The following is a 144,179-nucleotide window of genomic DNA, read 5'->3' as shown; positions in this document are numbered from 1 at the left end:
ACATATTTCTCACAAACATAGAGTTACTGCAGCCCATAATTCTTTCCACAGTTGTAATTGATCTTCCTTGTTACTATCTAAATTGAAGCCTGTAGGTTATTCTATTATGGAACCATCAGTCTGTGTTCGGGTCCATTCTGACTGCTTTACTTGCTATAGACGGTGAGTTTTAGCATCTGGGAACCATTGCAAAAGTATACTTGGAGAAACTTGGTAGAAGACTATGTGTGTTAGCTATAATTCAATGATGATTATGTGACTGATATTTATTTATTGGATACACTGAAAGTAGAAATGTAGTAAAAGTACAATGTTCTCCTGAGTAAATCTATATGTGGGACAAAGCAATTCTGTGTATTTAAGTCTGTATAAGTAACACCATTTACTCTTGGTACCATGAAGAACAGTGAAGAAGATTATTTTTTAATTCATGTCAACCTCATAGAAGGTCTTCCAAGGAGAGAATACTTAAAAATATAAACAGATGTGATTCCACGTGGTTAAAAATGACACAGAGTAGTTCTTCTATTCCTGACAGTTTTCCAAAGTGCTCTTTTAAATTCTGTGATGTGCTAAGGGTGTGTTGCCAAGATTGCTAACACCCCGTGTAAGTTGCTATCTTGAGTTTCTGAAACAGTAACTTTCATGAGATTCAAAGGTGAAGAAACGTGCACGAAAGGATTATGCATAATGGATGTGTGTGTCTGTGGGTTTCTTATTGGAAAACCAAGCAATGTGATCATGTACCGTGCTAAATTATTAGCCTAAGTAATGTCTAATATTTACAGTGCATTTTCTCTGTCATAGGGTAGAAGAGGGGTAGCTGAGGAAACTGGAACTGATTTTCACAATACGTCTCATTAAATAATTTTAGCAATAAAATAACAACAATTGTTGGTATGTTGTTTTCATGACGAGTCTTAAGAGATCTCTCTGCTTGCAAAGGTGAGGTGAAAAGGCAGAGAATGACAAACGAAGCGCTAGCCTGTGAGAGCAATTAGAGTATGTTAAAATATGTTCTAAAGCAGAAAAAAGAATCAGTCACAAAAGTGTGTGAGTTGCATCGGCTACTTAGATTTTGAAGTTCGGAAATAAGGTTAATTTATTTTTTATCCAGAACTAGTCATAACAAGGAAAATATGAATATTACTCATTCAATGATGGTCTGAGAAGATAATCATTTGGGAAATTAGAGTTATATGAAATATTTCTGGGTTCAAAATCAAGAATTGGCCACCGATTTTCTCTCTTCGTGAACTCCACTGAATTGGCGATATGAGATTTTTTTTTTTCTAACCATAAAATTAGAAAGTCATGGAGAAGTTGAGAAATGAAAAAGTTAGAGAGAGTTTGGAAAGATGGAAATAGAGGAAGAGGATAAACACACAAGCTACACGAGGAAGCAAGAGTTCTAAATCAGCTACCCCAAAAATTATGTAACCACCTAATCTGCACCACAGATCTTCCCAAGAGGCTCAGAAACCATCAGCACCAGCTACCTCTTGTCTAGAGAAGGAATGAATGAATTATTGTTGAAAACAGGAGCTTAAATCAAATTATAACTTAGGATCTTATTAAGTCATCAAAATTTTCTTTTCTTCTAAAAGCTGAAGTGGCTCACATCCCTCCTGAAGACACTGGAACTTTAATCGCTAAAGAGGTAGATTCTAGTCTATGAATTTAGAATATCAGGCATATTTTAGAGGGAGGAAACTCTAACTGGCAACTGGGAAACTTAATCAGTTTGTATATTCGATACATGCTGAACTATTCTACCATACTCTCCTCAGAAGTCTAGGACCCTGGATTATATTTTTCTTAATAAACTTTAAGATTACTTTTTGCAAAATTTAAGTAAAAAAATGAAAGAAGAAAAAAATTGCTGTCTTAGTTTTCTTCAATGAGATGCCCCACTCAGATTTCATCATTTAAAAAAATATATATAGCATCGAGTTTTTCAGGGAATGGGGAGGGGAACTGAGATGGTATTAGGGCAGAGAGAGAGAAAGAGGGGAGGGAGAAATAGAAGAGTAGAGAAGGAGAGGAGTAGAGTAGAGGCCAGCCATGAGCACATGGAGAGAAGGGGCATGGGAAATGGGGAGAGAAGGGATGAAGGGCAAGAGAGAGCAAGGGGAAGACAGCTAGAGACTCAGATTACATCTTTAGGTGAAGATCAAAGTTACCAAGCATGATCATCAGTTCCAGTCAGCTTTGAGAAAACTTCTCTCAAAAAGACAGTCAAAACATCCCACAGGTTTCATTTAGTTTTGAGACAGGGTCACCATTAGCCAAAGGAGGCCTCCAAAAGCTAAAATGATCAGTATGGCTTTGAACTGTTCATCATCCTTCGTCAACCTTCCCAGACCTGATATTATAGGGTTGTACCACCAAAAGCTGAGATATGTAGGACAAAATAATACACACACACACACACACACACACACACACACACACACACACACACACACGTACATACATGCACATATGTGTACACACAGATATCTCAAAAAGAATAGATAGAATGGTATTAAAGAGATGCTACAACTTGAAGAAAGGGTCATAAATTAAAATGCATAAAATAGGATACAATCATAGAAGAAATCTAGATATTAAAACAGAGGAAGCATAAGAGAGAATTAAGAATGTCAGTTTATCATCTGACGAGTACCTGAAATTGTAGCTATAAAAACACAAAATAAAGTCAAAAATTGTAAAGAGATAATTAAAATGTTACCAAACAATGGAAAAAAGAGAATTGTATGACTGAAAGTTACCACATGTGTTTTATAAAAATAAATAAATGTGGATCTGTATTATATCATTGCACATGACAAATGTCCAAAAGACAGTCCTGAGGTTTCTAGAGAAGGAATTTCAGGTGGACCAGACATTATGATAGAACTGACTCAGGCTGCAGAAACTGCAGCAGCATCAAAACATTTTCTCTTAATTGTTCAAAACTTACAGATAAATTATGTTCTGACCTAGAGTTGCATACTCAAGATATCAACAATCTGTACAAGTGGGAAAGAGACATCTTTGTGGCTTCATCGTCATCAATATTCACTCCTCAATCATCCTTTCTCAAAAAGCTACTTTAGGATGCACACCAGGGAAAAAAGAAAACAAGCAAGATGAAGACCCAGAAGTTGGAAATGGGATTCCACTGTAGCACATAACATCCCTTTCTGGGTGTCTTTTCAGGATGTCAGAACGTCTAAAACTATGCTCCTTTTCCTGGCTTCATGCTGTCAAATTGTATACCTCAGTATCCTATTGCATTTATGTAATGGTACATGTTGCATGTAGAAGTGAAGGGGCTGTCCTTAGACTACTAGTTTCAAGTAGTGAGCATGCTCTGTCTGAGGAGGTTTGATACAGATAAACATAAGGTATCAACATATGGTGAATTTTAGGATGGGAGAACCTAGAACAGTAAGTCACCACAAGGAAACAGGGCTTCTATCATCTGGTACTCACCATGTTGGACAGTTACAGGAGGAGCAAGAATTCTTGCCCTTGAAGCTATCATTGTAGCCTATAACAATTACCAGGGATTGAGAAAGTAAGTTTTGAGATGAAAAGAAAGAAAAAAAAGAAAGAAGGAAAGAAGGAAGGAAGGAAGGAAGGAAGGAAGAAAAGAAAAGAAAAAAGAAAAAAAGAAAAGAAAGAAAATGGGCAGTAGGCTTAGGAACAATGGGACCAGACTGAAGCAAGGAGAAAGAAGGCGGCTCTGGAAGAATAGATTTCCAAGACAATGCAGTTGATAGAAAACTGGATGTATCTGAACACTGGGGAAATATTTTGGGTTGAATTAGTCATTATAACACAGGCAACGAAGAAAACACAAGTAAACAAAACATCCATTGACTCTAAGAAGAACAAATTTATGCAAGCTTGGGAAAAGTTGTAGCTTGCTACGTGGCTCATTTGTAAATAATATTAGCAGAACAGAAGTAGATTGGTCTAAAATGTTTAAAAATGGAGCCTTACTGTGGAATGGGAGTTGTAAGGCATCCATGAGTAAAGACGTAAGTAATTACCCATGTTGTGAAGCTAGTAGATAATTTTCAAAATTAAAAAACAAAGAATGTATGCTATGTTTGTGTATATGTTTGTTCACACATACAAATCTGTAAAGAAATACCAAGACAAAACCATAAATGTTTACAAATAGAGAGGGTTACTGACATGAAATTATGACTACTGCAAAAGCTTCATCTGTAAAATATGCCTGAGTTTGATTTTGGTATTTTAGAGGGCTGTACAAATAAAATGTATTGATAAAAACTCAGAATTTAAAATGTCGGAAACATATTTTCAACAATATATTTCTGATGAGTGAAAAGTAGAGTTACCACATTATAGCAAAGTTCCACCAGAGGGAAACAGAAAGCAGAAACTCATGCTTTTAAACTACAGAAAAAAATCTACACAGGAAAACATCTTTTTGAAATGAATCCAATACTAAAGAAAGCAAATCTGGACAAAACTTTTATCAATAAGATCAATTTGATATTTATTATGAGTAAGATCTGTGTTGTCTAACTATTGGAAAGAGAACATTTTCTAACTGTTGAGTCCTCTTAATACTTGATTGAAAGATGTCCTGGGAAAGGGCTTGTGCAGAAGCAGCTCTCCTTAAGTTTTATATTCTATTTGAAAAGAATGATATTCTCAACAACACTGATTAATTTTCAGAGTCTGCTACCTGAAGATACTTTAGTGTTTATCAACCAGTGTGTGTGAGAGATACACCAAAGCTGAAGAGACATAGTTGATAGATGGCAAAATGAATTGTAGTTTTCCACTTCAAGAATAGCTAACAAATTACAAAAGATATGGAATGATTTGATCAAATTATTGTTGTAGAGTAAAAAATACTTAAATATTTAGTGCAAAGCTATAATGAAGATTTTTTAAATTAAGTACAAATAAATATAGACACAATAAAAAACATGTACATTTGAAGAATAAATATCCTGGCATATAAAATGTCCTGCATATGGGTGATGGTGAATTTCATTATTAACATTTTCTTTAATATTAAAGATGAAGTTTAAAGTTACATTGTTACCTACAACACCTGCTGGTGAACTACTGTAGACAAATCATCTATCTTAGAGCCTTATTTTTCCATCTGAGAATGTTAGAGAAAATCACAGAGATTTGCTCTGAGAATCCCGTGTCATAATGTATGTGAACACATTTGGAAGCATAAAGAATTTGATTGTTATATGGAGTTGTTGCTCCTCTCATCAGAAGAATTGGGACACTCCTTGGCAGAGTCATTCCTTCTCGGCAGCTCAGGCACAACCTTATCTCTCTGTCTCCACATGTGACACATTAGATGTTACTTGAGCTCAAGGTCCGTTTTTAACTTTGGCTCCTTTGAGAAGCAATGCAATAAACCAAAGATCAATGTGAATATTTTCCAAGAAAATCATCCAAAAAGAATACCCAGGGAGGGATGGAAAGTCTTCCAAGGACCCCACAGGATGAATAAGCTTTTGTCTGAGAGCTCAGAGCCTGCTCGAAAAACTTTGTATACAGCCATTGTTCATCCCACTACTGGAAAAACCTGTACCCCTGGTCACCTCTTATTTTTATGTCAACTTCATTCAAGGGCTGTGTAAGATGACCTAATGCATACATGTTCTTCAAAATAAAAAGAATAATATGCAAATTTTTTCCATTCACTACAGATAGACCAAGAGAAAGTCATAATTTTTTCCATGTTATTTAAAATTAGGGTCCTAGTTTCATCTAATGAATTTTAGGGACAGTTTTTGAGAGTATTGTTAGGGAAGTTTAAGTAGTCTACTATTGTCCATTAGACTATTCATAACTGTCATTTAGGGGGTGGGGATTTAGCTCAGTGGTAGAGTGCTTGCCTAGCAAGCAGAAGGCCCTGGGTTCGGTCCTCAGCTCAGAAAAAAAAAAAGCTGAACACCATAACTGTCATTTAGATTCTGTAACAGATAAGCATATTCATTTATTCTAATTTTTGCCAATTTTCTGTCTACATTACCAAGAGTATATAATGAATTTGTACTGTTCTTTCAGCTCTATCGTTTTTTTTTTTGTCTCCTGAGTAGATTAGTTCCTTCTGTTATATTAACAAATGCAACAAATAGAGTATCGTCATATGACACATTTTTTATAGTGTCTGCATCTGAAGTATAGCATGGTTCTCAGCGGACTAAATTCAAGGTGTCCATAAGACGGTGTATCTTTTAGGGAGCTCTACGAGGAAATCCATCTCCTACTCATTCATGTTCTTCACAGGCCAGACTTTGAAGTCCCTGTTTATTTGATGGCTGCCACGTGAATCCATCACAAGCTTCTGCAGGATGGCTGCATTCCTTGGCTCAAAGCTTTGTCAATTTTACTACAGTGAGCTTCTGCTGAAAATAATATGTATAACTATATATGTTTGTATGTATTTGAACATACATACACAAATGCACATGTATATTTTATATGTATATTACTCTCTTTAGGTCTTCAATGACACACATACCACATTTATTTTAAAAAGATATTTATATGTTTACTTAGTGCATCTGTAATGTATGCACATGTGTGTGTGTGTGTGTGTGTGTGTGTGTGTGTGTGTGTGTGTGTGTGTGTGAAAATACGTGCATCTGCATGTCATGGTCAAGGATCAAGGTCTCATCACTGAGCCTAAAACTCACTGATTAGCCAGACTTGATAGCTATTGACCTTTGGGTTCTGCCTGTGTTAGAATTACTGACTCACATGGCCAAACTATTCAATTAGACGAGTTCTTCAGATCCTCACTTAGATCTTCACACTTACATAGCAATCACTTTCCCCACAGAGTTATTGTCCTAGCCTTCTTTCTAAAAGTTTTAGAAATATTGCTTTGAAGGAGAACACAGCTTGAGAGATGGCTCAGCATTTAAGACAGCTTACTGATCTCACAAAGGACCTTGATTTAGTTACCAAATCAGGTTAAACAACTCAGAATCACCTATAAGTTCAGTTCCGGGAAATTGTATAACCACTTCTGGCTTCCAAGGACACCTGTACCCATGTGTCATGCAGAAATGTATGTGTCCAGCCTACACATATACACATGAATAATGATATTTTTTCATTTGATTCAATGAAATTTATGATTACTGACTTTAAATACTATTAGATCATTTTTTACATCTACTTAGCCAATTGTTCTTTTTCTCATTCAAATTGTGACTTTCCTTATTGATTTATTTTTTTATCAAACATAAAATGTATCCTGGACATTTTGAGTACTATAGTAAAATATTTCTCAATCTGTTTATTTTGTATATTTTAAGATTATGCTTACACAATTTTCCCTTCTCCTTTTCTCCCTTCAAACCCTCTCATAGACCCCCTCTTTGCTATCCTTTAATATATAATTAATTAATTATATTAATAGTTGTAATACTCATATATGTATATAAATATATATTCCTAAGCACATAAATATAACCAGCATGATCTCTAAAATGTTCAATTCTAATCTTTTTCCCTCAGCTATTGCTACTCTGCTTTGTTCTTCTGTTCCCTTTTAATTATTGCATTTGTTTATTTGTGTGTGTGTGTGTGTGTGTGTGTGTGTGAGACAGAGAGAGAGAGAGAGAGAGAGAGAGAGAGAGAGAGAGAGAGAGAGAGAGAGAGAGAACACGTTTCACATATGTGGTGGTCATAAAGTAACCTGCTGAAGTTGGATATCTTTATCTTCTGGGTCTCAAGGATAAAAATCAGGATGTTGGTTTAAAGATAAAAATCAGGGGGTTGGTTCTGGCAGCATATTCCATTATCCACTGAGCCACTTTAACTCCCCCATCTTGACCGTGATTAAAGTCTTTCTGACCCTACAGCTGTGCTATCCAAAGGACTGGAAGTTGCTCAGCTACTCATTGCAGTTAAACCATAGGCAAGAGGGCACTGAACACCGAATGGAGAATATCTCTTTGACCAAGTCTGTGAACCAGATAAAAGTGGGCTTTCCAGTTTATTTCTGCTGTTAAGGCACTAGGAGAAGGCAGCTAGTAATTTTACTTCCTACCACGGAACGGAGAAATAGTAGTCGCAGATGCTTTAGTGGCTTTGCCAGTTCCTCTCTGCATTTGAATTCACAGCCAGAAACCACTGGGAACTTGGTGACTCTGAAGATGTTTGGAGAACCAGGGGATAAATCTGCTGCTATGATTAACATTAGGCGAGCTGGTCTACCTGATGCTTATTACAGGACAGAGTATGGGTTAGTCTACTCAGGGTCTTCCACTGACTTTGTTGTGGTCTGATCATGTTTGATAATTCTGGCAGATACATGCTATGTTGTTCTCTTCAGATTATGCTGCTGCTGGGAGGTATGGAAATAGATGAGTTGCTTCTCTAGATCTAGTGACACTGCTGTGAGATAGATAAGATCCCATTTCTCTGGGTGTATATTTCTTTTAAATCCTGCTTGACTTTTTTTTTTTCCTTTGGTCTTTCAGTGAGAAAGAAAATTTTTTTTTCCGTCCTTTCCCTCATTTCCCTCCATTCTTCCTTACCTGTTGTGGGCTGTGGGCTTCTGGGATACCACTTCTTGAATGATGAGATACATAGGAGAAAAGTTACCCTGTTATATGCTAGAATAAGAAGGCTTGACCTTGGAATGTTCATATATTTATTTTAAAAATAATTCATTTCAACTACTAAAATTAATTTTGAAAGAGTATGTGATCAATAGGAGGAGAGGCCCTTGGTCCTGTGAAGTGGAGGGAATGGCAGGGCAGTGAGGTGGGAGTGAGTAGGTGGGTGGGTGGGGAAGCACCGTCATAGAAACGGGGAGGGGACATGGAATAAGGGGTTTACAGAGGGGAAACCAGGAAAGGGGATAACATCTGAAATATACGTAAATAAAATATTCAATTAAAAAAAGAGAAAAAAAGAGAACATATTATATTGAGAGTATTTCACAGAGAGGAAAATCATCCTGATTTAAAACTTCAATGAAGGAAGAAAGGAAGGAAGGAAGAAAGGAAGAAAGAAAGAAAGAAAGAAAGAAAGAAAGAAGGAAAAGTGGAGCGAAAAATCACAGATAAAGTATCATCAAGAACCAGAGAAAGCAGATATTTGGTTCAAACCCTACTTTCCTGAGGAATTAATTATGTCCCTGGTTTTCTACTTAACTATTACCATACTATAATTAGAGGTCTCAGTGGTTATTCTAATAAAGATATTTCCTTGTTGCTATTATACCTTCTTCAGATGTTTCCCTCTTCATAGTTGTTCACTGTAGACTGTGCCTTCACTCTCTCATTGTTAGATCTAGAAACTGCTTCCTCCATCTTTTTTGTTTTGATCTAAATGTGGTGCACATCAGAGTGCATACAATTATTTGTATGTTTTTCTTCAGTAAAGTGCAAAACAGCATTAGAAGAAAATAAACATTAGGAGACGAAGCTACAGAGGATACAGGGCTCTGATGTCAGAAAGAGCCACCTTAGTCAGGCCTTGATGGTCCCCAGGCCATTGCTTATTCCAGATGAGCCTCTTCCTTCGTCTGGGAACCCAACAAGATGGGAGATGGCGCCTGTAAACTATAGAACCTGAAGTCAATGCACATGGATCTTCAATGGTGGGGTTTGTTCTCCTTCATCCTCTCTACCCAGTTTCCTTTGCTTCCTGAAGATAATTACTTTGACTTAAGCTGTATGGCCACTTGAAAAATCTTCTGACTTAAAAGCAAAAATTGCTATTCATCTTTCCAAAACTTGGATCTCACCTCTCCAAAATTATCTTTTTTTCCGCTGAAAATTAAATATTGTGGAAGTTACAAATTTCTTGTGAATAAATATATGTCGTAGTGAGGATGAGAAAGGAGAGAGAGAGAGAGAGAGAGAGAGAGAGAGACAGAGACAGAGACAGAGAGAGAGACAGAGAGAGAGAATGTAAAAATAAAATAGTAAGGAGCACATGGCATTACAATCAAGTGCTCCTCCATTTCCAGAACTTTCTTTATCCAACAGAAACCATATTTTGGTTTCATGACTGATAAATACCTTGTAATGATGCAGAGAATTTTTATTTGTTCTTTGTTGATGACCACGGTGGTAGAAGAAAAACAGGAGAGGGAAAGGAACATTCATGATGAGGAAATATGAAAATTCATGATCAGGTAATATGGGGCAGTTGTTGAATGGTACGTTAAAATTATTTTTCTAATGATGAATCTGAGATCATTCCTTCCTTTCCTTTCTCTTTTCTTTTTATGTATTGGTACAGCATTACATCATGTACCAGTTATGTTAGAGATAACCCATTTCTCCACACTTAATCACTTTGGCCACTCTTTTAACATTTTTGGGTAGCATGAGTAAGGATAAGATGTTACATCCTTAATGTATTAGCTTTTCATTGCCAGTGAGTTCTACATCTATCTTTTGTAAACTTTAGATTAAAATACATTCCAAGCAGAGACAGAATTCTTTTTTTCCCAAAAGATCTCTTATTAACACATATGTAGAACACTTACAATGACCTAGGGGAAAGACTGGAGAGATGGCATAATGGTTAAAAGCACTGGTTGCAGCCAGCACTAGGGAGGCAGAGGCAGATGGATCTCTCTGAGTTCTAGGCCAGCCTGGTCTACAAAATGAGTTCCAGGACAGCCAGTGTTGTTACACAGAGAATGCTATAGTACTTGAATTACTCTTTTCAGAGACAGAATTCTTATGGTTAGAAGATGTTCAGATTTTCAGTATTTGTTTATTTCAATTGGTGCATGTGAGGTTGCCTTGGCTTCTTCACCTTTGAACCAGGGTTCCTCAATGACTGCATTTATAATTCCTTTCACCTCTTGATCCCCAGTGGGAGAGCGAGGTATTGTTCAGCCAAGTAGACTCAGTTTGGAGAAGGCTGCTTTTCCCCAACAAAAATCCAATCATGAGTTTCCTGGAAGAGAGAGCTACTTAGACTGTTTGGTCAGGAAAGGCCATGATGAGGTGAATATATCTGTCTACATATGGCCCTTAAGGCCTAATTTTTTTATATGGGCAATAACAGAAAGAAGATTCTGTGGCATGAATCCTAATGAACTCTAATTGGGCACTTGGGGAGAGAGAGATTGGTTGGAGGAAATGCTTTGAAAATATGTAGCAGAAGAGGTGGACATTTAGCATAACACTGTATTTCTGTCATTGCAGTAATAAGTACTCCATGTCTGGATATGCTCTTCATTAAAGGCATCAGCGCAGGAACTTTACCATGATCATCGCCAAATATTAGGTCACCTCATGTATAACCACAAAAATCTTAAGATTAAATAGCCACTGGATGCTACTTTTAATGATGTTTTTTCTAGTATCTTTATGCTTAGAAATGTGAACATTTGGCAGTCATTGTTATAGTTAACATCATAAAGTCTTAAAACTAAAAATGTAGCCAGAATCTCACTTGACAGTTATTTAATCTAATTTTTTTTCAACCATCAAGCAAGGAACTTTGCTGTACACTTTGCTGGTAGAGTTAGACAAATAGTAAGATGGAATTTTTGTTGTTGTTTTGTTTTGGAAGCCATTTGCTAAGAAATCATTCTATCTCAAAAACACTCTTATTTCTGTGAAGTGATAACAGGTTATACTGAATTGTACTCATCGACTCCTTGTATCATCTATCAATTTAAACATGAAATGTTTTTGAACATCTGTGATTTTAAAGTTCAAAAAAATGACTCCTATCCTTGACAGAGTTTTGGCATAACCAAAACCTCCACTAACAAATAGACTGAATTTTGGCATTATTTTGAAGAAAATAAGAGAGATCACAAACGGTAGAAAAATAACTTATGAATAACACGACTTTTACAAAGGTGATGTCTGGTCAACATCAATTTAGCTAGGGTTCATCTTGTCCTGACCATAAACTAGAGACATATTAATTTTGTATAATTGATTCAAATTTCACCAACCCTCCCCCAGAGTTCAAAGTCCTATACATGATAATGAGGCTAAAAAGAGAAAACAAGTATGGTTCTTGTGTTTGAAAATGTAGTAAGCATGAAGGTTAGGGTATTCTATAATTATATAGCGGTGTAAGTGACCTGATGCCACCAGGCAAAGAGAAGAGAGGTTTCCTGGATGTAATGACCCAAAGACTAAATTATAAAAAGAGAAGAAGTTGTAACATTGTGACATGGTCACTTGTGAAGACTATCAGAGATCTGTGTAACCTGTGTTTGAAAGTCACCCTTCCAAGTGTTATTCCTACAGTGCAAAGCCACAGAGAAAGGGCTGAGAGAATCCTTGGAAACCTGAAGGAAACATTTGTATCTTTTCACTGACCATTGGTCAGTTAACTGCTTTTCATTGATCTGCTCATATTTTCCAATTCCTCTTTACCACATACTCTATCAACACACTTTATTTTAAAAATAAAGGTCATATTTGTGTCCCTAGAAGTCAGGAAACGAAGACCAGTCATTGGGATAACATAGTTAGAAGAACTAGGTTTGCCATGTCTAGAAACTGTTCATCTAGATAAACAGTAGTGGTTTATCTCTAGACTCCAGGCATCCTGGTCCCAATGAAGAGTCTTTGGCAGGAGTCATGACTATCTATCTTACTATGATTACAATGGATACTTCTGAACCCTCGGGGCATTCATTTTAGAGTAGGAAGGGGATGAATTAATTTGCTATTTGATGTACTGCTATCTTTATTCGACATTCAGTTATTTATTAATCACTGTGTACATTTTTTTTTATCCAAGGTTGTGTAGGAGGTCAGACCTAAAAGTGGAAGGGCATCCCAATGCTAAACACCTCCTAATTGAGTGAGTTTCTCAAGTCCTTCTCTTTATTTGCTCATCTGTAAAAAAATGGCACTATCATAGTACTTAAAACATGAGATAATGTATTCTTAGCAGAGGGCCTGGCATATGCTAATCTTTCAGAACCATTATTCAATAGCCAGGGTGATTAATAAGACCCTGGCTATGTTTCCTTCATGCTTTATCCCAATGAAAATACCAAAAGTCAGAAAATACACTGCATAAATTTTAATAGGCCAAGAGGGTAGAAATCCCAGGGATTTCTATCAATTCACCACCTTTTGCAGCTTCTAGAAAGAAAATAAAAACTTAACTCACCGCCCTTTGAGAGGGATGTGGACTAATTTCTAATTTCGTCTTGGGAATCACCACTCTCCTTTTCCTCCTACCTCCATCCCCTCCTGTGTTCCGATACATCCTGCACCCTAACGGCTTTTGCTGTTGTGGTTTTGTTTTAGTGGCCTGTTCAGAAGTATGTTTTGATAACCGGGAATCCCGTTTTATTCAAAGTTCCCCCATTAGAAATGAAAGGATACATAGGCATCTCATAAATGCACACGGGACCACAGATAAACACAGCCTCAGCCTCTACTGTGTATGGGCAGGCTCACACACATGCATGCTTCACTAGAAGAGAGAACATGCCTGTTTCCATTTAGTTTTACTTCTTGGATGGAATAGTTTGTATAAGTAGGACCATAGGTTAAGTATGCTCATGTTGAATGATTTGGCAAATGTGTCTGGCTTGACAGGCATTTTTATATCAGAGAGCCTAAACAGCATTATTTTCAGGGGTCAGGCCCTACTGGGCCTGGCTCAAAGATCCTTGCCAATTTTGAGGGTGTGGTATGGAGAGCCTGGTGTTTGCTTTACTGACTGTGTGAAGACTCTTAAACAAATTGCTTGCCTAGAAAAACATTTTGGATGTCCAGTTGTGAATAGTTCAGTTCTGAACTTTGGCTCCTGCAGCCATGACCAAAGGAATATTAGACCAGTTTCAAAATGTCTCCAATCATTCCATAAAAATTGTGGTTTCTCTCCTCTATCAAATCAGCTAATCTCATCTAACCATGACTGCCGTTTAAATGAAATTAAACTATAGTCAGAAAACTTTGCTTTTTTCTTTCTTTATTAAAATGTAAAACAAGTCTCATGAGGCAATGAGTATAGCCTATATAGGGCTGAGAGTCTGCTATGCAAGTTCCACAGAGCCAGGTGTAGTTTACCTATCTTGTTCTTTGTCATGTCCCCAGCTCTGGGAACAGTGTCTTCCTCACTATTCATAGAAAACGAGCTCACAAAGGAATCTGGACTGGAGGCAGAGAAAGAAGAAATGATGTTGAGGACTGTCTTATAACTGGAGCAGGCATACATCATGCTTATATGGCTCTGTAGTCTTCATTCCCTCACTGCTCCACTAGGAATGAAGAAATGAGAGACACATGAGCACAGAAAAAAAAATGGCATCAAGTTATCCAGGGTTTTTGAGGGAGGTGTTGGAACATCATGGAAGCTGACTTTGTTTATTATATAGAGTTAAATATAGATGTAAGGTTGTTCCGTAGAGCAGATCAAGAAGTGGGCTTATTATATACAGATAAATAAGGAGGCAGGGTTATTGTAAATACTCGTTTTGTGTGTCAACTGGACACAAGCTAAAGTCATCTCAGAGAAAGGAGCCTCGATTGAGGAAATGCCTCCATGAGATCCAGCTGTAGGGCATTTTCTGAATTAGTGATCAATGGGGGTGGGGTGGGTAGACTCTTGTGGGTGATGCCATCCCTGGGCTTGTAGTTCTGGGTTCTAAAAGGCAAGCTGAGCAAAGCTAAGGGAAGCAAGCCAATAAACAGCACCCGCCCCCATAGCCGCTGCATCAGCTCCTGACCCTAGGTTCCAGCCTTGCTTAAATTCCTGTTTTCCTTCAATGATAAATTGTGATCTGGAAGTGTAAGCTAAATAAGCCCTTTCCAACCCAACTTTTGGGTCATGGTGTTTCATCACAGCAATAAAACTTTACTAAAACAGTTATAATATACAACCAAATAAGGAGTCAGGTTTAGTAGATCTTAGTTCGAGCAGTCTCTGTAGAGTTGCATTCTTCAAGTTGTCAAATTCAGTGGGGCAGGGAAGCTATAGTGAGCATTTTTTTATATATACTAACAACATCTTCACAGCGACCAGAGGAAGGGTTTGTGTAGGATGTCATACAGGTAAAGGCAGGTACAAGACAGAACGAGGCCTGTCAGTGAATGAGAAGGAAGGATGAATGGGAGAAAATTTTGAGGAAAGAGGAGGATACTGGAAAAAGAAGCTGCAGAGAGAATGGATGCGTATAGGGCTGTGTATGTTTAGGTGGGAAATTATATCTTATCAATTGGATCAGAGGTTATTGTGTTGTGTGTCTTTCTTGTGGCTTATTAAGTTAAAGAGCGTAAGTGGAGTCTGGGACACTAAGCCGCCAAGGAATTGAGATGTATATTTCTGGCGTGATGGCAGCCTGCTTTGGGAACTGGATGGGTCGAGAGATTGTTGCCAGGCTCAGAGAGAGGCCATCAGCAGTGTGATATGGGATGGAGCAAAGAGGGGGAGATACTTTGCTGACTGTTTGTCATCCCTCTAAGATTTTCCAAAGGACTGTTTTCTCACTCCTATTGGAACAAGACTTGGTTACTTGATGTGGATGCTCCCATGTCAACATTAGACATTTGTGCAAGAATTTACCTTGCTCCCACAGAGCGAATGGGATGGAAGCCATGTTGAACATCCTGGAAACAGATACAACTCTTTATCTCTCTGTACTTCAGGCTGCCATCTCTCTGCCCCACACAGTCCTCCTTTTGGCTTTCTCCTGCCCTGTAAACAAGGTTGTGCTGGCTCCACGGTGGCAGCGGAGAGAGGTCTCCTTGGGAATCTCAGGCTACCTTTTCTGGATCATGGATGCTAAGTGTATGGTGATTATTCTTATATTGACTCTGTCTTTCGTCCTAGCTCCCATGCAGCTTGCGTATAATCTTTTTTCTCAAATACTATGCAAGAAAACTCATGAAGAATTTTAGGGATGCAAATAAGGGATGAGAAGCATGAAGAAATCATCCAGAAATGTGTAGCCCTGGCTCATTTCAATTGTTTTCATGGTTAGGGGTATTTTTTTCTACTCTGTTGAGATTATCTTTCATTAGAAAAAACAAACAAAATGAACCATTGCTATTTCTCAGAGGATGGGCAAGGTGGGTAGAGGGAGTTGTTTAATCAGTAAATGCTTTTACAATTTATAAGAGGTAGGTAGTTCTAGAGAAGAGCCTAAATGAGATTACCCAAATATAAACATTTTTAATACTCCTAAAATTCACACTAAACAATAGCTCACATGATGGATTTTGTTTATATTTTATCTGATAAAATAAGAAATACTTGAACCTATTGAACTCCCAGGGGCTGTGAATATGTATGTGGAATGGTATAGGGATAGACTGCCTAGTTCATAAACCCAGGGCAAGAATAGGATGCGAAGGACACTGTTGGAGGCTGTGGAAGATGTTTGTGGAGGGTACTGAAAGTCGGCAAGTGGACAGCTCTTCCAAGTGACATAAAGGCTAGATAAAGAACAGCAAAGGGAGATAAGGGGAGAAAAACATAGAGAATTAGCTGAGGGCAAGTTGGGAGTGTAAAGGAAACAGAACAAGTATCAGCAGGCAGGGGGCTTCTCTTCAGCCTTCAACACGGAGCTAGCGGTTTTGTGTGGGATGCAAGGAATCTTACCTTTACATGCATCTGTTTAAGGACACAGAACTAAAGATTGGGAAGAATTCAATTCAAAGACAGGTCTGTTTTTATTGGAGACTCAATAGATTCAAAATGAAACTGCAAATTGTTTGTCAAATTGTATTTGTAGAAATGACCCAATGAGATATTATTCAAATAAATACTATATCAGAGATACACCAGCGTACATGAGGTTCCTTACGTATCCTATTTTTAAACTTAAATAAATTTGATATCTTCTTGGTAAGACTCTCCTAGAACAAAGGGAAGAGAGCAGGAGCACAAAATTGAATGATAATTAGCCAGTGCTCCTGATTTGATGGAAGTTACAGTTCATGGGGGAGACAAATACAGAGAGCTTGACACAAACTAAGGTAAAGAGGGGAAGGGCCATCTTAACAGGCACTGAAGTTGGGTGGGGCAGAAAGTTACCAACTTCAGATGGCTCTCAGCAGCTGCTAAAATTACAAAGTAAGTAGTTCAGGAAGAAAAAGGTTTAACTAGGAAAGACTAGAATGAAAGCCAGCTAGTAAAGAGAAATAAAATTCAATGAAAGTTTAGTGTCATTTTTGAAGGCAGTGACATGAAAATATTTCTGAAGAGTGGTGGTATGTACCTGGAATCCTATAACTTCAGAGGTTAAAAAGAATCATGTGAAAAAAAAAGAATCATGTGTTTCAGACCAATGCAGGCTTCATATATAAAGTTCTTTGAAAAAAATCACACACACACACACACACACACACACACACACACACACACAATCTACAACTAAGAGAAGAAAATGTAAAATCAGGAAATGTCATACAGGAAACAGAAGAGGCAAATGAGAAAGAAAATTGAAATAATTTCTATTGAATGGGCATTGAATAATATCATAATATGTTCTTTATTTTATATAAAAGTTCTAATTAGGCCTCTTTCAATGTTAGGCAGCAGTTTAATATATGTATAAGGGTTATTTTCTAAATATATGCTGAAAAAAAGAAAAGTTCAAACAAAGAAATACAAAATCTACTGTGTTTAAATCTTTGACATGGAGAAAGTGTGCTACTGGTTGTGTTGTATGTATGCATGCATACATTTGTGTCTATCACTTGAAACCCAGAACAGGACTGTCCTTCATGAATAGCCACATTACACAGAATATAGTTGGTAAAGAAAATCATATAGATTTGTGATTTAATCTCATGGCCATATAGGTTACACTTGGTATTTTTAAGTAGAACCTAGGACTAATAGTATATAATTTCTTCAGACTACTCTCTCCCTGCCTTTTCAGTTCTGCACTAAAAGTACTAACTTTTCATTGAAGAAGAGTTTTGGAGAGTTGAAAATGAAGACATTTTCAAAGACACAAGCTCAGATTTGTTCCTTGCAACAACTTTAGAGCTTTTCCTATAAGACCAAACATAGCAAGTTGAGACGAGATGGTTTTTCAATGAGAAGATGAAGACAAAAAAGAGCTCTTGTACTCTTCTGATAGGGACGTTGGCAGAGTAATTATGGAAATCAAGTCTGTGAGAGGTTCTCAAAAATCGAAAATAGACCTACTATGTGATTTAGTAATCTCTTCTTTGCATACACTAGCAAAAAGAGATAAGTAGCTCCAAGTCCAGTATCATAGGATTGTCGAGATATGAACGTAACTTTAGAGTCCTATGAGAGATAAATGGATACAGAATTTTGAAGTGGTGGTGGATTGTGCATGTGACTATCCAAGCCTTTAATAAAAACATTATCATCCATTAAGGATATTTATCCTTGTCCCACGAATGAACCTGTAGACCATTTTGCCATGAGCAAGTTCCTACTCATAGGCAAATCCTACAAGTCTCACAAATGGAATTTGTTGCCTCTCCCAACTTCATGTGCACATGTATGTGCATGCATATGTATTGCCAATGTCCAGAGTCATCTTCAATTGCCCCAATACCTTACTCATTGATGAAGAACATCTCAATTAAAGTTGAACTCACCATTGCCTAGCTTTCTCTGGAGAGCCTCTATTTTTGCCTTCTTAGACTGGAATTACAAACAGCTTGCTATGCTAACCCAGCATGCTATGCTAACCCAGCATGCTATGCTAACCCAGCTTGCTATGCTAACCCAGCTTGCTATGCTAACCCAGCTTGCTATGCTAACCCAGCATTTCCAAGGGATTAGAAGCCTAATCTTCACACTTCCATGACAAGTGCTCTGAACCACAAAGCAATATCTCCAATCCTTGTTTGTTTTTCAAAATGGAATTCATAGAAACATAGTCTAAGACAATAGCAACTAGGAACTGCAGGTGTGGAGAAAGGAATTCTATAGGTCAAAATACACTAGTAAGGTTTTGAGGTCTAATACACAGTTTTGTGGTTGTAGTTAATTATAATAACCATCTGTTATAAACTTGAAATTTACCAGTGATTAGATTTAAGTGATTTTACACACACACACACACACACACACACACAGACAGACACACTGAAGTAAAATATGTTAATTAGCTTGACTATGATTTTAATGATATCTCTATGTACCCAAAAAGAAAACTGGGCATTGTAAATATACATTTACTTGTGAACATATTCCCATAAGGCCGGGAGCAGGCTATTTTATGATAATGTCCGGGAAAGCATTTTAACAATTAACAAAATGAAGCTAATTATTTTTGTAGTCTTGTGGACTGAACGGGTTTCAGGAGCATGTTTTCATGGCTACCATTCCCAACGCTGATTTTAAACAAGAAAACGTTCCATGTGCTTAAGCACATGAATTGCCAGCTGGGTGGAATTCCTTTTACAAAGCTCTGACTGAATGGATTGGAGAGGACGCTTTATTTATCTATGATTTCAACCCCACCTGTTTACCATTTTCTTGTTACAAAGAGTTAGTGAGCATTGGGTATGTGGCTATGAAGCAATTGTACAGATCTCCACTGCAACTATAATACAAATCTATCTTCAATCCCAGAGCAAATTGTCCTCCTTTTGGAAGGACAAAAGGTATTTTCTCAACTAAAAACAAAAAAAATTAACAAATATTTTGCAAAAGGTGAACTTTAGGGTCCCCATCAAATCCTGAACAAATTAGAGGGAAGCAGAAACAGCTGCTGAGTGCTTCACACATCCTAGATGAGGGTTCTCTGTTGTCAGTCGGGATTGTTTGGAGTCTGCTCCCCCCAGCTTTACCATTCTTAGCACTTTGGCATTCAAGCAAGAGTGGAGAGAAGACTAGCATGTCCTGAAGTAAAACAGCAGGACCTCCAAATTCTGCTTGCTTTGAGACAGAAGGAATTCCAAAGCAATTCCAGTTTTGAGTTCTCTTGGGAAATAGCCAAAGAATGGAAAATCTTGCATCCAGGACAGCAGGGAACATGAAGCCTTGACCTAGCCTAGGAAATCCTGCAAGTTTCTTAAAACCTGCAACCCTTTGCAAATGCTCTCAACAGGTAAGACTTGGTTAAGGGTTCACCTGGGCAGGTTGAATTTTGTATCACAAGGGATGTAGTCCCATTGAAGTAAAAAAGAAAAGAAGGTTGCCTCAGAAGGATTGAAATACAAGCTGAGGCAATTTTGAAATCCCTCATTTTTTCCTAATTAATCTAAAATACTAAATAAATTGAGAACCAAGAAAGCTTTCAAATGCTTTTGAGCATCCTCAGTGATTTTGATATTTGGAAACGATTTAGTGTGTCCATTCTTCCTTTTACACTTTATGCTTAATCTGTTGTGGTTGTTGTTGTTGTTTTGCAGTGTGCCTGAGGTTCCTATAGAAAGCACATGTCCTATTTATCAAAGCTCCAGTTCAGTCAGAATTAGGGAGGAAAAGAGGAACAATAATTTCCAAGACCAAAATATAATGGCTAAAGCAGGTACCATGTTTCTCAATGCATCTAAGCTTGTAAGCACTGCCTAAAATTAGGAAGCCTATAGGGCTCCCAGGTTGTGTGGTACCAGCTGACACTGCAGGCTTTCCTCAGGGTGGACTATTGTTTGCTATGCTGCAAGGAAGAATCAGCAACATGTGGCCTGAGTAGAATAGAACCCAACCCCCCTGCAAACACACACATTATGTAGTATAATTTATCTTTTTATATGCAGCTAAGTTTCTTTTTATTATGCGCACAAATCATAGAACAAATGAAAAAGATATAAACTTAAAAAATAAAGCCTCCCCCCTCCACTCTTCTCCCTTCATCCCAAGCTCTCTAGGCAACCACTTTAAAATAGTTTCTGGTTTTTCTCCCTCTGGTTATTATCATTATAATGTTAAGTGACATTCTTCTGCTTGAAACAATACCTATTGATCCTTTTCTACAAAAGATGAGGACTTTGGCATACTCAGTCTGCTCGCACCTCTTAACAACCCCCCACCCCACCTCATACCCCTTCCCACCCCAACTCACTGCAACCTTTGTATTTGTATGAACATTTTACTTTTTTAACTTCCTTTGAGTGGGAGCCTCAGATTCAATAATGACTTATGCACATAACATAAGCTATTCAATCTTTGAAAAAGATTCTCTCTATAAACTATGAGTGGCTTTTGTTACATTTGCATTTTAACACCACCCCCCATATGTTGCCCCAGGACTAAATTGGCAAGTCTACCCTTTAGCTTGTATTGTGCTAACAGTCAGAAAATAGCAAATATTACATGCAGTTCCACGATGTGTGTGTGTGTGTGTGTGTGTGTTTGTGTGTGTGTTTGTGTGTGTGCATGAGAGAAAGAGAGAGAGAGAGACAGAGAGAGATAGAGAACTAATAGGTGAATGGCAAGACTTATGTATAAAGGTCAAAGGACAAATTATGGGCATTCTTTATCTCTTACTATGTAGGTATGAAGACTGAACTAAGGCTGCCAGGCTTGGCCATATGCATGTGCCTTCACTGTTGAACCCTCTCACTAAACCCCTAATATCTACTTTTGAAGAATGCTTGGACCCTAGAAGAAACAGGTTAAATTCCCAGCACCTACACAGCAGCTCACACCCATCTGTAGCTTCTGACCTTTGCAGGTACCAGGTATGTAAAATAATAAAATAATTGTTGATACTATACTATAAATATACACATTAAAATAAGAATATAATTGGAGAATTAAAATGTATAATAATAAACATCCTAGATTATATATTGCATTAAATTGCATGTAAAATAACCTAATGAATATTGAAAACAATTTAAAATGCTGGTTCTGGAGCTGGAGAGATGGCTCAATAGTTAAGAACACTTGCTGTTATTGTACAGGACCCGGGTTTGATTCCCAGCAATGACTTATAATAGCTTATTACTCCAGTTCCAAGGGTTCTAATATTCTTTTGTCCTCCATGGTTCCAGACGTGCTTGTAAAATATATGTGCTGGCAAAACACTTATACACGAAAGATAAAAATAAATACATTAAAAGCATCACTGGGTTAAATGAACTTGCAATGCTTTTCGTTCAGCTTGCACACAATCACTGAGACCAGCATTTGTGTCCCTTCGCACATATGTAAAAGCCAATCAGAGTGTCAATCTTTAATACCTGTCCTGTGAGAAGGGAAGGAGAATCCAGGAGCTTATGACCAATTAATCTAACTAAGTCAGTGAGCCCCATATTCTGGGGAAGAATTCTTTAAAAAGTATGTGGGGGAAAGACATTGAAGACACTTGACCTCGATCTCTAGCTTTCATGTTAATGTAAATTTAATAGCAACACACACACACACACACACACACACACACACACACACACTGTGTGTAAACATATGTGTGTTAAGCACCAGAGGTTAACATTGCATCTCCTCCTTGATTGACTCCCTTATTTTTACGAGACAAGGTCTTTCATGAAACTTGTAATTTGCTGACTGACTAGCTTAATTGACCCATGGAACTTCACGATTCTTTTATATACCTCCCTCCCCAGACCTGAGATATTATGTATGCCATCATGTTATGTTGCTTTTGAGGATCAAATTCAGGTCTTCATGCATACACAGCAAGGATTTGCCAGCTAAGCCATCCTCCCAGGCTGCTACAATTTTATGTATTAAACTCTCAAACTCTATTGATCATTTAGGTCATTTGGAGACCTGTAAGTGAGATTCTGACCCACTGGTTTGGAGTAACAAAGGGTGCTGAGAATATGCATTTCTTAAAACCGGGAGTTCTGCAGCTACTCCAGTTGTAAGGTAGGAGAAGCGATGCCTTAAAATGTTTCATTTGTCTTACCGTGTCTTTACACTCAACTCTTACCAGTGTCAAAATCTTGGTTTTATTTCTCCATATATGAAATATGATTGCTTCAGAATAGTCATTTCTATTTAGATTAACTCACTCTAATTTTCTTGACTTATTCTTTTTACAAACGTTATGGCTACTATTAGTGTGTACATGCATGAACATGTATGCCACATGGCTCATACGAGGAAAAGTGTGCAGTCAGTTCTCTCCTCCCACCTCTACCTGGGTTCTGGAGGTTGAACTCAGGTCATCAGGACTGTCATAGAGAGCAGCTTACCCACTGAGCCACGTAGCCAACCCCACCTTTCTGTTTTGTATCTCATTTTACTGTTTTCTTAACTTTTTTGTGTGTGAATCTGTTGGAGGCAAATTCAGTTTCTCATTATGTAAAAGCAAATTTTTATAACCTACTCTTAAATGATGGCTTTATTTAGGGTTATTTTCCAGGGCTTCACCAATTTGGGCCTTCACCTGCACAACTTAGGATGAGGCATGTGGCAGTTGGTACTCGTCTGACATGTCCTTTCCCCTTACCTGTGTGAAGAACCAATTATCCTTTATAGTCACCGTGTCTATATATGTTCTTAAACAGTTGTTAAAAGGATTAGAATTCTTGGTTCTAAGAATTGGTGTCCTTCGGTGGTCCTAGAAATTACTCAGACATAGTATTATTAAATACTGGCTCATTCGCACTCTACTAGCAACTTCCGGAGCAGTGATTAGACAACCTTCAGCTATTCTGGTGTAGCTTTCTGCTCTTGACTTCGGTTTCTTTTTCACATTTATTTTTTTGGTAATGGTATTTCCTGAGTGCTGCATTTTGACACCTTTAAAATTTGTATTTCTAGGTCACTTTATCTTATCTATTTCAAACTTATATTGAACTTATCCTTAACACTTTTTTAGCTAACTAGCCTTTTGTTTCTAATATTTTATATCCTCCTCTTCCTGTTATCCTCTCCCTTCTCTTCATTCTCCTTCTCCACCTTCTTTGGATTTTTTTTCATTGCTTCGAAGTTGCCACATAGCCAAAAGTGACCAGTTTACCTGAGTAACTTTTTTCCTTTTAAAAATATTCTTGTGAGAGACAGGGAGGGGACAAGAATGGGAGGAATAAATAGGGGAAGGAATGGAGGAAAGAGGCAAAGAAAAGAATATGGGGACAGACAACTAACACTAAAGGCTATTTGGGGAGCCATATGGAAAGCTACTATTATAGAAGTTTCTTTAAAATGTATACGTAGGTAAAAGGAACCTCAATGGCCAACAAATAATGGGGGAGACAGTATCACAACAAGACATCCTATGCATCCAGTGAAACCTCCAGGGCCAGGAATGCATTACAGTCTATCAAGTCATTGGCCAAAGAGGTCCTTGGGAAACCTTGAAACATAACAAGCTATCACAAAGGATATTGACTGCTCTGCACAGACTGCTGGTAAGGCCACATTGCTGAAGACAAGACATACATATCCCATTAAAACCAAAGATGTTGAACTTGCCCTTAAATAGAGGCTTCATCCCTATTGACTTGTTTTCCCGGTGCTGGAAGTTACTCTGCATCCTACCAGAGGAGAAAAGCAATCATCAACTCACCTCCAGATCCTGAGATCTGTTGTGATCTCAGGATCACAACAGGGAGTTGTAACCTGCCTGTGAGATATGCTTGTGCAGTAGTGGCAAGATTTTGTGGTAGTAATGAGCTACTCTCTGTACTTAATTCCTACTCCATCAGATAGAACTCATGCCCAACACTTCTAGAATGATGAAGAACCTGAGACTAGATAAGAAATGGGTCAAGGGGGAAACCAAATACTAATGTTTTCCTAAGGGAGCATAGCTAATGACATCTGATATACCCATAGATCAGTGCCACATTCAGCCATCATCAAAAAAGATTCTTCTTTCAGTATATGGGAACTAAAACAGAGACCCATAGCTGAACAATGTTCAGAGTGAGAGACTTTGAAACCTTTAGTCCTAAATGGGATGTCATCAGCAAATCCTTCCCCCCAGGACACAAGGAACTATATAAAAGAAAATGAAGAAAGATTCTAAGAACCAGAGGTGATGGATGGCAACAAGGAAACCTTGTCTTCTAGATACAGCAAGACTGACACACGTATACATTCACAGAGATTAGCAGCATGCATAGGACCTACATGGTTCAGACCAGGCAGGGTCCCAAGGCTGAGAGGGGAAGTGGACACAAACTCCCACCTCTAGCCAAGAAGTTATCTGTAGTTGGTATCAGCTGGAAAAATCGTTTTCTCCACTTGAGTCTTACTAGGTATATTAACCATTCTTCAGGGTAAGCCTGATGCCCAGGAGTAGTTGGTCAACACAAAACAAAATTGTATTATTGTGAACACTTTGTCTCATTTTGCTTTATTTGGACATTCCTCCATTGGTCTTTTGCAGATACACTTTCATTTCAGTTTCTGTAGTTTGTGTTTATTCTGGGAGTGTTCCTTATCTCTTAGTTTGTTTCATTCCCTTTTAAATAGAGTGAAAGATAAAGTGGAGAGGAGAAAGGGGAGAATGTGGAGGGCAGTTAGGAGAAGATCTAAGAGGAGTTGGGGGCAGGGAAACATGATCAGAATATGTGTAATGAAATTTTTTCAATAAAAATGAATAAATAAATAAAATGTGACAAATAAATAATTCTTACATATTAAAAGGGTGTTTATATTTTGCTCACATTTTCATGCTTTTCCTTTGTTTCTTCAAACAGAGTATGTATATATCAGATGTCATTGTTACTACAGGTTTAGTAACGATGACATCTGATATATTTAGGAAACTGTTTCTCCTGGATTCCATTCCAGGTACTTTGTTTTTGTATATATATATATATATATATATTTTTCCCCCTCCTTTTCCTTGGAACATTATCTGGGAGAACTCTTGGAGGCCTGTGTTGAATTAGTATTCCCCAAGAAGTGATTTGTGTTTGCTTCTATCAGTTTCCTGGGGCACCACTGACCTGGGACCGCTTTAAATTAAATTGTCCACTTGAGATTTCTCAGACCTCACAGGTGGCATAAATTTAGATGGCCAACCTGTGAAGGGCCTGTGCTAGCTCTACGATAGCTGATGCTTTCCCCCTCTACTAGTATTCAGATGGAGACTGGAAAAATTTTTTTTCTGTTTTTGACAATCAATTTATTTCTCATTCAACCTTCTATTATGTCCATATCCCACATGGATTCTAGTGTAAAGCAGGGGTCCTCTGGGGAAGCCTTGACTATTTAACTTACCTATGTGACTTTTATAATGGGATCTGGTTATCTAAGATGGATGAGATAGTTACAGTCTTCTTTCTTCATCAGTTCCTTTAGGTCATCTCTTCCTGCCATAGTCACAATGGTTGTGTCCCTCCATAGATCATAGTCTGAAATACTAACCTCCAATATAGTGGTATAGGGAGGTAGAGCCTTTGGGAATTGTTTAGCATATGGGGATTAATACCCTTAAGAATGGCTCTAGAGGTCTGTTTCACACTTTTTGTATTTAAGACTGTAATAGAAAGATGGCCAGAGCAGAGACACATTCACCTTGGAATCTGAATCTTCTTTGCCTGGATCTCAGACTTCCAGCTTCCAAAGTGAGAAGTAAAGCACATCCATTTACTTATATACTATTTAATAAATGGTGTTTCCTAGAAGCTTGATGTGGGTCCCTAATGGATAGGTTGAACCCCATGTTAATGCACCGTACTTCTTGAATGTTCCACTCTTCCTCTATCCTGACCAGAGAAGGGGACTACGATCATTGTGCAAGCCAGGGACCAGATGAAGGATTTCATTTGTAGTCAGAGAAAGCTCAAGTGCATTCTTCCCCCTTGCATGCTGCCCACATTGCTTTGCGTTTTTGGTCCAAATGCATCATGTAAACAACATGTGATGGTAAGTTTCATTTTGCTGTTTTCAATCAGATTGCGATTTCTCTTAGAACAGGAAGAAAGAGTATTTTAATTTGCTCCATCCTCCTTTCATAGTTCACACATTCTTTATGTATAGAGAAGTTTCTTATTACCTGTCCAATAAGACACCCAGTTAACATGGATACTAGTATGATGACTGATCTCTGTGTTAAAAATGAAAATAAATACGTTGACGTCTTGGATTTAGCTGATAATTAGTTTGTACTAGCTTGGTCATTTCTACACTTGAACACTTCCAGATTCATTCCAAAGAAGGCAAGTTCATGACTGTGTAATTCATAATGTTATATTCCCCAGAATCAAGCCTCTTCCTGATTTTCTACTCTCAGCCATTTACCCAAATAGCAAGTAGATTGAAGAAAAACTAGATAATCAAGTGGAAGGGATTGAAGATGTGTGTTTTGAGAATGTTCCCAGAGCTGTCTTGTGGACAGGACCCATAGATATTCTTCTAGCCTAATCCCACTAAAATGGAAGGGGCCTTCCCATGACAGACAATGGAGGCCAGGAGCTGTGGTCAGCTTCAGTGTGATTCTGAGGTCAGACCTGTCAGCCTATCTCTTAGTCATGGTTTAGTAATGCACTGTGGACCTCGGCAGCACTCCAACTCTCTCTTCTCAAGAAACCCTCTGGCCTGGACCCTCTGTCAATTTTCTCCAACAGACAATCAACAGGGCTCCCCGCTGCTCCTGCTAATTCTTCCCTAGCTGGATGTGGGTCCCCAATGGATAGGTTGAACCCTGTGTTAATGCACAGTATTTCTTGAATGTTCCACTCTTCCTCTATCCTGACATCTTTTACAACCTCGAAATTTCTCCTGGTGAGAACCCAAAATAAAATTCTAGGTTTAAAGAAATAGCAACTTGGAGTCACTATAGATGTGTCTATGGAGTTAGTACAAAGTCATGTTGTTTAAGAAAAAAGGAAGGAAATGGATATCCCAGGGGTTGCTTCTGCAATGTTTCTTTTTATTGGCTACTATCTCCAAAGGTCTGATTTATTGAGAGTCGCTCCAATCATCTACTTGGGACCCTTAGGGATAGCTCTCTTCTCTCATTTCCAGACTTCTTGGGAGATGAATCTCCCACTTGCTCCACCATTCTCTATTTCTTATTAAAGCTTGTGAACTTTTTTTTTTTTTACACATTTCAAACTCAGGAACCTGATTTTATTTCAATACAAACTAGTAAAATGAGAAAATAGTTCCCCAGCCTGGCAAACTCTTCCAAGGTCTCCTCAAAAGCCAGGCTGCAATGCAGAAATCAATTTCTGAGCCTTTTGCCAGTTAGCACTGTCCTCTTCATTGTTTCCAATCTCTGAATGAGTAAATGGAGTTAGCTAGCCTGAACTCAGGAACTCACCATCTTGGTTTAGCCTTCTGCCCTGTCCTTAAACTAACTGTGAATATAGCATTTGCCAAATTACAGTTTTAAGTATTTTTCTAACTATAAAGTGTATAATCACCTGCCATTGTATATGGTGTCTTTTGAAAAGAAATATATTATTTAAGCTACATAATGTCACCTAGATGAGAAGGAGACAACAAGTGTTATCCATTACTACTGTTGTTGTTTTATGAAGTTCCTAAGCATTGTGTGATTGCAGCTGTGGCAATGATGAGAAGTCATGATTATGGTAACTCAGAGCTGCCCAGCATCTTTGTAGGAGACTGGTTTTCTGTGCACATAGTCAAATGCCTTAAAGTTCATAGGCAAGTGGCCATGAAGCTTCTCTTGTTTAAAACATTATGACCTTCCAACCTTCAGACCCAGAAGGAATTTCTGTGTAGCAAGCCCCTATAATGTGTTGCTTCTGAGGCCCTTAGGCCAGCGTGTCTGGGAAAGCTTCAGGCTGGAGGTATTGAGGAGTATTAATGTGCAGACGTAGGATCTGTCAGGAATACGAGCTGTGGTGCAACAGAAACCACCTGCAAAGCTTGTGATGTTTTTTGAAACAGAGTGCCGGAAAGAAGGGGCCCAAGGCCAAGAAAGGAAAATGGAGCTGCAGATTTGTGTTCAGCTCAAAGCACAGGCAGGGTAAGGAAGCCGCTGTTGCTGTTGCACTTCCATGCCATCCCCACCCCCCAGCTGCTGCTTTGGGTGTCACATTTTTGTGACTGATGGACCATGTCAGGTTGAGGCGTACTGGATTTCTGTGCATGCAAGAAAGGGAACAGAAAAGGTCAAGGTCTCCAGTGAAACTTAGAGGATGATTTTACACCAGCAGTGACTCTCCCATAATTTTTAAATCGGAGTGTAATAAGTGGTTTCCAGATAGTAACAAAGCCATGCAATGAGTTGCCAGGACTTAAGCTGGGTGCCCCTTAGACCTTGGGAACTGTAAATCCAGAAAGAAGGCAGATAGTCTCTCCAATTAGGGTGCTAAGATTAGCAATCTCCTTTCTGAGATTGCCAAAAAACACAAAAGATGCTGATACAGAATTGGTAGCGGATCCATTAAAAACAGGCAGTCATGTGCCCATTAGTGTATGTCTGGCTTCTGTGGTTAGGAGACTTGCAACTGAGTGATGCATGGTGCTATTTGTATCTCTGACATCACCAGTGTTTCTGAGGAAGTCTAAAGCACGTCTCATGGTCGAGTTCTTGCTCTTTAGAGCCTCGGTTTAGAACTACTCTTTTTTTTTTCTAATCCTAATTTTTGCTATGTAAGCCTTGCCTGAAACCAAATACGTAGCTTCAAAAGAGTATAAAAGTAGCTGTCTGTATAGACTTCACTGGCAAAGTCCTGGAGCCAGGAAATGCACTTTGCAAAACTTCAGGGGAAAAAAAAAAGATTTGCTGAGTGACTAGTGATCTTAACAAAAGGTTCATTCCTGTGGCCCAGGAGTAAGTCTAGCAGTGTCAGGAATGTTGGGACACCTCAGACATTAACCAGACCGGCTTTCCCACCTACTGTGCCATCAACATACTTTCTCCCAACACTCTGACATTTCCTCCCATCTCTCCTCACCTCCATCAGACCTCCATGGTCCTACCAAAGTCTGTCCCACCTGGTTTCTTCTCCTGGCTGATGACGTTCTACAGAGGCAGGAGAGAAGGAGCTGGATGCGGGCTGCAGGTGACATCTGGATGGAAAGCACAGACTCAGAGTCCATGACAGGTGAGAAAAGGCCAGAAGAGCAGTGACTGCAGTAACTAGCAGACGACTGTGTTGTCCTGGTGCATGGATGGGGTAAAACGTTCCTACCTACTTTGCCGGTTTTACTTTATTCATTTTAGGCAGGGTTCCATGTAGCCTGAATTGGTCTCAAGCTCATTATATAGTCAAAGATAACCTGTCTTAATTGTTTATCCTCTTGCCTCCAATTCTCTAGCCTTGGGGTTACACACATTAACTATGATACCTGGTTTATGGGATATATGAATGAGAATACTCAATGACCACAAATACACGATTTGGATTTTAAACCCCCAGTTTGTGACTTCAAATATTGTGGTTTTTTTTCTATTTTACCCCTCTTTTGTTTACATGGATGACTGAGATCCAAAACTTATAACATAAAATATAATGTTTATTTTAGATTTTGAAATAATATGCTGCGTATTGTTTTCAGAATTCATTCAAAACGACTTGGGTTTCAGTCAATCCATGTGCGTTACAGATGGTCTTTTGATCAAATAGGCAAAAACTAAGTTTGAAAATATCTCATCTTCTTGGAAAGCCATGAGAGTGAAGAAGACATATGATTTTTGAACAATGGTCTTTTTAGATAGTTTTCTACTGTTTAACACAATGGAAGAACAAAAGCAAAGAGACTTGTGATTTAAAATCACTGCACTCTGTTATTTTTAGGGTTCTGTGCTATAGAATAATTAGCAGATGACGACTAGAGTTATTGCCTAGCACTAACTACCCATGTGATGGCCATACTGTCAAGTATTTGACTACTGTGGAACTGCGGTTTCCATAATTTAAAAATGAAGGTATGACTAAGTTAGTTCAAAGTAACAATTATGAGCCTCATTGAGTGTTCTTTTTTATTATTGGCCATATATTCTTTTCTTGTACAATACATCCCAACCACAGTTTCCCCTCCTCCCACCCCTCCCAGCTCACCCCCACCTCCTCTTCCTCAGATCTACTCCTCACCTGCTTCCTCTCAGAAAACAGTGGATCTCTAAGAGACAACAATCAAATCTGACAAAGGATGATACAATAAGACAAGGCAAAAGCCCTTATTTAGAGTCTGAGCAGGCAATCTAATAGGAGGATAGGAGTCTTAAGAGCAGGCAAAAGAGTCAGAGACACATTCTCAATCCTACTACTAGGAGTTTTACCAAAACACACTAAGCTAACAGACATAACATATATGCATAGAACCTGGTACAGATCCATGTACACCTGTGCTTGCCAATTCAGTCTTTGTGAACTCTTATGAGCCGTGTGTAGTTGATTCAGTGGACAGTGTTCTCCTCGTATCCTGCAACTCCTCTACCTTCTACAATTTCCTCCCTGTCTTCCATGGTTTTCCCTGAGCTCTGAGGGGAGGGACCCTATTGAGACCTCCAGTTTATTCTCTCTTTGCATAGTGACTGGGTGTGGATTTCTGCACCTATTCTCATTAGCTGCCAGAGGAAGCTCTCTGATGATGACTGGTCAATCTACGCTAGAGGCAGATACAACTGGTATATATATATATATATACACACACATATATATATATACATATATATGTATATATATATATACATGCATTTGTATGTGCATATGTATATATAAAATGATTATTTAGTCCTCCTCCTCTTCCTCCTCCTCTTCCTCCTCCTCTTCTTTTTCCCATTAAGTATTTCTAAGAAGATATTTTTAAATTATTGGTTTGTAATCTCAATTTATTAGACAGATTTTGAGAACCTTTCTAGCATGTGTAACATAGTGTATTGAACTCTGGAATTATGGAAGTAATTTACTAATTCCCTTGTCCAGTTAGTTTCATGGGGTTGGACTGTAAACTGCATTACATTTTTCTATAATATTGTTATATAGTTTAAAAAGACCCAGGTTATACCATTATAGGAAGTCTTAGCAACTTACAAAATGGAGTCTGTTTTGTGTCCACACAAATGCTGAAGTTGCCTCTGTAGGACCCTCTGCCATGTGACTCCTCTTAGATGCAGGAAAGGTTCCAATATGTCCACCTCCACATAAAATATCTACCCTCATAGATAAGAGGAAAGTATGTCTGTTGATATCTCAAATGTTATTTTTTTTAACTTTTTTTTAGAAGCATCCCAGTTTTCCAAGCCCCTTCTCCTCTATCGTGCATCTCTTTATGACTAGGTATCTAGGAAATAATGTTTACTTTCCAACCAGGAATAAGAAGAATCACTGCTATGGGTAACCCCTACTAAGTTTTACCATAGCTTATCTTCCTTATCAGCCAGAAATATGAGCTATGGTAAGTCACATTCCAGGAATAGACAAAGGACCAAGAGGAAAAGAGTTTTTGATGCGTTCATATCAGTTTAAAATATGAAGAACTGGAGAGAGAAAGGGACCTTCCAATATGATAAGAGACAGAAGTGGGCCTTGGAAGTAAAAAAAAAAAAAAATCAAGTAGCTATCTCAACTCACTCCAGGTGAGCGACATAACAGAGAGGGCATACCAAGGTGTATTTAATCTAAGAAAACCAAATGAGAATTGCAAGAAGGTGATAGGGCAAAAATCCCATGGAGAGCAGTAACCATTCAAGTTGCAAGGATCTGTGTTTTTAAGAGAAACTTTGAAGCTCCTATCTCTCAGTTATTATTGACTTCTCAACAGCAATTTTGAGTGGGCCTTAGGTATGGAAGCATGCCCATCATCTTGGGCAGAGAATTAGAAAACCTCTTCTGTTTGAAAAATAAGGTTTATTGGAGTTTGATATTAAATCCAAACACCATTTTCTGAGTAATTTCTATAATTTTAATCAGTGCCTTCAGACCTGTAACCACCAGAGTTTTGGGGATAGCAACGTTTATATCACATGGAAAAACTCCCTAGGCTTCTCTGCAGTCACTATACTTCCTCTGCTTCCAGACCCATTTCTGTTTTATGAGCCAATACTCTATCCTTATTAAAATATCACATAAATAGAACCATTCCTTGTATGTCTATCGGAATATGCCTCCTTTCATGTAGACGATGCATTTTTCGATGCGTCCATGCTGTCATGCACATCATTAACTCCTTTTGTTTTACTTGTGACTACTATTCCACTGTAAGTGGATCTTCCTGTTTGTTTATCCCTTCACCAGACAAGAACATTTGGGGTGTTTCTAGTTTGGGGGCAATAATAAATAAAGCTGCAATAAATGTTTCCACCCATTTTTATGTGAACATGTATTTTTATTTCTCTTAGGTAAATACCTAGAAGGGGTATGGCAAGGCAAATGCTAAGTGGGTGTTTAGCATCTTAAGAAGTTGACGAATTTAGTGCCAAGGTGGTACAGCTGCTCTCCAGTTCTAAACTGCTCATTGCTTTCATGATGTGCTAAGGGATTTTTTAAAGGTCATAATGGCTGATCCTTATATAGCTTCAAGTTTCACGATTTACCATACTTAATATCTATTATTTCATGTCATTCTGAAAGTACCCAGGTACGTAAGATGCCAACGTTAGAGGTAAGGACTCTGGATGAAGCTATATAAAGTTATATAAAAACCTTTATCTCTTCCAGGCCTCAGTTGTGGTATTGAATAATGATTCTCCTGTGGTCACAAAGGAGGATACAGTCAGTGACTGAAAGTTTGAATTTTAATGTTAATCTTGTGTTAGAGCCCAAAATAGGCACTTAATCTCTGTGACATCAGGCGGGTTAGTTCCCCTACCTGAACGTAGTATTAATGAGGATAGTAGGAAATACTTCATGAAGCAAATGATTAAGTGGGATATCGCAGAACACTTAACAGGGTGGTCGCTGCAGGGTGTGTACATCATAAAAACCTGTATTTGTTGACATTGACAGTATTATTGCTACGGAGGAAGTGTGCCTGAAAGCACTCTGCAAATTGCCAAGTACTGTGAGAAGTGAAGCATCTACCAGCCATTAAAATTAGGACTCTTACTACATGGAGGGACATTCTCAGCTGTGCCATTTTCCATGTCTTTCAATTCTCAGTCGAGGGCATTCATCTGGCTCATGGTCTGGCCTCTGGAAAGTCTTCCAGGGCTCTACAATATTATTGAGGGAAGCTGTAGAGGCGAATCTTGATTAAAAGCACTTGCTGCTCTTCAGAGGATCGAAGTTCAGTTCTCAGAGCCCATGTCCCTCAGCCATCTTTAATTCCAGCTCCAGAGAATCCATGCCTCTGGCTTCCTTGGGCACTTGCACTCATGTGCCCATACTCACGTACACACCCACACATAAAAACACATAATGCAAAACAATGAGAGTAAATCTTTAACGTATTTTGTATGTAAATAGGACTTGCAGAAACCAGTACCACCCTCTTCTTTTCCTCTGTTTTCTGTAGGGCCTGGTGCCTTTCATAGGTGGATTCTCACTGTCTGGGTCTGATGTAACCTGGAGTGTATACAGTGATATAGTCCTTTTCTTCAGGCTTTGGCTTGATATTACCAATGTCCTCTTAGAAACTCAGGGGATTTTTATAAAACAGAATTTACATACATACATACATACATACATACATACATACATACATACACACACACACACATTTTATGCTTTAACTAAAGTGGCTTTAATGTGAACTCAGGTGCACCTTGCTCTTTTCTGGCTTCTTGTCACATCATTAACTAAACTAACCATGAATCATGATTCTGAATCATCTGTGGCTTTTTCTGTATTTCCATCTTTTTGCTTCCACAGAGAGAATCTTGGCTTCCAGTTATGCCAGTGTGCCAATCTAGTAAACCATTCACTCACTTCTATAATACATAAATGTGTTTCAGTATTGGTAGGCTCTAATCTCATATTTTCTCTATTTATATATTCTTTATTTATTTTTGAGGAGTAAAAGGATTATTTTCTGTTCTATTTTTTCCAGACCAAAGTTAAATGTCCATAGTACTGTGCTCTGTATGTGTTTGTGTTAATTACAAGTCCTGGCACTTGGAACACTGGGAAGAGGAGGTGGAAAGACAGTAAGATCCTGAGAACCAGAGGTCTCCCATTAGAGACAGTCTATCCTAGAATGACTGCCTAAATAAAAACAATTGTTAGACATGCTCATGCAGAAGAAGGACAATCACATGGAGTCCCTGCTGGAGAAAAGGAACTAAAGACAGCTAATGATTGAAGAGAGAGAGAATTAGCCTTTTCCCGGGAGAAGTCTGTATATGTAGCACAAAATAGCTAGCTTTGAAATAATATAAACACAACCAAGAAACAGACTCAGCAGGTTGGAGTTACACACACACATACATACACAGATACATATACATACACATACATAGACCAAACACACACACATACACACATACCTACATACCTACCTACCTACATACATACATGCACACATACATACACACACATACATGCAAACACACACACACACACACACACATATGGACATTCAGGTAGAAGAAGAATAATCAAAGAAATAGAGGCCATCAGCTTGAGAGGGAGTTAGAGCAGGACATGAAAGGAGTTTGAGAGAGGAAAAAGAGGTCAAAATGATATAATTCTATTTTAATTTAAAAATATAATAAATACAATGGTAAAGTTGCATGTTTATATCAGTATTATTTTATTCATTTTAAATAAAGTTGGATTTTCTTCTTTTCCATTTATTCTGAGATTCTCCTCATCATCTTTGTAAATTTTATCTTCCCATTTGTAGAGGCTTGGGAATCCGGAAATCCAAACTAAAAATTATATAATATTAAAGAAATTCTTCATTTTTGTTTATTTTAATTCTTCTCATCTTCCTTTTGCCCAACAAAACATGTTCAAGTGTATATTATTTCCTTATTATCTTATGCTATCTAGTAGCATGGCGCACTGTTTTGCACTATTGTTTCACAAGACTCAGGATATTAATGCCCTCTGCTTTGTTTTTGCAATAGGTTTTAATTGTCAAACACTATAACTATACGGAGAAAGAAGTTTCCTTCAAAGCCTTTTACTTTTCTGGGGCTCCATGTAGAACGGTGTTCTGTAAGTATCGTTAGAAGTTTGAATGAAGAAAACAGATAATAATGATATTTAACTGAGTATATACTAGTCAGTACTCTACTGCACAAAAGTGCCTGCTGTCAGCCTTCAGACTGAAGTTGGTACCCTTCTGTCTTGCATACAATCTCAGTTGATGTTTTGTCCACAGAAATCTTTTACAGTGCCACTCTGAATAAAGGGATCCTTAATCTAACATACCTCTGTAACCCCGTGAGAATATTACATTCCATTTTAGTTGTCCAGCAATTGATTTTATGCCTTGCCAATGTTTGAACACATAATTAAAAGCCTGCAATTTATCGAGATTCCAATCCTTAGCTTGTGTCACAGTACTGTGAAAAGATTATGTCTATGATAACATTTGATGTACTGTTAGACTACATTACACCATGGGCATACTTTCAGTCAGTCTTTTGAGATTTTGAGTTCCCAAATCCTGGGATTCCTGCTTCCCTCTAGTTACAGGATAAAGATGGTTTTGAATTATGTTCTTTGACATCCTGAATCTTGACTGATTTTACTTGTCTGGCAAAGGTTCTATGTGGGCTAACAATTCTTAGTTTTAAATTGTAAAAGAGCAGTTTTTATTCTGTGTCAAATTCATCACTGACAGGAAGGGGGCACCATTGAACAGCTTGTGGAGTTCCTCTAACTAGGTGTAGAAAGGGGTTAGATTAGTCCAGCTGAAACTGGAATCAACAAACTATATTCTCCACCACACTCGGGTCTCCATTTACTCAACATCTGAAATTTGAACTGAAGATGACGCTAAGAATCATCCTTTGCATCTCGTTGTAAATCTGTGCATAGTGCTAACTATTATTCTTATAAATGCCAGGTGAGTTTATGAAAGCTAAGAGTGGTGGTAATGAAGAGCAGAAATGGTTGTTAACTACTTGTCTTCTTGACGTTTATCAGTGTGCAAGCAAAATGAGTATTTATATGTATGTGCATAATGGAGGGTGTGCATATTAGCATGTGTGTGTGTGTGTGTGTGTGTGTGTGTGTGTGTGTATGCACATTGCAATGTCTGCAAGAAGTAAGACTTTATTTTTAAAAAGCATTAACACCAGGAATACACTATTGTTTCCCCTGCGTTGCCATCATTAGATGTTTTATATTAAACTTGTGTCTGAATATCAGAAGACACTAGTGCCTGAAACCACTCATAACCCAGGGGATGTTCAGAACCTGCATAACTTTAAGAGCTGAGTAATGTTAATGTTCAAGTTGATTTAGTGTAAACCTTCCCAAGGTCTCTGACCCAACTTTTTCAGGTATCGAAACTGATCTGATTTTCTTGAACTGTCTGAGCTTAGTGCCACAATCCAGAAATGGAGCTTGTTATTGTCAGAGGTAACCTCAAGATACTTAGTAGTCCAGTTGTAGAAATAAGACTTGGGCTGCCTTGGAAGGTGTATAAATCTCTAGCCAAAATGAGAGAAGGGGGAGCCATTTGCTTTTAACCACAGTCCGCATGAGAATGGAATTTCCAAACAAACTTTTATCTCTTAAAACTCATTGCTGGTGGTAGTTATAAAAATGAGTGGTTAAGGCAGCTGGGGAATCTATCCCTTTGATTCTTCAAAGTGTTTTCTCATCACTGCTGAAGGGACATTTCCCAAGGAGCCAGGAGGAGGCAGCTGTGTGTTGTTTGTCCAGAGTGTCACACAGCTTTCTCTAGGGTTTCCCCATCAGTCTGCCTTTCTAAAATCACCAATTTTCTCCCTGTGATGGTTCACCAAGGTTGGGGGGGGGGTCATGAAGGAGGCCTGAGAGGACATATTTGCTTTATCTGTGGAGGAAAATCATCCTGCCCTGTTCTTATTGTACTGCATAGAAAAACTTTCAGAAGTCAAAAAGAAATGCTTCTTCTCTCACTGCATTTGCCTTGTGGCTTATGCCATGAAGATTGGTGCCATGTTCTTTCCTCTGCATAGGTTATAATGAGTTGCCGGGGAGGATATCTTCAGGATTACGGCTCACATAGGCCAGCTTACAAGGTGGCATGACTTTGAAAGTCTTTCATCATCTATCTCTTTGTCCATTCTTCTTACTCTAGAAATTTATTTTTCTTAAATAATATTGTTCATGTTCTCAGTGCTCACAATAAGAAATAGCATAAAAAGTGTTTTGTGTTTTGGATATAATTTTTTCCCTCCTCATATACAAGTCCTTTCTGTGTGAAGTCAGAGATTTGTAAGAAAATACATAGTTTACAAAGGACCTCTTAGCTCCCACGTGATTGAATCTGCTTATCTTGAAATAGTTTTCAGCACTTTCAAGGAATTTGACTCAGTTTATTTTAGGATAACTTGTAGATTTTTTTCACACCCTGAAATGAATTATTTATCTTCATTTATCTCTTCCTGCTTAAGACATCACACTAACAGTCAAAGAAAGCATTTACAAAAAAAGAACCAAGTTCCTTTTGCTTTGATTTAAATATTGGCAGGCAAATATAATAGTTTTGAAATACTTATACGTATAAGAAACACATTTCCTCCAGATACCCGCAAATCCTGGCCATTTTTACATACTAAGAAGACTTATGACTCAATAAACCGCATGCTGACACGTAACTAAATAAGTAAATAACTGAAGTGAAGGCCAACCGCTGTTTAACAGCTTCCCCTGTTAGGTATACACTTTCAAACAAGCATGAAATGTAGGTCTCTGGACATCACTTAAAAGAACCACAAATAAACAGTGTGTGATCCCATGCTCCTATTCCTCCTGGACAGCCAGTGAGCATGGCCTGGAGTGGGAGTAGTTGCTGCCCTTCTGTCCAGGGTGCTCTAAACACAAACATGTCTGTCCACGGGCTCAGGGTCATGCTGCTGTTGACAGATACAGGGAGCTCAGGAAAGTGAGGAGGCCATAAGTCTGTGACCCATGGACCAATGCCTCACCTAACCTTTTATTTAGCAAGGAATCATTCTCCAGATTCCTACACTTCGACTTCAACAAGGGGGCCAAGTTCCCCTAGGAGATTGGCCAATTCTTAGAAATAGCTCTCTCTTTCTACCTATAAGTTAGGTTCTGCTCCCACTGTTTTGGATCAAATTAACGCTGAAATAATAGGACACATGTGCAGAACATGTTCCCTTTCTATTAAACAAGCAACCAAGCAAACAAACAACACATGAATGAACAAAAGCCCTGAAAATAGTACATGGTTTGGGGAAGAAGGGGATCTGTGTGAGGGGCCAAGGGTAAGAAGGGATAATATGGATTATGTTAAAAAAAAATCAGGAATCTAACTTGCACCTGAAAGAATTTTACTACAATGACTAAATTTCAGTCATGTAAGTATGGAACTAAATAAAATACAGTAACATATGGAAAAAAAATCAACAAAACAGAAATTGTTTCTAAGCACTATTCATATCCTCTTCTTCTAGACACAAGAGGCAGATGTGTACATTCAGAATAGAGCTTGATGGGTAACCATGGACTACTGGTTTACCTTGACATATTTACCTATGTTTGCTAAGCAAATTACCCTAAATTACAGGACCAGGTAACTGCCTTATTTGTCATAATTTTGGATTGGCAGAGTCTCACTGCTGCCACTGTGCACACCAGGCCTGTTAGGCAAAGTAAGGCACTGCTCGACATCCGAGATTCTTTCTGCTTCATCTTTAACCCCAGACTCCTTCATAGATGAAGATCCCAGGACAGAAACTCAAGAGTTTCACTCTTGTGATATAAAATGTTGCCAAACCACCACTTACTATCTTTATTGATCATCAATGGCTAATGTAAAACATACCCAAACTGAAAATCTGGGTAGAAGAGACTGCACATGGGAAGCTGGAAAAGTATTGCCAGCTGAGTTTGAACAGTAGCCTATGGCTACTCCACCACAATTTTGCTCAATGTTATTGTCCTAAAACACATTAAAAGGCTTTCTGTGAAGAAAATATTTCCCTAGTACAGAATATTGAGTATGTAAGAGTCTCAGAGAAGAGAAAATGACACTTTTCAAGTAGATGACTCCTCCTCCTCTTCCTCTTCTTCCTCTTCCTCCTCCTCCTCCTCTCCTTTTGTTTTTGACACAGCATTTCTCTATGTAACCCTAGCCATCCTAGAACCCACTTTGTAAACCATTTTATCCATTTCAAGTATACTTTGGAAGAACTTAACTTTAGTTGATAGTGTTTTTGGATCAAATGCTACCTTGTTGGCATCAGCCATCTAGTCTCATAGTGACTGGGTAGCATAGTTACTATCAGTATTTAACCAAGAATGAAAAGACTGAAGATCCTTAGAACAGTGCTTGGTCACAGTGCAAGAGAGATGAGACTAGAAACAGATACTCCAAATCAGACCAGACATGATTCACCTATGAATTACAGAATACCCATATGTATTGCTATGTAACACAAAGTTAGTTTACAGCCATGGCATATACTGCAGAAAAAAAAATGACATGACATACAGCTTGACTTTTCTGGGTTTACTTTTCTGAAAGTATCTTCTGGGTTAGTATGAGTGTGTCCGCACTACTCAATTCAATGAGCATCCTCCAAAGAGCCTTTTGATTGAATGATCAGATGCAAATAAGGGACATTAAGGGATGAGATCCCTAAGAAGCACTTTGTGGGAATTCAAAAGGAGGTGACAAAGTTTGTACAAATTTTTATGAACTGAAACAAAGATACGTAAATAATGAAATATTTTGTTCATTTAAAAAATCACTAGTTATGTATGAAATCCACACCAAAAAATAATTGCTTTTATAGTCAAGGAAGGGCACTTTTTTTCTCCATCTTTAATAAATTGGGCATTTCTTACTTACATTCCAATTGTTATTCCCTTTCCCGGTTTCCAGGGCAACATCCCTCTAACCCCTCTCCCTCCCCTTCTACATGGGTGTTCCCCCTCCCCATCCTCTCCCCATTACCGCCCTCCCCCCAACAATCCAGTTCACTGGGGGTTCAGTCTTGGCAGGACCAAGGGCTTCCCCTTCCACTGGTGCTCTTACTAGGCTATTCATTGCTACCTATGTAGTTGGAGCCCAGGGTCAGTCCATGTATAGTCTTTGGGTAGTCCCTATCCCCTCCCAAGGGTATTCTTGTTCCCCTTTCAAAGAAAGAGTGAAGCATTCGCATTTTGGTCATCGGAAGGGCACTTCTTTTAGTCTATGACTCCCTGCCCAGAGGAGAGTTAGCATCTTGCTGTGGAGGAAAATTATTTGTGTTGAGCCAAGGTAATGTCACTAGGAAAAAGAAGGCAAGTGGGGAAATATGTGTATGTGACCTACTCCAGATATAACCTCTGTGTTCTGCAGGCACTGCCTCCTATTTCTCGCCTAGGAATTGAATGTTTCTGAATAGAATCCAGTCTTAGACAATGATGAATCCTCCATTATCAGGTTAGTGTTTAAGAAATGGTAGCGCATATGTGCACATAAAAGTACATATGTGTGTCAAGTATTAAAGGTTTACTCTATAAATACCTTCATAACTGGTTCTACAAAAAGGGAGATAGAGAAATTGTAGCAAGATCAGTCAATTCACCATCATTGATCTGTTAATATAGATTATCCAAGTGGCCTCTATCGTTTAATTTTGTGTTATTAGAAATTGCTGTTGCTGTATTCTTTGAATTGTCTATTTAAAACTAATCTTTTCTCTCCTTACAAGTGTACTGAGTAATGATTTAGAGATTTCTGAAGCTAATTAGTATAGAAAGATTTCAAATCTAAAAATGCTGGAAAAACTTAATGGCAGTGGTCGCTAAATTAACTTTATTTATGAAATTTATGTATATATTGGTCTTCCAAAACTTTCCACCTTTTTTTAAATTCTGAGTTTTTGATCATAAAATGTGCATTGAACACATCTGAAAGATTTTTTTATGCATCAGAGTCCATATTGGAAATCATGGCAACCAGTTGTGACTCAGTATATTTTGACAACCCAAACAAAATTCCTTAGATTTAATAACTTATAAGTAGAAATTATTTTCTCATGGGTCTGAAGCCTAGGAACTCCAGGATCAAAGGACTAGCAAGTGCAGTGTCTTGTGAAGCCTGCATTTATGTTTCATTGATGATGCCTCCTGCTGCACCTTGATGTAGGGAATGAGGGATCCTGTACCCTCACATGAAGGAAGGAGAAAAGGGAGCCTACGGATTCTCCCAAGCCGTTTATAAGGAGACTAAGCTTGCTCATAAAGTCCTCCTTTCCTAGTAATATCTTACCAGAGGTAAGTTCTAGCTTGAAATTGGAGAACTATAAGGATTCAAACCATAGAAGTGACCTCATTAAAATGATTAAGTAGTGATGTGAGAAAGGATGATAAGCATCCTCTGAGATGGGCTTCCATGATTTCAGCCTTCATGTTTCATCATCAGAGTGTAGCAACCCCACAGAACAGGGGTGATAGATTCTAAAATAATAGGGTACTTGATTGAATCAAGATTGTAAGAGGAAGCTAGGACGTGCTTTGGAAGTTTATTAATGGGGAAGGCTAAAAAGGTGATGGAAAAAAATTTTTTATACTCCTCACTTTTCTGACTTGTGTAGGCTACTATAGTAACAACAACAACAACAACAACAACAACAACAACAACAACCCAATCCAACAAACAAAAAGGCACTCCTAGCATTTTTCCTAGCTGAGGAATTTCCTTTATCCTGCTATACAAAGTCCTTTATCGGGACCCTCCAGCTCTGGTCTCTCAGAGACAATGTAATAAGGCTGGAGTTTGGCTCTAGTATGTGGACAACGGTCTTCCTGGACTTCGGTGTTGTGGTTATTGGCTGTGTTAATGTGAGCAGTGTATTTACTTTCTCCTTTTCCATGTTTCTTCAGTTCAGAGACATGTATATAGCAATAACTGCTGCTCAGTTCCTTATTACTATAAAAACCAAACAGGGAGATGTATGTATACTTAGCCCTTAAAAATACACAATGTTACCAGCCGTTCTCAGTTCAGCCTCCGCTTTCATAACGTAATTTGTATTGATTGATTGATTTCCTTCTTATAGTTAAAGTGATATATGCATAGGATTTGAAGACTCAGTGGATCTGCAAGATTGACTATGAAGCATAGCAGAATTCCATCCCTTCTGTGTGTCCCCACTCTTCCCTCTACTCAGAGGACATAATTTCTTCTCAGTTGTTCTTTTGGTACTTACCCCCATGTCTAAATCAGAGCTTCTCAATCAGTAAGCAGAAAATCGATTTCAGGTGTGGGGGAGATATTGATTCTTCCTGCCCTCGGGGTGGTCAGGTGGAACCTGGGGTGGCATAAGCCCCTGTCTAGTTGCCTTCAATCTCAATCAGGCTTTTCCATTTATTCTGTGTGCCTTATAAATATTTATGTATGTGTGCCATGTCTTGAACAATGTTGGGAAGAATTGCTAAATATAGTGCTACTTACAGATGTTTCAGTTTAGGCATTATGTTCTGACTTCATACACATGCCTGCACACACACACACACACACACACACACACAAACAGTTCTTGTTTCTCTCTCTCTGTCTATATACCTATCATAATTCTACATTCGATATTTTCTATATTCAGAATAGGTCATTCATAAACAGTATATTAAATTGTAGTTCTTTTTCTGAGCATTTCTTTCATTTTTCTGTTTAGTTTTTTGTGTACTTATCACTCAATCAGCCCAAATTCTTCATCAATCATCTAACTCTTCCATCATTCTTCAAATGTTTTAGTCTCGAAGGAATGATGTTCAAATTCTCAACAGTTTCTAATAATGGATTGGGTTGTGTCTTGGGCTAATACACAGCAGTGCCTTGGGATGCCCCCTTTTATGTCAAGAGTTTTCCTCAATTCCCATTTATTCTTTTTTGCCATAGCTATGACTTTCTCTTTTGGTCACCTTTTGTTTTGGTGGAATCCATCACACTGGAGCTTTGTTAGAAAAGCATCATGGGAAATGACATTTCCTTTAGACAATGGCAAAGCTAAATATATCTTTATTTTAGTGCCATCCTTTTTGGAAAGCATGATAGAATGTAGAAGTTTAGTGATGTATTCAATTTCTGCAAAAGTGTGGAGGCTATATTATTTACTAGTATATTTCCATCACTGCGAAATCTAAAATTTGTTTGCATCCTCATTCTGTAAGTCTCCCTCTCTAAGTACATATGATACTGTGAGAATCGTCAACAATTTTCTATCTTTCTATAAATCTGTTTCATTCAGCATATCAGCTATGTGGCAACTCACACTATTTAATTCTGAACATCCTTTTCTAATTAACAAATTAATTAATTTCGTGGGAATGGGCATTTTTTTCCATCTGTGTAACAAATGCATAGCTGCTGCTTGTGGAGGCCAGAAGAGGGTATTGGATCCCCTGGAAGTGGAGTTTTAGGTGGTTATGGTGCTCCTATCTGTGTGCTGGGAATTAAATCTGGGTCCTATGGAAGAACAACCAGTGCTCTTACCACTAAAACATAGCTAGAGCTTCTGAACATTATTATGTTTGGTTTTACCCAGGTGACTTTTGTCAGCTTCATCAATGCTTTCCTTCTGAAAATTCTCTTTGGATATTAATGAATCTAGCCAGTTTTCTTACTGTTCTGTCCTACTTTCTGTGGAGGAGACATTGTGTCTTTTGGGAAATTGCCCGTTTTATCTCTTCTAGTACTGTTTTCACTTTCTGCTTGCATGCTTATTTCTGAGACCCTTTCCAAACCACCAGTGTTGTTTTGGGCAGACAGTGTCCAGCGCATAGTTCACTCTTTTAGGAACATTTCAGTTGACTTTTTTGATTGCATCTTTTCTGTTTTCAGGTACTTTTCTTTCTTCGGGTCTATTCAAGTTCTTCTCTTTTTGGTAACCAGATTTATAATGGTTGACCATCAGATGATTTTTGGCAGTGATGTGCTAATGGCTGCAGGGAAATGCTGTCCTGGGAATGATCACAATCATCCTTGACATAGATGACTTTAACTGCCTGGTCCGGAAGGAAACTTAAGAGCTAAAACCTTATGTCTACCCATTAGGGTTAAGCATCATTTGTTCTTATTTTTTCATAATATGCTTCACTTTGAGAAACATCTTTTTTAAAATTATTTTCTTATAGTTTGCCATATATTATTTAGAAAAATATAATAGTAATAGAGTCCCTTTCTCCCTTTATTGAAATTAGATGTTTTTCTCATATAATGTATCTTGATTATGGTATTCCAACCTTCTACTTCTCCCTACCTCCCATCCCATTTGGTTCTCTACCTCTTTGTATCTCTCATTAGAAAGCAAACAGGGTTCTAAGAGAATAATATAGTATTATGATATGATAAATCCAAGAAAAAAAGCACATCAGATTTGCACAGAACAAACAGAAGGAGAACAACTCAAGAGAAGGTACAAGAAATACAAGAAATTCACACAAGAAATTCAGGAATTTCATAAAAACACTAAACTGGAAGCCATATTAAATAAACAAAGGACCTCCAAGATAAAAAAAAGAGAGAAAAGTATATAACTGAAGCAAAACAAAAAATAAGATAGAATAAGAAGACTAAATTATGGAAAAAACTTACATGACATTATGTCATTATAAGGAGCCTACAAAGACACTGTTGAGTTTGTCTGTTGCCACTCTACTGCTGGGCATGTGACCTGCCCTTAAGAGCAGTTTGTTTCCCTTTGAGGAAACTAAATTTCATTTGTAAGTAGTTATCAATTGGAGATTGCTTCTGGTACAGGAGGCATGTATCCACTTCTCAACTGAGTTCTAGGACCCCATCTGTACAGACCTATACAGGCCCTGTATGTGCTGTCTCAGTTTCTGCGAGTTCGCTGGACATTAGTCATGCTGATTTAGAGGGGCCTGGTTTTTTGTGTCCTCTATCTCCATTGGCTCTTACACTCATTCTGCTAACTCTTTTGTTGGGTTCCTGGAGCCCTGGGGGGATGGATTTGAGGGAGATACCCCATTTAGGGCTGAGAGTTCCAAGGTGTTTCAGTCTCCCTAATTTCTGGCTGTGAGTCTCTGTATTTATTCCCATCCACTGCAGCAGAAAGCTTTTCTGATGATAGCTGAACCAGGCACTGATCTATAAATACAACATAGCAGAATATCATTGGAGTAATTTTATTCCCCCTTCTTTTAAACAGTAGATTTGGGTGTTTTGTTTTACCTTAGATTCTTTGGTCATTTACTTTTAGGTACTTGGTGTGCAAGTTAGTATTGGGGCATGGGTTCCAACTCACAGAGTTGACCTTAAGTCACATCAGATATTGGTTGGTTATTTTAACAGGCTTTGTGCAGCCATTGTCCTAGCATATCTTACAGGCATGACACCACTGTAAATCAAAGGGCATTTGGCTTGATTGGGGTTTCCATTTCTCCTTTGGTATGTGCTGAATATGTTTCTGTACCAAAGACAGTAGTGTGCAGAGTAGAAGCTTAATACAGGCACAGGCTTGACCTCTTCATTTCAATTAGTCATGTAGGCATTGTCTTCAGCAGTGTTGCTTTCCCATCAGTTTGTGGAGAGCTACCTAGAGCTTTGCAACAGTCTGATTGTTTAGGGATTCCCATGGGACTTCTTTGACTAACAACTCCAGTAAGTGGAACCCACCCAGTATTGGTACTGGAAGCTTCATTTAGTGATAATGGATTGCCAATTGGAGTTTTCAGGACTCTATCCAAAGGAAATAGATAGTAACACAATTTATCCCTGGGTAGAAAATCTGGGGACAAATGTATTTCTGAAGTAAATCCTTCTCAAATTCTTCAATTAATGGCACCTTCACTTCCAGTCTTCAAGGTACTAAACAGTTCCCAAATATCTTCTTTGGGTTTTGCCATAAATTTAGTCACAAATTATCTCCTACAGAGAGCTTGCAATTCATATTGTCTAATCTATGTTGTTCAACACATGTCAAACTACCAACCCCAGAGTTTTATTGTTTCCCTCCTTTATTTTTTTTGCATGGATTTGGCATTTAAATGTCCTGTGTGACACTATTTTGCCATCTTCAAGGAGAAATCTGTTTCTTTTGTCTTATGATTTTATTTTCTGTCTTCTAATTTGTTGTGCCTTTCTCTTACCCTTTTGTTTTTTTGCAGTCTCACCATATCAGACCTTCATCCTTCACCCTTCCTTAACAATCCACAGGACACTATTTTCTTAGCCTTCAAGGTGTGTTGGTTTTTGTCTGCCTCAGGTCTGCATTTTCATATGATATGGTCAGAGTTGCCACTAATTCCAATCGAACATAATAAATGAAAGTTACTATTTACTGATGTAAGTCTCCTTCTAAATGCTGTGCATACATTTTTTTACTTTATCCTGATAAGAACTTGTTCAACTAACTCAACTTTTTACCTTCATTTATGTATGTAAATACGGAGGCTTTATGTCGCTAAATAAGTTGCCTCCTAGTCCTAGACTTTGTACTGGGCAGAATTGGATATTGAATGGTAAGTAATTCCATGATTTGAGTTCTACACTATTTACAAGAGCTATGAAAAGAGAATCTTATTACCTATGTCACAAATGAGAACATGATGGCCCAGAGAGGTAGTATATTCTTTCCCTGATGGTTAACTTGGACTCACAGCCAGCATTTTGTAACAACTCGAAGGCCCTGTATTACTGAGATAAATCATGGCTTTTCCTAGTTAGCAAAATGTTGCTTCACTGATTCAGTTTTTTTAAATTGTCGATGAATTGTTTAAACACTTAGCATGGCAGCATGCAAATGGAATATGTAGCATTAAAATATTCTCTCAGCATGTCAGTATTGAATTACAATTTGAAAACATTTAATCCAACTGCTGCATTTGGCAGTTGCAGGTGACATTCAAGGAAGCTGAGGCTCTGCTCCAAGTTTACTCTGCTTATTTGTAAAGCAGAAGTCTCACAACCAAGTCATCAAGCACAGTTCTTGGTTGTAGTTAATAAAGTGCTCTTCAAATGACTCACATTGTTGCCAATGTTAGTGTTTATTTAGCTTAGCTGACACTCATGTTATAAGATGCAATTTTTCTCATAGTTAGGATTTCTGTGTGTCAGATATTATTTTCCATTAAAAATTAGAATTGTTTCTCATGTGATGTGTTTTGGTCTCTCAAACACAAAGCAATCGTATCACATTGAAAATTGACAAGTCTTTGTATTATTCAAAAGTGAGAACAATTTTCTTTTTCCATTGCTTAAACTGGATCCCTGAAGCTCAACATACCACAGATCATAGGCAGTAGTCTTGCCTTCTTCATTTACAGAAGACAGGGTACATTCTGTGTGCCATTTGTCTCTTAAACTCAGTCTTGGGTTTTATCTTAGCTCCAAGGTAAATATTCTTTAAAAGGCCAATCTCTTAGCCATTCCATTAAAAGGTTTATCTTGTGCGTGTACTGCTTGTTTATTTAGCAAGCTTATGAGTCTATGGAAGTGTTCATTTAGTAGGCTTTCTAAATTATTTATGATGAGAGACAACTAATCTTTGGTCACAGTGGCTATTTGGTGGAAGGAATCGCTACATTGATTGATTGTATTGAGGACTAGGAATCTCTATAATGTGATCAGACTTCCACCAAAGTTAGATGTTCAAGCACCTTTCTACAAAGAAAATAAGAGTGTATCTTGTTTTCTACCAAACATTAGGAAATTAAACCTAGTTTTCTGAGGAATTGAGTGGTGGTCAGTAACTTCTATTTCAATTTTTTTCTATTTTTTTAAAAAAAAAACACAGTGATAGAGTAGAAAGAAGAAAGGTTTTATCCAGGAACTAGAATAAACTGGAAAAGTATTAAAGACTGGAACAAAATAAGAGAAACCACAGCAAATATGTCTTGGAAGAAATGTCAACAACACAGGAAAACGTAGTCTTTGGCTCCTTGGCCTGTCTTCAGTCTTGGCAGTTTTACAATGTAGGGCAAATGACCAACATGCCCTGAGTTATACTTTTCTAGTTCACGGGGCTTCAGGACTTTTAAGGAAAGGGAGTGTTCAACTTCATCCTTGAGGGCAAAGATTAGAATCATAGCATGTTAGCACTCAAAAGGACTCATACATCATCTACTTTCTACCGTAATCTTTTTGTTTCATAGTTGAGGTCGCTCTGAGGCCAAGAGAAAGGATATAAGTTTTCCTGAGTCATACAGTAAGTTTATGTTAGACATCGATTAAAATCCACCAAAATCTCGATCCTCAGACTACAGTGTCAGCAATAATGTATTAAAATGCAGTGAAAATCCAAGCCGCTTAACTTGGCTGACCTCATCTCCCTCACTTTCCTCGTTATTCCCTCCCTCTGCCTCCGTTACACTGGCCTTCTTCTTGGTCCTGGGATAGAAGCTGCAAGGTTCTAAGGCATTTCCTGTCTGCACTTACTTGCAGTACTATTTCTCATCCTGGAAGGATGCCTTTGGGTGTTTTCTCCTCACTCAGATCTTCAACTAACTGCCTCCTCCTCAGAGAGTCTTTCTTGTGTAAACAGTAACCTGTGGACATCTACAAAATCATGTCATCAGGCTTTATTTCTCAAGATAGCAAATTCTACAACCTTCTTTTTTTATACGTATTATTCTTTCAGTGTAATGCGAGCTTTATGAGTGTGTGTATTTTGCTTATTTGTCATGCCTACAGATGCCTAATGTACGCCAAGTACACAGTGGCTGAATAATAAATACATAAATTGATATAAAATAAATACATAAATGTATTTATGTATTTATACATATGTGTTTATACATAACTGAAATACATGGAATCCAAAAAAGTCTCTCCTGAGGAATTTTCACTTTCATGTCACCGTAATCTGCATTCGTTTTAATATTAATACGTTCTACATGGGTGTTTAGAAATAGCATATATGCTTAAGTTTATTTGTGAAAATGCACACATACTTCTGTAATAGAACCTTTGATTATTGAATTCTATTAGACAATGGAATAATAATATACAAAAGAAAAGCACTGAATATCATGACTATTATTAATGTAAACTATGACTTCTATGGGCTTTTAAATTTTTGTAGGAATGCTTTTTCCATTTAAATATGAATCCCCTATTATATTAATAAGAATATCCTGTTGCCTTTTGAACATTGAGGGAGTGCATATATTCATTTTATTTAACAGCATCACACTAGAGACAGCATGTAGTCTCAGGAGAATACAGTGGAGATGAATAGAGTTTATCAGCTTCAGAAACAGCAGGCTAGAATGCTTATTTTGAGATGATGCTCAAGTGATGTTTACATTTCTGGCCCCACTCCTATTAACTTGGTAGGCTGAAGGCAGCATGCTATAGAATAGAGCAATGCTAAGATGAATTCAGATGCCAGTGTCGCTGCTTTTCTTCTCATTGCTCCAGCTCACTTGATATTTACTTCTCAGTGTGAGAATAAACAAAACAAAATAAAATACTGTTGATTGCTTAGTAGTTTCTCGTTGAGTACTGAGTTTCATGTTTTATATATCTAATATCACTTAATCTGGATGCTTTGTGCTTTATCTTAATAATGGAGAACCTCAGTACAGAACAGACTGACAGGCGACTGAATGCAAAAGAGCTCTTAAGATCTCTGTTTGTCCCCCAACCTGTCTTTGTCTCTGTCTCTGTGTGCATCTGTTTGAGTGTGTGTGTGTGTGTGTGTGTGTGTGTGTGTGTGTGTGTGTGTGTGTGTAATGGGCGAAAGACGGAAAGAGTCAGGCAGACAGACACAAAGAGACAGGAAGTATTAGAACCAAAAATTTTCAAGGGAATGTTATACCTCTTAGCAGTATTGGAATAAAATTGTCATGGTCCATATTATTGCTCTTAGATATGAGCCTGTATAGTAATGCTTTTGGTAGTCTATTTTGAGCTATCTTATACGGTTTGGGGCAAGAGTCTAAATTGCTGTTATGGATGATTTTTAAATAAGTCAATTGATTTTCTTTCTATATCTTCAATGTTGATCTTACACTCTATCATTTTTTTTAATAAGAGGATGTTGAGTTTTATTTTTACAAAATCCTACCAGACTGATTTTAAAAGCAGTTCCGTTGTACATTCCCATCCAAAATGAAATAGTTAGTTCTTGTTGCTCCATATCATGGGCAGCATTTGGGATTTCCTGTCACTTTTGGTCAACCCTTTTAGACAGACACTCAGGGATACCTCAACTGTTGTTTTAATTTATAATTCCATAACAAATTATATATACAATTCCCTTCTCCTCCCATTCTTACTGTATTACATTTTATGTGAATATTCCTTTTTAAATGATTCCTATGTTTGATTTTGTTTGCAGTATGCATTTGTGTGAATCAAAGTCCATTTTAAGTTGCAATGAGGTATAACTCCTATTACTGTATTACTATTGTAACTAGTATTGTAATTGCTCCTTCCCATTCGTCCCATCATTATTTCCATTTAGTACAAAAAATACATATGAATGAACAACAAGGTAAAAAGATTAACATTACATTACCACCACCCTTCCTTCTGATGAATACAAGTTTCCCCTCTGTAGATATCTCTTGTCAAGCACGTCTACTGATGAACACGGTGTCAGGTCGGCTTTCACTCTGGAAGGATGCTTTTGTAAGCACTGCTTTCTAGATTAGTGAAAATTTACCTTTAACACTAAATATTTCACTCCATCTCTTACTGCTAGCAGATTTTATAAAAAACAATCTGTTATAACTCTTACCTTTGCTCCTGAGTAAGCATGAATCATCCCTATCATTAAAATATATATATATATATATATATATATAAATTTCTAATGTCAGAAAATAATAAGGCCTAGGATAAGATTATTGCTTTGCCCTGGTATAAGATTGTTTTAATCTTAAGAGGAAGAAACTTTTCTTTTTTTTTTTTTTCTTATTAACTTGAGTATTTCTTATATACATTTTGAGTGTTATTCCCTTTCCCGGTTTCCGGGCGAACATCCCCCTCCCCCCTCCCCTTCCTTATGGGTGTTCCCCTCCCAACCCTCCCCCCATTGCCGCCCTCCCCCCATAGACTAGTTCACTGGAGGTTCAGTCTTAGCAGGACCCAGGGCTTCCCCTTCCACTGGTGCTCTTACTAGGATATTCATTGCTACCTATGGGGTCAGAGTCCAGGGTCAGTCCATGTATAATCTTTAGGTAGTGGCTTAGTCCCTGGAAGCTCTGGTTGCTTGGCATTGTTGTACATATGGGGTCTCGAGCCCCTTCAAGCTCTTCCAGTTCTTTCTCTGATTCCTTCAACGGGGGACCTATTCTCAGTTCAGTGGTTTGCTGCTGGCATTCGCCTCTGTATTTGCTGTATTCTGGCTGTGTCTCTCAGGAGCGATCTACATCCGGCTCCTGTCGGTCTGCACTTCTTTGCTTCATCCATCTTGTCTAATTGGGTGGCTGTATATGTATGGGCCACATGTGGGGCAGGCTCTGAATGGGTGTTCCTTCAGTCTCTGTTTTAATCTTTGCCTCTCCCTTCCCTGCCAAGGGTATTCTTTTTCCTCATTTAAAGAAGGAGTGAAGCATTCACATTTTGATCATCCGTCTTGAGTTTCGTTTGTTCTAGGGATCTAGGGTAATTCAAGCATTTGGGCTAATAGCCACTTATCAATGAGTGCATACCATGTATGTCTTTCTGTGATTGGGTTAGCTCACTCAGGATGATATTTTCCAGTTCCAACCATTTGCCTACGAATATCATAAACTCGTTGTTTTTGATAGCTGAGTAATATTCCATTGTGTAGATGTACCACATTTTCTGTATCCATTCCTCTGTTGAAGGGCATCTGGGTTCTTTCCAGCTTCTGGCTATTATAAATAAGGCTGCGATGAACATAGTGGAGCACGTGTCTCTTTTATATGTTGAGGCATCTTTTGGGTATATGCCCAAGAGAGGTATAGCTGGATCCTCAGGCAGTTCAATGTCCAATTTTCTGAGGAACCTCCAGACTGATTTCCAGAATGGTTTTACCAGTCTGCAATCCCACCAACAATGGAGGAGTGTTCCTCTTTCTCCACATCCTCGCCAGCATCTGCTGTCACCTGAGTTTTTGATCTTAGCCATTCTCACAGGTGTGAGGTGAAATCTCAGGGTTGTTTTGATTTGCATTTCCCTTATGACTAAAGATGTTGAACATTTCTTTAGGTGTTTCTCAGCCATTTGGCATTCCTCAGCTGTGAATTCTTTGTTTAGCTCTGAACCCCATTTTTTAATAGGGTTATTTGTTTCCCTGCGGTCTAACTTCTTGAGTTCTTTGTATATTTTGGATATAAGGCCTCTATCTGTTGTAGGATTGGTAAAGATCTTTTCCCAATCTGTTGGTTGCCGTTTTGTCCTAACCACAGTGTCCTTTGCCTTACAGAAGCTTTGCAGTTTTATGAGGTCCCATTTGTCGATTCTTGATCTTAGAGCATAAGCCATTGGTGTTTTGTTCAGGAAATTTTTTCCAGTGCCTATATGTTCCAGATGCTTCCCTAGTTTTTCTTCTATTAGTTTGAGTGTGTCTGGTTTGATGTGGAGGTCCTTGATCCACTTGGACTTAAGCTTTGTACAGGGTGATAAGCATGGATCGATCTGCATTCTTCTACATGTTGCCCTCCAGTTGAACCAGCACCATTTGCTGAAAATGCTATCTTTTTTCCATTGGATGGTTTTGGCTCCTTTGTCAAAAATCAAGTGACCATAGGTGTGTGGGTTCATTTCTGGGTCTTCAATTCTATTCCATTGGTCTATCTGTCTGTCTCTGTACCAATACCATGCAGTTTTTATCACTATTGCTCTGTAATACTGCTTGAGTTCAGGGATAGTGATTCCCCCTGAAGTCCTTTTATTGTTGAGGATAGCTTTAGCTATCCTGGGTTTTTTGTTATTCCAGATGAATTTGCAAATTGTTCTGTCTAACTCTTTGAAGAATTGGATTGGTATTTTGATGGGGATTGCATTGAATCTGTAGATCGCTTTTGGTAAAATGGCCATTTTTACTATATTAATCCTGCCAATCCATGAGCATGGGAGATCTTTCCATCTCCTGAGGTCTTCTTCAATTTCTTTCCTCAGTGTCTTGAAGTTCTTATTGTACAGATCTTTTACTTGCTTGGTTAAAGTCACACCGAGGTACTTTATATTATTTGGGTCTATTATGAAGGGTGTCGTTTCCCTAATTTCTTTCTCGGCTTGTTTCTCTTTTGTATAGAGGAAGGCAACTGATTTATTTGAGTTAATTTTATACCCAGCCACTTTGCTGAAGTTGTTTATCAGCTTTAGTAGTTCTCTGGTGGAACTTTTGGGATCACTTAAATATACTATGCTGTCATCTGCAAATAGTGATATTTTGACCTCTTCTTTTCCGATCTGTATCCCCTTGATCTCCTTTTGTTGTCTGATTGCTCTGGCTAGAACTTCAAGAACTATATTGAATAAGTAGGGAGAGAGTGGGCAGCCTTGTCTAGTCCCTGATTTTAGTGGGATTGCTTCAAGTTTCTCTCCATTTAGTTTAATGTTAGCAACTGGTTTGCTGTATATGGCTTTTACTATGTTTAGGTATGGGCCTTGAATTCCTATTCTTTCCAGGACTTTTATCATGAAGGGGTGTTGAATTTTGTCAAATGCTTTCTCAGCATCTAATGAAGTGATCATGTGGTTCTGTTCTTTCAGTTTGTTTATATAATGGATCACGTTGATGGTTTTCCTTATATTAAACCATCCCTGCATGCCTGGGATGAAGCCTACTTGATCATGGTGGATGATTGTTTTGATGTGCTCTTGAATTCGGTTTGCCAGAATTTTATTGAGTATTTTTGCGTCGATATTCATAAGGGAAATTGGTCTGAAGTTCTCTTTCTTTGTTGTGTCTTTGTGTGGTTTAGGTATAAGAGTAATTGTGGCTTCGTAGAAGGAATTCGGTAGTGCTCCATCTGTTTCAATTTTGTGGAATAGTTTGGATAATATTGGTATGAGGTCTTCTATGAAGGTTTGATAGAATTCTGCACTAAACCCGTCTGGACCTGGGCTCTTTTTGGTTGGGAGACCTTTAATGACTGCTTCTATTTCCTTAGGAGTTATGGGGTTGTTTAACTGGTTTATCTGTTCCTGATTTAACTTCAGTACCTGGTATCTGTCTAGGAAATTGTCCATTTCCTGAAGATTTTCAAATTTTGTTGAATATAGGTTTTTATAGTAAGATCTGATGATTTTTTGAATTTCCTCTGAATCTGTAGTTATGTCTCCCTTTTCATTTCTGATTTTGTTAATTTGGACGCACTCTCTGTGTCCTCTCATTAGTCTGGCTAAGGGTTTATCTATCTTGTTGATTTTCTCAAAGAACCAACTTTTGGTTCTGTTGATTCTTTCTATGGTCCTTTTTGTTTCTACTTGGTTGATTTCAGCTCTGAGTTTGATTATTTCCTGCCTTCTACTCCTCCTGGGTGTATTTGCTTCTTTTTGTTCTAGAGCTTTTAGGTGTGCTGTCAAGCTGCTGACATATGCTCTTTCCTGTTTCTTTCTGCAGGCACTCAGCGCTATGAGTTTTCCTCTTAGCACAGCTTTCATTGTGTCCCATAAGTTTGGGTATGTTGTATCTTCATTTTCATTAAATTCTAAAAAGTTTTTAATTTCTTTCTTTATTTCTTCCTTGACCAGGTTATCATTGAGTAGAGCATTGTTCAATTTCCACGTATATGTGGGCATTCTTCCCTTATTGTTATTGAAGACCAGATTTAGGCCGTGGTGGTCCGATAGCACGCATTGATTATTTCTATCTTTCTGTACCTGTTGAGGCCCGTTTTTTGACCAATTATATGGTCAATTTTGGAGAAAGTACCATGAGGAGCTGAGAAGAAGGTATATCCTTTTGCTTTAGGATAGAATGTTCTATAAATATCCGTTAAGTCCATTTGGCTCATGACTTCTCTTAGTCTGTCGACATCACTGTTTAATTTCTGTTTCCATGATCTGTCCATTGATGAGAGTGGTGTGTTGAAATCTCCCACTATTATTGTGTGAGGTGCAATGTGTGTTTTGAGCTTTAGTAAGGTTTCTTTTACGTATGTAGGTGCCCTTGTATTTGGGGCATAGATATTTAGGATTGAGAGTTCATCTTGGTGGATTTTTCCTTTGATGAATATGAAGTGTCCTTCCTTATCTTTTTTGATGACTTTTAGTTGGAAATTGATTTTATTTGATATTAGAATGGCTACTCCAGCTTGCTTCTTCTGACCATTTGCTTGGAAAGTTGTTTTCCAGCCTTTCACTCTGAGGTAGTGTCTGTCTTTGTCTCTGAGGTGTGTTTCCTGTAGGCAGCAGAATGCAGGGTCCTCGTTGCGTATCCAGTTTGCTAATCTATGTCTTTTTATTGGGGAGTTGAGGCCATTGATATTGAGAGATATTAAGGAATAGTGATTATTGCTTCCCTTTATATTCATATTTGGATGTGAGGTTATGTTTGTGTGCTTTCATTCTCTTTGTTTTGTTGCCAAGACGATTAGTTTCTTGCTTCTTCTAGGGTATAGCTTTCCTCCTTATGTTGGGCTTTACCATTTATTATCCTTTGTAGTGCTGGATTTGTAGAAATATATTGTGTAAATTTGGTTTTGTCATGGAATATCTTGGTTTCTCCATCAATGTTAATTGAGAGTTTTGCTGGATACAGTAACCTGGGCTGGCATTTGTGTTCTCTTAGGGTCTGTATGACATCAGTCCAGGATCTTCTGGCCTTCATAGTTTCTGGCGAGAAGTCTGGTGTGATTCTGATAGGTCTTCCTTTATATGTTACTTGACCTTTTTCCCTTACTGCTTTTAATATTCTTTCTTTATTTTGTGCGTTTGGTGTTTTGACAATTATGTGACGGGAGGTGTTTCTTTTCTGGTCCAATCTATTTGGAGTTCTGTAGGCTTCTTGTATGTCTATGGGTATCTCTTTTTTTAGGTTAGGGAAGTTTTCTTCTATGATTTTGTTGAAGATATTTACTGGTCCTTTGAGCTGGGAGTCTTCACTCTCTTCTATACCTATTATCCTTAGGTTTGATCTTCTCATTGAGTCCTGGATTTCCTGTATGTTTTGGACCAGTAGCTTTTTCTGCTTTACATTATCTTTGACAGTTGAGTCAATGATTTCTATGGAATCTTCTGCTCCTGAGATTCTCTCTTCCATCTCTTGTATTCTGTTGGTGAAGCTTGTATCTACAGCTCCTTGTCTCTTCTTTTGGTTTTCTATATCCAGGGTTGTTTCCATGTGTTCTTTCTTGATTGCTTCTATTTCCATTTTTAATTCCTTCAACTGTTTGATTGTGTTTTCCTGGAATTCTTTCCGGGATTTTTGTGTCTCCTCTCTATGGGCTTCTACTTGTTTATTTATGTTTTCCTGGAATTCTTTCAGGGATTTTTGCGATTCTTTCAGGCATTTTTGCGATTCCTCTCTGTAGGCTTCTACTTGTTCTCTAAGGGAGTTCTTCACACCTTTCTTGAAGTCCTCCAGCATCATGATCAAAAATGATTTTGAAACTAGATCTTGCTTTTCTGTTGTGTTTGGATATTCCATGTTTGTTTTGATGGGAGAATTGGGCTCCGATGGTGCCATGTAGTCTTGGTTTCTGTTGCTTGGGTTCCTGCGCTTGCCTCTCGCCATCAGATTATCTCTAGTGTTACTTTGTTCTGCTATTTCTGACAGTGGCTAGACTGTCCTATAAGACTGTGTGTCAGGAGTGCTGTAGACCTGTTTTCCTCTCTTTCAGTCAGTTATGGGGACAGAGTGTTCTGCTTTCGGGCGTGTAGTTTTTCCTCTCTACAGGTCTTCAGCTGTTCCTATGGGCCTGTGTCTTGAGTTCACCAGGCAGCTTTCTTGCAGCAGAAAATTTGGTCTTACCTGTGGTCTTGAGGCTCAGGTTCGCTCGTGGGGTGCTGCCCACGGGCTCTCTGCAGCGGCAGCAACCAGGAAGACCTCTGCCGCCCCTTCCGGGAGCTTCAGTGCACCAGGGTTCCAGATGGTCTTTGGCTTTTTCCTCTGGCGTCCGAGATGTGTGTGCAGGGAGCAGTCTCTTCTGGTTTCCCAGGCTTGTCTGCCTCTCTGAAGGTTTAGCTCTCCCTCCCACGGGATTTGGGTGCAGAGAACTGTTTATCCGGTCTGTTTCTTTCAGGTTCCGGCGGTGTCTCAGGCCTCTATCATTTTTAATAGCTAGTCATTTTAGAAAAATAATCTTTCCTACAACAATTTTAATTACTTTCTTAAGTTATTTTCCTTTTGCCTTCCTCCTTTCATTCTTTCTTCTTGAGACAGGGTCTATCTAAATAGCCCTCAATGTCTAGGTACTTGTTATCTAGACCAGACTGGACTTAAACTCAGAGATCCACCCTGTTTTTGCCTCTTGGATTCTGGGATTAAAGGCATATACTCTATTCCTTGGCTCCTTATATTTTTATTATTCTCATACTAATAAAATTTATATTATCTTTTTGTGCCTATTCTTGTACATCTCATGTTAGTATTATTACAGATCCAATGGCGCCAAAAATATTAGGTCTTAAAAATAAGATGACTAAAAAAGTCATCATGATTAACCTTGATACAAATGGTGTATGCACACACATACATGTGTGTGTGTGCGTGTGTCTGTGTGTGCCTGTGTGTGTGTGCATGTATTAATAATGTTTGTTATTTGCAGTGTCTTATTAGCTTTTCTGGAGTAATATCCCTTATTTCCATACTTGTTTGTACAAGCAGTGAGATTGCTATACACTATGACTCTATCAATACAGTTATTTACAAATAACTTGGTGAAATTGGCTTTGGAATACATTTCAAAAGATATATTCAGTTATAATGTTTTATATAACTTTCTGTGCAATCAACATGTTCATGTTTATGTATTTTTCTTATCTGAATATCCATTTCTTCTTTGCAACTCTTGCTTTAGGCCTAAAGAATTTCCTTCTATTATTGTATGTATGAAAGTTCATTAAGTAATGAAACACTTTAACTTCCTTTTACCCAGGGCATTTTTGATTTCCTGTATTTCTAGTTAGTTTTTCTAAGATTCATAGTGGATGTTGAGACTTTCACTTTTTTCCATGTCATTTTATTGTCTCCTGGTTAGACTGTTTCTACAAAAAGATGAATTGATAATTTTATCATTACTCTTGTATTTTGCTCTCAATCCTTTTTAATATGGTCAAATAGATCGTGACAGAAAGGATATAAATAACTTGCCAATGATTGTAGGATTGTAGGTGAGGAGTCCCTGAATTAATCCAGATGTACAGGTATAATTATGGGAAGATGAGTGGGCAGTAACAATATATGAAGGCCTGTGGTATAGATTTTCCTCAGGTAGATTCTATCCAGTGAGCTTGCTGAAAGACTGACAATTGAGAATTCACTACTTTCAGTCTGCTGGTTCTGGCATTTTCTTTTACCCAGAATTGAGACAAAAATAAAAATTTCAATATGTTGCGTTCTGAAAAGAAATCTCAGCTTAAACTCCAGGGTGCTGTGGGCAAGGGAATCCTGATGTTGAAGATTGTGTTTAAAGTCATACTTTAACTTTTCCTTTCATTTTAATTTAACAAGTCTATAATATTTAAATAAGGAATGTGTTAGTAAACTGTATCCCATTCCTATGCTGGAACTATGCTGGTCTCTGTATCAACAGAATTTATCCCTTATTATAATGAAGTTAGCAGTGTACATTCAGGATTATTTTGTGAAATTTAGTGGCCTCATGAATAAATCTTTTTCCACTTTGTACATGAAGTTAGGTTAGTTTCTAGAGACTGTAATGTGTATTTTACTTTTTTTTTCTATTTTTGCCAGTAAAATTATTGTATATTCTTCTGGAGCAATAGATCCACAGAACATGTTAGTCTGTATTCAAATATCTCACAGTGCTATTTTTAAAAGTTAAATCAACTTAATGAAAGTGACCATGTGACCACTGTGCACAGAGGGGGAATGTCAATTTGAACTTTGGCCTGAATATTATTTTCCAAACCTATAATGTTGCATATTTTATAGGAACTTTAATTCATGTAGTTTGAGTCATTTATCTACATTACCCATGCATCTTAATCTTGGTTTATGTTCTGTCTTTTGGGCTAGAGAAGACAAATATGCAATTTCTGTTTGTTAGAGAAATGTGTAGCCCATCAAAACTAACAAGGTATACCACTTATTGGAATATCAGTGCTGCATTCATGAAGTGCATCTGGGTAGCTCGACCCGCAGGTTCACACCATGTGTATCAAGGTTAAGTATAATGAAGAAGTAGATGCTGTCTCTTATAATTTATTCAATCTATTTGAGCCCTTGACCCAGAAATTGCCATAGAGTGGGGGTTTAATGAATAGCAAGAGTGATTTTCTATATAGATTCATTTCAACTTTATAGCTAGATACTTTTCTCTGTAGGGAGGCTAGCATTGTCTAGATTAAATTTTTATAAACTTTTGAGTGTGGATGTACTATGACATTCACTCACTTTAAATTTTTTCTTTTTCTTTTGTATAATTCTAAAGATCAATCTCAGGACCTTGTGCATGCTTGATACTATACAACTAAGCAACATTCATATTTAAACAATATGATTATTAATATGAAAATTATCTCAAGTGCTACAGTGTATAATGTATTTGGCTTTATTTGTCTAAAATATTTGATATTAGGAAAATTTCCTTGCAAAGGTTATGATTCTTGCTTAAAAAGTTAACTATTCATCAAAAAATTGCTTACATTTTTGCTATCATACAGCATAGCATGAATTTACAAATTTCAGTGAACTCTATTCAGATTTTTGACACCATACTGTAAAGCCTCAGATAATTGACTCATCAAGAGTAAATGTACAATTTAGTGCAGAGATCTGGAGGGACAAGTCTGTATGCCCAGTGCCTTTAAATTTATGGTGTGAATGCTGATGGACAGCAATAGTAGGACCACAGATAAACTGATTTGCTGGACCAAAAAAAGAAATAGGGAGATAGAGAAAGGGACACACACACACACACACACACACACACACACACACACACACACAGAGAGAGACAGAGACAGAGACATAGAGAGAGACAGAGAGACAGAGAGAGAGACAGACAAAGACAGAGACAGAGAGACAAGAGGGACAGAGAGATGCAGCAGAGAGACAGAGAGACAGAGAGAGAGAAAGACAGAGAGACAAAGACAGAGACAGAGCAGCAGAGAGACAGAGAGACAGGGAGACAGAAAGACAGAGAGACAAAGACAGAGACAGAGACAGAGAAAGGGACTACAATCCCATACTACTTTTAGAAAGTTAGAAGGTATACCTCTCCATGACACTAATACTTCTACTAAGCTCCAAATTATTAATCTTCTAAGATCTCTATGTATTTCAAGCAGGAGACCAAGGCTTTCATCTTTTGGATATTCAGCACGTAAAACTGTAGCAATGAATTTAAAAAGAAATTTTTATGACAGAGTAAGAGAAAAATACCACCTAATAAGGTGAATTTTGACCTTCCTATAGTAAAGCAGGGTAGAGATTTTACAGGGCATGGAAAAAGAAATTTGTGGCATAAACAATTTTTCTTCACAGAAAACAAATGGTTAAAAAACCATACAAGAAAAAGTAGTATAAAACAAAACACAACAGTTTGCTATCTTTATTTCTTCGCAATGGAAGCAATTCAGTTCAAGATTGTACACTGAGTTTACTGTTTAAATTATTTTCATATTGTCTTTGGTTACTATGGGTCACTGCTGGTCAGACACACAAAGAGTAGTGATGACTTCAAAGATTCATGTGTACTAGATGCCTTTAAATGGTTTAAAAGACAGAACTTTTCTTATAAACTAGAAAATTGGTCTAGGGAATGGAGCCAGATTTTGTGTAGATTATTTATAGCAACAAGTAGAATCATTTATTTATAGTAGTTAACATTTGTGTCTATACACTCTTAGATTATTTCATTCACTGAATTTATTTAGCAAGTATTTGCTGATTGTTTTCAAGAACAAACAAGAAATTCATAGAATTTTGACTGTCAAATCCAAGTTTATAAGGATCTCACATTTCTTTGAAGGCACAGGCACGGGCATATAAAATCACAACACAGTGGGTCCAGCGCAGTTTTAAATGCAAAAAGCATTAAAACTTACATGGATATTGAAGAGAAAAATATTCTTTTTACACTTTTTAAGTGGATATTTTCTTTATGTGCATTTCAAACCTCCCTAAATACCCTATCCCATCCCCCCACGTCCTGCCTCCATGAGCATGGTGCTTCCTCACCCACCCACCCAATCCTTTCTGCCTGCCTGCTCTGGCATTCCCTTACACTGGGAAATCAAGCCTTCTCATGACCAAGGGCCTCTCCTCCCACTGATGCCCAATAAGGGCATCTCATTCTCTGCTATATATGTGACTGGAGCCATGGATCCCCCATGTGTAGTCTTTAGTTTGTAGTAGTCTCTGGGAGCTCTGGTTGGTTGATATTGTTGTTCTTCCTATGGAGTTACAAACCTCTGAGCTACCTCAGACCTTTCTGTAACTCCTTCATTGGGGATCCCAGTCTCAATCCAATGGTTGGCTGTGAGTATCTACCTCTGTATTTGTTAGGTTCTGGCAGAGCCTCTCAGGAGACAGCTATATCAGGCTCCTGTCAGCATGCACCTCTTGTTATCCTCAATAGTGACTGGGTTTGGTGACTGTATGTGAGGTAGATCCCCATATTGCAGCAGTCTCTGGGTGGCCTTTCCTTCAGTCTCAGCTCCAAACTTTGTCTCCCTATTTCTTCCTGTGAGCATTTTGTTCCCGCTTCTAAGAAATATTGAAGCATCCACACTTTGATCTTTCTTCTTCATGAGCTTTATATGGTCTGAAAATTGTATTTTGGATATGCCAACCTTTTGGGCTATAATTCACTTATCAGTGACTATATAACGTGTATTTTCATGTGATTGGGTTACTTCACTCAGGATGGTATTTTCTAGATTCATTCATTTGCCTAAGAATTTCATGAAGTCATTGTTTTTAATAGTTGAGTAGTACTCCATTATGTAGATGTTCCATATTTTCTGTATCTATTCCTCTGATGAAGGACGACCAGGTTCTTTCCAGCTCTGGCTATTATTATAAATAAGACTGCTATGAACATATGTGTCCTTGTAATATGCTGAAGCATCACTTGAGTATACTCCCAGGCGTGGTATAACTGGGTCCTCAGGTAGTACTATGTCCAATTTTCTGAGGAACCTCCAGACTGATTTCCAGAGGGTTTGTACCAGCTTGTAATCCTACCAACAATGGAGGAATTTTCCTCTTTCTCCATATTTTGCTAGCATCTGTATGCTGTTGAACTCTGCTGTCACCTGAGTTTTTGATCTTAGCCATTCTGACTGGTGTGAGGTGGAATCTCAGTGTTGTTTTAATTTGCAATTTCCTGATGACTAAGGATGCTGAATTATTTTTTAGGTGCTTCTCAGCCATTGGATATTCCTCAGTTGAAAATTCTTTGTTTAGCTCTGTACCCCATTTTTAATAGGGTTATTTGATTCTCTGGAGTCTAACTACTTGAGTGTTTGCATATATTGGCTATCTTTTCCCAACCCATTGGTTGCTGTTTTGTTCTAATGACAGTGTCCTTTGCCTTACAGAAGCTTTGCAGTTTTATGAGGTCCCATTTGTCTATTCTTGATCTTAGAGCATAAGCTATAAGATATTTACTGACCCTTTAACTTGGGAATCTTCATTCTTTTCTATACCTATTATCCTTAGGATTTGTCTTCTTACTGTGTACAAGATTTTCTGGATGTTTTTGGATTAGGAGATTTCTGGGTTTCTATTTTTCTTCCAAGGTTGTATCAGTGTTTTCTATGCTTTTCTCGTGTCTTGGGGTATCCAGAGCTTGTTGTGGTGAGGGGAACTGGGTTCTGATGATTCCCAATGGCCTTGGTTTCTGTTGCTTAGGTTTATGCCCTTGCCTCTTGCCTCTTGCCATCTGCTTATTTCTTGTGTTAGCTGGTCTTGCTGTCTTTGACAGTGGCTTGACCCTTCTGTAAGCCTGTGTGTCAGCACTACTCAGAAACTCGCTCTCTCCCTGTGGGATCTGAGTACAAAGAACTGTGGCACAGACAGAGTCAGTTCAGGGTACAGACAGAAACCAGGAGGATCCCAAACTGCTCCTCAGTTCCTGTGTCCAAAGAGGTCAGTGAGGGTTCCTCTTGCTCCAGGAATGAGCACAGAAATGGTGGTCTCACCTGTGCTCTCAGTATGTCAGAACTACCGGGCACCAACTCTCTCCCTGTGAGATCTGGGTACAGAAAGCTGTGGAACAGGGTCAGCTCAGGATACAGGCAGGAACCAGAAGAGCTAGAAATTTTTTAAGATTAACATTTTTTTAAGACGGTAGTTTTATTTAACTACAAGAATTGAACAAATACCTCTTGCACAGTTTGTCTTCACTAAACCTCTATTTGGCAAAAACAAGAGACTGTTGGCATCTGTTAGAAATCTGTTACTAGTCTATTAATGATTTTTTTAATATCGAGTTTGGTTTTTATTTTTATGAATTATATATTCTGTTATGAAAATTTTGTTGAAATTATACTACATCAGATGGTGGTGTTCAAAAACAAATATTTAAAAGAAAAAATACCAGGTTAAAATGGTTGATTTCTTATGTACAAGGATAGCCTGAGATCATTACCATATACAAATGACTTCCTAATGATTTTATTGAATGTGGTCTTAACAGTCATTACTGGGATTTGCTGTGGTATATTGAAAATACCTTGAAGCAAATTCAGTTCAGGGTATAGGTGGTGTCTAGAAAAGCTGAAGTTGGCTTTGTCCACATTAATACTCCCATGGGAAGCATTCTTTTTTGTTTGTTATTAGCACTAGGATTAAGAGAATTAAGATAACGAGGTCAATTGTTTATACTCCCAGAGTGTAGAATTTATATGTACATATTACATCCATGCTGGTTACCTAGGTATTTTATAGGACCATAAAATCTTGTGCATAACTATACCCTCATTGCTTTTCTTCCTTCAGTACTCTATAAATGAGATTACATAAAGGGCTGTGAGAGGAGCATCCCCTGTGCCATTTTAGACCTGCAGTTTAATTACATACACTGCTGATTTCTGGGTAAAACACTTTCACATGATGCTAAATAAGAACAATTTTTTATTGAAGCTTGATTTAGCCCAAATTATCTTCATTTACTCTATCATAGGATTTTCTGTCCTCCAACTCCTTTCAGGATCTTACACATACATTAATGGAAGCGAACATAGACTTTGACCATAGTTTGTTTGAGAAGTAAATATAAAAACAAGCAAAGAATCAAAACCTTTGTTGATGTCACATCATCCTGTACACTTCATAGGTGCTCAGGGCTGATCAGTCCTTTTCACTATGGAAATATGACATGTGTTAGCTTGTGTGCACTCTGACAGAGAAGGGGATTTCACAGGAACAGTCACTTGACAAAAGTGATTCTTGAATATCAGTAGATCTTGAGTAAGGGGAGTTATATATTTCATAAATAAGAACACAAGGACATTCAGATAGAGGGGGAAAATCCATACAGGTTCATAATGTTTGCTAACATTCAGATGACTATGCATATAGGTAAGTAGTATAGGCTGAGGTAATAACATTGAAAGTGAATAAGACAGCTACAGAGATGGTCAGGAAGATGGCTATCTCCCAAGGGTGTTTGGATTTGGCTTACTAAACAGTAGCAGACATGAATTCGACTCTTTGTAGTGAGATTTAATTTCAATCAGAAAGTTGTACAACAACATTTGTAACACTGTTGAACCCTGGGAGTATTGTGTAGCTCATTACATTCCTAGCTAGCAACATTGGTGACTATTTTCTCCTGAAATAGAATACATAGAACCTTCCATCATGGTGAGTCAACTAACTGGCACTGAAGCTTCCAGGTTTGTACCATATTGATTTATTTGGCTCTATTGACTCAATTATGTGGTGTCTCCAGTAATAGGGTCATACTTTCCAATTCTGCAGGATAACCAAGAGTGATGGCAATTGCCTAAAATATTTGAGGCAAACAACTCAAAAGAAATAACCTAGACTTTGTGTTGGTTTCTGGGGAGAAGCACTATCCCTCAATTATTGGTTAATTCCATTTAAAGTTTATAATTTATATATTTGTATACATTTTAGGAAGTTTCTGTAGTAGTCAACTTCCATATGGAATTTCTAAAGGGCTTCAGTACCCTGTCTTCTATTGGAACTCCAATTTAAACAGACATGTCTAGAGATTCAAGCTGATATCCACATTAATCTGAGGGAGGACATGAAGAATTTGTCATTCTTAGTCTGAGGAAATTCAGACAGAGTGACTATTTCTGGGTCCATTCTTTTGCCCGTGAACTTCAGTTTTAACAGCTGAATATTATTTTCATTATCCATCCACCAGTTGATAGACACTGATGTGGTTCTATTTCCTGGCCATTGTTAATAAAACAGCAATGAACATGGAGCTGTGCAGCAAGAGATATAATTCTGTAAATATATGCTCAAGAGAAGTATAGCTAGATCATATGGTGATGTATTTCTAGGTTTATTAGGAATCTACATGCCGATTTCCATACAGGCTTCCCCAGTCTGTACTCTCAATGGCAGTGAACGAGTGCTCTCACTCCCACCAGCATTTGTTGTGGTCTTTAATGACTTTTAATTATGTGTAGGCGTGTATGTCTGCATTTGCTTATGTGCACATGAATACTGGTACACGTAGAGGTTAAAGGCATCAGATTTAGAGTAGGAATGATAGATGTCAGTGCACTGAACTGACCTTGAATCCAGCAAGAGCAACAAGTGCTTTTATTGACTGAGCCATCTTTCTAGCATTCTTTTTTTAAATCTTAGCGATTCTGACTAGGGTAAAGTAAAAACCTCAAATTGGTTTTATTTTGCATTTTCTGTGACCAAGACTGTTGAACATTTTCATAATGTTTCCAGGTGTATTTCTTCTTTTTGAGAACCTTCCTGTTCAGTTATTTATTGAACTAAAATAATTTAGCAACTTCTTTGCTTGATATTCAGGTTTGTTTTGTTTTTTGTTTTTCTACAGTCTAAATGCTAAGTCTCTATTAGATGTATGATTAAGATACTTTTCTCCATTCTGCAAGCTGATTCTTCACTTTACTAATGATTGCTTTTCTTTTTTAATTTTATTTTTCTTAGAAATTTTATGTATTTACATTTCAAATGTTATCCCCAGCCCCCTGCTTCTATGAGGATGCTCCCACCCCCAGCCGCCCACTCCAACCTCAACTCCCTGGCATTACCCTACACTGGCAAAATGAACCTTCAAAGGACCAAAGGTTTTTCTTCCTATTGATGCTGGACAGTGCCATCCTCTGCTACATATGTGGCTGGAGTCATATGTCCCTCCATGTGTACTCATTGGTTGGTGATTTCGTCCCTGGGAGCTCTGGTGTGGTTTGGTTAGTTGATATTGTTGTTCTTCCTATGGTATTGTAAATCCCAAGAACACAGATGTCCTTCCACAGAGGAATGGATACAGAAAATGTGATACATTTACACACTGTGCACTACTCAGCTATTAAAGACAATGACTATATGAAATTCTTAGGGAAATTGATGGAACTAGAAAATATCATCCTGAGTGAGATAACCCAGTTACAGAAGTACACAAATAGTATGAATTCACTGATAAATGGATATTAGCCCAAATGTTTGGAATACCTAAGAAAACATTCCCAGATCATATGAAGCCCAAGAAAAAGGAAAACCAAAATGTGGATGCTTCATACCTTCTTAGAAGGGAGAACAAAATACTTAAGGGAGGAGATACAGGAACAAAGAGTGGAGCAGGGACTGAAGGAAATGTCATCCAGAGACTGCCCCACCTGGGGATCCATCCCACATGCAGCCAACAAACCAAGTCACTATTGTTGATGCCAAAAAGTGTTTGCTGGCAGGAGCCAGATATGGGCTTCTCCTGAGAGGCTCTGCCAGATGAGGATGGTTGCAGCTAACCATTGGAATGAACAAGGGGACCCTACTGGAGGGGTTAGAGAAAAGACTGAATGATTGCTTTTCTAGGCAGAAACATTTGTTTTATGAGGTTCCTTTGGTCACTTCTTATTGCCTGCACTACTGGAATCCCAATCAGAAGGTTCTTTCCTGTGCCCACATGTTGAAGCACATTTTCCACTTTCTTCTCAAACAGCTTCAAAGTATTTGGTCACATGTTGAAGTTCCTGAAGTTGAGTTTTGTGCAATGATAATGACCTGATTTCATTTTTTCTACATGTTTGACTATTTATAGAAGATGCTTTCGTTTCTCCAGAGTAGATTCATGCCCTTCTTGTCAAAAATTAAGTAGCTGTAGGAATGTATGCTTATGTATGAATCTTCTATTGATCAATTCTCTACTTTTATGCCAGGATGGGGCTGTTTGTATTACTACAGTTCTGTATTGAAAAATGGAGACACTGTCTTGTTCATAGGTCCCAGGGAAGAAACTAATAATATTAGTCTGCCAAATGAACACAGTATTAAAACAAGCTCCAAATTCTTATCTTCATTCTTATAGATTAGTGCCTTTTTCAATTGTTATCAAAGATCCTTCTTTTTGTTGTAGGTGTTAGCAACCTTGCATTTTCAGAGAATAAGAAAACATGGGATGCTCAGCTTTCAATGGAATATCTATAAGCACAACCTTCTCCTCAAGGTTCAAGGATCACCTCAAAAGAGGAGGTGCAATGATTATAAGGGAGACCCACAGCAAAATAGCCTTTGTGGGACATGACAAGGGTATTGCACACAGAAACTCATAGTGCTGTGATTGCAGATAGAAGACCTGCACCATGTTAAGGTAGCCAGATTTTCTTTGTGGGTTGGTGAGAGGCTCATGAAGTTGTCTAGCAAAGGATCCATTGGCAATTGATGGCTGCTGGGGAAGAATGAGCCAATTTTCTATAGGGATGTGGTCACTTAGAGTCTACACATATTCCTGTAGATTTTCTACACCACGAATGCACAGGCAGCACTAAGAGGATTCAGTTAGTTTTGGAAAAGGAGCTTATGAAGAAAGGAAGTTGAGAATGAAAACCTGTGGGGAGCTGGGGAGGAATAGGATTGTAGGGAATAGGGAGTGGATCTGAATAAAATGTACTATGTATGCATGGAATTTTCAGATGAGGGGGGATTGGATTATATTTGATACCAAGTAAGTACTCTCATCTAAAGCAGAAAGCTTGCTTTCTACATAGAATAGTAAAATACTTTAAGATTGTAAAATTAATGCCACCAAGTGAACTTTCTGTTTTACATGTCAATGCAATATTGAGTTGGTATGTGCTATGACTTTATTAATCAATTGGGTATTTTGGGGGGTCACCCTTTGTGGTATGTTGTTCAGCCTTTCATCCTTGTCTTTGAGGAGTAATATTTTTAGAAATTATGCCCTATTTTTTTCAAGGGTGAAGTAACCACATTACTAAAAAGTAATAGTTTGGTAGAGTTCTTCTGTAGGTGCTCTTATGTCTGACCTTCTGTACTTTATCTTCCAAGGATTAGCTTGTGGTGTTAATTATGGGGTAAGTAAGCAGTTACTTCCTATTGCAAATCAGCAAAAGTCCAGGTTTGCTCTGGAGGTCCCTGGGATCAGAGCTCTGTGTTTCTTCAGGTTTCAATTTACCAGCCACAAACCACTTAAAAGCAAGAGGAGGAGAAGCAGAGGAGTGATCAGTTTACAAGTGACCTGGGCGTTCACAGCTTTCATCCCCTCGAAATCACAGTCCATATAATAAGGCTTGCACAGACACAATTGGGACAAATTGACCTAGGCGTTGCATTTTCAGAAATGAAAATCTGTTCTTCTTATCTGGTGTCCTCATGCCTTAATTATAGGAATCAAACATTTGACTGAAGATGGCAATTGTCCTAAGGTCAAACAGGGGATGTAGGCTCTGAGTGAGAAGCTGGACTGTTAAGTGACACCCAACCGTGCTAATCAGTTAACAGGACTCTTAACTAGTTTAGGGACTTAGGAATGAAGCTAATAACAAGTAATACAGACAGAAGAGTCTATTTAACAAGCTTACTTTTTTCTTAGAAAGGGACACAGAAAGGGACACGGGGAACTGGGATAGTTTATAGCTGGTACATTTGCAAGCCAAGTTGCTGTGGCACCCAATATTTGTAGATTTATCTCCTTAGCTCTCAGAAGATTCTTATGTGTTTGCAATAGGTGGTCAATGCATGTGGCACATGAAATTTGACTGCTTTTTTGGATATACAAAAACAATCTTATAGGTGACAACAAATGGTAAAAGAGAAAACCTGCAATATTTTTCTATCCAAGTCTGGCTTACTTCGTGTACTGTAGGAATCTGTACTTGTATTCTTTTTTTTTTTTTTTTTTTTGGAGCTGAGGACTGATCCCAGGGCTCTACCGCTGAGCTAAATCCCCAACCTCTGTACTTGTATTCTTATTCCTATACATGCCACATTTTTCACTCTTTTGTATGAACGAAGATAAACTGGGTACATATGCTACACTTTCTTTGCCTTTTCATCTACTGATTCACACCTAGGATGATTCTACGTCTTGGCTACTGCAAAAAGCACCCATGTGGATGTATCTATAGTGTACTTACTTCGATTCCTTCCAGTAAGTCTTCACGATTAACATACCTGGATCGCATGTTAACTATAGTTTTTCTTCTCTTGGGGACCTCCACATTGGTTTATGAAATAGATGGCTAATTTACATTTGGATGGGAATGTGTAAGCACTTGCTTCTCAGGATTTACTGTCACCATTTGTTGCTATTTGTTTTCCTTTTAAATTTTTTTCTTTGAGAATTTCATACAATAAATTTTGATCATATTTACAACCTGCAAACCTGAATTCCTTTCAGGTCAACTTACCTTTCTCTATCCACATAACTGTGTTTCTATTTATTTGTTGTTGCTATTGTTGTTGTTGTTTCTTCCTTTGTTTTTTAAAATGCATTTAGCCCAATTTCTGTTGCCCACATATCCTTTCACTTGTGACCTTTCACTGGAGTGCGATTGTTCTAACAGGGAATGTGTGAAAACTGACGCTCCCTCTCACAGCAGCTCTCAGTTGTCAATATCTCCTCAGACATGGTGGCACTTCATGTTCATCTCCCCTGTCCATTGTGGAATTTTGTCTGGCTAGAGCTATCACCGGTCTTGTGTATACTATCTCAACTGCTCTGGCTGTCTGTAACTGCCTCCACTGTTTCTAGAAATCACTGCTCTCTGGGAGTCCTCCACGACTTCTGCGTCTGATAATCTTTCGGTCCCCAATTCTTCAATGGGCCCTGAGACTTGGAAGAAAGGGCAATAGATGTCATGTTTAGAGCTGAGCATTCTGCAGCCTTCTGTTCTCTGTATTTTGCCAAGTTGTAGGTTTTTTTTTTTTTTTTTTTGGTTCTTTTTTTCGGAGCTGGGGACTGAACCCAGGGCCTTGTGCTTCCTAGGCAAGCTACTGAGCTAAATCCCCAACCCCCAAGTTGTAGGTTTTAAAGGTGCTGTGTCTCTTCAGCTGCCTAACATCCTACTGCACAATCTTTCTTTGCAGAAAATCATTGGGAAAAAGAAAGGTGGAGGGAGAGCATATGAGATTGTCTTATCTTGGCACTCTCCAGAGCAGAATAAGTCTAGCATTTGAAAACCACTGCTTTTGGTACCAGTTTAGACATAAATCCTGGCTTATTTTCTAGACATTCGATACTATAGTTTAAAAGTCATGTGTCATACAAACATTTGGAGCAAAACTATCTTGACTTTTTTTTTACAATAAGTAAGTGTGTTAAAGGGAATTTATAAATATTGTAAAGCATAATTAAGTTATGACACATTAGGTGATTTAGTCCTAGTATAGGATACACTGAGTGTAACGACACAGTTCATTTCATACTGAGGAATAGGAATGGTATTTAGTCTCTAAGGCTTCCTCCACCCTGTTTCTGGAGAGTTCTTTTAACATCCAGTTTTGTTTGACACTGATCCATTACAAATCTTTCACAAGACCTTTAACATCCCATGGAATCATACATGTAGGCTCTGTCTGTGCTTCATATCTATACTCTAGGATGATTTTCTTGAAGTTGATCTATATTCACTCCAGGACAGCCATTTTCCATTCTCTCCAGACTTCTTCCTCATCCTCCTGCCCTCAAACAGCCCTGCTTTAGAACTCTCATCCATTGTGAAAGGTTCTACAATTTTCATACCACTAGAAATAGAACTTACTCTTCAAATGCTGTTCAGTGAAGTAACTTCATCTTAAAATAAAAGAAAAGAAAAACTCTTCTAATCAGATTTTTTCCAGCTGCCACCACTTCAAAGGAATGGCTCCCAGTAAAGCCATGCTACTAGCCCTGTTGTTAGAGCCAGTGATTATGTTTTATAGTTTGTCTTTCATATGGTTCTGCATTTAATCCTGTGGAAGGAGTAAATTTATTATTGATTTAAATATTGCATTTACTCATGGATTTGTGTTTGTGTGTATGTGTGTGTGTGTGTGTGTGTGTGTGTGTTGTGTGTGTGTGTGTGTGAACAACTTGTAGTAGTTAGTTCTCTCCTACTACCATGTGGGCCTGGGAGATAGAACTCAGGTCATGAGATTTGGTGGCAAACACCTTACTCAGCCATCTTGCCAGCCTATTGTTATTTTCATAATAAAATTACTAAGAGAATGCAGATAACCCACTTCATTCCTGAGACCCAGTGTTGATATGTTAATATGTCAGTAAGTTGTTTCTTTCAGATCTTCTTAACTGATAATATGATGCAATGGCTAGCTTAAGGAATGTGTTTGGAAATTGCTATTTTCATAATATGTTCTTCCTTTCTATGATACTGTGTATGTACAGGTTTCCTAGACCCTGGTTCAGTGTAGTAGCTGGATCTGAAAGCCTGAGAGACAGGAATCACACTACTCATGCACCTGCACATGAATTTCTTGGTGCACATACAAATGCACTTCAAGGACAGCATTTACATTATCTGACATCAAGGACCACTTCAAGATCACACTTTTCTCTTGAAGTTTATGATGACGGATATTAACACCTGAAAATTGATAGGCTCTTTAAAATCTTTTGAAATTTCTTATCAGTAAATATGAGTCTAAATGAAAACTTTGCTTGTGGGTTACTGATTGAATGAACTACGTATTTTTTCCTAACTATATCCACAGGGATAGGGAAATGATACTGAATTCCTTTCAATGCTAAGGGCATAAATTTGTGCTTCTTTGCATTCAATCATATATAAAATATGTAAACATGTACATACATACATACATATAAATATATGTATTTTTTTCTTTTATTCTGTCCTCCTCTCTTGTCCTTAGCCATTCTTACCTCTTGTCTCCTTTCTTTCTCTCACTTTTCCCTCCCTCTTTTCTTTTCTCTCTCTAGACCACTTTGAAGCATATCTCACTATGAATTCAGAATGGCCTTAGATTCCTTCCTTAGTGCCTCATGGCCTGAGATAATAAGTATACACCAGCATGTTCAGTTAAATAATTTAATGGCACACACTTAAAACTCCGATTAAAAATTTTATCTATAATCATTGGTTTTGGAAATACCTGTGTTTCAAATAGTTAATAAGCACCAAAGAGAAAAGGAAGTATGTGGTCTTAAGTACTCAGTGACAAAAAAATACAAGCTGTTGAAGAAAAATAATGAACTTCAAGCAATAATATTATAAAAATCTCAAACCATTAAGCATTAATTGATATGACTAAATGGGTGTTTAGTCCTTATAATACATGCTAACCTCAGCATTTCAGGGAATGCTAAAATCTTATTCATGGATATTTGTGTGTTCTTTTTTAGGGTGTTTTAGGTACATACTTCTATGTTGATGCATGAAATGCTTATAAAACTACTCTCTACTAGAACTATTCATCTAACCCTAAGTCTAAGAATATACAAACATGATTTTTGCCTATGGTGTAAAAAGATATGTCCAAGTTTTAACTTTTAAGTACCTAATAATCTAACAATTTATTATTTTATGGACAAATTTTACAACATGTGATATGATTTGAATCCACTCTGAGAAATATACATTATTCTAAACCTTTAATAATTGTTACATATTAAAAAGACCAGAAGTTGTATAAGATGCTGAGAACACAGTTAGTTGAGGACTCAACCTTCAGTACACAATGATTAATAACACCCATTTAGGCTCAGGGAATGTTGAGGAAGAGGAGATGGAAAGGATGTCAGACCTGGATGTAGGAAGAAGGACTCTAAAATTCTCTCCTTTAAACAGACCACACCCACAACAGTCCTGAAACCTCACCAACTAAGAGGGCTGACACTGGGCCTATGCTGGGCGGTCTCATTCAATTTGCAGCTAAGGATGCTATACTAGATGGTTTTGTGTGTCAACTTGATAAAAGCTAGAGTCATCAGAAAGGAAAGAGCCTCAGTTGAGGAAATGCTTCCATGAGATCCAGCTGAGGTGAGTTTTCTCAATTAGTGATAATGGGAGGCAGGCCAAGCCCATTTTGGGTGGTGCCATCCATGGGCTGGTTGTTCTGGGTCCTATAAGAAGCATGCCGAACATGGTATTGGTACAGAGACAGACCGATAGAGCAATGGAACAGAATTGAAGACCCAGAAATGAACCCACACACCTATGGGCACTTGATTTTTGACAAAGGAGCCAAAACCATCAAATGGAAAAAAGATAGCATTTTCAGCAAATGGTGCTGGTTCAACTGGAGGTCAACATGTAGAAGAATGCAGATCGATCCATGCTTATCACCCTGTACAAAACTTAAGTCCAAGTGGATCAAGGACCTCCACATCAAACCAGATTCACTCAAACAAATAGAAGAAAAACTAGGGAAGCATCTGGAACACATGGGCACTGGAAAAAATTTCCTGAACAAAACACCAATGGCTTATGCTCTAAGATCAAGAATCGACAAATGGGAGCTCATAAAACTGCAAAGCTTCTGTAAGGCAAAGGACACTGTGGTTAGGACAAAACGGCAACCAACAGATTGGGAAAAGATCTTTACCAGTCCTACAACAGATAGAGGCCTTATATCCAAAATATACAAAGAACTCAAGAGGTTAGACCGCAGGGAGACAAATAACCCTATTAAAAATGGGGTTCAGAGCTAAACAAAGAATTCACAGCTGAGGAATGCCAAATGGCTGAGAAACATCTAAAGAAATGTTCAACATCTTTAGTTATAAGGGAAATGCAAATCAAAACAACCCTGAGATTTCATCTCACACCAGTGAGAATGGCTAAGATCAAAATCTCAGGTGACAGCAGATGCTGGCGAGGATGCGGAGAAAGAGGAACACTCCTCCATTGTTGGTGGGATTTCAGACTTGTACAACCATTCTGGAAATCAGTCTGGAGGTTCCTTAGAAAATTGGACATTGAATTGCCTGAGGATCCAGCTATACCTCTCTTGGGCATATACCCAAAAGATGCCCCAACATATAAAAAAGACACGTGCTCCACTATGTTCATCGCAGCTTTATTTATAATAGCCAGAAGCTGGAAAGAACCCAGATGCCCTTCAACAGAGGAATGGATACAGAAAATGTGGTACATCTACACAATGGAATATTACTCAGCTATCAAAAACAATGACTTTATGAAATTCGTAGGCAAATGGTTGGAATTGGAAAATATCATCCTGAGTGAGGTAACCCAATCACAGAAAAACACACATGGTATGCACTCATTGATAAGTGGCTATTAGCCCAAATGCTTGAATTACCCTAGATGCCTAGAACAAATGAAACTCAAGACAGATGATCAAAATGTGAATGCTTCACTCCTTCTCTAAAAGGGGAACAAGAATACCCTTGGCAGGGAAGAGAGAGGCAAAGATTAAAACAGAGACTGAAGGAACACCCATTCAGAGCCTGCCCCACATGTGGCCCATACATATACAGCCATCCAATTAGACAAGATGGATGAAGCAAAGAAGTGCAGGCCGACAGGAGCCGGATGTAGATCTCTCCTAAGAGACACAACCAGAATACAGCAAATACAGAGGAGAATGCCAGCAGCAAACCACTGAACTGAGAACAGGACCCCCGTTGAAGGAATCAGAGAAAGAACTGGAAGAGCTTGAAGGGGCTCGAGACCCCTTATGAACAACAATGCCAAGCAACCAGAGCTTCCAGGGACTAAGCCACTACCTAAAGACTATACATGGACTGACCCTGGACTCTGACCTCATAGGTAGCAATGAATATCCTAGTAAGAGCACCAGTGGAAGGGCAAGCCCTGGGTCCTGCTAAGACTGAACCCCCAGTGAATGTGATTGTTGGGGGGAGGGCGCCAATGGGGGGAGGATGGGGAGGGGAACACCCATAAAGGAGGGGAGGGGGAGGGATTAGGGGGATGTTTGCCTGGAAACCGGGAAAGGGAATAACACTCGAAATGTAAATAAGAAATACTCAAGTTAATAAAAAAAAAAAAAAAAAGAAGCATGCCGAGGAAACTAAGTGGAACAAACCAGTAAGAGGCACCCTTCATGCTGAAAGGGACCGGAGATAGATCTCTCCTGAGAGACACATCCAGAGCATGTCCATACAGAGGTCCATGCTAGCAGCAAACCATCAAACTGAGAACAGGATGCCCCTTGGGAGGAATTAGAGGAAGTATTGAAAGAGTTGAAAAAGCTTGCAAGCTCATGGACAAGAAACCGGGAAGGGCAATAACGTTTGAAATATAAGTAAAGAAATATATCTAATAAAAAATTAAAAAAAAAGAAAAGAAAAGCATCCAAAAGCATCCAAAACAAAACAAACAAACAAACAAACAACAAAAAAACAAAAACAAAACAAAAAGAAAAACACCCTTCATGGTCTCTGTGTCAGCTCTTGCCTCCAGGTTCCTCCCTGCTTGAGTTTCTGTCCTGCCTTCCTTTGGTGATGGAAGCAAAATATACACTTTTCTCCCCAATTTGCATTTTGGTCATGGTGTTTTATCATGGTGTTTTATCACATTCCCTAAGACATATGGGGAAGGAGCTCACTGGGTTGCAACTTACTCCTAAAGTATTGGAAAATAACAGATTCAGGGAGAAGGAAAGACATGGTATAAAGATGTGTGCCCATGGGTGAGCCCAACAGGATCTAATGGATAGTATCAAATCCATGGGCAGGCAAATGGCCCTAGTTAAATTCTGCGGGACACAAAACAGAACAAAGTATTTTGAATATAGGGAAGAAATTTGGAGGAAAGAATCAAGGCTGACAAGCATAGGAAGGAGACAGGAGTGGGTGTGGCAGAAGAAATAAAGAGAAAACATTGTATGCACTCATGGAACTGCCAATGAACAAAAGTTGTAAATAGTAAGAAGCTTCTCTGGAGACTGTCTCAAGGGAACTTATGGATCCAGTAATACCTGTGAGGAACCTAGTGTTTTGGGGGACCTTCCCTTCATCCACATTTCTTTCTAGTGTTTTTAGAAAGATTACTTGAAGTAATTACTTCTATCAGGTTCTAGTTTATTTCACGTAACTTACCATAGTTTACCTTTGTTTCACAAAGTCTTCCATGTATCTTCCTGGTCATTAGGATCTGGAAGTTCCAAAGAAATGAGACATCCTGGCCCCTGTATAGCCCTTGGACAGGGAGTCATTAGATCATTCTGTACTACACCAAAGGATCTGATGTTTTCATTCCCACAGCAGTTTGTAAGCCCCACCTGCCAGCTGGGGACAGACAATCTCATAAACCTGCCAATACCACAATTTAGCTGAATACATGTTTGTTAATAAATCTTTCATCGAATTATAATCAAAGAGCTCTTTCAGCTTACCATCCACCTAACGAAGGATGTAGTATGTCTGCTCATCAATTTGATGTCTTTCGAAACAAAGCTAAAGGAGTTATTAATGTGTGTTTACCATGCATGTTGGCTCAGGTGAAAAGTGGAAAAGAGAGGTGGGTTTTTTTTTAAAGCAAGAGAAAATGTTTATTAAAAATAAACTCACGGTGTGACTGATATGCCTAGTAGTTTTGAGAAATGATTTCTTGTGAGAAAACTCATATGTTTCAGTAGATTTTTTAAAAGAAGTCTAATAAGCAAACATAACCCACAGTGGAATTTTAGTCAATGACCTTTTCAAAGGATTTTCGCTGGCACCAGGATTGTTCAAAGAACTCTGCATGGTACTTTTTGTTATAGGAGTGTGGCTAATAATGTGGTGTTTGTGAGCTGCAAAAGTTGCTGGGATTGTGTATCACAAATGTGGCAATTCGAGATGCTTTCTGCATCAATACTAAGTGTTCAGAGTCGAATTCCATGCTTGTATTTAAAACTACAGTTAATTAGCTCATTAGCATAATTCCCTTTCTTAATACACTACGGGGAGATACAACTATTCTTATAAATAGAATGGCAGATATTTTCCAAGAATTTAGGGAATTGAAAAGAATATAAAATAACTTACGCCTATACAGATGTATGCTTTATATAAACATATACATGGTATGCACATATTTATGTACACACATATATGTATACATACATAATATACATATAAACTTTCTAAAGCTACAAGTAGGTTACACAGTCTGTTAGAAGACCTTAAACAGTTTTAATTTTCCTCTGTGTTTCCTGCCCTATCAGAGCTTTCTTCTGTGGTCCAAAGCTAACTTTGACCAAGTGCCAAACAAGGACAGCAAAAGAGACAGTACACTGACCCTGGCTTCCTATGTGTTCCCTTCCAACACAAGTTCTGATTCTCCATAAACAACAAACAGCTCTGCAAACTAAACAGTTCACACTGCTCGCTGTCGAGAGTGTGGTCAAACGAAAAACCCCAAGGAAAGGCTACCCATAAACTTTTCGCAGCTCCGTGAAAAGTGTCAGCTTCCTGCTCACCACGGTGATGTCCTCATGGTCAAGTATTACCATGGACATCTTCTGATGGCTCCAGTCTGCACCTGAGGATGACATCACTATATCAAGCCTGGATAACCTTGTCCATGTTGTGTGTGCACTTGGCCTCTCCTGTTTCCTCTCCTTTGTGGTATTTTCAGCATCAGGAACTTTCACTCACCTTGACCATTGTTTCTGCGTGTTTGGCTTGCAGACACAGGGCTGTTGTTACATTTGGATTCAAAGGATGGACAGGAAGGAAAGCAGACTGGAGGGACATTGTCCACTTCCTAACTAAATCCTCACAGTGTTTCCATGACTTTGCTGCACTACAGAAAAATGCATGACATTCGTTTGAAGAACCATAAACAATAAGACCACCATGTTCTCTTACTGTAAGAGTCCATAGTAAAGATGAAAAGCTAAGATTATCATTGGACAGAAATCTACCTTCTTGAGGGCACAGTTCTTCAATGCAGTCTAGATCTGGTTCAAAATATGCACACAATTTCTTCCTGCTATAACTATTATGAGGTGCTTAAGTAAAAGCTGCTTTGCAATATTTTTTATAATAGAGCTGCAAAAATTAGGCTGCCTGACGAATTCCTTTATGTTGCTGTTGAACTTTAGCATGCATGCGTCTCAGTTTTGTCTGGTTTATGAGCAAGCTCTCTGGTGCTGAACAGAACTCGTTATGAATAACGGCATGAGCATGTTGAACCAGTGTGACTTTTGCACATGAAAATGACTTTCCTCAGCCCTGGGATCCTCATGATGAACTTGGGGGATAGTAATATTATCCCAGTGACTGCATGGGAAATAACACAAGAAAGAGATAATGTAATTTAATGCACTCTAAATAATATCTCTACTGTTCGACTTCATGAACTTTATAATTCTTTAGATTTCTGTACTACAATAAAATCTATATCCAGAAATCCACAGCTATTTTGCACACATGCATACATGCATGTATACATATGATTATATACATATGTATGTACATGTATAATCTAAGATGTATTAATAGAAATGCAATTTTATTTTAGGTTAATGAACTTATACTAAGGTTATTTGTCTCACTATTTTGAAGCTTTGATGTCGTTATGAAAACAAAATTGCATATGTCAACAGTTTTCCTGAGAGTTCCTAAATCCAGGCTTTGGGCATTTTTTAATTAAGCAAGTAAGTGAAAGTAGCATCTATTAGATAGGTGTCAACATTCATCTCTTATTAGAAATACTAATTTTATTTTCAAAGTGACTTGGTACTTTCCACATGAAGTTGAGTGCTATTCTTTCATGGTCTGCAAAAAAGTATGTTGGAATTTTGATGAAGATTGCATTGAATCTGTAGGTTGATTTCTGTAAGATGGTCATTTTTACTATACTAATTTTACTGATCCATCAGCATGGAAGATTTTTCTACCTTTTGATATCTTCCTGAATTCCTTTCTTCAAAGTTTGAGGTTCTCATCACACAGGTCTTCCACAGCTTTTTAAGGAACACATGGACAATTAGGGTCTATGTATAAGTGATTAGCACACTTTAAAAAATTGTACATTTAATTCTGATATGGACCACCTATATGTTATTCAATTAACTTGTCAGATAAATATGAGTTATGTACTCAGAACTAGTGTTATTCTCTTTCTCTCCTTACTCTGTCCACCTCTCTCTATGTGTGTATAAATTTTATTATATATTATATTTTATTATATTAAAAATAAATCCATACCAAAGAACCATTCTAGCTAGGAAGTTTCTCGCAAATGTAATAATAATAAGCCATTTATCTGGCTAATATATATCAAGAATAATCTTCCTCTGTTTTAGTCATGCCAAGACCAGGTACAAGACAAAGGCCCACTCATGGCCTAACATCCACAGAAATTACTCATATATCCAGTTCTAATGATCTCATCCTGACCTGTCTATAGGCTGTGTTCCTAGCACTCCCTTAACTCATATATTCTGCCTCTTCATTTTGCGAATGCTTTCTTTGTTATCCAAGTGGCATGCTATGACTCCTTCTAGAGAACTGTGAGTATAGTTAATTTCTTTTCTCAGGCTTCTTCCTTATTTCCTTCTGTATTGACTTTCTCTTTGGCCACCATCTTTGGACCCACGTTCTCTGCTCTTCTGTCTGGTGAGGATCCCTGTAGCTGGTACCCATTGGCCATCTTTGAGTTCAGCTGCCTATTGAGCTCAAAAAAAAAAAATAGAAAAATGTAGGATAATAGTGTCTCGTCTGACTACACCTAGGTGTCCAGTACAGCATGATTATTGAAAACTGGGTAAAGTAAACATTTCTAAGAGAGAGGATAGTAATTATTTATCCATGAATAGATGAAATGTTATTTATCTTGTACCAATATTAAAGAGACAATGTCATAATCCCTCCACTGCATCTTCTGATGTAACATATGGTTTAATGATGCAACATTTATGATCCTACTACCTGGGAGCACGGGAGTAAGTAACTTAGACTTGCTAGAGCTCTAACTTTCTCATACATGACCAAATGATCTTACTAAAAGGTAAAAACAGGATGAAAGGCTAAGATTTCCATCATGCTGCTTATGAAAGCTGTTTAATGGTAGATATTTTTTTACAGTAGTCCATTAGAATTAAATTTCCCTGTTTAAAACTTCACTGTGGGGAAAAAAGGCAAATCTAGCTCTAGATATTGGGAATGTTCCATCCGCTTATGCAATAGAAATATTGTCGATGATCTGGATGCTACGGTTTTGGTTTTCATTAGTTCTCTATATGTTTTCATTTTTCTCATTTGCTTCTTCCTGTGGGAAGATAGCTGGGATGTCAGAATGATTCAGAGACTCGGTTGGGCTATGTCTTGCAAGATCATTGTTCATTTTCTTAAGCAGTATCTCTACCACTTGTTGCTTCAAGTATCTTAGAGTGTGACTTCTTAAAGCATGCTCTTTGTTTTGGGTTGTATGGCTTGGGCTTTCCCTGTTCTCTGGTCTTCTCCAGCTTGCTTGTGGACAGCATGCATATTTCTTTTTTTTTTTTATGGTGCATTTTTTTTTTGTTTGTGTCTTTTTTTTTTTATTAACTTGAGTATTTCTTATATACATTTCGAGTGTTATTCCCTTTCCCGGTTTCCAGGCAAACATCCCCCTCCCCCCTCCCCTTCCTTATGGGTGTTCCCCTCCCAACCCTCCCCCCATTGCCGCCCTCCCCCCATAGACTAGTTCACTGGGGGTTCAGTCTTAGCAGGACCCAGGGCTTCCCCTTCCACTGGTGCTCTTACTAGGATATTCATTGCTACCTATGGGGTCAGAGTCCAGGGTCAGTCCATGTATAGTCTTTAGGTAGTGGCTTAGTCTCTGGAAGCTCTGGTTGCTTGGCATTGTTGTACTTTTGGGGTCTCGAGCTCCTTCAAGCTCTTCCAGTTCTTTCTCTGATTCCTTCAATAGGGGACCTATTCTCAGTTCAGTGGTTTGCTGCTGGCATTCTCCTCTGTATTTGCTGTATTCTGGCTGTGTCTCTCAGGAGCGATCTACATCCGGCTCCTGTCGGTCTGCACTTCTTTGCTTCATCCATCTTGTCTAATTGGGTGGCTGTATATGTATGGGCCACATGTGGGGCAGGCTCTGAATGGGTGTTCCTTCAGTCTCTGTTTTAATCTTTGCCTCTCCCTTCCCTGCCAAGGGTATTCTTTTTCCTCATTTAAAGAAGGAGTGAAGCATTCACATTTTGATCATCCGTCTTGAGTTTCGTTTGTTCTAGGGATCTAGGGTAATTCAAGCATTTGGGCTAATAGCCACTTATCAATGAGTAGCATGCATATTTCTAATTCTCCCCAGGAACAGTACTCCACTGCAAATTTTCTCTCCCCACTGATACAGGCTTCTATTACATATAGGGTTATAAGGAAAGAAGGCAGTCTTGTTCTCCCTGATTGGCAACTTAACTTTTCTACTCATCTGCTTTGCTCTGTTTTTATTTCTTCTTAGGCTCTTTCTGTTGTTTTTCCTGAATATGAGCAAGCTTAAAAATATTGTAGACTTTTCTTCCTTCTATGATGCCCATAGACTTCCAATCTCACTTGCTTTCATGTGCTCTTTTGTGATTTGTCAAATATCCTAGTTCAAATATTTATCAGTTGCGCGCACACGTGCGTGTGTGTGTGTGTGTGTGTGTGTGTGTGTGTGTGTACAATCAATATAGTGAGTACATATTTATATTTTCTTTCTCCTTATACATACTATCTTCATAAAGTTTTGAGTCAGCTTTTTAAATAGCTACTCTGATTGGTTTAGAGAACACCACAACTTTGATGTTAGTCTGACTATTTTTCATTGACAGAATTCTGTTGTAATCTTCCAGATATCTATGTGCCTTCAACCAAGTTGTAGATAGGCCACTGACATTATTTTTGAAGAATGTTAACTATTGGTCATTGTTTTCTTTGTCAATTCCCTTACTTAAATGCTGATGTAGCAATTGCCATTTGGTAGGGTAAAGGGATATATGCTTAAGTCAACTAACAGCATAATTTCATGAACCTTCTTGTGTTGTATAGAAAACAGTATGACCCAAATAATAATTTATTCTAGAATAAGACCTAAAGGATCAGTTTAATTTCAGCTTCAGCTCCATAAGAAGATTGTGAGGTAGCCTAAAAGACCTGATGCTCTTAAAATAAAAGAAGCTGGGGGAAAGACTAAATTAAAGTATGACTGCTGGGCAAAGGAGAAGAACTGCTTTGATAGAAAGGAGATCAAAATATTCTTAGCCCAAAGCAATGCTTCTGATCTATAAGTCAGATGAGATTTAAAAAGAATATACACTGATATACCAGATAGCTGTGGTCATTCCAAATGAAATGCTTTTTTAAAAAACACATCCCAGTTTATGAAAATCTTAAGCTGCCACCCTGCTTTGTTTGAAGCTTCTATAGTAGGTTAAAGTATTCCAAAAATTACACCTTTGTTCTCTCTGTTTATTATACTTTTCTCAAATGCACATGATCTATACCCACGTTTGCCCCCTTTGTATAACTTCTGCCTGTTTTATTTCCTCCAGAGTGTTGCCATATGACAGTTGAGGTATAGGTCACTTCCCTGACTCACCAACAGGGTTGGAGGGAATGCACTGTGAGACAAAGGCAAGAAAGAACACATTGTGACCAACAAGAAGCACCCTTGAAATTCACCATGAGAAGATTTTTTTTTTTTTTGGTTCTTTTTTTCCAGAGCGGGGGACCGAACCCAGGGCCTTGCGCTTCCTAGGCAAGCGCTCTACCACTGAGCTAAATCCCCAACCCGAGAAGATTTTTTATCACAACTGAAAAGTACTTTTCTGTGTTTCTGGATTTGTTACATGTCCCTTTTCTATTCTCTTCTTCTATCTTACATCTTAAGTCTTCTTTCTTACTTCTGCGCTATCACTTCATATTCATATTTTCCTTAGGAGTCAACTTGTTTCTTAAATCTGGAACTATAGAACACTTATCTTCAGACCTCTCACTCTTGAGTTCATAGCACGTAGGTTCTACAGAAACCAGCTCCATTTTCTTAGGCTTTCTCTTTCTGGACCAATTTCTGTCACAATAACAAGAGGTGGCTAGGCCCTCTTGGGACAATCTGATGCTCACTGCATTCATGACAACATTCTTCACTTTTATTCCCCTTAGAGCATACTAAGGTATCAAGTCTTCTGTAATACAAAAGGTTACTTTGGGGTGAGAAACAACATTAATGATGATGACTGAGAAAAGGTGGGTATTTCTATTAAGCCTTAGGAAAGCACCGCGAGACATGGATGCACCACGACCCAGTGGCTGGAATTGTGGAGACAGAGTGAGAGGGTCCTGCTCATGACTAAAACCTCAATACTTAATTCCTATAAGGCCATTGCAAAAGCCTTTCTTCACCCCCGCAGAGTTGTCGCAGAGAAAGGGGGCACACCCCAAAGGTCATAGCTGAATGTTAGGAGGCCTCCAAGTGCTTGGCACAGGGCCCAGCATTCATTTATTTCAACAGGAGAGAGAAGACAGATCTTTGTAGGAACAAGATTCAGAAACTTGAGGGAATATGCTGGAACTGAGCCAAATGTTGTGAATCTTGAGAGAAAGAGAAACTCCAGGCATTGGGCTGATGTTCCTGGTTAGAGCAATTACACTACATATATGTGTGTGAATATATATTATATATATGTATATATGTGTGTGTTTATTATGTATGTATGCATAATTATACTTACTTCATACTTCATAATTTATAATATTCAGACAGTTACCAGTTACACTCCAGGAGGTAGATTTAAATAAGAGCCCCAGGAATCTGAGGATTTTTCCCAGTGAGCTTACAACTCTGCTCTTAGAAATAAAAATTGGAAGAGACTTCAGTAACTGATACTAGTCTTCTAGTCTTGCATTAACGAGCAGGACAAGGCATGATAAAATGATAAGACTTACCTAGTGTTCTGTTAAGAGAATAGCTTGAGGTTTTTCCAAACTCAATACACAGAAAGCCTCATGGCTGTTTTTTCATTGGTTCCTTTGGTTTTTTGCACCCTAGGACTGAGAGTCCATGACCCTCATCTTGTATGTGTATGTGTTCACTCACATATCATCTCTGCTTAACCCCCGTTCCCATTTTGTGCTGGGAGATAAAACACCTGACATTTACTGTGTATTCATAGGAAGAAACAGATCTGGAAAGATCAAGTGACTCATACAAAATTACATGTCTAAGAAACAGAGGAGCCTGAATCAAACCAAAGACCATCTGCCCTTCAGTCCACTGTGGATTCCTAAGGAGACAGAAACCAATAAAGAGGGTAAAGAGCCACTTGTGATTGCCTAGGGTTCTTGCCAGGCTCTTGCCATGGTCTCCCATGAGTGAGCGCACAGAGTACCTTAGCACTATGAGCAGATTTTATCACAACCAAGAAATAGCTTCCTGAACTTCTAGTCTATGCTCTCAAAGTGTTCTTTCTTACATCTGTTTAATCACTTAGGATGTTTTATTAAAATTGTACACTCATGTTCATGTTTCTCCCCATAGATAACTTGTTTCTTAAATCCAGGAACATGACAAAGAAATTGTTTTCAAGATCTTAGCCTAGGAGCCTAGCACCTGGATTGGATGAATAGAGAGACAGGAGATTCCATGAGGAAGGAAGTAGAAGAGTGATTGCTTCCGATAATGGATGGAATAAGAAAAGATCTTAAGCCGAAGAAATTGTCATGGAAACTGGATGAGTCTGATACCTTGAGGACTTATATAAAGTCCCTTCAAGCTAAAACCTGGGATAAGAACTTCATGCATGTAGTTCCGTGGATAGAGTATTGTGGGGTTAAACTATTTGAGAGGGTATGATCATTCTCTCCCAGAAGCTATAAATCCAAAAACATTCAGAGTCCTGTAGTCAAAGTGGAAGCCAAGGGTCTCTGTGTGTGTGTGTGTGTGTCTGTGTGTGTGTATGTGTCTGTGTGTGTCTGTGTATGTGTGTGTGTCTGTGTGTGTCTGTGTGTGTGTCTGTGTGTCTCTGTGTGTGTGTCTGTGTGTCTGTGTGTGTGTGTCTGTGTGTGTGTGTCTGTGATATGGCTCTCAGGAAAACTGTCCAAATGACAAGATGTAAATAGAACACTACCTTAGGTCTCTTATCAGGCTTTTCAAACATGAAGTGACAGTGTGGTTGACTCCTACACTAACCAAGCATTAAATAAATAGCAGGCCAACACATGGTGTTGTGTTTCCACTCTTACCTAGAGAGTCCTGTGACAGTATACTTTTAAAGGGATCAGTGGTTTCCCCTTCAGTAGAACCAATTTCTTCTTACAAACAGGCTTTGATAACTGTGGAGACGAGGTGATGGCCTCACTGGCTTCTCTGAGATGCTGGTGGTGAGAGCTTAGGAAGAAAATTGTGGCTGACACCAGGTTTGTTTGTTTGTTTGTTTGGTTTGCTTTGCTTTTGTTTCTGGAAACAAGAATATTGACTTAGAATGGATTTAGACCATTTTGAGGTCTTCCAACACTTTTTACTTTTTCTGAACACAATCTTGTATTATTTATGAGAACTGTCCTACCCCAGGCAGGCTCAGGTGCTTTCTGGGAATTCCCAGGTCCTACCAGCAGCTGTAAAGTAGTAGGGCTATCTTAAATAGATACATAAGCTACTGTTAATATAGGATTGGGCAGAGGCAAGCCTTCAGAAACATGGTTCTCAACCTTCCTAATGCTGCAACCTTTTAGTATAGTTCACGTTGTTGTGACCCCAATCATAAAATTATGTTCATTGCTGTCTCATAACGGTAATTTTGCTACTGCTGAGAATCATAATGTAAGTATTTGTGCTTTCTGATGGCATTAGGTGATCCTGTGAAAGGGTCATTCAACCCCCAAATGGGTGACCCACAGATTTAGACCACTACTTTAGTCTCTTGTCTCCCTCTGTGCACCTTGGGACAGGGCCTTTCTACAACTTGGATGCAGATTTATTCTTGGCCTCACCCCCACCTTTTTTTAAAATGAATTCCTTCAGAACATGAAACAGCATTTGTGTATTTTGAAAAGTCAGGGGCAGTGTTAAATGTTCGTACTTTGAGACAAAGCACATTGCCTTTCTCATTGTAGTGCTGGGGAAGAAACACCAGCAGCTCCAAGCAAGCGAGCAAGCACAGGTCTGTAACTAGGTCTCTCAAGTGCCAGGTCCCCCCCTGAAAGCTGGAGCCCCTGAGAATCAGCAGAGGGGCTCAGCTGCAGTTAATTTTCATTTGCTGTTTGTATATAAATGCTTTTAGTACTTAAACTAAATTCAGATCAATTAAACTAATGTTGTTTGACATAATATTCCTTGCTCCAAAATCAATATCCCTTCATTTGACAGACTTATTCTTGAATTCAGGATGTTTATTGTTCTTAAAGCTTACCTATAGACCTGGTTTTTGTCTTTAATGATATAAAACAGCTCTTCCTCAAATACTGTACGCCAGCATGTAATGGGGTTCAAATTTCTCTGGTAAATATCTTTAATTGTACCATCATGCCTTTTAATCTCAACAGCACACGATGCCTCCCTCCCTGTCTCCATTTGTCTCCTTGGTTTTAAATATGTTCCTTTCACTGTGTCTCTTCAGAAGGAAATGGGATGAATGACAAAAGCAGGCTGGGATTCCAGGCCCAGCTCTCATTCTTTCCAAACACAGGATCCATGGAGGTCTTCTTAGCCAGGCTATCTGATTGGGGCCATTCATTCTTTCCTAGACCCTCAGCTCCTTCCTGTCCCTACCCTTTTGCCATACAGTGACACAGAGCTACTAAGATGTGCCCCATTTCCTCCTGTGCTCCTTTCCCCACACCCTGTGGTTCTTCTTCACCCAGGCTCTTATAAATCTTGTTGTGTTTTCCCTGGCCTTTGTCCAGAGACAGGGCCTGCTCGGCTCTAGGGAGTACAGCACTGGACTCATTTATCACTCGAACAGTGGGAATGGGGACCAAACGGTAGTTTTTTTTTTTTTTTTTTTTTGCCATCATCATGGCAAAGGTCTGTGCACAGTTGCCTAATTAGAAGAATGTGGTTTACATTTGCCAAATTGCCCTGCTGTGGCACTTTAGCCCAGGGTGGACTTGTCTCCTTCAGGGCAAAAAAAGTGACCAGCTGAGAAGAGCCTCTCTCTGTGACAGCACAGAGCTGGAGGGCTGTAGTTTTCCTTCTGGTTTACTTTTTTCTGGCAAGTGTTTCCCCTAAATTAATAGTCACTGGAGTGATAAAGTATGGCATTTTTGAAAATTGTAATCGGCCATTGAAATACACTCAACATTGCCCTGTGACCAGCTTGAGAACAAGGTGAAGCTTGTGAAACCCGAGCTGAGCTTGCTTCTCTCAGCCTCCCTACCAGAAAAACCTCTGAGGTGAAATATTTTCAGACCCTGGAAGAAAGTTTTTCTACCCACCTGACACACCCACATATGTGTGCATGTACACACACACACACACACACACACACACATGCACACACTACATACATACGTGCACACATGTATGCATGCATGTATATATACACACATACACACACATGCATGTATATGCACACACATGCTTGCCTCTTTATTTTCTGCAACCTTTTCCCAAAGAACAGAGATCGCAGTCATAAAGATTTGGCTGAGCTTAATGTCCATTAGGCTTGGAGAAGGTGACAGAATAGGAAGATTATGCTACTGCATTTTGGTTTCTATGAATGGAGGGCATAGAATTTTTGTAGACTGATAGAGAACAGAGCTTGATAAACATTCTGCAGAATGTAGGTGACTGTACTTGCCACCCTCTGCTTTCTTGCTTCTCTTTCGTCTTAGATTTATTATTCTTCTTCCCCCCACCTTCTTTCTTCTTACCTCATTCTTCTCCTCTGCAATACACCATCTGCAATAATGAGCCCACATGCTATAAACCTGGTTATAGTAAATCCTTCATAATTGTGGGTATTGGTGAGTGAAAACTGCAGGGCCAAGCTTCCCCATACTCTCTGTTCATGGCCAGCCATGTTCCTGCCCTGGGGATGCCTTTGATCATTTCTCTGGTGACCACACCTGGCTGTATTTCATATCCATCCCTCCAGATTTCCAGTGTCTCCAGCGGACTGTTGCATTCATCTCTCCTCCCAACCCCCTGTTTAGTTGCTGAGTGAACACAGCCAGCTCTGACAGAAGGCACTGCCTGAAGTACCCTAGAAGCTGATTCTGAGACTCTTTGACCTCTAGTGGAGCTCCCCCGTGAGAAGAATCCCAGGAGGCATCAGAAAGGCAGTGAAGGCTCCATCTTTCCTTTAATGACCTAGGAATGGTCACCAAGAAAAGATGCACAGAGGTTTCTGTAGCAGTATTCCTCACCCATCACATTAGGGTAAACAAGAGACTTCCTCACTCTTAGAACTACTCATGTGGCCAATAATGTTGTCTGTGTTTTTATCAACATCACAAAGAATCAATGTGTTCCCTATTTTATTGTTTAAAATATCATAAGTAGCCTTTACTTTTTATATGTGAGATAGAAAGGTCTCAGATTGCCCATTTCACAGAGGAGAAAAACAAGGTCCATTATATTCCCTTATGAAGGCCCCCTAGGAGGAGAAGATTTTAAAGATTTAAATCTGTCTTCCAGCTCTGTTGTGCCTAGTTTATTTCACTGGACACTGTTACATCAGCTTTTCAAAGCACAATCCGCAGTCCTGGTCTTGGCTGCTTTCTTTGTTTCCCTTGGCCCAAAGTGTTGAAAATGGGCTGCTCACTCCCAGGCTCACCCATGTCCAAAGCCAGGCCTCCCCAGAGTTCTGGCTACTCTGTGTCACTCAAGTGATCTTTAGAGGAGGGACACTGGGAAGGAGTAGCCCTCCAAGAGTGTGAGGTTTTTCTTAAATACCAGGATGAAGTATAGTAAGTCTGTGACTCAGTTCCTGATTATCTACCTGAGGTCTGCAGGAGATAGAATGAGATGAACTGACCCAGTAAAGAGGGCTTCTTCCAACATAGACTTCCCAGACGACCTAGGTAACTGTCATACTGAGGCGATTCTCAAGAGAGATTTGAGGGAGACTGAACACTGAGGATTGGGATGTCTCTCACCGGCTTATCTAAGAGATTTTATTGGCTATTGAAAATCCATCTGCTTGGTGTACAGTTGGACAATAGTATAAGACCCCTGGGCATTTCTTTGGGGATTTTGGTTAAAAGTAATCCTTGTGGATACTTGCTTCACCCAGCCTTTCGCTGTCATGGAGTAAATGAGATTTCAGAACCATAGAAAAGTCTGGTGGCGAAAATGCAGATGCTAAGATGCATAGCAAATCCAAAAAAGGCTGATTTTAATTCAAATGTAAATTTGCTTAAATACAATTGACAAAGCAATGTTAATCCATTGCTTTATTCCCTTCTTACCACAATCCTATTTTAGTCTTATTATCAGTCCCATGTTGTGATTGTTCAAGACTGAGGTTTAGGAAAATGAAGTGGCATAAGGTAAGTTGTCAGAGAGAAGTCAGAACTCGCATGTGGCTGGATTTCCCCTCTTTCCTTCCATTTTAGCACACAAAAGGAAGAGAGCAAGGAGAACCCTTATAATTGTCCTAAATTATCTCATTAGATCCACACTGAGATTTCTCTGCAGTGGCAATACTGAAAGGCAATCTCTGGCCAGGATTTAACCATATTCAGTATTTTAGTATCTTTCTCTGTATCATACAGGACTTAGACTAAGAAGTCTTATGTGAAGAAACCAGAAGTTCTGGGTAAAGGCAAGCATGTAGGAAATGAATCAGAGGAGGGAAGTGGATGTGGAGAAAGCCTGCGAATGGAAAATTCTCTTAGTGATTTCCATGAAGGACTTGGTGTTCTCCCTAATAACTCAGGATTACAAAATCAAGGCCAAATGAGCTTGTCTCGTGCATTTATGGACCATTCTCAACCCCACGACATTGGCCTTCCAACAGCTTCCCAAAGTGCACTTTGCCTCCAAAGTGTACTGTTCTTGAATTATAAAAACTTGGTGCAGAATTAGAAGAAATGCATGCCATATGTTTCTGATTCATTTGGACTTAAACTCTCAGTCTGTCGTTAGCTAAGAGAAAGGCAATATTCAGAAATTAATCAGAAGAAGGAATGTCTGTAAGAACCAGTTGATTTTGCTAGGACTGGTGACAGAGAGTATAACCTTGAGCAGTTTGGGTCGGATTTGGAACTCCGCCACTATGTACTGTAAAGTGGGTGAGGCAGGGGGTGCATTGTGAGAAACACAACTTCTCCAGTCTCTACTGAGGATCAATCTTTGTCAAGCTGGAGTTAGCTATGTCCCTGGAGAGTAAGGGGAAGTAGTAATTTAGGAGAAAAAGAGCTGTTACCTATGACTGCTATTTACTTTACAGTAAATATGAGGCAACAGTGGACAATAAAATAGTTTTATATTTTTCTTTTAAGAAAATATCCACAATGCATGCAATATACTAGCATTCAGAATTTAAGCAAAATAATAGACCTGAGGATTAAACCTTTTAAAAGAAAGAAAAAGGGAAAATTCCCCTTCCTTTCTCAATGTTTGCAAACTTTATGTCATCTAATTATTAACTGAGTGGAATTTTTAAAAATAAGACTATTCGTCTTTGCCAGGAACTACCCCTCCCCAACACTTTGAGCTTGTTATGCTAAACACTGAATTTAACCTATACTTTAATAGTAAGGAAGTAACATTTTTGTTGATTTAAACTGTCAGGTTGACCCAGAAAATGGAAAATGGGCTAACCGGAAGAGGGGGGAGAGATTTAAGTAAAACAATACCTTTCATGACAGATTAACCTCAGCATAGTCACAGCAGTGAACCTAGCCTGTTCTTTGGTGACTTTACCTTTCCCATGGTACAAGCCTGGGCAAATAGGGTATAGAAGACAGAAGGAAGTGGTCCACAAAACCACTGGTTAGTCTGTTTTTGGCAATGTGACACAATGTAGAAGCATTTAGGAAAAAGAATTTGTAACTGAAAAGAACAAAATACAACAAAAACAAAAAACCAAACATCTAGGCATTTTCTTGATTGATGATTGATATGGGAGAGTCTAGTCCATTTTTGGTGGTGTCTGTTCAGGGATGGTGTGCTGGATGCTGAGAAAGTAGACTGATCAAAGCAGGAGGAACAAGCCAATAAGGAACATTCCTCTGTGGCTTCTACTTCGGTACCTGGTTTGAGCTCCTGCCCTGATTTCTTTCCATAATGAACTATAATGAGGGAACAGAGGACTTAAATAAGTCCTTTCCTCCTAAGAGGAGTTTGGTCATGGTAAGAAAGTCATAGAATTGGACATTCTGTCTACCAGCCTAGTGTTGGCTCTGTGCAGGTCCTGGGAAAATAGCAATAGGGGATATGACTCACAGCTACTTTTTTGTGTCATTTGCTGAATGTATATCTATTTTGATATATTATTTAACCATCATTATTGTTAATATCATGACAGTTTTAGCATGATGTTATCTTATCCTTTTTCTTCTTATGGAAAATGTAAATATAATTTTGTAAGAATGGAATTCTCCTTCATTTCTTCCTATAGGACAATATAGGATGGCAGACTTCACTATTGCCTAATGTATGGACAGAGATCAATAATAATTGTTGAATAACATTAAATGAAATTCCTCAGAGGTTAGAAGAGAAGATAGAAAAGAGTCATAAGATAGTGCTTCAATTGTGTGATTTAAGAATTAGATATTTACACTCTAGTCCTGCTAGGCACTGACTGCTCACTGGGTGAAAATCATCTATGAAGAACATGAAATGTCTATTAGAATATGTATGTAAGCATATACAAGTCCAGACAAATTTCAGGCATTTAATAATCAGTTGCTAGTTCTGTAATATTTTTTTTACCTGTTTGGTATACTACATAGCATTTATGTAGAGTTGAGACTGCTTGAGTTTTGACCACTTAATGATTAATTTAGGTAAGTCATTTAATACTTAATTCTTGATTTCTATTTTTCATAATGTATTGATAGAATATAGGATAATAAATGCATTTGCTGAGCAAGATCCCTACTACTAGACTAAAAAACAAAAGAAAATGGTCTCACTAAACTGATCAGGCTTACTTTGAGCTTCCTCTATAGCCCCATAATCCAAGTAGGCACTTAATTATCCTGCCTCAAACTCCCAAGTACTTGGGAGCAGCATCCTGTGTCAATCAATGAGACTAAACCTGAATACACTCATAATAGGGAAAAGAAAATGCTTCTCTTTATCAGGGATGAAAAAAGGCATAAGTGTTTGCATGGAGTGTGTGTGTGTGTGTGTGTGTGTGTGTGTGTGTGTGTGTGTGTGTGTGTGTGACTTATGTTTTTAATTAATAGAAAAGCATGATCAACAATGCCAACAGTACATTTTGAAAGAATTATATTCTGCTGTCCTACAGGCAAGCAGAATAACTAGAGTTAACAAAAAGAAGGTATATTCAAGTGTTTCCAACACAAAACACTAATATATTTTCAAAGATATAAATTTGCTTATTGCCCTGATTTGAATACTAAATGCTGTAGAAATATGCTGAACATCATAATATCCTCCATGAACATGTAGTTGATATGTGACAATTAAAATATTTACCAAGAAATTCAACTAGATACACGTAGATTCCATTGTTAACAGCATATGTTAATTATTAATTATAAAAGCAGTGGATTTAACTATGATAGTTCTATACATATACAAAATGCTGAATGATCATAGCATCTACTTTATTACTGTAATTGTTCCTCCTTTCCCTTTTTGGCATCTTCTTCTCTTCTCCTTCTTTTCGCTAACAATCACTATTCTACTTTAGTAAGACTTTTTTCAAAATTTCCACATATAAATGAAAACATGGGCTACTAGTCTGAGGGTAACACTCACTTAAATTATGGAAAACTTTCCCACTTGTCTGAAAGTAACATGATTTTACTAATTTTTACTCATTAATTTTGTTCTTTGAGAACTTCATAAGTGAGCAGTAAGTACATCTACATCATCCCTGGCTCCCCCTTCTTTCAACAACATATAAACATATGTATACGTGAACACACACACACACATATATTCATACACATGGGCACTTGTACATATATACACAAGCACATGTACACATGCATGCACTCCTGTGTTTACCACCACACTCCCCCGCCCCCCCCACACTATACTGAACCCAGTTCATTTTGTACCTATGTGTATGTATCCAGGGCCCAGCACGTGGACTTGGATATTGTGTAGGAGCTTGTACCTAAATAATAGTAATTCTCCCTCTCTCAGGTAAACCACTGATAGCTCTTTATCTGGAGGTTAGACTATATGATGTTCTCCCTTGTAATTTATATGTGGTAACTGGTAATGTCATTATGCTGGTCTTCTTCAGGCAATTATATCATTGAGAGCACATAGGTACAGTTTTTCTATTATGCATAGAAGACATTATTTCACAGCAGACATCCCGGTCTAGGTCTTAGAATCTTTCCAACTCCTTTTCGAACAACACTCAATTGTAAATTCACACCTATACATCACCAATCTTAGAATGAGGAGTACAGGAGCTGATGCTAAATATTCTTTAAGGAAGTATGCTGCAGCATTATTTCTTTTTTTCTGTTTTTTTTTTATTCTTCACTCACATAGTACATCTAGACCCCAGCCTCCTCTACTTTCTCCGAGCAACCCAATAGGGTTTTGTCTGTCCCATGGGCAGACAAAGAGTCAGAGACACACTCATTCCCACTGCTAAAAGTCCAACAAAAATTCCAAGCTAACCAACCACAGCATGTACGCAGAGGGTCTGGTGAAGTCCTCTGAAAATCCTGTGGTTGCTGTTTCACCCTCTGGGAGCATCTTTGTGCCCTGCTTAGTTGATTTTGTCGACCTTGTTATCCTTGATGCCAAGACCCATATGGCTCACACGATCTTTCCTTTCCCTCCTCTACATATTGTTTGGCTGTGGGTCTCTGCATCAGCTCCCATCTAAAGTTGGATGAAGCCGCTCCGATGATAATTGTGGTAGGCTCCCATGAGTATAGCAGAATATCATTGACTTATTTTTTTCCCTAATGCCAGTAAACTTTGCCTCATGTGTCTTGCACCTTGCAGCACCGAAGTGAAGGAAAATCTCCCACATCACCACCAGCCTTCTCTTTACTTGCAGAGGACACTGTTCTTTAGGAAGTCAGATCACAGACAGAACAGCAGCTCCATGGCTGCTACCTTTCCAACTGGAAGCTTCTTCTAGCTGAACTGGAATTAGAATACAAATGTCTGAAAAGGACAATCTGTCAAGTTCAGGAAAAGAAAGGGCCCTGATTACATGAAACAAGAGGTGGGTCGGTGTGCCCCTCCTGCATCAGTAGTTCTTCCGAGTCTGGTAACATTGCAACCAGAGGGACGAATAATCATTGAACTTTGTACAAGTTTACCTGAGATTAAGTTTGAGCTGAATGTAGCCAGTATCTTTTGTTCCAATATTGACCTAGTTCTTTTGTCACAAATCAGTCATTTATTGGGGGGAGGGGCATCAGTCCCATGGAAGAGAGATAATCCTTCTTTTATGTTTGTTTATATCCCATATTTGGCTGGAGAGCAGGCTGCACTTTTCACCTTGGTATGCAAGGAGGGAGGCGAACATATGACCCCACCCGGTCCCTCTCCCACTGCTTGTTTGATTTTGCTCTTACTTCTGCCTGCCTCCTAATCCCAGGTATTCTGACATGTTACAGAGAGCAAGAGGCCAAGATCAAAGTAGTACTCATGGTTTTACGAGGGGGCACCTCTGAAAGTGTCTGTAGGATTGTGTGCATGTCTGGCGCTGTGATCTTGAGAAAATACTTGCTTTCCAAATTAGGGCCAACGGATTTATCACTCACTGGACCCGACCCTCCAGGTCAATCTGGGGTTATTTCTGTCTGTCATGTGAGAAAACATGGTACTTCTATTAAAGAAATCTGAACAGTAAATATTTAGGATACACTTTAGGGATAAAAGAGACTCCCGAAAGTAAAGATTTTTATTTTAATATTCCCTATAAAAATAAATGAAGTTTATTGTTGCCTCCTTGGGGTCCTAGACCCTGCAGACATTTCTCTCTCAGCCACCCACATTGTAGTAGTTAAAGATGATGGACATTTTAGTCTTTTGCTCTGTGGAATTTCAATTTCTGCCCAATCACATTACAAGGGAACTCTGAGAATGAGTCTGATTGTTTTTGTTTTACTGGTGGTACAAAGTATTTTTTAGTAAAGGAGACATCAACATAGAGTTATAAAATAACCTTACTCTGATCTGATTTTCTCGAGGAAATGAGACTATGTTTGAATCTGAAAAATTGAAGAATTTATAAGCAGTCCAGTCCATCCACATAGAACAAAGAATTTAAGTAGCTTAGTATTGGAATTTGCATATGTTTTTCTTTTTCGCCAAAATATTCAGTAGCTAATGGTGTTAATTTCCAAGACCTCCGTTTTATTCCTAATGAATAACCCTGGCTTTAATTTTGCAAAGGAGATTGGATGACGACAGTGTTATCTTTAAAACATTATAGCAATGAATTGTTAGAAAGTGTCAAAATTTGAGGAGTAGATAGTATCTACCAACGATTACTGGTTCCATATCTGAAGGATAAGTAGTCAATATGCTACAGTGATATCTGCATATCTGTGTTAAAGCCAGCACGATTTATAATAGTAAAGCCTGACAAACAGCAAGCCAATGGACAAAGAAAATGTGTGTGTGTGTGTGTGTGTGTGTGTGTGTGTGTGTGTGTGTGTGTGTTTGTGTGTATGCCCAGTGGAATGCTGAAGCCATATAGAATGGAAATTATACACTATGCTGTAAAATTAATATAAGTAAAATGATAATATTAGGAAAATAATTCAGACTCATAAAGAAAAGAAGCACACGATTCTCTTAGATTACTATATATATATATACATAAATATATATGTATATGTATATACACACACAATACAGAAAGGAAACTAGAGGAAGGGAGGAAACAGGAAGGGAGAAGAAATTGTAGTGCTAAAAAGGGCTGTAAGGAGAGTGAATCTAGTCAAATCTATTCAAAATAAGTTCTCTATTTAAACCTTATATACACTACATATGTTTCAACTTACAATGAAAAGAAAAAGGAGAAAAAAAGCAAGTGATTACATTGTTCAGTTCTCCTTTGTGCATGCATTTTGTTCACTAAATTGCAACTATAGGCCATCTCCTTTTAATTTGTGCGAAAATCATTTTAGTAATTTGCCTCCAGTATCGTGTTAATGAGTTAAAGTCATCTAATCCTGGAGGCCATCTTTGCAGCCCCCATATCATCTCTCTCAAGGCTACAGAGCTGTGATTTTACAGATGCTCTTCTTGCTTATCCAGCTTTCTCTTCTTCTGAGTACTTTTAAATCTTCATAGGTTCATATCCAGGTACTTTACAACACATGAATAGAGTTTAATAAAAGCCTTCATTCCCAAGTTACTCCATCTTTATTTTCCCTACTGCCCCAGAAACTCCCATTTAAGTATCACAACTGGGTAGAAAACACACAGTACATGAGGAATAAGACTTATCTAGGAAGCTGCTGTAATATTATCAGTGAGAGGTATGGACTGGTAAAATGAGATTATTCACCATGAAGATAGAGCATATTAGACACATCTTGTCCTACATTCCCAAGGATACACGAGTTTGTCTGATATAGGAGGTAGGGAAAAGATAGGAATACTATTATGATGCTGAAGTTTTTTTTCTGTTCGAATACTCAGTGGGGCTGGAGAGATGACTCAGTGGTTAAGAGCACTGGCTGCTCTTCCAGAGGTCCTGAGTTCAAATCCCAGCAACCACATAGTGGCTCACAAACATCTGTAAATGAGATCTGATGCCCTCTTCTGGTGTGTCTGAAGATAGCTACAGTGTACTCATATAACATATAAGTAAATCTTTAAAAGGATATTCAGTAGATGCCATAGCCCTCTATATGAAAGACTAGATTTAGAGCTTGCTTCGTGTGTGAAATAAGTATTTTTGCTGCTTTTGTTTTTCTAGATATTATTATTTGATGGAACTATCAAAGTACTATAGTGATCTAGACCTCATTAAATAGTGTACATGAAAACACCATGTGAAGGTGCAGGTGTGATCACTTAGTGAGGGGACTTAGATGGAAGTAAGTAGACCCCAAGAAAGCCCCTCATCCTGAAGGACCTGAGCATGCAGTAAAGCACCAGGCTGATAGCTGAAAATGGCTAGCATGATAAAAGTCAGAAGAGATGAGTTGAATCCAGAAATGACATCTGTGGTACTCTTGATTCCCCTATTTCTATTATGCTGGTAAAATCTGAATGATTACATCACCCTAGATGGCAAGCCTATTCTCCACAATTGATTACATACATATCCCTAGATGACAAAACCACTCTTCTTGATTAATTACATCTCCCTAGATGGCACGACCATTCTCCACATTCTTGACTGACAAATTTAAACTTTTCCTTATAGATTTAGTGCAGTTCCTCTGAGATCTACATTCCTCTCATTTCCTAGGCATCTAGGAACTGTGCACCTATGTCTAATCCTGCTGTTCAGTCACTAGAAACCTAAGGGAATACCATCTGTTTTGCTGTATCTGTAGTTGTAAGGTGCATTCCTTGAAGGAAGTCACTGAGCCCTTTCTTTTCAAACTTTAGCATTTTAGCTCAGTGACTGCAGAACATGTTTGGCCAACGTTGGTTGAAGACATGCCTAGGGACTGACAACCTTGATTTTTGAACTGTATTTCACTGAAAATATTTAATTTCAGCTAGGGAATTCTAACTTGAGGACTCATGTCAAGATTCACCAGTATCACAAATTCTGTTTTATATATATATATATGTATATATATATATGTATATATATATATATGATATAGGGATAGATGATATAGATACATAGAGAGATAGAGATAGATATGTAGAATATAGAAATACAGATAGAGATTCTGTTCCAATTAAGATCATTTTCTATTTCTAGTACCAGTATTGTTAAGTATTTCCAGCATGAAAGGAAGAACTTGCTTTTGAATCTTCTCACTCTGTAGCCAGCCAGTCACTCTTCCTGTTCATTTCTTATCATGTCTTGAACATGTCCTATTTATTTTCTGCAGTTTGTGACTTTTCCTAAGTCATTGAGGTATCCACACACAGAAACAAGTCTTCAAATCTATTCTGACTTATTAGATCACTTCACAATCCTGTCCTGTGCTTGACAGAATAAGCCCCTTTTCACATCTTGTGAAGTAATTCTAAAGAATATAATCTATATTTCCAAAACCATTTTAGAAAGTACTCTGCATTTTTTGGCCCTTTTTGCCTTCCTAGCACTGCTTAGAAATGTGCCCCTTCACTTTCTGATAAAATGTCCAGGTTTATTCATCAAAAAGAGTACTGCCCCTCTTTCTCCAATAGTAAGGAGAAAGGCATTACACTTTCTATTATCACTGCACACAGATACATTTCCTTCCCTGATTCCATTTGAAATTCAGAAGTTGACTTTACTTAGGAGGTGCTAATATTTTAGCTTATGTAAGCTCATAAATATAGATTACTTATGAACACAATCACATAATCCTAAGTGTGAGAATGTCAGGTCTGATTGTAGATTTAACAGCCCTTTCACAGCGGTCACCTAAGACCATCACAAGCCATCAATATTTACATTGTGACTTATAACAGCAGCAAAATTACAGTTATAAAACAGCAATGAAAATCATTTGGTGGTTGGGGGTAACCACAGCATGAGGAATTGTATTAAAGGGCCACCACATTAGGAAGGTTGAGAATGACTGTATTAGAGTATTGATATTTTCTTTAAAAATTTATTGGAGATTTTATATATATATATATGTATATATATGCCTTATTGTGAAATTAAACATGCATGGAAGATTCATATTGAAACCCATTATGGGTTCCTATATCTCACAGAATGTTAAGGTTACATAAATAGAGAAAATGAAAAGGATGGTCAAACTCTTTGTTTCTTATACACAATGCTTTGAAAAGTATCTTGTATATAATGCACACACTACAAGAGGATGTACATTTCTGTTGGATATGTCTGAGGCTACATGCAGATATATGAGTACTGACTGATCACCATGTTCTTTCTTGCTTAAGAAACAATATTAAATAATCAAAATACATCATATGTATGAAGATATAATAACAAAACCTATTATTTGTACAGCTGACATGAAAAGTCATTAAACAAATAAAGAGGGGTAAATCATGCACATATTACAAATGAGATAGGTCAGTGTGGCTGGCATTACTCAGTGGTAATTTTGAAACCAATTTATAGTGTTCTAAAATTAAACCATGCATAAATTTCAGATTTTCCTACCAGTGTCGTTGAAAGACTTTCTGGGCATATCATCAGTAAACAGGTCAAGGGAGTATTATAGCATTAGACAATAGTACTCTTTAACAAGAATTATATAACAGGTGAACATTCTTTGAAGCATCAGTGCCCCAGCCTGAATGAATAAATGTACTAATCCTCATGCTGAACACAAGAGGGTAAATTATGCACACATTTGTGTACTGATTTTTTTTATGTAATGTATTTTAAATATTTAAAAAGCATTGTACTTATATTTTTCTTTTTTTTATTAACTTGAGTATTTCTTATATACATTTCGAGTGTTATTCCCTTTCCCGGTTTCCGGGCAAACATCCCCCTAATCCCTCCCCCTCCCCTTCCTTATGGGTGTTCCCCTCCCCATCCTCCCCCCATTGCCGCACTCCCCACAACAATCTAGTTCACTGGGGGTTCAGTCTTAGCAGGACCCAGGGCTACCCCTTCCAATGGGGCTCTTACTAGGATACTCATTGCTACCTATGAGGTCAGAGTCCAGGGTCAGTCCATATATAGTCTTTGGGTAGTGGCTTAGTCCCTGGAAGCTCTGGTTGCTTGGCATTATTGTACATATGGGGTCTCGAGCCCCTTCAAGCTCTTCCAGTTCTTTCTCTGATTCCTTCAACGGGGGTCCTATTCTCAGTTCAGTGGTTTACTGCTGGAATTCGCTTCTGTATTTGCTGTATTCTGGCTGTGTCTCTCAGGAGCGATCTACATCCGGCTCCTGTCGGTCTGCACTTCTTTGCTTCATCCATCTTGTCTAATTGGATGGTTGTATATGTATGGGCCACATGTGGGGCAGGCTCTGAATGGGTGTTCCTTCTGTGTCTGTTTTAATCTTTGCCTCCCTATTACCTGCCAAGGGTATTCTTGCTCCCCTTTTAAAGAAGGAGTAAAGCATTCACATTTTGATCATCCGTCTTGAGTTTCATTTGTTCTAGGCATCTAGGGTAATTCAAGCATTTGAGCTAATAGCCAGTTATCAATGAGTGCATACCATGTGTGTTTTTCTGTGATTGGGTTACCTCACTCAGGATGATATTTTCCAGTTCCATCCATTTGCCTATGAATTTCATAAAGTCATTGTTTTTGATAGCTGAGCAATATTCCATTGTGTAGATGTACCACATTTTCTGTATCCATTCCTCTGTTGAAAGGCATCTGGGTTCTTTCCAGCTTCTGGCTATTATAAATAAGGCTGCGATGAACATAGTGGAGCACGTGTCTTTTTTATATGTTGGGGCATCTTTTGGGTATATGCCCAAGAGAGGTATAGCTGGATCCTCAGGCAGTTCAATGTCCACTTTTCTGAGGAACCTCCAGACTGACTTCCAGAATGGTTGTACACATCTGCCACCCCACCAATAATGGAGGAGTGTTCCTTTTTCTCCACATCCTCGGCAGCATCTGCTGTCACCTGAGTTTTTGATCTTAGCCATTCTCACTGGTGTGAGGTGAAATCTCAGGGTTGTTTTGATTTGCATTTCCCTTATGACTAAAGATGATGAACATTTCTTTAGGTGTTTCTCAGCCATTTGGCATTCCTCAGCTGTGAATTCTTTGTTTAGCTCTGAACCCCATTTTTAATAGGGTTATTTGACTCCCTGCGGTCTAACTTCTTGAGTTCTTTGTATATTTTAGATATAAGGCCTCTATCTGTTGTAGGATTGGTAAAGATCTTTTCCCAATCTGTTGGTTGCCGTTTTGTCCTAACCACAGTGTCCTTTGCCTTACAGAAGCTTTGCAGTTTTATGAGATCCCATTTGTCAATTCTTGATCTTAGAGCATAAGCCATTGGTGTTTTGTTCAGGAAATTTTTCCAGTGCCCATGTGTTCCAGATGCTTCCCTAGTTTTTCTTCTATTAGTTTGAGTGTATCTGGTTTGATGTGGAGGTCCTTGATCCTCTTGGACTTAAGCTTTCTACAGGGTGATAAGCATGGATCTATCTGCATTTTTCTACATGTTGACCTCCAGTTGGACCAGCACCATTTGCTCAAAATGCTATCTTTTTTCCATTGGATGGTTTTGGCTCCTTTGTCAAAAATCAAGTGCCCATAGGTGTGTGGGTTCATTTCTGGGTCTTCAATTCTGTTCCATTGGTCTCTCTGTCTGTCTCTGTACCAATACCATGCAGTTTTTATCACTATTGCTCTGTAATACTGCTTGAGTTCAGGCATAGTGATTCCCCCTGAAGTCCTTTTATTGTTGAGGATAGTTTTAGCTATCCTGGGTTTTTTGTTATTCCAGATGAATTTGCAAATTGTTCTGTCTAACTCTTTGAAGAATTGGATTGGTATTTTGATGGGGATTGCATTGAATCTGTAGATCGCTTTTGGTAGAATGGCCATTTTTACGATATTAATCCTGCCAATCCATGAGCATGGGAGATCTTTCCATCTTCTGAGGTCTTCTTCAATTTCTTTCTTCAGAGTCTTGAAGTTCTTATTGTACAAATTTTACTTGCTTGGTTAAAGTCATACCGAGGTACTTTATATTGTTTGGGTCTATTATGAAGGGAGTCTTTTCCCTAATTTCTTTCTCGGCTTGTTTCTCTTTTGTGTAGAGGAAGGCTACTGATTTATTTGAGTTAATTTTATACCCAGCCACTTTGCTGAAATTGTTTATCAGCTTTAGTAGTTCTCTGGTGGAACTTTTGGGATCACTTAAATATACTATCATATCATCTGCAAATAGTGATATTTTGACTTCTTCTTTTCCAATCTGTATCCCCTTGATCTCCTTTTGTCTGATTGCTCTGGCTAGAACTTCAAGAACTATATTGAATAAGTAGGGAGAGAGTGGGCAGCCTTGTCTAGTCCCTGATTTTAGTGGGATTGCTTCAAGTTTCTCTCCATTTAGTTTAATGTTAGCAACTGGTTTGCTGTATATGGCTTTTACTATGTTTAGGTATGGGCCTTGAATTCCAATTCTTTCCAGGACTTTTATCATGAAGGGGTGTTGAATTTTGTCAAATGCTTTCTCAGCATCTAATGAAATGATCATGTGGTTTTGTTCTTTCAGTTTGTTTATATAATGGATCACATTGATAGTTTTCCGTATATTAAACCATCCCTGCATGCCTGGGATGAAGCCTACTTGATCATGGTGGATGATTGTTTTGATGTGCTCTTGGATTTGGTTTGCCAGAATTTTATTGAGTATTTTTGCGTCGATATTCATAAGGGAAATTGGTCTGAAGCTCTCGTTCTTTGTTGGGTCTTTGTGTGGTTTAGGTATAAGAGTAAATGTGGCTTCATAGAAGGAATTTGGTAGTGATCCACCTGTTTCAATTTTGTGGAATAGTTTGGATAATATTGGTATGAGGTCTTCTATGAAGGTCTGATAGAATTCTGCATAAACCCGTCTGGACCTGGGCTCTTTTTGGTTGGGAGACCTTTAATGTCTGCTTCTGTTTCCTTAGGAGTTATGGGGTTGTTTAACTGGTTTATCTGTTCCTGATTTAACTTTGGTACCTGGTATCTGTCTAGGAAATTGTCCTTTTCCTCCAGATTTTCAAGTTTTGTTGAATATAGGCTTTTATAGTAAGATCTGATGATTTTTTGAATTTCCTCTAAATCTGTAGTTATGTCTCCATTTTCATTTCTGGTTTTGTTAATTTGGACACACTCTCTGTGTCCTCTCATTAGTCTGGCTAAGGGTTTATCTATCTTGTTGATTTTCTCAAAGAACCAACTTTTGGTTCTGTTGATTTTTTTTCTCTAGTCCTTTCTGTTTCTACTTGGTTGATTTCAGCTCTGAGTTTGATTATTTCCTGCCTTCTACTCCTCCTGGGTGTATTTGCTTCTTTTTGTTCTAGAGCTTTTAGGTGTGCTGTCAAGCTGCTGACATATGCTCTTTCCTGTTTCTTTCTGCAGCCACTCAGCGCTATGAGTTTTCCTCTTAGCACAGCTTTCATTGTGTCCCATAAGTTTGGGTATGTTGTACCTTCATTTTCATTAAATTCTAAGAAGTCTTCAATTTCTTTCTTTATTTCTTCCTTGACCAGGTTATCATTGAGTAGAGCATTGTTCAATTTCTACGTATATGTGGGCACTCTTTCCTTATTGCTATTGAATACCAGTTTTAGGCCGTGGTGGTCTGATAGCACGCATGGGATTATTTCTATCTTTCTGTACCTGTTGAGGCCTGTTTTTTGACCAATTATATGGTCAATTTTGGAGAAAGTACCATGAGGAGCTGAGAAGAAGGTATATCCTTTTGCTTTAGGATAGAATGCTCTATAAATATCCGTTAAGTCCATTTGGCTCATGACTTCTCTTAGTCTGTCTACATCTCTGTTTAATTTCTGTTTCCATGATCTGTCCATTGATGAGAGTGGGGTGTTGAAATCTCCCACTATTATTGTGTGAGGTGCAATGTGTGTTTTGAGCTTTAGTAAGGTTTCTTTTACGTATGTAGGTGCCCTTGTATTTGGGGCATAGATATTTAGGATTGAGAGTTCATCTTGGTGGATTTTTCCTTTGATGAATATGAAGTGTCTTTCCTTATCTTTTTTGATGAATTTTAGTTGAAAATTTATTTTATTTGATATTAGAATGGCTACTCCAGCTTGCTTCTTCCGACCATTTGCTTGGAAAGTTGTTTTCCAGCCTTTCACTCTGAGGTAGTGTCTGTCTTTGTCTCTGTGGTGTGTTTCCTGTAGGCAGCCAAATGCAGGGTCCTCGTTGCGTATCCAGTTTGTTAATCTATGTCTTTTTATTGGGGAGTTGAGGCCATTGATGTTGAGAGATATTAAGGAATAGTGATTATTGCTTCCTGTTATATTCATATTTGGATATGAGGTTATGTTTGTGTGCTTTTCTTCTCTTTGTTTTGTTGCCAAGACGATTAGTTTCTTGCTTCTTCTAGGGTATAGCTTGCCTCCTTATGTTGGGCTTTACCATTTATTATCCTTTGTAGTGCTGGATTTGTAGAAAGATATTGTGTAAATTTGGTTTTGTCATGGAATATCTTGGTTTCTCCATCTATGTTAATTGAGAGTTTTGCAGGATACAGTAACCTGGGCTGGCATTTGTGTTCTCTTAGGGTCTGTATGACATCAGTCCAGGATCTTCTGGCTTTCATAGTTTCTGGCGAAAAGTCTGGTGTGATTCTGATAGGTCTGCCTTTATATGTTACTTGACCTTTTTCCCTTACTGCTTTTAATATTCTTTCTTTATTTTGTGCGTTTGGTGTTTTGACTATTATGTGACGGGAGGTGTTTCTTTTCTGGTCCAATCTATTTGGAGTTCTGTAGGCTTCTTTTATGCCTATGGGTATCTCTTTTTTTAGGTTAGGGAAGTTTTCTTCTATGATTTTGTTGAAGATATTTACTGGTCCTTTGAGCTGGGAGTCTTCACTCTCTTTTATACCTATTATCCCTAGGTTTGATCTTCTCATTGAGTCCTGGATTTCCTGTATGTTTTGGACCAGTAGCTTTTTCTGCTTTACATTATCTTTGACAGTTGAGTCAATGATTTCTATGGAATCTTCTGCTCCTGAGATTCTCTCTTCCATCTCTTGTATTCTGTTGGTGAAGCTCGTATCTACAGCTCCTTGTCTCTTCTTTTGGTTTTCTATATCCAGGGTTGTTTCCATGGGTTCTTTCTTGATTGCTTCTATTTCCATTTTTAATTCCTTCAACTGTTTGATTGTGTTTTCCTGGAATTCTTTCAGGGATATTTGCAATTCCTCTCTGTAGGCTTCTACTTGTTTTCTAAGGGAGTTCTTCACGTCTTTCTTGAAGTCCTCCAGCATCATGATCAGATACGATTTTGAAACTAGATCTTGCTTTTCTGGTGTGTTTGGATATTCCGTGTTTGCTTTGTTGGGAGAATTGGCCTCTGATGATGCCATATAATCTTGGTTTCTGTTGCTTGGGTTCCTGTGCTTGCCTCTCGCCATCCGATTATTTCTAGTGTTTGTTCTGCTATTTCTGACAGTGGCTAGACTGTCCTATAAGCCTGTGTGTCAGGAGTGCTGTAGACCTGTTTTCCTGTTTGCTTTCAGCCAGTTATGGGGACAGAGTGTTCTGCTTCCGGATGTGTAGTTTTTCCTATCTACAGGTCTTCAGCTGTTCCTGTGGGCCTGTGTCTTGAGTTCACCAGGCAGGTCACTTGCATCAGAAAAGTTGGTCTTACCTGTGGTTCTGAGGCTCAAGTTTGCTCGTGGGGTATTGCTTATGATCTCTCCGCGAGGCAGCAACCAGAAAGATCTGCGCCGCCCTTTCCGGGAGCTTCCGTGCACCAGGGTTCCAGATCGTGTTTGGTGTTTTCCTCTGGCGTCAGAGATGTGTGCAGAGTGCAGTCTCTTCTGGTTTCCCAGGCGTGTCTGCCTCTCTGAAGGTTTATCTCTCCCTCCCACAGGATTTGGGTGCAGAGAACTGTTTATCCGGTCAGTCCCTTCAGGTTCTGGCGGTGTCTCAGAGGCAGCAGTCCTGCTGCTCCTGGGCCCTCCTCTTCGGGAACCCAGAGGCCGTATACAGTTTCCTCTTGGGCCAGGGATGTGAGCAGGAGTGGGCAATGTTGGTGGTCTCTTCAGCTCTGCAGGCTCAGGAGTGCCCACCTGTCTGGGCGGTGAGGTCTCTCTCCCACGGGGTTTGGGAGCAGAGAGCTGCTGCAGGCAGGGATCCGTGGGTTTGGGACTCTTGTGTACTGATTTTAAAGTATTTCTTCATATACAAATACTTCACTAGGGAACTTATCCATGTGCCCAAATATTCATGCATATTTATAATAACGCTGCTGTAAATTCCTTAACCAGCAATGTTAGTGAGCTGAAGGCATGAAATTCTTGTTAACAATATACATTTCTCCACATCCTCGCCAGCATCTGTTGTCCCCTGAGTTTTTGATCTTAGCCATTCTCACTGGTGTGAGGTGAAATCTCAGGGTTGTTTTGATTTGCACTCCTCCATTGTTGGTGGGATTGCAAACTGGTACAACCATTCTGGAAATCAGTCTGGAGGATCCTCAGAAAATTGGACATTGAACTGCCTGAGGATCCAGCTATACCTCTCTTGGGCATATACCCAAAAGATGCCCCAACATATAAAAAAGACACGTGCTCCACTATGTTCATTGCAGCCTTATTTATAATAGCCAGAAGCTGGAAAGAACCCAGATGCCCTTCAACAGAGGAATGGATACAGAAAATGTGGTACATCTACACAATGGAATATTACTCAGCTATCAAAAACAACGACTTTATGAAATTCGTAGGCAAATGGCTGGAACTGGAAAATATCATCCTGAGTGAGCTAACCCAAACACAGAAAGACATACATGGTATGCACTCACTGATAAGTGGCTATTAGCCCAAATGCTTGAATTACCCTAAATGCCTAGAACAAATGAAACTCAAGACAGATGATCAAAATGTGAATGCTTCACTCCTTCTTTAAAAGGGGAACAAGAATACCCTTGGCAGGGAAGAGAGAGGCAAAGATTAAAACAGAGACTGAAGGAACACCCATTCAGAGTCTGTCCCACATGTGGCCCATGCATATACAGCCATCCAATTAGACAAGATGGATGAAGCAAAGAAGTGCAGACCGACAGGAGCTGGATGTAGATTGCTCCTGAGAGACACAGCCAGAATACAGCAAATACAGAGGCGAATACCAGCAGCAAACCACTGAACTGAGAATAGGACCTCCGTTGAAGGAATCAGAGAAAGAACTGGAAGAGCTTGAAGGGGCTCGAGACCCCATATGTACAACAATGCCAAGCAACCAGAGCTTCCAGGGACTAAGCCACTACCTAAAGACTATACATGGACTGACCCTGGACTCTGACCTCATATGTAGCAATGAATATCCTAGTAAGAGCACCAGTGGAAGGGGAAGCCCTGGGTCCTGCTAAGACTGAACCCCCAGTGAACTAGTCTATGGGGGGAGGGCGGCAATGGGGGGAGGGTTGGGAGGGGAACACCCATAAGGAAGGGGAGGGGGGAGGGGGATGTTTGCCCGGAAACCGGGAAAGGGAATAACATTCGAAATGTATATAAGAAATACTCAAGTTAATAAAAAAAAAAGAAATGTATATAAGAAATACTCAAGTTAATAATAATAATAAAAAAAGAGCTATGAAGAACATGTCTGTTTTGCCTTCCACTGCATCTCTGTAGTGACTGACACACTATGTTATAAATATTTTTTAATAAATTAAGGAAAAATAAAGGCAAAAAAACAATATACATTTCTCAAGTAGTTGTTAACACTGGAAGAAGTAATATCCTCTAGGTACGTGGAGGAGGCAGTTGTATGCAGTTAAATCTGTGACTCTGGTCATGGAAGAGATGCTAGGAGTTTGTCTAGTCCCATAGGTTTTATTCTTTTCCTCTCAATTCCATTGCTATATTCCTTTCCATGAAGCTGTTGTCTATTAGAAAAGTTGAGCGTGCTTCCTGACCCCTGTAGGCATCTTTTCTGCAGTATTGTCTAAATCACATGAACACTGGCATTCACATTCTAAGGATTTGTTCTCATGATGAAACTCCTTGGTTTCATAAATTTTGTTGACACCTATTCTTTGCTGCTTATATCTATGGATTCCATGTCTGGAATAAGAACTATTGCCAACATCCTTCCACTGGGGTCAACCTCTCTTCATGGTATTTCTTGTCCGTTCTTAGTTAATCTGTCTCTGAGTTGCACTGTTTACTATGCTTAATCTGTTCACTTACTTTGCTATGTTGTTCATGCAAAGTTTCACTGACTTCTCAAATGAGACTGCTAAAATTGAAATTCCCCAGTAGAACGTTGTGTACTAAGTGATATAGTTCACCAGCTTCTTGAACATCTGAGGAAATCCGGAGAAAGTTGTATTCTAGCTGAAAGACAGTACATAGCAAGAAAGTAAGCATGCAGAGAGAAAGGCTGTGGAATGGAAATGTAGTGGTGGCTGGAGTCAAAGACAGTCAGGCTGGCAGTTGGAGTTTGGCATGCTAAGACAGTATGTAGCTTTCCTTCAGATTATCCAGGGCTTTCATAATTTTCAAAGTAGTCATCCCATGGTAAGATTAACATAGGCAAAGGGGAGGGAGGAGGCCATATGTGGGTTGGGAGGATGGGGGAGGTAACCAGGAAGTGGGATATCATAGGATGGAGGGTTAGGGAGGGAATATCCAGGAAGTGGTATATCATTTGAAATGCAAACAAATGGAATGATTAATAAAAAGAAAATGGGGCTGGAGAAATGGCTCAGTGTTTAAGAGCACTGACTGCTCTTCCAGAGGTCCTGAGTTCAAATCCCAGAAGCCACATGGTGGCTCACAGCCATCTGTAATGAGATCTGATGCCCTCTTCTGGTATGTCTGAAGACAGCTACAGTGTACTTATATATAACAAATAAATAAATCTTTAAAAAAAATTGACTATGCCATGTCAAAAATAAAATCAAGATTAATGGTTTAGAAAACAGTGCCTTTTTGTTGTTTAATTTAATTAATTGTTAAATTTAATTTAATTTAATTGATTTTAACGTTTCATGGTTTATAAATTAGTGAAGGAAAGTAAGTCAGCAGAGTTGTCCAGATGGATGAGACAGAAGCAGAGAGAAACCGTAGACACATTTAATCACATTTTTATTAATTCTTTGAAAATTTCAGGCAAAGTATTTTAAATCTATTAAGCCCATTCATGTTTTCTCCTTAACCCTCCTCAACCCTGGCATTCATTCCCACCTATTTTTAAGATTATTGTTTTTCTTCTTGCCCAATCTGTTCTAGCTTGTGCTGCCCAGATAGTCCCAGAATTATAGCCTGCTCTGGTGTGTGACTGACCAGTCTACTATGCCATTTTACTAACGAAACACCTGATTCTTCCTCCCCGAGGAGCAGCTCTCAAGTGTTAAGAACACTTCAGCTGGTTGGGATTATGCATCCACCTTCTACCTAGATGCTGCAAATATCAGCAAGACTAAGTGTTGAAAATATGTTTTCAAACATAGGCTTTTAATAAATGCTTGCAGACTAGTTCCTCCTGGGTCCCAGGGAATGCACAGCCACATTCACTGGAATTGCTGCTATTGCCTTGCTTTGCTCTATGGAACCACTTCAGACTTGCACACAACAAAGTCTTTGTCCGACTCCTTCTCCTATATTCTCACTTTACTGTTTTCTCTCTGTCCTTCTTCCAGGCCATAAAATTAAGGCTAATCTTCCAAGCAGGCTGTAAGAAAAAGGACTCCATTATAAAGATAGAAAATCCAGCTATCAACTAGTGATGTCACTCTGGATATGATTTATTTAGTCGCAAACTGGTCAGACTTGTGTGTGTTTGGCTGAAAATGGGAGGGTAGGGGTAGCAGAAAATAGGTCATACACCAAGGCCTAATACCAGGGTTTTACTTGAGTGTCCCATTGATTTTTTTGCTTGATACCAGTGCTGCTTTAATTTGCATACTCACGATCTAACGTGCCATTCCATTCAGGCCAGGAATGTCTTGAGGTCCAAATAAGCTCTAGATACCTCTTTGCTTTTCTTGTTTTGCTGGTTCATCTGTTTGACTTGGTAACTCCATTGTTAACTGTTCTTTTGTTCTTCTGTTGGGTAATGCTGTTTAAGCAGGGAAACCTGCATCCTTTGATGATTCTATAAATGGCTTGTCAATCACTTACTCCATTCCTAAAAAGTGGACATTCTTACAGACTGCGAAGTACTACATGGACTAGGACAGATGGTACCATCATATTTAAATCTTGATATTTGTACGCTGTCAAATGAAATGGAGACTAGAGAAACCATCTTTGGGGAATCCAAAGTGATAAATGGAGAATCTTGGTTATGAAGAGACATGTGATCTAGTATGAGAAAGGAACATGGGGGACTCTAAGGGTCTAGTGCTATAAGAGTACATAAGAGATATTGAAATATGAAAATAGGAATAGACGGTAGAGATATAGATATTCTAATTTGATCCTTGAGTTATCATGGCTACTTTTAGAAATGAATTACTCTTTGTTAGCCTCTGATTAACTCTCAACACTAGCTTGTACCTGAAAAAAAAGCATATGCATCAGGATTCTGTACCTGAAACATACTTTCTTTTAATCTCAATATGGATTGACTCTATTGATCAAATGTGACCACTTCACCCAAATAACTGTACTTATATTTATTCACAGCAGTAGCTTTATTATAAGGTACTCAGACTTCTATTTGTTTCTGAACAGAACACCAAGAAATATATAATCACATATGCATTTACGCATGACTACCAGAATGCCAGTGGCTTGAAGTCATGAAACTTCCAACTCCATTCTGAATCCCTAATTAATTCCATCTTTTCTACCATGTAATAGATTATTTTTGAAGGGTGAAGAAATGAGTAATGGGAGAAAGACTCTTAGCTTTGAAAGAATAGAAAACGAATCCTTCTGTTTCAAGCAGATACTTCTCAGTTGGCCTCAAGAAACAAACCAAGCAGTTTCTCTGACAGTCTATATATTTGGCTGATTGTGGTAGAGCATCTTGGTTGTCTAGAAAGCAAGATACTTTCCTTTGAATAACTCTCAACGGAGAACTCAAAGACTACAAATGTTTTATTGATCAGGGGTTGGCTATACAATTTCAATAGCTATGCAAATAGGGAGATGTTCCCACCAGTATGGTAGTGGTACAATTGTTTTGGTAGTAACCAAAAACTTTCTGATTATATTTGTAGCTGTTTCCAATAAAAGAGAAGAAGAAGAAGAAGGAGGAGGAGGAGGAGGAGGAGGAGGAGGAGGAGGAGGAGGAGGAGGAGGAGGAGGAGGAGGAGGAGAAGGAGAAGGAGAAGGAGAAGAAGAAGAAGAAGAAGAAGAAGAAGAAGAAGAAGAAGAAGAAGAAGAAGAAGAAGAAGAAGAAGAAGAAGAAGAAGAAGAAAGAAGAAGAAGAGGAAAAGAACAAGGAAGAGGAAGAAGAAAAGGAGGAAGAAGAGGAAGAAGAGAAAGAAGAGAAAAGAGAAAAAGAGGAAGAAATACTATTGATACAAAGCTTAAAGGATATATCCAAAGTTGCATATAAATATTTGTATTTATATGCTTAGACAAGAACTATTATCTCATTTGCCTAGAGAAGTGTCTTTTTGTAGGGGATAACAGTTGATGCAGTTAATACATAAATGGTTAAAATGTTTGGAATGAGTGACTGTTGATATCATTCCTAATTGGGACTCTCTGAGACCTAACAAAAATGATGATGGAAGAAGACAGAAAGATTATAAGAACTAGAACATGAGAAGAGTCCTGTAAAATGCTGTCTTCTGGATATAACATGACTAATGTAATTATGAACAGCCAGGTCCTGGCTATCTGCATAAAACTGGTAGAAATAAAAGGCATAAAGATAGAAGGGCGATTAGATGGGAAAAGGAGGGGATTGGTGGGAATTAGAAGACTAGAAGCATGAGTAACAAGGTGATATGCTCATAGTATATTATTTATGTCTATGAAATCATCAAAAATTTAAGTAATTCAAAAAGGAAGACCACTTAAATAAACATTCTTTAATGAAAACATGAGCCAAATTAGAAAAAATATTGTTTATCAGAGAGGCATCATTAAATTAAGTATTTCATATCTGTGCAAAATAAATATAAATTATTCAACATCCTATAGTTGGCTATAATAGTATGAGGGTTTTTGAATAATTAGAAAATATATAACCTAAAATGTATACCTATGTGAAAAATATGTTAGTCAATATAACATGTTTGGCAATGTTGTTATTTATAACTAAATACGTAATTTCTAGCAGGAGAATGAACCAAAGTATTTCTAAGTTCAGTCCATTTAGTATACCCTTTGTATAACATAATATATCCCTACTGAATGATACAATCATCAGTAGTCCTCTGATTTGTTTATTTACCACCTTCTTCATGAAAGATGACAAACATTTTCAAAATCACTTGAAAATAAAATATATTTTTAAATTTATTCTTTAATTTTTTTTACAGTCCAGAATTAATCTCCCTCCTGGTCTACCCTCTAACTGTTCCACATCCCATACCTCCTCCCTCCATCTCCAAGAGGACCTCCCCTCCCCACACTCCACTAGACCTCCCCACTCCCTGGGGCTCCAAGTCTCTTGAGGGTTAAGTGCATCTTCTCTGACCGAGTCCAGACCCAGCAGTCCTATGCTGTATATGTGTTGGGGGCCTCATCTCAGCTGGTATATGCTGCCTGGTTGGTGATCCAGTGTATGAGAGATCTCAGGGATCCAGGTTAGTTGAGATTGCTGGTTTTCCTCTAGGGTTGCCCTCCTCTTCAACTTCTTCCAGTTTTTCCCTAATTCAACCACAGGGGGTAATCAGCTTCTCTCCCTTGGTTGGTTGTAAATATAAAATCTTTTTCAAATAGTGTTGCAACATAATAGATGTTATGGTGAGAACTTCCTAAAAACAAGCTATTAAAAACCAGTGACTGGAAAATCCTTGCTATACTCTTCCTTGGGAAGACTATTACCCCTGCTCTCAGCATTCCTTAGTTGTATATTCTTCTTTGTATAGGGCCCTGTCTACAGTAGTATGTTCATTGTGTTCTCTTCCTTCCATTCATGTTTTAACAGTAATGTTGGTAAGACTTCCAATTCTAAATGGTCAACCCTGATAGCACACATTCATGTCACATTATACAAACTTAAAAGGTTATATTTAGAAATAAATATGCATATACCTGCATGTATATAAAACAAAAGTCAATAAAATAAGAGGCTATAAATTTGAACAGAATTAGGAGGGGTATATTGAAATATTGGGAGAAATGATATAATTTTAAAGTAAAAAGTATAATTATTATAACAATGATGAAGAGATTGACAGGTAGCTGCAGCATCCATGGTTACCTTGGCCTTGAACTTTGTATGTGATTTGATAATGGTGCATAGACAAGTCATTAAGGGATAATAACTTCATGGCCTCCTTGGTCCTTCCCATAGCAGTTTTACAATCTGCTATGCTCTCACTTGGTTCTTTTCTTCCTTGTATCTCCAAGTCCTTCAGTTCATGTGCTCTTGAAACACAGATTGTAGTCTTTATTCTTGTCTTTGCTTTTGGCATTACTTCTCAGACATGTCTATATCAACTGAATCCACAGCCCAGTACTCTACCATACATGAGGTGCTCGGCCAGATACTGCAGCTTCTCTCCAAGTCCTGCCTCTGGGATATTAGTGGGATTATTTAATTTTATGATGCTGAACTACATCTTAGTTTTACACAGATGTCTTATTGCCACTATAATTTGAATTTGTATTTTTTTTTCTGACACTAAAATGACATGACTCCAAAGTGAGAGAACATGAAACTGGATTTTCTAAGACTCAAAGGGAGTTCCATGTCTGCACTTAAGTAGAAACAACAACATACTTCAATGGCATCTGGGATTAAGGCCAATGAACACAAGTGGTCAGTTTCTTTACGAGTAGGATGAGGGGGATTTGGGCTAGAATGTTTCTGTGATTCTTTATAGTTTTAACTTTCAAAGACTCCATAACTCTGGTTCTTAGGAAAGATGGAACCATATTGATTTGAATTTCAAGATAAACACATTATTTTCAGCCATGTAATTTTAGAATTAGGAGGAATTTATAAATTATGCATGCTTATCCTCTTATATGGCACACATGGAAAAGAAAGTCCAACAGGAATACGCTTGCTTGAAATCGTTTATCAACTGAACACAGAGCTGAACTTTGGCCTCTACTATTTATCCCGTTGACCTCCCATCATCTCAAGGAAGACGGTATGGAGGACTGGCTCCAGGGAATTTGTGCTCAAAACCATCCACAAAGCTTGGCACATCCAACATACTAGATGGGATTTATGTGCTTGCCTTTTGTAGAACCTATCAAACTTGCACAGCACTTTCTGCCCCATAGTTGGATCCACACACCAGTAGTGAGCCTGCCCTTGAATCTGAGCCTATTTGTTTGGGATATTTGATTTTTTCTTGGTTCTTAGGACTATGTGCTCCTATTGGGAAATACTTTTATACCCCCTGACTGCAAAAACACACTGAATTTAGCTTTCTAGATTTACCCTTTCCTTCATGTGCTTTTTAATTAAAACATCCTACTAAATATCCAATACCTACATTCTGTCATCCAACTACCTTAGAATTCCTGAGTGCCATCTAAAAGTGTTAACGAAAGCCTGGAGTAGATGTTGCATTCTCTGGGCAGCGTTGATAGCTTTAGTCAAGGAATGTTCATTGTTGCTTGAATCGATTTCCAATCCATTTATGCCAGTTGCTTGTGAACTTTCAGAAACTTTTGATTCTGTTTCTCTTTCAAAATGTAATAAAAGCAGATTCATTGATGAGACTACTCCAAAGAATTATGAAGAAAGGGGACTCTGACTGCTTAAAGTTGGGATCATTATTTTTGCTTGGAACCATAAAATTAGTAGCCACTACTGTATTTGCGGTTCCATACATTCCTCTCTAGCTATGGATTCCCAATGTGAAAACTCAGGAGTGAGTGTCGTTTCACTAGCACCCAGTGTCAGCAGCTCATATAAATCTGGGGAAATACAGTCAGGATTAGAGGAATATGTAAAACCATGAAGTCAGACCATAGCATGTAAAATGCAATTCCTTTTCCTGAGTACATAATTTATTAGGAAAGCTCTTCACTTGTCAGAAATCTACTTGATACCTTATCCTTGGCAACTGCCTATATTTTCAAGCAGAAAAAAATGAGTGAAATATTTTCTAAGATGGGAGTCCATCAATTTCTCAATAAATAATCTCCAGGTCTGTGCTTCATGCACATTTCCCCATTTCCAGGTCAAATTCCCCTTCCTCAATCTTTTTCATGGGTCCTAAAAATAAGTTACATTCTTAAAACAGGTCTTAGATTCTACAAAAATCAATAACACAACACACACCTATTCCTATCTCTGCCATTTTCTATATGTTCCAAAGTTTCTATTGCCATGCATCACTATGCATATTATTAAGTTTGCTGCCCCAGGAAATTGGTATGTCATATTTGGGCCCTAGTATCATTCAGGTATCCCTCTTACCTTTTCTCTTCATTTTTTCAGACTTCTAGTAAGAAGATTGTAGAATGTCTACCCGGTTGTTGTTTTCAGGAAAAGGATTGTTAAATATTTACAGTTTTTTATCCCTACAATTATGTTCAACTTTGAAAACAGAAAGAGCCCTTTATTTTCAGATCCCATGTCTCAAAGTACAGTAAATTACTGTCACAAGCACTTCCAGGTATCAAGAGCCACTCTGTGCTGGTCAGCAATCACTATTTTTATATTTTGACCTGCCTATCCTTCCAAAGTCACAGATTCATCACGAACACTCATCACTGCACATGGAGAATATCAAGCTCTCATGAACATTAGGGCGTGGGTGTGGGGATCAACTCCAGCTCCTATGAGGTTTTCTTCCTTCATTAATTTTCAAAGCTCCACTTCCTTTCAGAAAGGGAAACCCATGATTCATCTGAGACATAATCTAATATCATCATCTTTGGGAGTTCTTTCTATTCTTAGAAAAGGGTAGGGAAAAGTTTAGAGATTTAAAAGAAAAACAGTGCTAGACGAGGCAAGAGAGGGGAATGGAATGGGAGGATGGGGACAACAAATCCTGTGGGGATTGGTCAGTGAAGGGCAAGAAGGAGGAAATGAAGGAAGCCTGTGTCTGAGCTCCACACAGAGGTTCTAAGAATAGAAGAACAGTTATGCTGTCACTGCTATTTCAGTAGGATCCAAACCCCAAACTCCTTCTGTTGGGACCAGCATGTGCCAAGAGTGACCAGGGTGAGAACCTATTTAGGGTGAGAACAACTTATATGGAGAGAATTGAATGGGGGCTTGCTAAAAAGTACCTAATTTCTTGCTTAAATTCATTCATGTGGATATGTTTTAGAGCAAAAATTAAGCTATCTCCTCATTCAGATAAAGAAATTTTGAAAAGATAATCACGTCTCAGAGTTATAAAACAGCTTCCTTTAGGACCTGTAGTTTCATCCCAGAGCTTCATCCCAGGGAAACAGGATGGTTTAACATCTGAAAATCCATCAATGTAATCCATTCATATAAACAAACTGAAAGAAAAAAATATGACCATCTCATTAGATGTTGTAAAATCCTTTGAGAAAATCCCACATGCCTTTATAATAAAGGTCCTGGAATTATCATGGATATAAGAACATAATTAAACACAATAAAAGCAATATACAGCAAACCACTAGCCAATATCAAATTGAATGAATAGAAATTTAAAGCAATTACACTTGACAGAGGCAAGACAATGCTGCCCACTCTCTCTGTATCTATTTAATATACTACTTGAACTTTTAGCTAGAGCAACAAGGCAACTTATGGAGACAGAGGGATACAACTGGAGAGGAAGAAGTCAAAGTATTCTATTTGCAGATGATATAACAGTATTCATAAGTGACCCCAAAAATTCTACCAGGGTACTTATACAGCTGATAAACAGTTTCAGCAAAGTGGCTGGATACAAAATTAACTCAAAATTTGTAGCCCTCCTTTACACAAAGTATAAAAGTGCTGAGAAAGAATTTAGGGAAAGAACAAAATTCACAGTAGCCGTAAATAATATAAAAACTCTTGATATAACTCTAACTAAGTAAGGGAAAGACCTAAATGATAAGCACTTCAAGTTTCTGAAGAAATAAATTGAGGAAGATATCAGACGATGAAAAGATCTCCCATGCTCATGGATGGGAAGGATTAACATCATGAACAAATGGCCATCTTAGCAAAAGTAATCAGGTTCTATGAAATTCTCATGAAACTTCCAACAATTCTTTACATACATTGAAAGAACAATTCACAATTTCATATGGAAAACAAATAAACAAAACAAACCAGGATAGCTAAAACATTCCTGTACAATAAAAACAAACAAGCAAACAAAACAAAACAAAAACCCCAAAACATAAAACAAACAAATAAGCAAACAAACAAAAAAAAAAAAAAACAAAACCCAGAACCAAACCCTTCTTGAGGTATCACTATCCCTGATTTAAAGATATAGTACAGAGAAATAGTCATTAAAAACTGCATATTACTAGTATAAAAACAGACAGGGAGATCAAGAAAATTGAATTGAAGATCCAGAAATAAACCCACATACCTATGGACATTTGTTTTTTTGACAAAGACGCCAAAACCATAAAATGGGATAAAGAAAGCACCTTGAACAAATGATAATGGTCTAACTGGATGTCTGCATGCAGAAGAATGCAAATAGATCCATATTTATTACCTTGCACAAAACTCAAGTCAAACCTCAACATAAAATTAAATGCAATAAATCTGATAAGAAAGAAAGTAGAAAATAGCCTAAGTGCATTGATGGAAGAGACAACTTCTGACAAAGAGCACCAATTTCACAGGCACTAAGATCAACAATTAATAAATGGGACCTCATGAAACTAATAGTTTCTGTAAGGCAAACACCATACAAGGGACAAAGCAACAGCATATAGGATGGGAAAATTTTTTTCACCAAATCTCACCTGACACAGACCTGGTATCTAAAATATATAAAGAACTAAAAAAATTGATAACAAAACAGAAACCCAGTTGGGGTACAGATCTAAACAGAGAACTCTTGACAGAGGAATTTCTAAAGGCTGGGAAGCACTTAAGAAATGTTCAACATCCTTAGTCAGCAGGGAGATGCAAAGCAAAATTACTCTGGGATTCCACCTTACATGAGTCAGAATTGCTAAGATTAAAAACTCAAGTGACAACAGATGCTGGTGAGGATGTGGAGCAGAGAAACACTCCTCCATTGATTGTGGCAGTGCAAATATGTATAACCACTTTGGAAACCCATACGGCAGTTTCTCAGAAAATTGGGAATAGTTCTGTCTCAAGACCCAGCTATGCCACTCCTGGATATATACCCAAAAGATGCTCTACTATACCACAAAGACATGTTCTCACTTATGTTCGTAGCAACTTTATTCCTAATAGCCATAACCTGGAAACAACCTAGATGTCCCTCAAGCAAAGAATAAATAAAGAAAATATGGTACATTTAAACAATGAATATTACTCAGCTATTCCAAACAATGACATCATTAAATTTGCAAGAAAAGGGATGGAACCAGAAAGTCATCCTGAATGAGGTAACCTAGACCCAGAAAGACAAACATGATATGAACTCACTTATAAGTAGATATTAGCCACTAAGAACAGCATAACTATGCTATAATCCACAAACACAAAGAAGCTAAGTTAAAAGGTGGGCCCAAGGTGAATTACTTAAATCTTACTGAGAAGGAGAAATAGAATAGACATCACTGATGGATGGAGGTAGGAAAATGGTTGAGAGAGAAAGTAGAAAGTGTCATAGGAGGGATCAAGTATGGGAATGAACTTGAATTCCTTCAGGGGCATCCCTGGGATTGGATAGAAACCTTGGACAAAAAACCAAAAAAACAAAAAACAACAACAAAAAAAAACCTCTGAGGAATCTATGAGGGTGATCCTAGCTAAACCTCTTAGCAATAGGGCATATGGAACCTTAAATAACCACCTCCTATAACCAGTCAAGAATTCCAGTAAGTGGAAAGGAATTGCAACCCACCCACAAAACCCTGGACCCACGATTTGTCTTGCCTAGAAGATGTGAAGGAATAATGAGAGAGCAGAAATAGAGGAAATGCCCAACAAATAATTGGCCCAAGTTAAGACTCACGTCATGAGAGAATGTCCACCTCTGATACTAATATTCTACCATACTTGCAAATAGGAGTCTACCATAACTGTCATCTTCACCCAGCAACTGATGGAAACAGATACAAAAACACATAGTCAAATATTAGGAAGAGCTAGGGAATCTTGGAAGAGGGGATGAAGGATTGAAGGAGCCAAAGAGGTCAAGGACACCACAAGAAAACCCAAAGAATCAACTAACCTGGGTCCATTGGGACCCACAGAGATTGAACCACCGAACATGGAACATGCTTGGTCTTAAGGTGGGACCACTAAGAGCAAGAGAAGGGCCTGTCTCTCACTTAGTTGCCTGCCTTTGGGTCCGTTTCCCCTAAATGAGATGGCTTGTCTAGCCTCAGGAGAAGAAGATGGCCTAACCCTACTGCAACTTGACATGCCAAGGTGGTTTGATATACATGGTAGGCTTCCCTTATCTCATGAGAAAGAAAGCATCATTGGTATTGTAGGGGTAGGGAAGGAACTGGAGGTCAACATGTAGATTACAGATCGATCCATTCTTATCACCCTGTACAAAGCTTAAGTCCAAGTGGATCAAGGACCTCCACATCAAACCAGATTCACTCAAACAAATAGAAGAAAAACTAGGGAAGCATCTGGAACACATGGGCACTGGAAAAAATTTCCTGAACAAAACACCAATGGCTTATGCTCTAAGATCAAGAATCGACAAATGGGATCTCATAAAACTGCAAAGCTTCTGTAAGGCAAAGGACACTGTGGTTAGGACAAAACGGCAACCAACAGATTGGGAAAAGATCTTTACCAATCCTACAACAGATAGAGGCCTTATATCCAAAATATACAAAGAACTCAAGAAGTTAGACCGCAGGGAGACAAATAACCCTATTAAAAATGGGGTTCAGAGCTAAACAAAGAATTCACAGCTGAGGAATGCCGAATGGCTGAGAAACACCTAAAGAAATGTTCAACATCTTTAGTCATAAGGGAAATGCAAATCAAAACAACCCTGAGATTTCACCTCACACCAGTGAGAATGGCTAAGATCAGAAACTCAGGGGACAGGAAATGCTGGCAAGGATGTGGAGAAAGAGGAACACTCCTCCATTGCTGGTGGAATTACAGACTGGTACAACCATTCTGGAAATCAGTCTGGAGGTCCTCAGAAAATTGGACATTGCACTACCTGAGGACCCAGCTAAACCTCTCTTGGGCATATACCCAAAAGATGCTCCAACATATAACAAAGGCAAATGCTCCACTATGTTCATAGCAGCCTTATTTATAATAGCCAGAAGCTGGAAAGAACCCAGATGCCCTTCAACAGAGGAATGGATACAGAAAATATGGTACATCTACACAGCGGAATACTACTCAGCTATCAAAAACAATGACTTTATGAAATGCATAGGCAAATGGATGGAACTGGAAAATATCATCCTGAGTGAGGTAACCCAATCACAGAAAAACACACATGGTATGCACTCATTGATAAGTTTCTATTAACCCAAATGTTTGAATTACCCTAGATGCACAGAACACATGAAACTCAAGTAGGATGACCAAAATGTGGATGCTTCACTCCTTCTTTAAAAGGGGAACAAGAGTACCCTTAGGAAGAGATAGGGAGGAAAACTTTAGAAAATAGGCTGAAGTAACACCCATTCAGAGCCTGTCCCACATGTGGCCCATACATAACAGGAACCAAACTCGATAAGAAGGATGAAGCAAAGAAGTGAAGGCTGATAGGAACTGCATGTTTATCTCTCCTGATAGTCACAGCCAGAATATGGCAAATACATAGGTGAATGCCAGCAGCAAACCACTGAACTAAGAACGGGACCCCCATTGAAGGAATCAGAGAAAGGACTGAAAGAGCTGAAGGGGCTTGAGACCCCATATGAACAATAATGCTAACCAAACAGAGGCTCCAGGGACTAAGCCACTACCCATGGACTGACCCTGGGCTCCAAATTCATAGGTAGCAATGAATAGCCTGAGCTGGAACCCCAGTGAGTAGGATTGTTGGGAGGGGGGCCGTACTGGGGAGAGGATGGGAAGGGGAACACCCACATAGAAGAGGAAGGGGAGGAGTTAGGGGAAACCAGGAAAGGGAATAACATTTTTTTTTATTAACTTGAGTATTTCTTATATACATTTCGAGTGTTATTCCCTTTCCCGGTTTCCGGGCAAACATCCCCCTCCCCCCTCCCCTTCCTTATGGGTGTTCCCCTCCCAACCCTCCCCCCATTGCCGCCCTCCCCCCAACAGTCTAGTTCACTGGGGGTTCAGTCTTACCAGGACCCAGGGCTTCTCCTTCCACTGGTGATCTTACTAGGATATTCATTGCTACCTATGAGGTCAGAGTCCAGGGTCAGTCCATGTATAGTCTTTAGGTAGTGGCTTAGTCCCTGGAAGCTCTGGTTGCTTGACATTGTTGTGCATATGGGGTCTCTAGCCCCTTCAAGCTCTCCAGTTCTTTCTCTGATTCCTTCAACAGGGGTCCTATTCTCAGTTCAGTGGTTTGCTGCTGGCATTCTCTTCTGTATATGCTGTATTCTGGCTGTGTCTCTCAGGAGCGATCTACATCCGGCTCCTGTAGGTCTGCACTTCTTTGCTTCATCCATCTTGTCTAATTGGATGGCTGTATATGTATGGGCCACATGTGGGGCAGGCTCTGAATGGGTGTTCCTTCAGTAACTGTTTTAATCTTTGCCTCTCTCTTCCCTGCCAAGGGTATTCTTGTTCTCCTTTTAAAGAAGGAGTGAAGCATTCACATTTTGATCATCCATTTGAGTTTCATTTGTTCTAGGCATCTAGGGTTATTCAAGCATTTGGGCTAATAGCCACTTATCAATGAGTGCATACCATGTAAGTCTTTCTGTGATTAGGTTAGCTCACTCAGGATATTTTCCAGTTCCAACCATTTGCCCACGAATTTCATAAAGTCATTGTTTTTGATAGCTGAGTAATATTCCATTGTGTAGATGTACCACATTTTCTGTATCCATCCCTCTGTTGAAGGGCATCTGGGTTCTTTCCAGCTTCTGGCTATTATAAATAAGGCTGCGATGAACATAGTGGAGCACGTGTCTTTTTTATACGTTGGGGCATCTTTTGGGTATATGCCCAAGAGAGGTATAGATGGATCCTCAGGCAGTTCAATGTCCAATATTGTGAGGAACCTCCAGACTGATTTCCAGAATGGTTGTACCAGTCTGCAATCCCACCAACAATGGAGGAGTGTTCCTCTTTCTCCACATCCTCGCCAGCATCTGCTGTCACCTGAGTTTTTGATCTTAGCCATTCTCACTGGTGTGAGATGAAATCTCAGGGTTGTTTTGATTTGCATTTCCCTTACGACTAAAGATGTTGAACATTTCTTTAGGTGTTTCTCAGACATTTGGCATTCCTCAGCTGTGAATTCTTTGTTTAGCTCTGAACCCCATTTATTAATAGGGTTATTTGTCTCCCTGCAGTCTAACTTCTTGAGTTCATTGTATATTTTGTATATAAGGCCTCTATCTGTTGTAGGATTGGTAAAGATCTTTTCCCAATCTGTTGGTTGCCGTTTTGTCCTAACCACAGTGTCCTTTGCCTTACAGAAGCTTTGCAGTTTTATGAGATCCCATTTGTCGATTCTTGATCTTAGAGCATAAGCCATTGGTGTTTTGTTCGGGAAATTTTTTCCAGTGCCCATGTGTTCCAGATGCTTCCCTAGTTTTTCTTCTATTTGTTTGAGTGTGTCTGGTTTGATGTGGAGGTCCTTGATCCACTTGGACTTAAGCATTGTACAGGGTCATAAGCATGGATCGATCTGCATTCTTCTACATATTGACCTCCAGTTGAACCAGCACCATTTGCAGAAAATGCTATCTTTTTTCCATTGGATGGTTTTGGCTCCTTTGTCAAAAATCAAGTGGCCATAGGTGTGTGGGTTCATTTCTGGGTCTTCAATTCTATTCCATTGGTCTATCTGTCTGTCTCTGTACCAATACCATGCAGTTTTTATCACTATTGCTCTGTAATACTGCTTGAGTTCAGGGATAGTGATTCCCCCTGAAGTCCTTTTATTGTTGAGGATACTTTTAGCTATCCTGGGTTTTTTGTTATTCCAGATGAATTTGCAATGCGTTCTGTCTAACTCTTTGAAGAATTGGATTGGTATTTTGATGGGGATTGCATTGAGTCTGTAGATCGCTTTTGGTAAAATGGCCATTTTTACTATATTAATCCTGCCAATCCATGAGCATGGGAGATCTTTCAATCTTCTGAGGTCTTCTTCAATTTCTTTCTTCAGTGTCTTGAAGTTCTTATTCTACAAACTTTTACTTGCTTGGTTAAAGTCACACCGAGGTACTTTATATTATTTGGGTCTATTATGAAGGGTGTAGTTTCCCTAATTTCTTTCTTGGCTTGTTTCTCTTTTGTGTAGAGGAAGGCTACTGATTTATTTGAGTTAATTTTATACCCAGCCACTTTGCTGAAGTTGTTTATCAGCTTTAGTAGTTCTCTGGTGGAACTTTTGGGATCACTTAAATATACTATCATATCATCTGCAAATAGTGATATTTTGACTTCTTCTTTTCTGATCTGTATCCCCTTGACCTCCTCTTGTTGTCTGATTGCTCTGGCTAGAACTTCAAGAACTATATTGAATAAGTAGGGAGAGAATGGGCAGTCTTGTCTAGTCCCTGATTTTAGTGGGATTGCTTCAAGTTTCTCTCCATTTAGTTTAATGTTAGCAACTGGTTTGCTGTATATGGCTTTTACTATGTTTAGGTATGGGCCTTGAATTCCTATTCTTTCCAGGACTTTTATCATGAAGGGGTGTTGAATTTTGTCAAATGCTTTCTCAGCATCTAATGAAATGATCATGTGGTTTTGTTCTTTCAGTTTTTTTATATAATGGATCACGTTGATGGTTTTCCGTATATCAAACCATCCCTGCATGCCTGGGATGAAGCTTACTTGATCATGGTGGATGATTGTTTTGATGTGCTCCTGGATTTGGTTTGCCAGAATTTTATTGAGTATTTTTGCATCGATATTCATAAGGGAAATTGGTCTGAAGCTCTCTTTCTTTGTTGGGCCTTTGTGTGGTTTAGGTATAAGAGTAAAAGTGGCTTCATAGAAGGAATTCGGTAGTGCTCCATCTGAGTCAATTTTGTGGAACAGTTTGGATAATATTGGTACGAGGTCTTCTATGAAGGTGTGATAGAATTCTGCACTAAACCCGTCTGGACCTGGGCTCTTTTTGGTTGGGAGACCTTTAATGACTGCTTCTATTTCCTTAGGAGTTATTGGGTTGTTTAACTGGTTTATCTGTTCCTGATTTAACTTTGGTACCTGGTATCTGTCTAGGAAATTGTTCATTTCCAGCAGATTTTCAAGTTTTGTTGAATATTGGCTTTTATAGTAAGATCTGATGATTTTTTGAATTTCCTCTGAATCTGTAGTTATGTCTCCCTTTTCATTTCTGGTTTTGTTAATTTGGACATACTCTCTGTGTCCTCTCTTTAGTCTGGCTAAGGGTTTATCTATCTTGTTGATTTTCCCAAAGAACCAATTTTTGGTTCTGTTGATTCTTTCTATGATCCTTTTTGTTTCTACTTGGTTGATTTCAGCTCTGAGTTTGATTATTTCCTGCCTTCTACTCCTCCTGGGTGTATTTGCTTCTTTTTGTTCTAGAGCTTTTAGGTGTGCTGTCAAGCTGCTGACATATGCTCTTTCCTGTTTCTTTCTGCAGCCACTCAGCACTATGAGTTTTCCTCTTAGCACACCTTTCATTGTGTCCCATAAGTTTGGGTATGTTGTACCTTCATTTTCATTAAATTCTAAGAAGTCTTTAATTTCTTTCTTTATTTCTTCCTTGACCAGGTTATCATTGAGTAGAGCATTGTTCAATTTCCACGTATATGTGGGCACTTTTCCCTTATTGTTATTGAAGACCAGTTTTAGGCCGTGGTGGTCCGATAGCACGCATGGGATTATTTCTATCTTTCTGTACCTGTTGAGGCCCGTTTTTTGACCAATTATATGGTAATTTTGGAGAAAGTACCATGAGGAGCTGAGAAGAAGGTATATCCTTTTGCTTTAGGATAGAATGTTCTATAAATATCTGTTAAGTCCATTTGGCACATGACTTCTCTTAGTCTGTCTACGTCTCTGTTTAATTTCTGTTTCCATGATCTGTCCATTGATGAGAGTGGGGTGTTGAAATCTCCCACTATTATTGTGTGAGGTGCAATGTGTGTTTTGAGCTTTAGTAAGGTTTCTTTTACGTATGTAGGTGCCCTTGTATTAGGGGCATAGATATTTAGGATTGAGAGTTCATCTTGGTGGATTTTTCCTTTGATGAATATGAAGTGTCCTTCCTTATCTTTTTTGATGAATTTTAGTTGAAAATTGATTTTATTTGATATTAGAATGGCTACTCCAGCTTGCTTCTTCTGACCATTTGCTTGGAACGTTGTTTTCCAGCCTTTCACTCTGAGGTAGTGTCTGTCTTTGTCTCTGTGGTGTGTTTCCTGTAGGCCGCAGAATGCAGGGTCCTCGTTGCGTATCCAGTTTGTTAATCTATATCTTTTTATTGGGGAGTTGAGGCCATTGATGTTGAGAGACATTAAGGAATAGTGATTATTGCTTCCTCTTATATTCATATTTGGATGTGAGGTTATGTTTGTGTGCTTTTCTTCTCTTTGTTTTGTTGCCAAGACAATTAGTTTCTTGCTTCTTCTAGGGTATAGCTTGCCTCCTTATGTTGGGCTTTACCATTTATTATCCTTTGTAGTGCTGTATTTGTAGAAAGATATTGTGTAAATTTGGTTTTGTCATGGAATATCTTGGTTTCTCCATCAATGTTAATTGAGAGTTTTGCTGGATACAGTAACCTGGGCTGGCATTTGTGTTCTCTTAGGGTCTGTATGACATCAGTCCAGGATCTTCTGGCCTTCATAGTTTCTGGCGAAAAGTCTGGTGTGATTCTGATAGGTCTGCCTTTATATGTTACTTGACCTTTTTCCCTTACTGCTTTTAATATTCTTTCTTTATTTTGTGCGTTTGGTGTTTTGACTATTATGTGATGGGAGGTGTTTCTTTTCTGGTCCAATCTATTTGGAGTTCTGTAGGCTTCTTTTATGCCTATGGGTATCTCTTTTTTTAGGTTAGGGAAGTTTTCTTCTATGATTTTGTTGAAGATATTTACTGGTCCTTTGAGCTGGGAGTCTTCACTCTCTTCTATACCTATTATCCCTAGGTTTGATCTTCTCATTGAGTCCTGGATTTCCTGTATGTTTTGGACCAGTAGCTTTTTCTGCTTTACATTATCTTTGACAGTTGAGTCAATGATTTCTATGGAATCTTCTGCTCCTGAGATTCTCTCTTCCATCTCTTGTATTCTGTTGGTGAAGCTTGTATCTACAGCTCCTTGTCTTTTTTGGTTTCCTATATCCAGGGTTGTTTCCATGTGTTCTTTCTTGATTGCTTCTATTTCCATTTTTAATTCCTTCAACTGTTTGATTGTGTTTTTCTGGAATTCTTTCAGGGATTTTTGCGTCTCCTCTCTATGGGCTTCTACTTGTTTATTTATGTTTTCCTGGAATTCTTTCAGGCATTTTTGCGATTCCTCTCTGTAGGCTTCTACTTGTTCTCTAAGGGAGTTCTTCACGTCTTTCTTGAAGTCCTCCAGCATCATGATGAAATATGATTTTGAAACTAGATCTTGCTTTTCTGGTGTGTTTGGATATTCCATGTTTGTTTTTATGGGAGAATCAGGCTCCGATGGTGCCATGTAGTCTTGCTTTCTGTTGCTTGGGTTCCTGTGCTTGCCTCTCGCCATCAGATTATCTCTAGTGTTACTTTGTTCTGCTATTTCTGACAGTGGCTAGACTGCCCTATAAGCCTGTGTGTCAGGAGTGCTGTAGACCTGTTTTCCTGTTTTCTTTCAGCCTGTTATGGGGACAGAATGTTCTGCTTTCGGGCGTGTTGTTTTTCCTCTCTACAGGTCTTCAGCTATTCCTGTGGGCCTGTGTCTTGAGTTCACCAGGCAGGTCACTTGCAGCAGAAATGTTGGTCTTACCTGTGTTCCGGAGGCTCAAGTTTGCTCGCGGGGTGCTGCTCAGGAGCTCTGGGCGGCGGCAGTAACCAGGAAGATCTGCGCCGCCGTTTCCGGGAGCTTCCGTGCACCAGGGTTCCAGATGGCGTTTGGTGTTTTCCTCTGGCGTCCAAGATGTGTGCAGAGTGCAGTCTCTTCTGGTTTCCCAGGCGTGTCTGCCTCTCTGAAGTTTCCGCTCTCCCTCCCACGGGATTTGGGTGCAGAGAACTGTTTATCTGGTCTGTTCCTTCAGGTTCCGGTGGTGTCTCAGGGGCAGGGGTCCTGCCGCTCCTGGGCCCTCCCCCACGAGTACCCAGAGGCCTTATACAGTTTCCTCTTGGGCCAGGGATGTGGGCAGGGGTGGGCAGTGTTGGTGGTCTCTTCTGCTCTGCAGTCTCAGGAGTGCCCACCTGTCTGGGCGGTGAGGTCTCTCTCCCACAGGGTCTGGGAGCAGACAGCTGCTGCAGGCCGGGTTCCATGGGTGTGGAACTCCAGGTAAACACAGGAAGTACCCGGTCCTAGAGGAATTCTGCCTCTGTGTGTCCCGAGTTCACCAGGCAGGTCACTTGCAGCAGAAAAGTTGGTCTTACCTGTGGTCCCGAGGCTCAAGTTCGCTCATGGGGTGCTGCCCACGAGCTCTCTGCGGCGGCAGCAACCAGGAAGATCTGCGCCGCCGTTTCCGGGAGCTTCAGTGCCAGGGAATAACATTTGAAATGTGAATAAGAAATATCCAATTTAATAAAGATGGAGAAAAAAAAAGAAAAAAGGAAAAAACAAAAGAGGAAAGGGAAGTGGTGGTCACTCTGAATATAAAGTAAATAATTAATAAAACAAACAAGACAAAAATACAACAGCAACAAAAACCATTAAATGGCTAGAGAGATGGCTTAACAGTTTCAAGCACTCACTGCTCTTCCATAGGTTATGAGGTCAATTCCAGCAACCATATAGTGGATCAACCATCTTTAATAGAATCTGATGTCTTTTCTGTTATGCAGGTACCCATGCAAATAAGTAGAATGATAATATAGATAAACTTACAAAGAAAATAAGTCATCTCTAAACTGTAAGTGATAACACGTGTTGGTCCACTGGAGAACTAGTAAATAAAATTCCTAAAATATTCCAATGCTTCTCATTCTTCAACATGTATAGAGACGACCCAGAAGTATCAGGCAACTGCAGATTCCTGTTCTGGACCAGGTTGGCACCTGCATTTATCTACTTCCCATATGGTCCCAGGTAATGGTGCCAAGATAACTATTAGAATGCCACACTTTAATAGAGAGGGGGCTTCATATAGAAGAGCTATGTCTTTTCTAAGGTTAAAAACTTCCTGAATATTACTACACATTAATTTTAAATTACTTATTTTCCATTAAAATATGTTGCACAATATTCAAAATCCCTCATTTGGGAAATATATTTTCCTCTCATTTAAAATAGCCTCTCTCCCTCTCTCTCTCTCTCTCTCTCTATATATATATATATATATATATATATGCATATATATATACAATCTTTCTAGAGAATTCTAGAATATTCTATTGTTTTAGCACCCACACAATGGAAAACTATCTACAGCATGTCAGCTAAGATAGAAAACTCTTGCATATACTCCTTTGTTATGTGAGAAGTTAGATTTGCAATGGACAAGGACAAGTGCATATTTCTGCTTACACTGGATAAGGTGCTCTATGATATCAAGTTTAAAAATTGAAGCAATGGCACTTAGATTTCCTTGATTTGTCTTCCTCATTTGAGCTGGCTTTCTAACCCTCACTTTATGGAAAGAGTGGAGATACTTTATCTGACAGTGGAGAAAAATAAATTCTGAACCAATCTTAGCACAAAGTCATTTTTCTGTTTGGAACTCACTCTGTCTCTGTGTATTACACACTTGCACATTTGTTGTTCTGATATATAGACATTTACAATGTTTTCAATTCTATTGTACTGGAATCATAGTACAGAGTACCTTCCAGCGCCACATACATGAATCAATAGGGATGATGGTACTAGACAGGCACGGATTTGATTTCTCCATGTTCAGTGTGTGACCTGTATAGGTACTGTCTTCAGCAATGGGGTCGTTCCAACAGTCTATAGAGAATAACTAATGAACTTGGGAGTAGCCTGGGTTGTTTGGTGATTTCCATGAGAACACTTTCCATAAGACATGAACAATTCCTGGCACTAGAAGTTTTGTTTTGTGGTGAAAGACTTCTAATTGGGGTGCCATCTACCCAGTTGTTTGATGATTTCGTTTAGAAAACACTTATACATGTACATATTTTAAGAAACAGAAGTTTCTGCAGTAGGTTTCCATAAGACTGCTAATCGCCCTTAGTTCTAGCTACCCTCCCTACAATCCCTTCCTCTACTCTTCCTTCCTTGTCCTCATGTGATCCTTTTATTCTTATCTCCTCTCAGCCTGCTGCATTCATTCATAATTATCTATTTTATTGCCTCCTCCTAGGGACATCCTTTCCTCCCTCCTAGTGCCTTACTTTAAACTTAACTTTTGTCCTGATTCAGTTTTTATGCTGCTTATTAAAGGCTTAACATACAAAGATTCTATGTATAAGTGGGTATATATCAGACTTGTCTTTTGGGACTCACTCAGGATAAGTTTTTTCTAGATTCAATTATTTGCCTACAAATTTCATGACTTCATTTGCTTTTTTGGGTAATGTTCCATTGTACACATTCTGTTTATCCATTCATCCATTAACAGACACCTAGCATGTTTTCAGAAAGGAAACAGCAACCGAAATACACATTCTTTTTTCTTCTTTATTTCCTTCCTTTTTTTCTTTAACTGGATTTTTAAAACTACATTTTAAATGTTATCCCCTCTCCTGGTTTCCCCATCCAGAAACCTGCCATCCCACCCTTCACCCCCAACTCTGTTTCTATGAGGGTGCTTCCTGACCTACCCATACACTCCTTCCCACCTCCCCACCCTGACAATTTCCTACACTGGGGCATTAAGACTTCATAGGCTAAGGGCCTTTCCTCCCATTGATTCCAGACAATACCATCCTCTGCTATATATGCAGATGGAGCGATAGGTCCATCCTTGTGTTCTCTTGGGATGGTGGTTTAGTCCCTGGGAGTACTGGGGTGTCTGGTTGGTTGATATTGTTCTTAAGGGGTTACAAACCCCTTCAGCTATTTCAGTCCTTTCTCTAACTCCTCCATTGGGGACCCTGTTCTCAGTTCAATGATTGGGTGCTAGCATCTGCCTCTGTATTTATCAAGGTCTGGCAGAGACCCTCAGAAGACAGTTATATCAGGCTTCTGTCAGCTTGCACTTCTTGGAATACACAATAGTGTCTGGATTTGGTGTGTGTATATGGGATGGATTCCCCAGGTGGAGCAGTCTCTAGAGGACATTTACTTCAGCCTCTGCTTCACATGTTGTCTCCATATTTCCTCCTGTGAGAATTTTTGTTCCCCCTTCTAAGAAGAAATGAAGTATCCATGCTTTGGTCTTCCTTCTTGAGCTTCATGTGATCTGTAAACTGTATCTTGGATACTCCAAACTTTTGTGCTATTATCTGCTCATCAGTGAGTGCATACCATGTTTGTTCATTTGTGATTGGGTGATCTCACTCAGGATGATATTTTCTTTTTTTTCCCCCATCTTCTTTAAATTGGGTATTTCTTATTTACATTTGAAATGTTATTCCCTTTCCCAGTTTCCAGGCCAACACCTCCCCCAAACCACTCCCCCTCTACTTATATGTGGGTGTTCCCCTCCCCATCCTCCCATGTCCCCCATTACCACCCTCTCCCCAATAATCCCGTTCACTGAGGGTGCAGCATTGGCAGGCCAAGGGCTACCCTTTCCACTGGTGCTCTTACTAGGCTATTCATTGCTACCTATGAGGTCAGAGTCCAGGGTCAGTCCATGTATAGTCTTTAGGTAGTGGCTTAGTCCCTGGAAGCTCTGGTTGCTTGGCATTGTTGTACATATGGGGTCTCGAGCCCCTTCAAGCTCTTCCAGTTCTTTCTCTGATTCTTTCAGCGGGGGTCCTATTCTCAGTTCAGTGGTTTGCTGCTGGCATTCGCCTCTGTATTTGCTGTATTCTGGCTGTGTCTCTCAGGAGCGATCTACATCCGGCTCCTGTCAGCCTGCACTTCTTTGCTTCATCCATCCTATCTAGTTTGGTGGCTGTATATGTATGAGCCACATGTGGGGCAGGCTCTGAATGGGTGTTCCTTCAGTTTCTGTCCTAAACTTTGCCTCCTTATCACTTCCTTAGGGTATTCTTATTCCCCTTTTAAAGAAGGAGTAAAGCATACACATTTTGGTCATCCTTCTTGAGTTTCATGTGTTCTGTGCATCTAGGGTAATTCAAGCATTTGGGCTAATAGTCACTTATCAATGAGTAATACCATGTGTGTTTTTCTGTGATTGAGTTACCTCAGTCAGGATGATATTTTCCAGTTCCATCCATTTGCCTATGAATTTCATAAGGTCATTGTTTTTGATAGCTGAGTAGTATTCCATTGTGTAGCTGTACCACATTTTCTGTGTCCATTCCTCTGTTGAAGGGCATCTGGGTTCTTTCCAGCTTCTGGCTATTATAAATAAGGGTGCTATGAACATAGTGGAACATGTGTCTTTGTTGTATGTTGGAGCATCTTTTGGGTATATGCCCAAGAGAGGTATAGCTGGGTCCTCAGGTAGTGCAATGTCCAATTTTCTGAAGACCGTCCAGACTGATTTCCAGAATGGTTGTACCAGTCTGCAATCCTACCAACAATGGAGGAGTGTTCCTCTTTCTCCACATCCTCACCAGCATCTGCGGTCACTGGAGTTTTTGATCTTAGCCATTCTGACTGGTGTGAGGTAGAATCTTAGTGTTGTTTTGATTTGCATTTCCCTTACGACTAAAGATGTTGAACATTTCTTTAGGTGTTTCTCAGCCACTTGACATTCCTCAGCTGTGAATTCTTTGTTTAGCTCTGAACCCCATTTTAATATGGTTATTTGTCTCCCTGCAGTCTAACTTCATGAGTTCTTTGTATATTTTGAATATAAGCCCTCTAACAGTTGTAGGATTGGTAAAGATCTTTTCCCAAACTGTTGGCTGTTGATTTTTTTTCCTAACAACAGTGTCCTTTGCCTTACAGAAGCTTTGTAGTTTTATGAGACCCCATTTGTAGATTCTTGATCTTAGAGCATAAGCCATTGGTGTTTTGTTCAGGAAATTTTCTCCTGTGCCCATGTGTTTGAGATTCTTCCCCACTTTTTTTTTCTATTTGCTTGAGTGTATCTGGTTTGATGTGGAGATCCTTGATCCACTTGGACTTAGGCTTTTTACAGGGGGATAAGAATGGATTGACGTGCATTCTTCTACATGCTGACCTCCAGTTGAACCAGCTGCATTTGCTGAAAATGCTATCTTTTTTCTATTAGATGGTTTTGGCTCCTTTATCAAAAATCAAGTGACCATAGGTGTGTGGGTTCATTTCTGGGTCTTCAATTCTATTCCACTGGTCTATCTGCCTGTCTCTGTACCAATACCATGTAGTTTTTATCACTACTGCTCTGTAATACTGCTTGAGTTCAGGGTTAGTGATTCCCCCGAAGTCCTTTTATTGTTGAGGATAATTTTAGCTATCCTGGGTTTTTTGTTATTCCGGATGAATTTGCAAATTGTTCTACTTAACTCTCTGAAGAATTGGATTGGAATTTTGGTGGGGATTGCATTGAATGTGAAGACTGCTTTTGGTAAAATGGCATTTTTACTATATTAATCCTGCCAATCCATGAGCATGGGAGATCTTTCCATCTTCTGAGATCTTCTTCAATTTCTTTCTTCAGAGTCTTGAAGTTCTAATCATACGGATCTTGCACTTGCTTGGTTAAAGTCACACTGAGGTATTTTATATTATTTGGGACTATTTTGAAGGGTGTCCTTTCCCTAATTTCTTTCTCAGCCTGTTTCTCTTTTGTGTAGAGGAAGATTACTGATTTATTTGAATTAATTGTATACCCAGCCACATTGCTGAAGGGGTTTATCAGGTTTAGTAGTTTTCTGGTGGAAATTTTGGGAATATACTATCATTTTATCTGTAAATAGTGATATTTTGACTTCTTCCTTTCCAATCTGTATTACTTTGATCTCCTTTTGTTGTCTGATTGCTCTAGCTAGAACTTTGAGAACTATATTGAATAAGTAGGAAGAGAGTGGGCAGCCTTGTCTAGTCCCTGATTTTACTGGGATTGCTTCAAGTTTTTCTCCATTTAGTTTAATGTTAGCTACTGGTTTGCTGTATATGGCATTTACTATGTTTAGGTATGGGACTTGAATTCCTGTTCTTTTCAGTACTTTTATTATGAAGGGGTGTTGAATTTTGCCAAATGCTTTCTCAGCATCTAATGAAATGATCATGTGGTTTTCATCCTTCAATTTGTTTATATAGTGGATTACATTGATGGTTTTACCTATATTAAACCATGCCTGCATACCTGGGATGAAGCCTACTTGATCATGATGGACGGCAGTTTTGATGTGTTCTTGGATTTGGTTTGAAAGAATTTTATTGAATATTTTTGCATCAGTATTCATAAGGGAAATTGGTCTGAAGTTCTCTTTCTTTGTTGAGTCTTTGTGTGGTTTAGGTATAAGAGTAATTGTGGCTTCATAGGAGGAATTCGGTAGCGCTCCGTTTGTTTCAATTTTGTGGAATAGTTTGTATAGTATTGGTGTGAGGTCTTCTATGAAGGTCCGATAGATTTCTGCATTGAACCCATCTGGACCTGGGCTCTTTTTGGTTGGGAGACTTTTAATGACTGCTTCTATTTCTTTAGGAGTTATAGGGTTGTTTAAATGGTTTATCTGTTCCTGATTTAACTTCAGTACCTAGTATCTGTCTAGGAAATTGTCCATTTCCTCCAGATTTTCAAGTTTTGTTGAATATAGGCTTTTGTATTACGAACTGATGATTTTTTGAATTTACTCTGATTCTGTTGTTATGGCTCCCTTTTCATTTCTGATTTTGTTAATGTGGATATACTCTCTGTGTCCTCTGATTAGTCTGGCTAAGGGTTTATCTATCTACTTGATTTTCTCAAAGAACCAGCTTTTGGTTCTGTTGATTCTTTGTATAGTCCTTTTTATTTCTACTTGGTTGATTTCAGCTCTAAGTTTGATTATTTTCTGCCTTCTACTCCTCCTGGGTGTCTTTGCTTCTTTTTGTTCTAGAGCTTTTAGGCGTGCCGTCAAGCTGCTGATATATGTTCTCTCCTGTTTCTTTCTTCAGGCACTCAGAGCTATGAGTTTTCCTCTTAGCACAGCTTTCATTGAGTCCCGTAAGTTTGTGTATGTTGTACCTTCATTTTCATTAAATTCTAAGAAGTCTTTAATTTCTTTCTTTATTCTTCCTTGACCAGGTTATCATGGAATAGAGCATTGTTCAAATTCCATTTATATGTGCGCATTATTCTTTATTGTTATTGAATACCAGCTTTAGACTCTGGTGGTCTGATAGGACACATGGGATTATTTCTATCTTTTTGTATCTGTTGAGGCCTGTTTAGTGATTGATTATATTGTCAATTTTGGAGAAAGTACCATGAGGTGGTGAGAAGAAGGTATATCCTTTTGTTTTAGGATAGAATGTTCTATAAATATCTCTTAAGTCCATTTGTTTCATAACTTCTGTTAGTCTATGTCTCTGTTTAATTTCTGTTTCCATGATCTGTCCATTGATGAGAGTGTGGTGCTGAAATTTCCTACTATTATTGTGTGAGGTGCAATGTGTGCTTTGAGCTTTAGTAAGGTTTCTTTTAAGTATGTAGGTGCCGTTTTATTTGGAGCATAGATATTTGGGATTGAAAGTTCCTCTTGGTGGATTTTTCCTTTGATGTATATGAAGTATCCTTCCTCATCTTTTTTGATGACTTTTGGTTAAAAATCGATTTTATTTGATATTAGAATGTCTAGTTGAGCTTGCTTCTTCAGACCCGTTGCTTGGAAAGTTGTTTTCCAGCCTTTTATTCTGAGGTAGTGTCTGTCTTTGTCTCTGAGGTGTGTTTCCTGTAGGCAGCAAAATGTTGGGTCCTCATTGTGCATCCAGTTTATTAATCTGTGTCTTTTTATTGGGGAATTGAGTCCATTGATGTTGAGAGATATTAAGGAATAGTGATTGTTGCTTCCTGTTATATTCGTGTTTGGATGGGAGATTATGTTTGTGTGCTTGTCTTCTCATTGTTTTGTTGCAAAACGATTAGTTTATTTCTTATTCTAGGGTGTAACTTGCCTCCTTGTGTTGGGTTTTACCATTTATTATCCTTTGTAGTGCTGGATTTGTAAAAAGATATTGTGTAAATTTGGTTTTGTCATGGAATATCTTGGTTTCTCCATCTATGTTAATTGAGAGTTTTGCTGGATACAGTAACGTGGGCTGGCATTTGTGTACTCTTAGGGTCAGTATGACATCTGTCCAGGAGCTTCTGGCTTTCATAGTCTCTGGTGAGAAGTCTGATGTAATTCTGATAGGTCTGCCTTTATAATGTTACTTGACCTTTTTCCCTTTCTGCTTTTAATATATTTTTCTTTGTTTTGTGCATTTGATGTTTTGACTATTATGTGATGGGAGGAGTTTCTTTTCTGGTTCAATCTATTTTGAGTTCTGTAGGCTTCTTGTATGTTTATGGACATCTCTTTCTTTAGGTTAGGGAAGTTTTCTTCTATGATTTTCTTGAAGATATTTACTGGTCATTTGATTTGGGAGTCTTCTCTCTTCTATACCTATTATCCTTAGGTTTGATCTTCTCATTGTGTCCTGGATTTCCTGTATGTTTTGGGCCAGTAGCTTTTTCCATTTTCCATTATCTTTGATGGTTGTGTCAATGATTTCTATAGGATCTTCTGTTCCTGAGATTCTCTCTTCTATGTCTTGTATTCTGTTGGTGATGCTTGTATCTACGACTCCTTGTCTCTTCCTTTGGGTTTCTATATCCAGGGTTGTCTCTCTTTGTGTTTTCTTTATTGTTTCTATTTCCATTTTCAAATCTTTCACCTGTTTGATTGTTTTTTCCTGTAATGCTTTCAGGGATTTTTTTTGTTTCCTCTCTAAGGGCTTCTACTTGTTTACTTTGTTTTCCTGCATTTCTTTATGGGAGTACTTTATGTCTTTCTTAAAATCCTCCATCATCATGATCAAATGTGATTTTAAATCTAGATCTTGCTTTTCTGATGTGTTTGGATATTCAGTATTTGCTTTGGTGGGAGAATTGGGCTCTGATGATTCCATGTACTCTTGGTTTCTGTTGCTTGGGTTCCTGCACTTGCCTATCATCATCAGGTTGTCTCTGGTGTTACCGTGTTCTGTTATTTCTGACAGTGGCTTGACCAGCCCATAGTCCTATAGGCCTTCAGGAGTGCTGTAGACCTGTTTTCCTGTTCTCTTTCAGCCAGTTATGTGAACAGCCTCTTCTGCTTTCAGGCATGTAGTTATTCCTGTCCACTGACTTTCAGATATTCTGTGGGCATGTGTCCTGAGTCCACCGGGCAGATCATTTGGAGCAGAAAAGTTGGTTTACCTCTGGTCTCGGGCCTGAAGTTGCTCCTTGGGGCTCAGTTTCAGCTCTCTGTGAGGGCAGCAACCAGAAGGACCTGCCCCTACTTCTGGGTCCCTGTACGCAGGGGGCCATGATGTTTCCTTTAGAGTCAGAAATGTGGGCAGAGTGTAGTCTCCTCTTGTTTCCCCCTGAGTGTGTCTGCCCCTCTGAAGGTTTAATCCTCCCTCCCATGGGATTTGGGTACAGAGAGCTGTTTGACTGTGCCTGTTCAGATCTGGGCTCAGTACGGACCACAGGGCTCCTGCAACTTGACTGCCCCTATCTTCCTGTGCCCAGAGGCCCTATACAGTTCCCTCCTGGGCCAGGGATTTGGGCAAAGTTGGGCAGAAGTGTCAGTCTCTCCTTTTCTGCAGTCTCAGGATTGCCTACAAGTCTGTGCGATGAGCTCTCTCTCCCCCAGGATGATATTTTCTAGTTCCATCCATTTGCCTAAGAATTTCATGAAGTAATTGTTTTTAATAGCTGTGTAGTACTCCATTGTGTAAATGTACCACATTTTCTTTACCCATTCCTCTGTCGAAGGACATCTGGATTCTTTATGGCCTCTGTCTGTTATAAATAAGGCTGCTATGAACATAGTGGAGAATGTGTCTTGTTATATGTTGGAGCATCTTTTGAGTATATGCCCAGGAGTGGTATAACTGGGTCCTCAGGTAGTACTATGTCCAATGTTCTAATGAACTGCCAGCCTGATTTCCAGAGTGGTTGTACCAGCTTGGAATCCCATAAAACATGCATGAGTGTTGCTCTTTCTCCACATCCTCATCAACATCTATTTTAGATCTTAACCATCTGACTGGTGGGAGGTGGAGTCTCAGAGTTGTTTTTATTTGCATTTCATTGATGACTAAGGATGTTGAACATTTCTTTACGTACTGTCAGCCATTCTGCACTTGATCTTAGCCAAAAGGCCGAGAAGTGATACTCTCTGCCATTCTGTAGCCCCTTTTTTAAAAAGGGTTATTTGATTCTCTGGAGTTTACCTTCTTGAGTTCTTTGTATATATATTGGATATTAGTCCTCTATCAGATGTAGGATTGGTAAAGATCTTTTCTCAGTCTGTTGGTTGCTGTTTGTTCCTATTCCCAGTATGCTTTGCCTTACAGAAGTTGGCCATTTTATGAGGTCCCATTTGTCAATTCTTGATCTTAGAGCATAAGCCACTGGTGTTCTGTTCAGGAAATTTTCCCCTGTGCCTATGTGTTCAAGGCTCCTATCCCCTTTCTCTTCTATTAGTTTCAGTGTATCTGGTTTTATGTGGAGGACCAAGATCCACTTGGACTTGATCTTTGTACAAAGCAATAATAATGGATTGGTTTACATTCTTCTGAATGCTGACTGCCAGTTGAACCCCCACCATTTGTTGAAAATGCTATCTTATTTTTTCCCCACTGTATGGTTTCAGCTCAAAGATCAAGTGAACATAGGTATGTGACTTCATTTCTGGCTCTTCAATTCATTGAACTACCTGCATTTCTCTGTATCAGTACCATACAGTTTTTATCACATTTGCTCTGTAATACAGCTTTAGGTCAGGGATGGAGATTCCCACAGCATTTCTTATATTGTTCAGAATTGTTTTTTGCTCTTCTGGATTTTTTTGTTATTCCAAGTGAATTTGCAAATTGCTTATTCTAACTCTATGAAGAATTGAGTTGGAATTTTGATGGGGATTGCACTGAATCAGTAGATTGTTTTTTGGCAAAATGGCCATCTTTACCATATTAAGCCTGCCAATCTATGAGTATGGGAGTTCTTACCATCTTCAAAGATCTTCAATTTCTTTCTTCAGAGACTTGAAGTTCTTGTCATTCAGATCTTTTACTTGCTTGGTTAGAGTCACCCCAAGGTATTTTATATTATCTTTGACTATTGTGAAGGCTGTCTTTCCCTAATTTCTTTGTCAACCTGTTTTTCCTTTGAGTAGAGGAAGGCTGCTGATTTGTTTGAGTTAATTTTATATCCATCCAGTTTGCTGAAGGTGTTTATCAGTTGTAGGAGTTCTCTGGTGGAATTTTTGGGGCCACTTAAGTATACTATCATATCATTTTTAAATAGTGATATTTTGACTTCTTGTTTTCCAATTTGTATCCCTTTGACCTCTTTTTGTTGTCTAATTGCTCTACCTAGGACTTCAAGTACTATATTGACCAAATACAAATTATTGATATACTGGTGATATAGGATCACAAAACGTGTGGAGTAGCCAACCAATGTCTGATTAGATTTTAGGCCAGCTCCATGAGATGGAACACTTACCTGATACTGTTTGGGTGGTCAAGGACCTGACACTAGATAGACAATGCTCCTGGGAGTTGGCGGGCCAGATACTACTGATATCCTAAAGGAAAATATCAACAAATGAATCCCATAAATATTCTTTTATACTCCTAAATCAGTGCCTACTTCGGCCCTCATTAGAGAAGCTTCTTCTTACATTATATAGAAACAAATACAGAGACCACAAATGGACACCCAATCATAAATGGGATGTATTTATTAAATTCCTTGCCTCAGATTTCAGAGAACCTTGTGGAAGAGGAGGCAAAAGAATTGTAAGAGTCAGAGGAAATGAAGGATGCCCAGGGAATAGGGCTTTCTAAGCACAGAAGGACTGATACATATCAACTCACAGAGATTTTGGCAGCATGCACAGGATTTACATGGATCTAAGATTAATGGGGTCCTAGTACTGAGAGGGAAGTAGCACTAGCCCCTATTCCTAACCCAGAAGCCATCTCCAATTGGTAACCACTTACAAAAGAAATGTCAGTGTTCTCCAATAGTCTCATTTGGTATGCAAATCAGTTTAAAAGCAGGCCTCATGCCCAGCAGTAGATGGCCAGGACTTCATTTCATAATGCTTTTTCAGGACTTTTTTTTTTGCCCCCTTCCAGTTGTTTTTCATATATATATATATATATATATATATACACACACACACACACACACACACACACACACACACACACACACACACATATGTACACATATATAATGGTTTCAAGTTTTATCTTCTCATGGGATTTCTGTGAGTGTGAATCCATGTATTTTTAGTCTATTTAGTTTCTTGTGCTTTTTCTTTGGCTCTTTCTTCCATTTGCTGGTTCTGTCCTATTCCAGTTTGTTAATTTTATTTTATTTTATGTTTATATGCCTGTTTGTTTTCTATGAGAAAGAGAGGATACAGATTTGGGTGGGAAGGAAGGTAGCATGAAGATTCCCCCCAAAATTTCAAAATTTCTAATTATATAACACATTTAGGAAGAGGATTCCCAACCTACACATCTTCAGTTAGGCCTATGCTCTTTAAAGGCTATTGGTTCACATTTTGCTATTCTGTCTCTGCGTCCTTCAGGTTATGATGCCCATCTCCATATCTCTCCTCAACATAGAATACATAGTTGTTTTCTGTCCAACAGAGACCCACAAGAGAATGAGCATATCAGATAGAAATGTAAGTGGTATTTCATCATCTTTTAGATGCTAGTCTTTGGGTAAAATACTCATGTAGTATCAGTTTCTTTAATAAAATGTGAAATTAGAAATACTTTCTCTGTACGATGGTTGTGAGAATTGCATAGAGCAACTATGCTGATATATCTAAGGTAAGCGGTGTAAGGTTGGCATTGCATATCTACTACTTTATTCAACTTTAAGATTCTGATATCCTCTGACATTTCTTTAAAATTGCACTCTATCCCACAGCAGCTACATTAAGTCAATATAACTGGAAATTGGAGACAATTGGTTTTGCCACTTCTAATCATGTTACTTGAGGAAAAAAAACCTCTCTGCTACATTTTTATCATTTAAAATTAGCACATGTATTAAAGGAACCAGCACCAAACCCAGCCTTATCAACAGTCACAAATGTTCCAGAATGTGGTGAATGAGATCCAAAAGGAGGAAGTGCTCCTGTAAATTGTACTCGAGATTGCTTTTCCCCAGTGCTCACTCTCCATATAGGATCAGTCCTGGAGCCACAGAACAGAGAGAGATGCTCTGATCATTCAGAAGTAGAAGCTGAAACTCAGCGAAGTCTGGAAGTAGCCCAGGCCACACAGGGAGCTAATGGCCAAACTGACTGCAGCCCTGGCTGTTTCCCAGTTCCCTTGGGTCTGACCTTTCTGCCACCTCTCATTTCAGTGCCTTTTGACCTACAGAAGTGCACAGCAAGGCCTTTGACAAATAAACAGTGGCCAGGAGATTAAACTGCACCTGAAGCTGGTTATGTGGTTTACTAAGCATTTGGACCAACAGAATAAACCTCTCTCCCCAGACTGCCATAGGACTAATCCCATTCTCAGACTCAGCCTGTGAATTATTGCCCACTTATTAAGTACCAAACTGAAGTGAGGGCAGAGGTACATTTCATTCAAAGGAATATAAAACTGTTATACTTTTAAAAGAAGCACAAACTGAAGACCAAATAATACAGTTGAACTTTTGAAACAGTCAATAAAGACAACATAATATCACCAACCAACCAAGCAACCAACCAAAATAAATAAATAAATAAATAATAGAAATGATGGCCAAAAAGATAATCCAGATAACATTTCAATTGGTTATATGAAATGTTACATACAAACAGGAAGAGAGTTGTGTGATTTTCACTCACATGAGTGAAGGATTACTAGTTTTAGAATTAAAAAAAAGTACTCAAAAATTGACTCTATTGACCATCTCTATATGGTGCTCAAATAAGTGGTAAGGGATGAGAGAAATATGGTTCATGGATGTGACATAGAGAGATATTCTAATATTTCCTAGACTGAGTGACCATCCTTTGAAATGTGATTTCTTTTTTTTAAATTTTATTTTTATTGGTCATTTTATTTATCCACATCTCAAATGCCATCCCCCTCCCAGTTTCCCCTCTACAAACCTCCCACTCCCTTCCCCCTCCGCCTGCCTCCACAACAGTGACATGTGATTTCTAATGCTGAAATTCAAAAGAATAAGAGAGTTGTTCAGTTTAGCCATCAGAGAGACACTATGAAATATGATGCTCCGAATTCTTGTGATTGTTAGGTATACCACAGACAAAGTAACCATACACAAATTTGGAGGGAAGATCAGCATTTTATATGGATAACTAGAAAGAAAAACTCATTGCAATAAGTACGTTTATTATTTGAGTTTGAAAGTGAATGGAGTGGGTGTGGTGGGATGGCTTAGCAGGTAAGACTACTGCTGTTCTTCCTAAGGTCCCAGGTTCAATTCTCAGCATTAACATGGTAGACCACAACCACCAAAGGGGTCTAATATGCTCTTCTGATCTCTAAGAGCTTTGCTCATGTGTGGTACACAGAGATGCAGACAAAACATACATGAACATTAAAAACAAAGAAAACTGAATATGGCGTTTACAAGCAGAGGGTCAGCACTAGTATATTCAGCAGAGGCAGATGGAGCACTCGTGGCTCTTCTAGAGATCCTAGGTTTTTATCCCCATGTAGCTGCAGCCACTTTCCTTCCTTTCCCACCTTTTCTCCTCCAGATACCTAGGGGCTTGTATTAAACTACAACCCAGCTCTCTCCTCCCTACTTATGGCTGATAGTACCCTGATAGCACAAGCAATTATCTTGACAATGGTATCCCTAAACTATTTGCCCCCAACTATCTTTGTGCCTTCCTCATTACAGTTTTATGCTGTAAAACAAATTGCTACAAACACACAAGCACCATAGAGCTACCTACCACTAGCTCTCTTGTCAAGAGGTCAGGCATATTTTGTAGCATAGCCAGATTCTCTTCAGTGTATTACAGTAGAATTCAGGTTTGAGTCCCCTTTGTAGCCTCCAGGGGAATGTTTTTAATAATTACATAATTTGTAAAATATACCCATTGACTCGAGATTGTTCATTACTGTTTTCATTATCATATAACCTGGTGCATCTTCACGTTAGTGAAGTTATTGAATCCCCCTTCGGTTCAGGATGCCTCCTCCTCTTCCACCATCACTTGGTGGGAACTCTGAAGTTTGCACTCTCATGTGCTTAGTCCATGCGCATCCAGATCATCTGCCATTGTGTCATAGGAAGGAGAAAAAGGACAGACTCCAGCCCTTCTTATCAATACTTCCTATAATGACACATGCAAGCTGTACCCATGAGTGGAAGAATTAAACACTTCAGCAGCATTCAAGGAATTCTACCTATTAT

General features: G+C 38.6%; 1 protein-coding gene across 1 annotated transcript; it reads left to right on the top strand.

The window, feature by feature from the left end:
- Window positions 1-36,552: 36,552 nt before the first annotated feature.
- LOC134479278 (U1 small nuclear ribonucleoprotein 70 kDa-like) lies at window positions 36,553-113,561 on the top strand. The gene is made up of 2 exons (XM_063262716.1): window positions 36,553-36,714; window positions 112,301-113,561. Exons 1-2 carry the CDS (start codon window positions 36,708-36,710, stop codon window positions 112,639-112,641), a joined length of 348 nt encoding a protein of 115 aa, XP_063118786.1. The 5' UTR covers window positions 36,553-36,707; the 3' UTR covers window positions 112,642-113,561.
- The last annotated feature ends 30,618 nt before the right edge of the window (window positions 113,562-144,179 follow it).

Source organism: Rattus norvegicus, chromosome 6 (genome assembly GCF_036323735.1).
Source record: "Rattus norvegicus strain BN/NHsdMcwi chromosome 6, GRCr8, whole genome shotgun sequence".
Lineage (NCBI taxonomy): Eukaryota > Metazoa > Chordata > Mammalia > Rodentia > Muridae > Rattus > Rattus norvegicus.
The sequence above is the reverse complement of the archived record's forward strand: the minus strand, read 5'-3'. Positions and strand labels throughout refer to the sequence as shown.